A 141,235-nucleotide genomic window follows, 5' to 3' on the forward strand; every position below is an offset into this window, starting at 1 on the left:
CTCTGACAGACGTTCTTATGGAGTGAAGTTCAGCTAATAAAACTCTTTCTGCCTTTCATTGCAAGCAAGCCCGAAAGTGTTTTTATGCTTCATACTGGATTGTAAAAGCAAAGTTGCCGTGTGCTGAAAACAAGTTGTTCTTTGAAAGTCTTGAATACTGAGTGCAGTTCAGTTAATAAAACTGTCTTTCTGGTGCTCATTGCAAACAAGCCAGAAAGTGTTTTTCGTTGCTCTCCTTGTCTGAATAAACAAATATGCAGTTTGCTGGAAATAAGCTGTACTCTGACAGTCGTTCTTATGGAGTGCAGTTCAGCTAATAAAACTCTTTCTGCCTTTCATTGCAAGCAAGCCCGAAAGTGTTTTTATGCTTCATACTGGATTGTAAAAGCAAAGTTGCCGTGTGCTGAAAACAAGTTGTTCTTTGACAGTCTTGAATACTGAGTGCAGTTCAGTTAATAAAACTGTCTTTCTGGTGCTCATTGCAAACAAGCCAGAAAGTGTTTTTCGTTGCTCTTCTTGTCTGAATAAACAAATATGCAGTTTGCTGGAAATAAGCTGTACTCTGACAGTCGTTCTTATGGAGTGCAGTTCAGTTAATAAAACTCTTTCTGCCTTTCATTGCAAGCAAGCCCGAAAGTGTTTTTATGCTTCATACTGGATTGTAAAAGCAAAGTTGCCGTGTGCTGAAAACAAGTTGTTCTTTGACAGTCTTGAATACTGAGTGCAGTTCAGTTAATAAAACTGTCTTTCTGGTGCTCATTGCAAACAAGCCAGAAAGTGTTTTTCGTTGCTCTTCTTGTCTGAATAAACAATTATGCAGTTTGCTGGAAATAAGCTGTACTCTGACAGTCGTCCTTATGGAGTGCAGTTCAGCTAATAAAACTCTTTCTGCCTTTCATTGCAAGCAAGCCCGAAAGTGTTTTAATGCTTCCTAATGGATTGTAAAAGCAAAGTTGCTGTGTGCTGAAAACAAGTTGTTCTTTGACAGTCTTGAATTCTGACTGCAGTTCAGCCAATAAAAATGTATTTCTGTCATTCATTGCAAACAAGCCAGAAAGTGTTTTTCGTTGCTCTTCTTGTCTGAATAAACAAATATGCAGTTTGCTGGAAATAAGCTGTACTCTGACAGTCGTTCTTATGGAGTGCAGTTCAGCTAATAAAACTCTTTCTGCCTTTCATTGCAAGCAAGCCCGAAAGTGTTTTTATGCTTCATACTGGATTGTAAAAGCAAAGTTGCCGTGTGCTGAAAACAAGTTGTTCTTTGACAGTCTTGAATACTGAGTGCAGTTCAGTTAATAAAACTGTCTTTCTGGTGCTCATTGCAAACAAGCCAGAAAGTGTTTTTCGTTGCTCTCCTTGTCTGAATAAACAAATATGCAGTTTGCTGGAAATAAGCTGTACTCTGACAGTCGTTCTTATGGAGTGCAGTTCAGCTAATAAAACTCTTTCTGCCTTTCATTGCAAGCAAGCCCGAAAGTGTTTTTATGCTTCATACTGGATTGTAAAAGCAAAGTTGCCGTGTGCTGAAAACAAGTTGTTCTTTGACAGTCTTGAATACTGAGTGCAGTTCAGTTAATAAAACTGTCTTTCTGGTGCTCATTGCAAACAAGCTAGAAATTGTTTTTCTGTGTTCCAATTGTTAGTATAAACAAATATGCAGTCTGCTGAAAGCAAGCTGTTCTTTGATAGTCTTTCTTATGGAGTGCAGTTCAGCTAATAAAACTCTTTCTGCATTTCATTGCAAGCAAGCCCGAAAGTGTTTTTATGCTTTATAATGGATTGTGAAAGCAAAGTTGCAGTTTGCTGAAAACAAGTTGTTCTTTGACAGTCTTGAATTCTGACTGCAGTTCAGCCAATAAAACTGTCTTTCTGGTGCTCATTGCAAACAAGCCAGAAAGTGTTTTTCGTTGCTCTTCTTGTCTGAATAAACAAATATGCAGTTTGCTGGAAATAAGCTGTACTCTGACAGTCGTTCTTATGGAGTGCAGTTCAGTTAATAAAACTCTTTCTGCCTTTCATTGCAAGCAAGCCCGAAAGTGTTTTTATGCTTCATACTGGATTGTAAAAGCAAAGTTGCCGTGTGCTGAAAACAAGTTGTTCTTTGACAGTCTTGAATACTGAGTGCAGTTCAGTTAATAAAACTGTCTTTCTGGTGCTCATTGCAAACAAGCCAGAAAGTGTTTTTCGTTGCTCTTCTTGTCTGAATAAACAATTATGCAGTTTGCTGGAAATAAGCTGTACTCTGACAGTCGTCCTTATGGAGTGCAGTTCAGCTAATAAAACTCTTTCTGCCTTTCATTGCAAGCAAGCCCGAAAGTGTTTTTATGCTTCATACTGGATTGTAAAAGCAAAGTTGCCGTGTGCTGAAAACAAGTTGTTCTTTGACAGTCTTGAATACTGAGTGCAGTTCAGTTAATAAAACTGTCTTTCTGGTGCTCATTGCAAACAAGCTAGAAATTGTTTTTCTGTGTTCCAATTGTTAGTATAAACAAATATGCAGTCTGCTGAAAGCAAGCTGTTCTTTGATAGTCTTTCTTATGGAGTGCAGTTCAGCTAATAAAACTCTTTCTGCATTTCATTGCAAGCAAGCCCGAAAGTGTTTTTATGCTTTATAATGGATTGTGAAAGCAAAGTTGCAGTTTGCTGAAAACAAGTTGTTCTTTGACAGTCTTGAATTCTGACTGCAGTTCAGCCAATAAAAATGTATTTCTGTCATTCATTGCAAACAAGCCAGAAAGTGTTTTTCGTTGCTCTTCTTGTCTGAATAAACAAATATGCAGTTTGCTGGAAATAAGCTGTACTCTGACAGTCGTTCTTATGGAGTGCAGTTCAGTTAATAAAACTCTTTCTGCCTTTCATTGCAAGCAAGCCCGAAAGTGTTTTTATGCTTCATACTGGATTGTAAAAGCAAAGTTGCCGTGTGCTGAAAACAAGTTGTTCTTTGACAGTTTTGAATACTGAGTGCAGTTCAGTTAATAAAACTGTCTTTCTGGTGCTCATTGCAAACAAGCCAGAAAGTGTTTTTCGTTGCTCTTCTTGTCTGAATAAACAAATATGCAGTTTGCTGGAAATAAGCTGTACTCTGACAGTCGTTCTTATGGAGTGCAGTTCAGTTAATAAAACTCTTTCTGCCTTTCATTGCAAGCAAGCCCGAAAGTGTTTTTATGCTTCATACTGGATTGTAAAAGCAAAGTTGCCGTGTGCTGAAAACAAGTTGTTCTTTGACAGTTTTGAATACTGAGTGCAGTTCAGTTAATAAAACTGTCTTTCTGGTGCTCATTGCAAACAAGCCAGAAAGTGTTTTTCGTTGCTCTTCTTGTCTGAATAAACAAATATGCAGTTTGCTGGAAATAAGCTGTACTCTGACAGACGTTCTTATGGAGTGAAGTTCAGCTAATAAAACTCTTTCTGCCTTTCATTGCAAGCAAGCCCGAAAGTGTTTTTATGCTTCATACTGGATTGTAAAAGCAAAGTTGCCGTGTGCTGAAAACAAGTTGTTCTTTGACAGTCTTGAATACTGAGTGCAGTTCAGTTAATAAAACTGTCTTTCTGGTGCTCATTGCAAACAAGCCAGAAAGTGTTTTTCGTTGCTCTCCTTGTCTGAATAAACAAATATGCAGTTTGCTGGAAATAAGCTGTACTCTGACAGTCGTTCTTATGGAGTGCAGTTCAGCTAATAAAACTCTTTCTGCCTTTCATTGCAAGCAAGCCCGAAAGTGTTTTTATGCTTCATACTGGATTGTAAAAGCAAAGTTGCCGTGTGCTGAAAACAAGTTGTTCTTTGACAGTCTTGAATACTGAGTGCAGTTCAGTTAATAAAACTGTCTTTCTGGTGCTCATTGCAAACAAGCCAGAAAGTGTTTTTCGTTGCTCTTCTTGTCTGAATAAACAAATATGCAGTTTGCTGGAAATAAGCTGTACTCTGACAGTCGTTCTTATGGAGTGCAGTTCAGTTAATAAAACTCTTTCTGCCTTTCATTGCAAGCAAGCCCGAAAGTGTTTTTATGCTTCATACTGGATTGTAAAAGCAAAGTTGCCGTGTGCTGAAAACAAGTTGTTCTTTGACAGTCTTGAATACTGAGTGCAGTTCAGTTAATAAAACTGTCTTTCTGGTGCTCATTGCAAACAAGCCAGAAAGTGTTTTTCGTTGCTCTTCTTGTCTGAATAAACAATTATGCAGTTTGCTGGAAATAAGCTGTACTCTGACAGTCGTCCTTATGGAGTGCAGTTCAGCTAATAAAACTCTTTCTGCCTTTCATTGCAAGCAAGCCCGAAAGTGTTTTAATGCTTCATAATGGATTGTAAAAGCAAAGTTGCTGTGTGCTGAAAACAAGTTGTTCTTTGACAGTCTTGAATTCTGACTGCAGTTCAGCCAATAAAAATGTATTTCTGTCATTCATTGCAAACAAGCCAGAAAGTGTTTTTCGTTGCTCTTCTTGTCTGAATAAACAAATATGCAGTTTGCTGGAAATAAGCTGTACTCTGACAGTCGTTCTTATGGAGTGCAGTTCAGCTAATAAAACTCTTTCTGCCTTTCATTGCAAGCAAGCCCGAAAGTGTTTTTATGCTTCATACTGGATTGTAAAAGCAAAGTTGCCGTGTGCTGAAAACAAGTTGTTCTTTGACAGTCTTGAATACTGAGTGCAGTTCAGTTAACAAAAATGCCTTTCTGGTGCTCATTGCAAACAAGCCAGAAAGTGTTTTTCGTTGCTCTTCTTGTCTGAATAAACAAATATGCAGTTTGCTGGAAATAAGCTGTACTCTGACAGTCGTTCTTATGGAGTGCAGTTCAGTTAATAAAACTCTTTCTGCATTTCATTGCAAGCAAGCCCGAAAGTGTTTTTATGCTTCATACTGGATTGTAAAAGCAAAGTTGCCGTGTGCTGAAAACAAGTTGTTCTTTGACAGTCTTGAATACTGAGTGCAGTTCAGTTAATAAAACTGTCTTTCTGGTGCTCATTGCAAACAAGCCAGAAAGTGTTTTTCGTTGCTCTTCTTGTCTGAATAAACAAATATGCAGTTTGCTGGAAATAAGCTGTACTCTGACAGTCGTTCTTATGGAGTGCAGTTCAGTTAATAAAACTCTTTCTGCCTTTCATTGCAAGCAAGCCCGAAAGTGTTTTTATGCTTCATACTGGATTGTAAAAGCAAAGTTGCCGTGTGCTGAAAACAAGTTGTTCTTTGACAGTCTTGAATACTGAGTGCAGTTCAGTTAATAAAACTGTCTTTCTGGTGCTCATTGCAAACAAGCTAGAAATTGTTTTTCTGTGTTCCAATTGTTAGTATAAACAAATATGCAGTCTGCTGAAAGCAAGCTGTTCTTTGATAGTCTTTCTTATGGAGTGCAGTTCAGCTAATAAAACTCTTTCTGCATTTCATTGCAAGCAAGCCCGAAAGTGTTTTTATGCTTTATAATGGATTGTAAAAGCAAAGTTGCAGTTTGCTGAAAACAAGTTGTTCTTTGACAGTCTTGAATTCTGACTGCAGTTCAGCCAATAAAAATGTATTTCTGTCATTCATTGCAAACAAGCCAGAAAGTGTTTTTCGTTGCTCTTCTTGTCTGAATAAACAAATATGCAGTTTGCTGGAAATAAGCTGTACTCTGACAGTCGTTCTTATGGAGTGCAGTTCAGTTAATAAAACTCTTTCTGCCTTTCATTGCAAGCAAGCCCGAAAGTGTTTTTATGCTTCATACTGGATTGTAAAAGCAAAGTTGCCGTGTGCTGAAAACAAGTTGTTCTTTGACAGTTTTGAATACTGAGTGCAGTTCAGTTAATAAAACTGTCTTTCTGGTGCTCATTGCAAACAAGCCAGAAAGTGTTTTTCGTTGCTCTTCTTGTCTGAATAAACAAATATGCAGTTTGCTGGAAATAAGCTGTACTCTGACAGACGTTCTTATGGAGTGAAGTTCAGCTAATAAAACTCTTTCTGCCTTTCATTGCAAGCAAGCCCGAAAGTGTTTTTATGCTTCATACTGGATTGTAAAAGCAAAGTTGCCGTGTGCTGAAAACAAGTTGTTCTTTGACAGTCTTGAATACTGAGTGCAGTTCAGTTAATAAAACTGTCTTTCTGGTGCTCATTGCAAACAAGCCAGAAAGTGTTTTTCGTTGCTCTCCTTGTCTGAATAAACAAATATGCAGTTTGCTGGAAATAAGCTGTACTCTGACAGTCGTTCTTATGGAGTGCAGTTCAGCTAATAAAACTCTTTCTGCCTTTCATTGCAAGCAAGCCCGAAAGTGTTTTTATGCTTCATACTGGATTGTAAAAGCAAAGTTGCCGTGTGCTGAAAACAAGTTGTTCTTTGACAGTCTTGAATACTGAGTGCAGTTCAGTTAATAAAACTGTCTTTCTGGTGCTCATTGCAAACAAGCCAGAAAGTGTTTTTCGTTGCTCTTCTTGTCTGAATAAACAATTATGCAGTTTGCTGGAAATAAGCTGTACTCTGACAGTCGTCCTTATGGAGTGCAGTTCAGCTAATAAAACTCTTTCTGCCTTTCATTGCAAGCAAGCCCGAAAGTGTTTTAATGCTTCATAATGGATTGTAAAAGCAAAGTTGCTGTGTGCTGAAAACAAGTTGTTCTTTGACAGTCTTGAATTCTGACTGCAGTTCAGCCAATAAAAATGTATTTCTGTCATTCATTGCAAACAAGCCAGAAAGTGTTTTTCGTTGCTCTTCTTGTCTGAATAAACAAATATGCAGTTTGCTGGAAATAAGCTGTACTCTGACAGTCGTTCTTATGGAGTGCAGTTCAGCTAATAAAACTCTTTCTGCCTTTCATTGCAAGCAAGCCCGAAAGTGTTTTTATGCTTCATACTGGATTGTAAAAGCAAAGTTGCCGTGTGCTGAAAACAAGTTGTTCTTTGACAGTCTTGAATACTGAGTGCAGTTCAGTTAATAAAACTGTCTTTCTGGTGCTCATTGCAAACAAGCTAGAAATTGTTTTTCTGTGTTCCAATTGTTAGTATAAACAAATATGCAGTCTGCTGAAAGCAAGCTGTTCTTTGATAGTCTTTCTTATGGAGTGCAGTTCAGCTAATAAAACTCTTTCTGCATTTCATTGCAAGCAAGCCCGAAAGTGTTTTTATGCTTTATAATGGATTGTGAAAGCAAAGTTGCAGTTTGCTGAAAACAAGTTGTTCTTTGACAGTCTTGAATTCTGACTGCAGTTCAGCCAATAAAAATGTATTTCTGTCATTCATTGCAAACAAGCCAGAAAGTGTTTTTCGTTGCTCTTCTTGTCTGAATAAACAAATATGCAGTTTGCTGGAAATAAGCTGTACTCTGACAGTCGTTCTTATGGAGTGCAGTTCAGTTAATAAAACTCTTTCTGCCTTTCATTGCAAGCAAGCCCGAAAGTGTTTTTATGCTTCATACTGGATTGTAAAAGCAAAGTTGCCGTGTGCTGAAAACAAGTTGTTCTTTGACAGTTTTGAATACTGAGTGCAGTTCAGTTAATAAAACTGTCTTTCTGGTGCTCATTGCAAACAAGCCAGAAAGTGTTTTTCGTTGCTCTCCTTGTCTGAATAAACAAATATGCAGTTTGCTGGAAATAAGCTTTACTCTGACAGTCGTTCTTATGGAGTGCAGTTCAGCTAATAAAACTCTTTCTGCCTTTCATTGCAAGCAAGCCCGAAAGTGTTTTTATGCTTCATACTGGATTGTAAAAGCAAAGTTGCCGTGTGCTGAAAACAAGTTGTTCTTTGACAGTCTTGAATACTGAGTGCAGTTCAGTTAATAAAACTGTCTTTCTGGTGCTCATTGCAAACAAGCTAGAAATTGTTTTTCTGTGTTCCAATTGTTAGTATAAACAAATATGCAGTCTGCTGAAAGCAAGCTGTTCTTTGATAGTCTTTCTTATGGAGTGCAGTTCAGCTAATAAAACTCTTTCTGCATTTCATTGCAAGCAAGCCCGAAAGTGTTTTTATGCTTTATAATGGATTGTGAAAGCAAAGTTGCAGTTTGCTGAAAACAAGTTGTTCTTTGACAGTCTTGAATTCTGACTGCAGTTCAGCCAATAAAAATGTATTTCTGTCATTCATTGCAAACAAGCCAGAAAGTGTTTTTCGTTGCTCTTCTTGTCTGAATAAACAAATATGCAGTTTGCTGGAAATAAGCTGTACTCTGACAGTCGTTCTTATGGAGTGCAGTTCAGTTAATAAAACTCTTTCTGCCTTTCATTGCAAGCAAGCCCGAAAGTGTTTTTATGCTTCATACTGGATTGTAAAAGCAAAGTTGCCGTGTGCTGAAAACAAGTTGTTCTTTGACAGTTTTGAATACTGAGTGCAGTTCAGTTAATAAAACTGTCTTTCTGGTGCTCATTGCAAACAAGCCAGAAAGTGTTTTTCGTTGCTCTTCTTGTCTGAATGAACAAATATGCAGTTTGCTGGAAATAAGCTGTACTCTGACAGTCGTTCTTATGGAGTGCAGTTCAGTTAATAAAACTCTTTCTGCCTTTCATTGCAAGCAAGCCCGAAAGTGTTTTTATGCTTCATACTGGATTGTAAAAGCAAAGTTGCCGTGTGCTGAAAACAAGTTGTTCTTTGACAGTCTTGAATACTGAGTGCAGTTCAGTTAATAAAACTGTCTTTCTGGTGCTCATTGCAAACAAGCCAGAAAGTGTTTTTCGTTGCTCTTCTTGTCTGAATAAACAAATATGCAGTTTGCTGGAAATAAGCTGTACTCTGACAGTCGTTCTTATGGAGTGCAGTTCAGCTAATAAAACTCTTTCTGCCTTTCATTGCAAGCAAGCCCGAAAGTGTTTTTATGCTTCATACTGGATTGTAAAAGCAAAGTTGCCGTGTGCTGAAAACAAGTTGTTCTTTGACAGTCTTGAATACTGAGTGCAGTTCAGTTAATAAAACTGTCTTTCTGGTGCTCATTGCAAACAAGCTAGAAATTGTTTTTCTGTGTTCCAATTGTTAGTATAAACAAATATGCAGTCTGCTGAAAGCAAGCTGTTCTTTGATAGTCTTTCTTATGGAGTGCAGTTCAGCTAATAAAACTCTTTCTGCATTTCATTGCAAGCAAGCCCGAAAGTGTTTTTATGCTTTATAATGGATTGTGAAAGCAAAGTTGCAGTTTGCTGAAAACAAGTTGTTCTTTGACAGTCTTGAATTCTGACTGCAGTTCAGCCAATAAAAATGTATTTCTGTCATTCATTGCAAACAAGCCAGAAAGTGTTTTTCGTTGCTCTTCTTGTCTGAATAAACAAATATGCAGTTTGCTGGAAATAAGCTGTACTCTGACAGACGTTCTTATGGAGTGAAGTTCAGCTAATAAAACTCTTTCTGCCTTTCATTGCAAGCAAGCCCGAAAGTGTTTTTATGCTTCATACTGGATTGTAAAAGCAAAGTTGCCGTGTGCTGAAAACAAGTTGTTCTTTGACAGTCTTGAATACTGAGTGCAGTTCAGTTAATAAAACTGTCTTTCTGGTGCTCATTGCAAACAAGCCAGAAAGTGTTTTTCGTTGCTCTCCTTGTCTGAATAAACAAATATGCAGTTTGCTGGAAATAAGCTGTACTCTGACAGTCGTTCTTATGGAGTGCAGTTCAGCTAATAAAACTCTTTCTGCCTTTCATTGCAAGCAAGCCCGAAAGTGTTTTTATGCTTCATACTGGATTGTAAAAGCAAAGTTGCCGTGTGCTGAAAACAAGTTGTTCTTTGACAGTCTTGAATACTGAGTGCAGTTCAGTTAATAAAACTGTCTTTCTGGTGCTCATTGCAAACAAGCCAGAAAGTGTTTTTCGTTGCTCTTCTTGTCTGAATAAACAATTATGCAGTTTGCTGGAAATAAGCTGTACTCTGACAGTCGTCCTTATGGAGTGCAGTTCAGCTAATAAAACTCTTTCTGCCTTTCATTGCAAGCAAGCCCGAAAGTGTTTTAATGCTTCATAATGGATTGTAAAAGCAAAGTTGCTGTGTGCTGAAAACAAGTTGTTCTTTGACAGTCTTGAATTCTGACTGCAGTTCAGCCAATAAAAATGTATTTCTGTCATTCATTGCAAACAAGCCAGAAAGTGTTTTTCGTTGCTCTTCTTGTCTGAATAAACAAATATGCAGTTTGCTGGAAATAAGCTGTACTCTGACAGTCGTTCTTATGGAGTGCAGTTCAGTTAATAAAACTCTTTCTGCCTTTCATTGCAAGCAAGCCCGAAAGTGTTTTTATGCTTCATACTGGATTGTAAAAGCAAAGTTGCCGTGTGCTGAAAACAAGTTGTTCTTTGACAGTTTTGAATACTGAGTGCAGTTCAGTTAATAAAACTGTCTTTCTGGTGCTCATTGCAAACAAGCCAGAAAGTGTTTTTCGTTGCTCTTCTTGTCTGAATAAACAAATATGCAGTTTGCTGGAAATAAGCTGTACTCTGACAGTCGTTCTTATGGAGTGCAGTTCAGTTAATAAAACTCTTTCTGCCTTTCATTGCAAGCAAGCCCGAAAGTGTTTTTATGCTTCATACTGGATTGTAAAAGCAAAGTTGCCGTGTGCTGAAAACGAGTTGTTCTTTGACAGTCTTGAATACTGAGTGCAGTTCAGTTAATAAAACTGTCTTTCTGGTGCTCATTGCAAACAAGCCAGAAAGTGTTTTTCGTTGCTCTTCTTGTCTGAATAAACAAATATGCAGTTTGCTGGAAATAAGCTGTACTCTGACAGTCGTTCTTATGGAGTGCAGTTCAGCTAATAAAACTCTTTCTGCCTTTCATTGCAAGCAAGCCCGAAAGTGTTTTTATGCTTCATACTGGATTGTAAAAGCAAAGTTGCCGTGTGCTGAAAACAAGTTGTTCTTTGACAGTCTTGAATACTGAGTGCAGTTCAGTTAATAAAACTGTCTTTCTGGTGCTCATTGCAAACAAGCTAGAAATTGTTTTTCTGTGTTCCAATTGTTAGTATAAACAAATATGCAGTCTGCTGAAAGCAAGCTGTTCTTTGATAGTCTTTCTTATGGAGTGCAGTTCAGCTAATAAAACTCTTTCTGCATTTCATTGCAAGCAAGCCCGAAAGTGTTTTTATGCTTTATAATGGATTGTGAAAGCAAAGTTGCAGTTTGCTGAAAACAAGTTGTTCTTTGACAGTCTTGAATTCTGACTGCAGTTCAGCCAATAAAAATGTATTTCTGTCATTCATTGCAAACAAGCCAGAAAGTGTTTTTCGTTGCTCTTCTTGTCTGAATAAACAAATATGCAGTTTGCTGGAAATAAGCTGTACTCTGACAGACGTTCTTATGGAGTGAAGTTCAGCTAATAAAACTCTTTCTGCCTTTCATTGCAAGCAAGCCCGAAAGTGTTTTTATGCTTCATACTGGATTGTAAAAGCAAAGTTGCCGTGTGCTGAAAACAAGTTGTTCTTTGACAGTCTTGAATACTGAGTGCAGTTCAGTTAATAAAACTGTCTTTCTGGTACTCATTGCAAACAAGCCAGAAAGTGTTTTTCGTTGCTCTCCTTGTCTGAATAAACAAATATGCAGTTTGCTGGAAATAAGCTGTACTCTGACAGTCGTTCTTATGGAGTGCAGTTCAGCTAATAAAACTCTTTCTGCCTTTCATTGCAAGCAAGCCCGAAAGTGTTTTTATGCTTCATACTGGATTGTAAAAGCAAAGTTGCCGTGTGCTGAAAACAAGTTGTTCTTTGACAGTCTTGAATACTGAGTGCAGTTCAGTTAATAAAACTGTCTTTCTGGTGCTCATTGCAAACAAGCCAGAAAGTGTTTTTCGTTGCTCTTCTTGTCTGAATAAACAATTATGCAGTTTGCTGGAAATAAGCTGTACTCTGACAGTCGTCCTTATGGAGTGCAGTTCAGCTAATAAAACTCTTTCTGCCTTTCATTGCAAGCAAGCCCGAAAGTGTTTTAATGCTTCATAATGGATTGTAAAAGCAAAGTTGCTGTGTGCTGAAAACAAGTTGTTCTTTGACAGTCTTGAATTCTGACTGCAGTTCAGCCAATAAAAATGTATTTCTGTCATTCATTGCAAACAAGCCAGAAAGTGTTTTTCGTTGCTCTTCTTGTCTGAATAAACAAATATGCAGTTTGCTGGAAATAAGCTGTACTCTGACAGTCGTTCTTATGGAGTGCAGTTCAGCTAATAAAACTCTTTCTGCCTTTCATTGCAAGCAAGCCCGAAAGTGTTTTTATGCTTCATACTGGATTGTAAAAGCAAAGTTGCCGTGTGCTGAAAACAAGTTGTTCTTTGACAGTCTTGAATACTGAGTGCAGTTCAGTTAATAAAACTGTCTTTCTGGTGCTCATTGCAAACAAGCTAGAAATTGTTTTTCTGTGTTCCAATTGTTAGTATAAACAAATATGCAGTCTGCTGAAAGCAAGCTGTTCTTTGATAGTCTTTCTTATGGAGTGCAGTTCAGCTAATAAAACTCTTTCTGCATTTCATTGCAAGCAAGCCCGAAAGTGTTTTTATGCTTTATAATGGATTGTGAAAGCAAAGTTGCAGTTTGCTGAAAACAAGTTGTTCTTTGACAGTCTTGAATTCTGACTGCAGTTCAGCCAATAAAAATGTATTTCTGTCATTCATTGCAAACAAGCCAGAAAGTGTTTTTCGTTGCTCTTCTTGTCTGAATAAACAAATATGCAGTTTGCTGGAAATAAGCTGTACTCTGACAGTCGTTCTTATGGAGTGCAGTTCAGTTAATAAAACTCTTTCTGCCTTTCATTGCAAGCAAGCCCGAAAGTGTTTTTATGCTTCATACTGGATTGTAAAAGCAAAGTTGCCGTGTGCTGAAAACAAGTTGTTCTTTGACAGTTTTGAATACTGAGTGCAGTTCAGTTAATAAAACTGTCTTTCTGGTGCTCATTGCAAACAAGCCAGAAAGTGTTTTTCGTTGCTCTCCTTGTCTGAATAAACAAATATGCAGTTTGCTGGAAATAAGCTTTACTCTGACAGTCGTTCTTATGGAGTGCAGTTCAGCTAATAATACTCTTTCTGCCTTTCATTGCAAGCAAGCCCGAAAGTGTTTTTATGCTTCATACTGGATTGTAAAAGCAAAGTTGCCGTGTGCTGAAAACAAGTTGTTCTTTGACAGTCTTGAATACTGAGTGCAGTTCAGTTAATAAAACTGTCTTTCTGGTGCTCATTGCAAACAAGCTAGAAATTGTTTTTCTGTGTTCCAATTGTTAGTATAAACAAATATGCAGTCTGCTGAAAGCAAGCTGTTCTTTGATAGTCTTTCTTATGGAGTGCAGTTCAGCTAATAAAACTCTTTCTGCATTTCATTGCAAGCAAGCCCGAAAGTGTTTTTATGCTTTATAATGGATTGTGAAAGCAAAGTTGCAGTTTGCTGAAAACAAGTTGTTCTTTGACAGTCTTGAATTCTGACTGCAGTTCAGCCAATAAAAATGTATTTCTGTCATTCATTGCAAACAAGCCAGAAAGTGTTTTTCGTTGCTCTTCTTGTCTGAATAAACAAATATGCAGTTTGCTGGAAATAAGCTGTACTCTGACAGTCGTTCTTATGGAGTGCAGTTCAGTTAATAAAACTCTTTCTGCCTTTCATTGCAAGCAAGCCCGAAAGTGTTTTTATGCTTCATACTGGATTGTAAAAGCAAAGTTGCCGTGTGCTGAAAACAAGTTGTTCTTTGACAGTTTTGAATACTGAGTGCAGTTCAGTTAATAAAACTGTCTTTCTGGTGCTCATTGCAAACAAGCCAGAAAGTGTTTTTCGTTGCTCTTCTTGTCTGAATAAACAAATATGCAGTTTGCTGGAAATAAGCTGTACTCTGACAGTCGTTCTTATGGAGTGCAGTTCAGTTAATAAAACTCTTTCTGCCTTTCATTGCAAGCAAGCCCGAAAGTGTTTTTATGCTTCATACTGGATTGTAAAAGCAAAGTTGCCGTGTGCTGAAAACAAGTTGTTCTTTGACAGTCTTGAATACTGAGTGCAGTTCAGTTAATAAAACTGTCTTTCTGGTGCTCATTGCAAACAAGCCAGAAAGTGTTTTTCGTTGCTCTTCTTGTCTGAATAAACAAATATGCAGTTTGCTGGAAATAAGCTGTACTCTGACAGTCGTTCTTATGGAGTGCAGTTCAGCTAATAAAACTCTTTCTGCCTTTCATTGCAAGCAAGCCCGAAAGTGTTTTTATGCTTCATACTGGATTGTAAAAGCAAAGTTGCCGTGTGCTGAAAACAAGTTGTTCTTTGACAGTCTTGAATACTGAGTGCAGTTCAGTTAATAAAACTGTCTTTCTGGTGCTCATTGCAAACAAGCTAGAAATTGTTTTTCTGTGTTCCAATTGTTAGTATAAACAAATATGCAGTCTGCTGAAAGCAAGCTGTTCTTTGATAGTCTTTCTTATGGAGTGCAGTTCAGCTAATAAAACTCTTTCTGCATTTCATTGCAAGCAAGCCCGAAAGTGTTTTTATGCTTTATAATGGATTGTGAAAGCAAAGTTGCAGTTTGCTGAAAACAAGTTGTTCTTTGACAGTCTTGAATTCTGACTGCAGTTCAGCCAATAAAAATGTATTTCTGTCATTCATTGCAAACAAGCCAGAAAGTGTTTTTCGTTGCTCTTCTTGTCTGAATAAACAAATATGCAGTTTGCTGGAAATAAGCTGTACTCTGACAGTCGTTCTTATGGAGTGCAGTTCAGTTAATAAAACTCTTTCTGCCTTTCATTGCAAGCAAGCCCGAAAGTGTTTTTATGCTTCATACTGGATTGTAAAAGCAAAGTTGCCGTGTGCTGAAAACAAGTTGTTCTTTGACAGTTTTGAATACTGAGTGCAGTTCAGTTAATAAAACTGTCTTTCTGGTGCTCATTGCAAACAAGCCAGAAAGTGTTTTTCGTTGCTCTTCTTGTCTGAATAAACAAATATGCAGTTTGCTGGAAATAAGCTGTACTCTGACAGTCGTTCTTATGGAGTGCAGTTCAGTTAATAAAACTCTTTCTGCCTTTCATTGCAAGCAAGCCCGAAAGTGTTTTTATGCTTCATACTGGATTGTAAAAGCAAAGTTGCCGTGTGCTGAAAACAAGTTGTTCTTTGACAGTCTTGAATACTGAGTGCAGTTCAGTTAATAAAACTGTCTTTCTGGTGCTCATTGCAAACAAGCTAGAAATTGTTTTTCTGTGTTCCAATTGTTAGTATAAACAAATATGCAGTCTGCTGAAAGCAAGCTGTTCTTTGATAGTCTTTCTTATGGAGTGCAGTTCAGCTAATAAAACTCTTTCTGCATTTCATTGCAAGCAAGCCCGAAAGTGTTTTTATGCTTCATAATGGATTGTAAAAGCAAAGTTGCTGTGTGCTGAAAACAAGTTGTTCTTTGACAGTCTTGAATTCTGACTGCAGTTCAGCCAATAAAAATGTATTTCTGTCATTCATTGCAAACAAGCCAGAAAGTGTTTTTCGTTGCTCTTCTTGTCTGAATAAACAAATATGCAGTTTGCTGGAAATAAGCTGTACTCTGACAGTCGTTCTTATGGAGTGCAGTTCAGCTAATAAAACTCTTTCTGCCTTTCATTGCAAGCAAGCCCGAAAGTGTTTTTATGCTTCATACTGGATTGTAAAAGCAAAGTTGCCGTGTGCTGAAAACAAGTTGTTCTTTGACAGTCTTGAAAACTGAGTGCAGTTCAGTTAATAAAACTGTCTTTCTGGTGCTCATTGCAAACAAGCTAGAAATTGTTTTTCTGTGTTCCAATTGTTAGTATAAACAAATATGCAGTCTGCTGAAAGCAAGCTGTTCTTTGATAGTCTTTCTTATGGAGTGCAGTTCAGCTAATAAAACTCTTTCTGCATTTCATTGCAAGCAAGCCCGAAAGTGTTTTTATGCTTCATACTGGATTGTAAAAGCAAAGTTGCCGTGTGCTGAAAACAAGTTGTTCTTTGACAGTCTTGAATTCTGACTGCAGTTCAGCCAATAAAAATGTATTTCTGTCATTCATTGCAAACAAGCCAGAAAGTGTTTTTCGTTGCTCTTTTTGTCTGAATAAACAAATATGCAGTTTGCTGGAAATAAGCTGTACTCTGACAGTCGTTCTTATGGAGTGCAGTTCAGTTAATAAAACTCTTTCTGCCTTTCATTGCAAGCAAGCCCGAAAGTGTTTTTATGCTTCATACTGGATTGTAAAAGCAAAGTTGCCGTGTGCTGAAAACAAGTTGTTCTTTGACAGTCTTGAATACTGAGTGCAGTTCAGTTAATAAAACTGTCTTTCTGGTGCTCATTGCAAACAAGCCAGAAAGTGTTTTTCGTTGCTCTTCTTGTCTGAATAAACAAATATGCAGTTTGCTGGAAATAAGCTGTACTCTGACAGTCGTTCTTATGGAGTGCAGTTCAGCTAATAAACCTCTTTCTGCCTTTCATTGCAAGCAAGCCCGAAAGTGTTTTTATGCTTCATACTGGATTGTAAAAGCAAAGTTGCCGTGTGCTGAAAACAAGTTGTTCTTTGACAGTCTCTCAATACTGAGTGCAGTTCAGTTAATAAAACTGTCTTTCTGGTGCTCATTGCAAACAAGCTAGAAATTGTTTTTCTGTGTTCCAATTGTTAGTATAAACAAATATGCAGTCTGCTGAAAGCAAGCTGTTCTTTGATAGTCTTTCTTATGGAGTGCAGTTCAGCTAATAAAACTCTTTCTGCATTTCATTGCAAGCAAGCCCGAAAGTGTTTTTATGCTTTATAATGGATTGTAAAAGCAAAGTTGCTGTTTGCTGAAAACAAGTTGTTCTTTGACAGTCTTGAATTCTGAAAGCAGTTCAGCCAATAAAAATGTATTTCTGTCATTCATTGCAAACAAGCCAGAAAGTGTTTTTCTTTGCTCTTCTCGTCTGTATAAGCAAAGATGCAGTTTGCTGGAAATAAGCCGTACTCTGACAGTCGTTCTTATGGAGTGCAGTTCAGCTAATGAAACTCTTTCTGCCTTTCATTGCAAGCAAGCCCGAAAGTGTTTTTATGCTTCATACTGGATTGTAAAAGCAAAGTTGCCGTGTGCTGAAAACAAGTTGTTCTTTGACAGTCTTGAATACTGAGTGCAGTTCAGTTAATAAAACTGTCTTTCTGGTGCTCATTGCAAACAAGCCAGAAAGTGTTTTTCGTTGCTCTTCTTGTCTGAATAAACAAATATGCAGTTTGCTGGAAATAAGCTGTACTCTGACAGTCGTTCTTATGGAGTGCAGTTCAGTTAATAAAACTCTTTCTGCCTTTCATTGCAAGCAAGCCCGAAAGTGTTTTTATGCTTCATACTGGATTGTAAAAGCAAAGTTGCCGTGTGCTGAAAACAAGTTGTTCTTTGACAGTTTTGAATACTGAGTGCAGTTCAGTTAATAAAACTGTCTTTCTGGTGCTCATTGCAAACAAGCCAGAAAGTGTTTTTCGTTGCTCTTCTTGTCTGAATAAACAAATATGCAGTTTGCTGGAAATAAGCTGTACTCTGACAGTCGTTCTTATGGAGTGCAGTTCAGTTAATAAAACTCTTTCTGCCTTTCATTGCAAGCAAGCCCGAAAGTGTTTTTATGCTTCATACTGGATTGTAAAAGCAAAGTTGCCGTGTGCTGAAAACAAGTTGTTCTTTGACAGTCTTGAATACTGAGTGCAGTTCAGTTAATAAAACTGTCTTTCTGGTGCTCATTGCAAACAAGCTAGAAATTGTTTTTCTGTGTTCCAATTGTTAGTATAAACAAATATGCAGTCTGCTGAAAGCAAGCTGTTCTTTGATAGTCTTTCTTATGGAGTGCAGTTCAGCTAATAAAACTCTTTCTGCATTTCATTGCAAGCAAGCCCGAAAGTGTTTTAATGCTTCATAATGGATTGTAAAAGCAAAGTTGCTGTGTGCTGAAAACAAGTTGTTCTTTGACAGTCTTGAATTCTGACTGCAGTTCAGCCAATAAAAATGTATTTCTGTCATTCATTGCAAACAAGCCAGAAAGTGTTTTTCGTTGCTCTTCTTGTCTGAATAAACAAATATGCAGTTTGCTGGAAATAAGCTGTACTCTGACAGTCGTTCTTATGGAGTGCAGTTCAGCTAATAAAACTCTTTCTGCCTTTCATTGCAAGCAAGCCCGAAAGTGTTTTTATGCTTCATACTGGATTGTAAAAGCAAAGTTGCCGTGTGCTGAAAACAAGTTGTTCTTTGACAGTCTTGAATACTGAGTGCAGTTCAGTTAATAAAACTGTCTTTCTGGTGCTCATTGCAAACAAGCTAGAAATTGTTTTTCTGTGTTCCAATTGTTAGTATAAACAAATATGCAGTCTGCTGAAAGCAAGCTGTTCTTTGATAGTCTTTCTTATGGAGTGCAGTTCAGCTAATAAAACTCTTTCTGCATTTCATTGCAAGCAAGCCCGAAAGTGTTTTAATGCTTCATAATGGATTGTAAAAGCAAAGTTGCTGTGTGCTGAAAACAAGTTGTTCTTTGACAGTCTTGAATTCTGACTGCAGTTCAGCCAATAAAAATGTATTTCTGTCATTCATTGCAAACAAGCCAGAAAGTGTTTTTCGTTGCTCTTCTTGTCTGAATAAACAAATATGCAGTTTGCTGGAAATAAGCTGTACTCTGACAGTCGTTCTTATGGAGTGCAGTTCAGCTAATAAAACTCTTTCTGCCTTTCATTGCAAGAAAGCCCGAAAGTGTTTTTATGCTTCATACTGGATTGTAAAAGCAAAGTTGCCGTGTGCTGAAAACAAGTTGTTCTTTGACAGTCTTGAATACTGAGTGCAGTTCAGTTAATAAAACTGTCTTTCTGGTGCTCATTGCAAACAAGCCAGAAAGTGTTTTTCGTTGCTCTTCTTGTCTGAATAAACAAATATGCAGTTTGCTGGAAATAAGCTGTACTCTGACAGTCGTTCTTATGGAGTGCAGTTCAGTTAATAAAACTCTTTCTGCCTTTCATTGCAAGCAAGCCCGAAAGTGTTTTTATGCTTCATACTGGATTGTAAAAGCAAAGTTGCCGTGTGCTGAAAACAAGTTGTTCTTTGACAGTCTTGAATACTGAGTGCAGTTCAGTTAATAAAACTGTCTTTCTGGTGCTCATTGCAAACAAGCCAGAAAGTGTTTTTCGTTGCTCTTCTTGTCTGAATAAACAATTATGCAGTTTGCTGGAAATAAGCTGTACTCTGACAGTCGTCCTTATGGAGTGCAGTTCAGCTAATAAAACTCTTTCTGCCTTTCATTGCAAGCAAGCCCGAAAGTGTTTTTATGCTTCATACTGGATTGTAAAAGCAAAGTTGCCGTGTGCTGAAAACAAGTTGTTCTTTGACAGTCTTGAATACTGAGTGCAGTTCAGTTAATAAAACTGTCTTTCTGGTGCTCATTGCAAACAAGCTAGAAATTGTTTTTCTGTGTTCCAATTGTTAGTATAAACAAATATGCAGTCTGCTGAAAGCAAGCTGTTCTTTGATAGTCTTTCTTATGGAGTGCAGTTCAGCTAATAAAACTCTTTCTGCATTTCATTGCAAGCAAGCCCGAAAGTGTTTTAATGCTTCATAATGGATTGTAAAAGCAAAGTTGCTGTGTGCTGAAAACAAGTTGTTCTTTGACAGTCTTGAATTCTGACTGCAGTTCAGCCAATAAAAATGTATTTCTGTCATTCATTGCAAACAAGCCAGAAAGTGTTTTTCGTTGCTCTTCTTGCCTGAATAAACAAATATGCAGTTTGCTGGAAATAAGCTGTACTCTGACAGTCGTTCTTATGGAGTGCAGTTCAGCTAATAAAACTCTTTCTGCCTTTCATTGCAAGCAAGCCCGAAAGTGTTTTTATGCTTCATACTGGATTGTAAAAGCAAAGTTGCCGTGTGCTGAAAACAAGTTGTTCTTTGACAGTCTTGAATACTGAGTGCAGTTCAGTTAACAAAAATGCCTTTCTGGTGCTCATTGCAAACAAGCCAGAAAGTGTTTTTCGTTGCTCTTCTTGTCTGAATAAACAAATATGCAGTTTGCTGGAAATAAGCTGTACTCTGACAGTCGTTCTTATGGAGTGCAGTTCAGTTAATAAAACTCTTTCTGCCTTTCATTGCAAGCAAGCCCGAAAGTGTTTTTATGCTTCATACTGGATTGTAAAAGCAAAGTTGCCGTGTGCTGAAAACAAGTTGTTCTTTGACAGTTTTGAATACTGAGTGCAGTTCAGTTAATAAAACTGTCTTTCTGGTGCTCATTGCAAACAAGCCAGAAAGTGTTTTTCGTTGCTCTTCTTGTCTGAATAAACAAATATGCAGTTTGCTGGAAATAAGCTGTACTCTGACAGTCGTTCTTATGGAGTGCAGTTCAGCTAATAAAACTCTTTCTGCCTTTCATTGCAAGCAAGCCCGAAAGTGTTTTTATGCTTCATACTGGATTGTAAAAGCAAAGTTGCCGTGTGCTGAAAACAAGTTGTTCTTTGAAAGTCTTGAATACTGAGTGCAGTTCAGTTAATAAAACTGTCTTTCTGGTGCTCATTGCAAACAAGCCAGAAAGTGTTTTTCGTTGCTCTTCTTGTCTGAATAAACAAATATGCAGTTTGCTGGAAATAAGCTGTACTCTGACAGTCGTTCTTATGGAGTGCAGTTCAGTTAATAAAACTCTTTCTGCCTTTCATTGCAAGCAAGCCCGAAAGTGTTTTTATGCTTCATACTGGATTGTAAAAGCAAAGTTGCCGTGTGCTGAAAACAAGTTGTTCTTTGACAGTCTTGAATACTGAGTGCAGTTCAGTTAATAAAACTGTCTTTCTGGTGCTCATTGCAAACAAGCCAGAAAGTGTTTTTCGTTGCTCTTCTTGTCTGAATAAACAATTATGCAGTTTGCTGGAAATAAGCTGTACTCTGACAGTCGTCCTTATGGAGTGCAGTTCAGCTAATAAAACTCTTTCTGCCTTTCATTGCAAGCAAGCCCGAAAGTGTTTTTATGCTTCATACTGGATTGTAAAAGCAAAGTTGCCGTGTGCTGAAAACAAGTTGTTCTTTGACAGTCTTGAATACTGAGTGCAGTTCAGTTAATAAAACTGTCTTTCTGGTGCTCATTGCAAACAAGCTAGAAATTGTTTTTCTGTGTTCCAATTGTTAGTATAAACAAATATGCAGTCTGCTGAAAGCAAGCTGTTCTTTGATAGTCTTTCTTATGGAGTGCAGTTCAGCTAATAAAACTCTTTCTGCATTTCATTGCAAGCAAGCCCGAAAGTGTTTTAATGCTTCATAATGGATTGTAAAAGCAAAGTTGCTGTGTGCTGAAAACAAGTTGTTCTTTGACAGTCTTGAATTCTGACTGCAGTTCAGCCAATAAAAATGTATTTCTGTCATTCATTGCAAACAAGCCAGAAAGTGTTTTTCGTTGCTCTTCTTGTCTGAATAAACAAATATGCAGTTTGCTGGAAATAAGCTGTACTCTGACAGTCGTTCTTATGGAGTGCAGTTCAGCTAATAAAACTCTTTCTGCCTTTCATTGCAAGCAAGCCCGAAAGTGTTTTTATGCTTCATACTGGATTGTAAAAGCAAAGTTGCCGTGTGCTGAAAACAAGTTGTTCTTTGACAGTCTTGAATACTGAGTGCAGTTCAGTTAACAAAAATGCCTTTCTGGTGCTCATTGCAAACAAGCCAGAAAGTGTTTTTCGTTGCTCTTCTTGTCTGAATAAACAAATATGCAGTTTGCTGGAAATAAGCTGTACTCTGACAGTCGTTCTTATGGAGTGCAGTTCAGTTAATAAAACTCTTTCTGCCTTTCATTGCAAGCAAGCCCGAAAGTGTTTTTATGCTTCATACTGGATTGTAAAAGCAAAGTTGCCGTGTGCTGAAAACAAGTTGTTCTTTGACAGTTTTGAATACTGAGTGCAGTTCAGTTAATAAAACTGTCTTTCTGGTGCTCATTGCAAACAAGCCAGAAAGTGTTTTTCGTTGCTCTTCTTGTCTGAATAAACAAATATGCAGTTTGCTGGAAATAAGCTGTACTCTGACAGTCGTTCTTATGGAGTGCAGTTCAGCTAATAAAACTCTTTCTGCCTTTCATTGCAAGCAAGCCCGAAAGTGTTTTTATGCTTCATACTGGATTGTAAAAGCAAAGTTGTCGTGTGCTGAAAACAAGTTGTTCTTTGACAGTCTTGAATACTGAGTGCAGTTCAGTTAATAAAACTGTCTTTCTGGTGCTCATTGCAAACAAGCCAGAAAGTGTTTTTCGTTGCTCTTCTTGTCTGAATAAACAAATATGCAGTTTGCTGGAAATAAGCTGTACTCTGACAGTCGTTCTTATGGAGTGCAGTTCAGCTAATAAAACTCTTTCTGCCTTTCATTGCAAGCAAGCCCGAAAGTGTTTTTATGCTTCATACTGGATTGTAAAAGCAAAGTTGCCGTGTGCTGAAAACAAGTTGTTCTTTGAAAGTCTTGAATACTGAGTGCAGTTCAGTTAATAAAACTGTCTTTCTGGTGCTCATTGCAAACAAGCCAGAAAGTGTTTTTCGTTGCTCTTCTTGTCTGAATAAACAAATATGCAGTTTGCTGGAAATAAGCTGTACTCTGACAGTCGTTCTTATGGAGTGCAGTTCAGTTAATAAAACTCTTTCTGCCTTTCATTGCAAGCAAGCCCGAAAGTGTTTTTATGCTTCATACTGGATTGTAAAAGCAAAGTTGCCGTGTGCTGAAAACAAGTTGTTCTTTGACAGTCTTGAATACTGAGTGCAGTTCAGTTAATAAAACTGTCTTTCTGGTGCTCATTGCAAACAAGCCAGAAAGTGTTTTTCGTTGCTCTTCTTGTCTGAATAAACAATTATGCAGTTTGCTGGAAATAAGCTGTACTCTGACAGTCGTCCTTATGGAGTGCAGTTCAGCTAATAAAACTCTTTCTGCCTTTCATTGCAAGCAAGCCCGAAAGTGTTTTTATGCTTCATACTGGATTGTAAAAGCAAAGTTGCCGTGTGCTGAAAACAAGTTGTTCTTTGACAGTCTTGAATACTGAGTGCAGTTCAGTTAATAAAACTGTCTTTCTGGTGCTCATTGCAAACAAGCTAGAAATTGTTTTTCTGTGTTCCAATTGTTAGTATAAACAAATATGCAGTCTGCTGAAAGCAAGCTGTTCTTTGATAGTCTTTCTTATGGAGTGCAGTTCAGCTAATAAAACTCTTTCTGCATTTCATTGCAAGCAAGCCCGAAAGTGTTTTAATGCTTCATAATGGATTGTAAAAGCAAAGTTGCTGTGTGCTGAAAACAAGTTGTTCTTTGACAGTCTTGAATTCTGACTGCAGTTCAGCCAATAAAAATGTATTTCTGTCATTCATTGCAAACAAGCCAGAAAGTGTTTTTCGTTGCTCTTCTTGTCTGAATAAACAAATATGCAGTTTGCTGGAAATAAGCTGTACTCTGACAGTCGTTCTTATGGAGTGCAGTTCAGCTAATAAAACTCTTTCTGCCTTTCATTGCAAGCAAGCCCGAAAGTGTTTTTATGCTTCATACTGGATTGTAAAAGCAAAGTTGCCGTGTGCTGAAAACAAGTTGTTCTTTGACAGTCTTGAATACTGAGTGCAGTTCAGTTAACAAAAATGCCTTTCTGGTGCTCATTGCAAACAAGCCAGAAAGTGTTTTTCGTTGCTCTTCTTGTCTGAATAAACAAATATGCAGTTTGCTGGAAATAAGCTGTACTCTGACAGTCGTTCTTATGGAGTGCAGTTCAGTTAATAAAACTCTTTCTGCCTTTCATTGCAAGCAAGCCCGAAAGTGTTTTTATGCTTCATACTGGATTGTAAAAGCAAAGTTGCCGTGTGCTGAAAACAAGTTGTTCTTTGACAGTTTTGAATACTGAGTGCAGTTCAGTTAATAAAACTGTCTTTCTGGTGCTCATTGCAAACAAGCCAGAAAGTGTTTTTCGTTGCTCTTCTTGTCTGAATAAACAAATATGCAGTTTGCTGGAAATAAGCTGTACTCTGACAGTCGTTCTTATGGAGTGCAGTTCAGCTAATAAAACTCTTTCTGCCTTTCATTGCAAGCAAGCCCGAAAGTGTTTTTATGCTTCATACTGGATTGTAAAAGCAAAGTTGCCGTGTGCTGAAAACAAGTTGTTCTTTGACAGTCTTGAATACTGAGTGCAGTTCAGTTAATAAAACTGTCTTTCTGGTGCTCATTGCAAACAAGCTAGAAATTGTTTTTCTGTGTTCCAATTGTTAGTATAAACAAATATGCAGTCTGCTGAAAGCAAGCTGTTCTTTGATAGTCTTTCTTATGGAGTGCAGTTCAGCTAATAAAACTCTTTCTGCATTTCATTGCAAGCAAGCCCGAAAGTGTTTTAATGCTTCATAATGGATTGTAAAAGCAAAGTTGCTGTGTGCTGAAAACAAGTTGTTCTTTGACAGTCTTGAATTCTGACTGCAGTTCAGCCAATAAAAATGTATTTCTGTCATTCATTGCAAACAAGCCAGAAAGTGTTTTTCGTTGCTCTTCTTGTCTGAATAAACAAATATGCAGTTTGCTGGAAATAAGCTGTACTCTGACAGTCGTTCTTATGGAGTGCAGTTCAGCTAATAAAACTCTTTCTGCCTTTCATTGCAAGCAAGCCCGAAAGTGTTTTTATGCTTCATACTGGATTGTAAAAGCAAAGTTGCCGTGTGCTGAAAACAAGTTGTTCTTTGACAGTCTTGAATACTGAGTGCAGTTCAGTTAACAAAAATGCCTTTCTGGTGCTCATTGCAAACAAGCCAGAAAGTGTTTTTCGTTGCTCCTTTTGTCTGAATAAACAAATATGCAGTTTGCTGGAAATAAGCTGTACTCTGACAGTCGTTCTTATGGAGTGCAGTTCAGTTAATAAAACTCTTTCTGCCTTTCATTGCAAGCAAGCCCGAAAGTGTTTTTATGCTTCATACTGGATTGTAAAAGCAAAGTTGCCGTGTGCTGAAAACAAGTTGTTCTTTGACAGTCTTGAATACTGAGTGCAGTTCAGTTAATAAAACTGTCTTTCTGGTGCTCATTGCAAACAAGCCAGAAAGTGTTTTTCGTTGCTCTTCTTGTCTGAATAAACAAATATGCAGTTTGCTGGAAATAAGCTGTACTCTGACAATCGTTCTTATGGAGTGCAGTTCAGCTAATAAACCTCTTTCTGCCTTTCATTGCAAGCAAGCCCGAAAGTGTTTTTATGCTTCATACTGGATTGTAAAAGCAAAGTTGCCGTGTGCTGAAAACAAGTTGTTCTTTGACAGTCTTTCAATACTGAGTGCAGTTCAGTTAATAAAACTGTCTTTCTGGTGCTCATTGCAAACAAGCTAGAAATTGTTTTTCTGTGTTCCAATTGTTAGTATAAACAAATATGCAGTCTGCTGAAAGCAAGCTGTTCTTTGATAGTCTTTCTTATGGAGTGCAGTTCAGCTAATAAAACTCTTTCTGCATTTCATTGCAAGCAAGCCCGAAAGTGTTTTTATGCTTTATAATGGATTGTAAAAGCAAAGTTGCTGTTTGCTGAAAACAAGTTGTTCTTTGACAGTCTTGAATTCTGAAAGCAGTTCAGCCAATAAAAATGTATTTCTGTCATTCATTGCAAACAAGCCAGAAAGTGTTTTTCTTTGCTCTTCTCGTCTGTATAAGCAAAGATGCAGTTTGCTGGAAATAAGCCGTACTCTGACAGTCGTTCTTATGGAGTGCAGTTCAGCTAATGAAACTCTTTCTGCCTTTCATTGCAAGCAAGCCCGAAAGTGTTTTTATGCTTCATACTGGATTGTAAAAGCAAAGTTGCCGTGTGCTGAAAACAAGTTGTTCTTTGACAGTCTTGAATACTGAGTGCAGTTCAGTTAATAAAACTGTCTTTCTGGTGCTCATTGCAAACAAGCCAGAAAGTGTTTTTCGTTGCTCTTCTTGTCTGAATAAACAATTATGCAGTTTGCTGGAAATAAGCTGTACTCTGACAGTCGTCCTTATGGAGTGCAGTTCAGCTAATAAAACTCTTTCTGCCTTTCATTGCAAGCAAGCCCGAAAGTGTTTTTATGCTTCATACTGGATTGTAAAAGCAAAGTTGCCGTGTGCTGAAAACAAGTTGTTCTTTGACAGTCTTGAATACTGAGTGCAGTTCAGTTAATAAAACTGTCTTTCTGGTGCTCATTGCAAACAAGCCAGAAAGTGTTTTTCGTTGCTCTTCTTGTCTGAATAAACAAATATGCAGTTTGCTGGAAATAAGCTGTACTCTGACAGTCGTTCTTATGGAGTGCAGTTCAGTTAATAAAACTCTTTCTGCCTTTCATTGCAAGCAAGCCCGAAAGTGTTTTTATGCTTCATACTGGATTGTAAAAGCAAAGTTGCCGTGTGCTGAAAACAAGTTGTTCTTTGACAGTCTTGAATACTGAGTGCAGTTCAGTTAATAAAACTGTCTTTCTGGTGCTCATTGCAAACAAGCCAGAAAGTGTTTTTCGTTGCTCTTCTTGTCTGAATAAACAATTATGCAGTTTGCTGGAAATAAGCTGTACTCTGACAGTCGTCCTTATGGAGTGCAGTTCAGCTAATAAAACTCTTTCTGCCTTTCATTGCAAGCAAGCCCGAAAGTGTTTTTATGCTTCATACTGGATTGTAAAAGCAAAGTTGCCGTGTGCTGAAAACAAGTTGTTCTTTGACAGTCTTGAATACTGAGTGCAGTTCAGTTAATAAAACTGTCTTTCTGGTGCTCATTGCAAACAAGCCAGAAAGTGTTTTTCGTTGCTCTCCTTGTCTGAATAAACAAATATGCAGTTTGCTGGAAATAAGCTGTACTCTGACAGTCGTTCTTGTGGAGTGCAGTTCAGCTAATAAAACTCTTTCTGCCTTTCATTGCAAGCAAGCCCGAAAGTGTTTTTATGCTTCATACTGGATTGTAAAAGCAAAGTTGCCGTGTGCTGAAAACAAGTTGTTCTTTGACAGTCTTGAATACTGAGTGCAGTTCAGTTAATAAAACTGTCTTTCTGGTGCTCATTGCAAACAAGCTAGAAATTGTTTTTCTGTGTTCCAATTGTTAGTATAAACAAATATGCAGTCTGCTGAAAGCAAGCTGTTCTTTGATAGTCTTTCTTATGGAGTGCAGTTCAGCTAATAAAACTCTTTCTGCATTTCATTGCAAGCAAGCCCGAAAGTGTTTTAATGCTTCATAATGGATTGTAAAAGCAAAGTTGCTGTGTGCTGAAAACAAGTTGTTCTTTGACAGTCTTGAATTCTGACTGCAGTTCAGCCAATAAAAATGTATTTCTGTCATTCATTGCAAACAAGCCAGAAAGTGTTTTTCGTTGCTCTTCTTGTCTGAATAAACAAATATGCAGTTTGCTGGAAATAAGCTGTACTCTGACAGTCGTTCTTATGGAGTGCAGTTCAGCTAATGAAACTCTTTCTGCCTTTCATTGCAAGCAAGCCCGAAAGTATTTTTATGCTTCATACTGGATTGTAAAAGCAAAGTTGCCGTGTGCTGAAAACAAGTTGTTCTTTGACAGTCTTGAATACTGAGTGCAGTTCAGTTAATAAAACTGTCTTTCTGGTGCTCATTGCAAACAAGCCAGAAAGTGTTTTTCTGTGTTCCAATTGTTAGTATAAACAAATATGCAGTCTGCTGAAAGCAAGCTGTTCTTTGATAGTCTTTCTTATGGAGTGCAGTTCAGCTAATAAAACTCTTTCTGCCTTTCATTGCAAGCAAGCCCGAAAGTGTTTTTATGCTTTATAATGGATTGTAAAGGCAAAGTTGCAGTTTGCTGAAAACAAGTTGTTCTTTGACAGTCTTGAATTCTGACTGCAGTTCAGCCAATAAAAATGTATTTCTGTCATTCATTGCAAACAAGCCAGAAAGTGTTTTTCGTTGCTCTTCTTGTCTGAATAAACAAATATGCAGTTTGCTGGAAATAAGCTGTACTCTGACAGTCGTTCTTATGGAGTGCAGTTCAGCTAATAAAACTCTTTCTGCCTTTCATTGCAAGCAAGCCCGAAAGTGTTTTTATGCTTCATACTGGATTGTAAAAGCAAAGTTGCCGTGTGCTGAAAACAAGTTGTTCTTTGACAGTCTTGAATACTGAGTGCAGTTCAGTTAATAAAACTGTCTTTCTGGTGCTCATTGCAAACAAGCCAGAAAGTGTTTTTCGTTGCTCTTCTTGTCTGAATAAACAAATATGCAGTTTGCTGGAAATAAGCTGTACTCTGACAGTCGTTCTTATGGAGTGCAGTTCAGCTAATAAAACTCTTTCTGCCTTTCATTGCAAGCAAGCCCGAAAGTGTTTTTATGCTTCATACTGGATTGTAAAAGCAAAGTTGCCGTGTGCTGAAAACAAGTTGTTCTTTGACAGTCTTGAATACTGAGTGCAGTTCAGTTAATAAAACTGTCTTTCTGGTGCTCATTGCAAACAAGCTAGAAATTGTTTTTCTGTGTTCCAATTGTTAGTATAAACAAATATGCAGTCTGCTGAAAGCAAGCTGTTCTTTGATAGTCTTTCTTATGGAGTGCAGTTCAGCTAATAAAACTCTTTCTGCATTTCATTGCAAGCAAGCCCGAAAGTGTTTTAATGCTTCATAATGGATTGTAAAAGCAAAGTTGCTGTGTGCTGAAAACAAGTTGTTCTTTGACAGTCTTGAATTCTGACTGCAGTTCAGCCAATAAAAATGTATTTCTGTCATTCATTGCAAACAAGCCAGAAAGTGTTTTTCGTTGCTCTTCTTGTCCGAATAAACAAATATGCAGTTTGCTGGAAATAAGCTGTACTCTGACAGTCGTTCTTATGGAGTGCAGTTCAGCTAATAAAACTCTTTCTGCCTTTCATTGCAAGCAAGCCCGAAAGTGTTTTTATGCTTCATACTGGATTGTAAAAGCAAAGTTGCCGTGTGCTGAAAACAAGTTGTTCTTTGACAGTCTTGAATACTGAGTGCAGTTCAGTTAATAAAACTGTCTTTCTGGTGCTCATTGCAAACAAGCCAGAAAGTGTTTTTCGTTGCTCTTCTTGTCTGAATAAACAAATATGCAGTTTGCTGGAAATAAGCTGTACTCTGACAGTCGTTCTTATGGAGTGCAGTTCAGCTAATAAAACTCTTTCTGCCTTTCATTGCAAGCAAGCCCGAAAGTGTTTTTATGCTTCATACTGGATTGTAAAAGCAAAGTTGCCGTGTGCTGAAAACAAGTTGTTCTTTGACAGTCTTGAATACTGAGTGCAGTTCAGTTAATAAAACTGTCTTTCTGGTGCTCATTGCAAACAAGCTAGAAATTGTTTTTCTGTGTTCCAATTGTTAGTATAAACAAATATGCAGTCTGCTGAAAGCAAGCTGTTCTTTGATAGTCTTTCTTATGGAGTGCAGTTCAGCTAATAAAACTCTTTCTGCATTTCATTGCAAGCAAGCCCGAAAGTGTTTTAATGCTTCATAATGGATTGTAAAAGCAAAGTTGCTGTGTGCTGAAAACAAGTTGTTCTTTGACAGTCTTGAATTCTGACTGCAGTTCAGCCAATAAAAATGTATTTCTGTCATTCATTGCAAACAAGCCAGAAAGTGTTTTTCGTTGCTCTTCTTGTCTGAATAAACAAATATGCAGTTTGCTGGAAATAAGCTGTACTCTGACAGTCGTTCTTATGGAGTGCAGTTCAGTTAATAAAACTCTTTCTGCCTTTCATTGCAAGCAAGCCCGAAAGTGTTTTTATGCTTCATACTGGATTGTAAAAGCAAAGTTGCCGTGTGCTGAAAACAAGTTGTTCTTTGACAGTCTTGAATTCTGACTGCAGTTCAGCCAATAAAAATGTATTTCTGTCATTCATTGCAAACAAGCCAGAAAGTGTTTTTCGTTGCTCTTCTTGTCTGAATAAACAAATATGCAGTTTGCTGGAAATAAGCTGTACTCTGACAGTCGTTCTTATGGAGTGCAGTTCAGCTAATAAAACTCTTTCTGCCTTTCATTGCAAGCAAGCCCGAAAGTGTTTTTATGCTTCATACTGGATTGTAAAAGCAAAGTTGCCGTGTGCTGAAAACAAGTTGTTCTTTGACAGTCTTGAATACTGAGTGCAGTTCAGTTAATAAAACTGTCTTTCTGGTGCTCATTGCAAACAAGCCAGAAAGTGTTTTTCGTTGCTCTTCTTGTCTGAATAAACAAATATGCAGTTTGCTGGAAATAAGCTGTACTCTGACAGTCGTTCTTATGGAGTGCAGTTCAGCTAATAAAACTCTTTCTGCCTTTCATTGCAAGCAAGCCCGAAAGTGTTTTTATGCTTCATACTGGATTGTAAAAGCAAAGTTGCCGTGTGCTGAAAACAAGTTGTTCTTTGACAGTCTTGAATACTGAGTGCAGTTCAGTTAATAAAACTGTCTTTCTGGTGCTCATTGCAAACAAGCTAGAAATTGTTTTTCTGTGTTCCAATTGTTAGTATAAACAAATATGCAGTCTGCTGAAAGCAAGCTGTTCTTTGATAGTCTTTCTTATGGAGTGCAGTTCAGCTAATAAAACTCTTTCTGCATTTCATTGCAAGCAAGCCCGAAAGTGTTTTAATGCTTCATAATGGATTGTAAAAGCAAAGTTGCTGTGTGCTGAAAACAAGTTGTTCTTTGACAGTCTTGAATTCTGACTGCAGTTCAGCCAATAAAAATGTATTTCTGTCATTCATTGCAAACAAGCCAGAAAGTGTTTTTCGTTGCTCTTCTTGTCTGAATAAACAAATATGCAGTTTGCTGGAAATAAGCTGTACTCTGACAGTCGTTCTTATGGAGTGCAGTTCAGTTAATAAAACTCTTTCTGCCTTTCATTGCAAGCAAGCCCGAAAGTGTTTTTATGCTTCATACTGGATTGTAAAAGCAAAGTTGCCGTGTGCTGAAAACAAGTTGTTCTTTGACAGTCTTGAATTCTGACTGCAGTTCAGCCAATAAAAATGTATTTCTGTCATTCATTGCAAACAAGCCAGAAAGTGTTTTTCGTTGCTCTTCTTGTCTGAATAAACAAATATGCAGTTTGCTGGAAATAAGCTGTACTCTGACAGTCGTTCTTATGGAGTGCAGTTCAGCTAATAAAACTCTTTCTGCCTTTCATTGCAAGCAAGCCCGAAAGTGTTTTTATGCTTCATACTGGATTGTAAAAGCAAAGTTGCCGTGTGCTGAAAACAAGTTGTTCTTTGACAGTCTTGAATACTGAGTGCAGTTCAGTTAATAAAACTGTCTTTCTGGTGCTCATTGCAAACAAGCCAGAAAGTGTTTTTCGTTGCTCTTCTTGTCTGAATAAACAAATATGCAGTTTGCTGGAAATAAGCTGTACTCTGACAGTCGTTCTTATGGAGTGCAGTTCAGCTAATAAAACTCTTTCTGCCTTTCATTGCAAGCAAGCCCGAAAGTGTTTTTATGCTTCATACTGGATTGTAAAAGCAAAGTTGCCGTGTGCTGAAAACAAGTTGTTCTTTGACAGTCTTGAATACTGAGTGCAGTTCAGTTAATAAAACTGTCTTTCTGGTGCTCATTGCAAACAAGCTAGAAATTGTTTTTCTGTGTTCCAATTGTTAGTATAAACAAATATGCAGTCTGCTGAAAGCAAGCTGTTCTTTGATAGTCTTTCTTATGGAGTGCAGTTCAGCTAATAAAACTCTTTCTGCATTTCATTGCAAGCAAGCCCGAAAGTGTTTTAATGCTTCATAATGGATTGTAAAAGCAAAGTTGCTGTGTGCTGAAAACAAGTTGTTCTTTGACAGTCTTGAATTCTGACTGCAGTTCAGCCAATAAAAATGTATTTCTGTCATTCATTGCAAACAAGCCAGAAAGTGTTTTTCGTTGCTCTTCTTGTCTGAATAAACAAATATGCAGTTTGCTGGAAATAAGCTGTACTCTGACAGTCGTTCTTATGGAGTGCAGTTCAGTTAATAAAACTCTTTCTGCCTTTCATTGCAAGCAAGCCCGAAAGTGTTTTTATGCTTCATACTGGATTGTAAAAGCAAAGTTGCCGTGTGCTGAAAACAAGTTGTTCTTTGACAGTCTTGAATTCTGACTGCAGTTCAGCCAATAAAAATGTATTTCTGTCATTCATTGCAAACAAGCCAGAAAGTGTTTTTCGTTGCTCTTCTTGTCTGAATAAACAAATATGCAGTTTGCTGGAAATAAGCTGTACTCTGACAGTCGTTCTTATGGAGTGCAGTTCAGCTAATAAAACTCTTTCTGCCTTTCATTGCAAGCAAGCCCGAAAGTGTTTTTATGCTTCATACTGGATTGTAAAAGCAAAGTTGCCGTGTGCTGAAAACAAGTTGTTCTTTGACAGTCTTGAATTCTGAAAGCAGTTCAGCCAATAAAAATGTATTTCTGTCATTCATTGCAAACAAGCCAGAAAGTGTTTTTCTTTGCTCTTCTCGTCTGTATAAGCAAAGATGCAGTTTGCTGGAAATAAGCCGTACTCTGACAGTCGTTCTTATGGAGTGCAGTTCAGCTAATGAAACTCTTTCTGCCTTTCATTGCAAGCAAGCCCGAAACTGTTTTTATGCTTCATACTGGATTGTAAAAGCAAAGTTGCCGTGTGCTGAAAACAAGTTGTTCTTTGACAGTCTTGAATACTGAGTGCAGTTCAGTTAATAAAACTGTCTTTCTGGTGCTCATTGCAAACAAGCCAGAAAGTGTTTTTCGTTGCTCTTCTTGTCTGAATAAACAAATATGCAGTTTGCTGGAAATAAGCTGTACTCTGACAGTCGTTCTTATGGAGTGCAGTTCAGCTAATAAAACTCTTTCTACCTTTCATTGCAAGCAAGCCCGAAAGTGTTTTTATGCTTCATACTGGATTGTAAAAGCAGAGTTGCCGTGTGCTGAAAACAAGTTGTTCTTTGACAGTCTTGAATACTGAGTGCAGTTCAGTTAACAAAAATGCCTTTCTGGTGCTCATTGCAAACAAGCCAGAAAGTGTTTTTCTGTGTTCCAATTGTTAGTATAAACAAATATGCAGTCTGCTGAAAGCAAGCTGTTCTTTGATAGTCTTTCTTATGGAGTGCAGTTCAGCTAATAAAACTCTTTCTGCCTTTCATTGCAAGCAAGCCCGAAAGTGTTTTTATGCTTTATATTGGATTGTAAAGGCAAAGTTGCAGTTTGCTGAAAACAAGTTGTTCTTTGACAGTCTTGAATTCTGACTGCAGTTCAGCCAATAAAAATGTATTTCTGTCATTCATTGCAAACAAGCCAGAAAGTATTTTTCGTTGCTCTTCTTGTCTGAATAAACAAATATGCAGTTTGCTGGAAATAAGCTGTACTCTGACAGTCGTTCTTATGGAGTGCAGTTCAGCTAATAAAACTCTTTCTGCCTTTCATTGCAAGCAAGCCCGAAAGTGTTTTTATGCTTCATACTGAATTGTAAAAGCAAAGTTGCCGTGTGCTGAAAACAAGTTGTTCTTTGACAGTCTTGAATACTGAGTGCAGTTCAGTTAATAAAACTGTCTTTCTGGTGCTCATTGCAAACAAGCCAGAAAGTCTTTTTCGTTGCTCTTCTTGTCTGAATAAACAAATATGCAGTTTGCTGGAAATAAGCTGTACTCTGACAGTCGTTCTTATGGAGTGCAGTTCAGCTAATAAAACTCTTTCTGCCTTTCATTGCAAGCAAGCCCGAAAGTGTTTTTATGCTTCATACTGGATTGTAAAAGCAAAGTTGCCGTGTGCTGAAAACAAGTTGTTCTTTGACAGTCTTGAATACTGAGTGCAGTTCAGTTAATAAAACTGTCTTTCTGGTGCTCATTGCAAACAAGCCAGAAAGTGATTTTCGTTGCTCTTCTTGTCTGAATAAACAATAATGCAGTTTGCTGGAAATAAGCTGTACTCTGACAGTCGTTCTTATGGAGTGCAGTTCAGCTAATAAAACTCTTTCTGCCTTTCATTGCAAGCAAGCCCGAAAGTGTTTTTATGCTTCATACTGGATTGTAAAAGCAAAGTTGCCGTGTGCTGAAAACAAGTTGTTCTTTGACAGTCTTGAATACTGAGTGCAGTTCAGTTAATAAAACTGTCTTTCTGGTGCTCATTGCAAACAAGCTAGAAATTGTTTTTCTGTGTTCCAATTGTTAGTATAAACAAATATGCAGTCTGCTGAAAGCAAGCTGTTCTTTGATAGTCTTTCTTATGGAGTGCAGTTCAGCTAATAAAACTCTTTCTGCATTTCATTGCAAGCAAGCCCGAAAGTGTTTTAATGCTTCATAATGGATTGTAAAAGCAAAGTTGCTGTGTGCTGAAAACAAGTTGTTCTTTGACAGTCTTGAATTCTGACTGCAGTTCAGCCAATAAAAATGTATTTCTGTCATTCATTGCAAACAAGCCAGAAAGTGTTTTTCGTTGCTCTTCTTGTCTGAATAAACAAATATGCAGTTTGCTGGAAATAAGCTGTACTCTGACAGTCGTCCTTATGGAGTGCAGTTCAGCTAATAAAACTCTTTCTGCCTTTCATTGCAAGCAAGCCCGAAAGTGTTTTTATGCTTCATACTGGATTGTAAAAGCAAAGTTGCCGTGTGCTGAAAACAAGTTGTTCTTTGACAGTCTTGAATACTGAGTGCAGTTCAGTTAACAAAAATGCCTTTCTGGTGCTCATTGCAAACAAGCCAGAAAGTGTTTTTCGTTGCTCTTCTTGTCTGAATAAACAAATATGCAGTTTGCTGGAAATAAGCTGTACTCTGACAGTCGTTCTTATGGAGTGCAGTTCAGTTAATAAAACTCTTTCTGCCTTTCATTGCAAGCAAGCCCGAAAGTGTTTTTATGCTTCATACTGGATTGTAAAAGCAAAGTTGCCGTGTGCTGAAAACAAGTTGTTCTTTGACAGTCTTGAATACTGAGTGCAGTTCAGTTAATAAAACTGTCTTTCTGGTGCTCATTGCAAACAAGCCAGAAAGTGTTTTTCGTTGCTCTTCTTGTCTGAATAAACAAATATGCAGTTTGCTGGAAATAAGCTGTACTCTGACAGTCGTTCTTATGGAGTGCAGTTCAGCTAATAAACCTCTTTCTGCCTTTCATTGCAAGCAAGCCCGAAAGTGTTTTTATGCTTCATACTGGATTGTAAAAGCAAAGTTGCCGTGTGCTGAAAACAAGTTGTTCTTTGACAGTCTTTCAATACTGAGTGCAGTTCAGTTAATAAAACTGTCTTTCTGGTGCTCATTGCAAACAAGCTAGAAATTGTTTTTCTGTGTTCCAATTGTTAGTATAAACAAATATGCAGTCTGCTGAAAGCAAGCTGTTCTTTGATAGTCTTTCTTATGGAGTGCAGTTCAGCTAATAAAACTCTTTCTGCATTTCATTGCAAGCAAGCCCGAAAGTGTTTTTATGCTTTATAATGGATTGTAAAAGCAAAGTTGCTGTTTGCTGAAAACAAGTTGTTCTTTGACAGTCTTGAATTCTGAAAGCAGTTCAGCCAATAAAAATGTATTTCTGTCATTCATTGCAAACAAGCCAGAAAGTGTTTTTCTTTGCTCTTCTCGTCTGTATAAGCAAAGATGCAGTTTGCTGGAAATAAGCCGTACTCTGACAGTCGCTTTATGGAGTGCAGTTCAGCTAATGAAACTCTTTCTGCCTTTCATTGCAAGCAAGCCCGAAACTGTTTTTATGCTTCATACTGGATTGTAAAAGCAAAGTTGCCGTGTGCTGAAAACAAGTTGTTCTTTGACAGTCTTGAATTCTGACTGCAGTTCAGCCAATAAAAATGTATTTCTGTCATTCATTGCAAACAAGCCAGAAAGTATTTTTCGTTGCTCTTCTTGTCTGAATAAACAAATATGCAGTTTGCTGGAAATAAGCTGTACTCTGACAGTCGTTCTTATGGAGTGCAGTTCAGCTAATAAAACTCTTTCTGCCTTTCATTGCAAGCAAGCCCGAAAGTGTTTTTATGCTTCATACTGAATTGTAAAAGCAAAGTTGCCGTGTGCTGAAAACAAGTTGTTCTTTGACAGTCTTGAATACTGAGTGCAGTTCAGTTAATAAAACTGTCTTTCTGGTGCTCATTGCAAACAAGCCAGAAAGTGTTTTTCGTTGCTCTTCTTGTCTGAATAAACAAATATGCAGTTTGCTGGAAATAAGCTGTACTCTGACAGTCGTTCTTATGGAGTGCAGTTCAGTTAATAAAACTCTTTCTGCCTTTCATTGCAAGCAAGCCCGAAAGTGTTTTTATGCTTCATACTGGATTGTAAAAGCAAAGTTGCCGTGTGCTGAAAACAAGTTGTTCTTTGACAGTCTTGAATACTGAGTGCAGTTCAGTTAATAAAACTGTCTTTCTGGTGCTCATTGCAAACAAGCCAGAAAGTGTTTTTCGTTGCTCTTCTTGTCTGAATAAACAAATATGCAGTTTGCTGGAAATAAGCTGTACCCTGACAGTCGTTCTTATGGAGTGCAGTTCAGCTAATAAAACTCTTTCTGCCTTTCATTGCAAGCAAGCCCGAAAGTGTTTTTATGCTTCATACTGGATTGTAAAAGCAAAGTTGCCGTGTGCTGAAAACAAGTTGTTCTTTGACAGTCTTGAATACTGAGTGCAGTTCAGTTAATAAAACTGTCTTTCTGGTGCTCATTGCAAACAAGCTAGAAATTGTTTTTCTGTGTTCCAATTGTTAGTATAAACAAATATGCAGTCTGCTGAAAGCAAGCTGTTCTTTGATAGTCTTTCTTATGGAGTGCAGTTCAGCTAATAAAACTCTTTCTGCATTTCATTGCAAGCAAGCCCGAAAGTGTTTTAATGCTTCATAATGGATTGTAAAAGCAAAGTTGCTGTGTGCTGAAAACAAGTTGTTCTTTGACAGTCTTGAATTCTGACTGCAGTTCAGCCAATAAAAATGTATTTCTGTCATTCATTGCAAACAAGCCAGAAAGTGTTTTTCGTTGCTCTTCTTGTCTGAATAAACAAATATGCAGTTTGCTGGAAATAAGCTGTACTCTGACAGTCGTTCTTATGGAGTGCAGTTCAGCTAATAAAACTCTTTCTGCCTTTCATTGCAAGCAAGCCCGAAAGTGTTTTTATGCTTCATACTGGATTGTAAAAGCAAAGTTGCTGTGTGCTGAAAACAAGTTGTTCTTTGACAGTCTTGAATACTGAGTGCAGTTCAGTTAATAAAACTGTCTTTCTGGTGCTCATTGCAAACAAGCCAGAAAGTGTTTTTCGTTGCTCTTCTTGTCTGAATAAACAATTATGCAGTTTGCTGGAAATAAGCTGTACTCTGACAGTCGTTCTTATGGAGTGCAGTTCAGTTAATAAAACTCTTTCTGCCTTTCATTGCAAGCAAGCCCGAAAGTGTTTTTATGCTTCATACTGGATTGTAAAAGCAAAGTTGCCGTGTGCTGAAAACAAGTTGTTCTTTGACAGTCTTGAATACTGAGTGCAGTTCAGTTAATAAAACTGTCTTTCTGGTGCTCATTGCAAACAAGCCAGAAAGTGTTTTTCGTTGCTCTTCTTGTCTGAATAAACAATTATGCAGTTTGCTGGAAATAAGCTGTACTCTGACTGTCGTCCTTATGGAGTGCAGTTCAGCTAATAAAACTCTTTCTGCCTTTCATTGCAAGCAAGCCCGAAAGTGTTTTTATGCTTCATACTGGATTGTAAAAGCAGAGTTGCCGTGTGCTGAAAATAAGTTGTTCTTTGACAGTCTTGAATACTGAGTGCAGTTCAGTTAATAAAACGGTCTTTCTGGTGCTCATTGCAAACATGCTAGAAATTGTTTTTCTGTGTTCCAATTGTTAGTATAAACAAATATGCAGTCTGCTGAAAGCAAGCTGTTCTTTGATAGTCTTTCTTATGGAGTGCAGATCAGCTAATAAAACTCTTTCTGCCTTTCATTGCAAGCAAGCCCGAAAGTGTTTTTATGCTTCATAATGGATTGTAAAAGCAAAGTTGCCGTGTGCTGAAAACAAGTTGTTCTTTGACAGTCTTGAATACTGAGTGCAGTTCAGTTAACAAAAATGCCTTTCTGGTGCTCATTGCAAACAAGCCAGAAAGTGTTTTTCTGTGTTCCAATTGTTAGTATAAACAAATATGCAGTCTGCTGAAAGCAAGCTGTTCTTTGATAGTCTTTCTTATGGAGTGCAGTTCAGCTAATAAAACTCTTTCTGCCTTTCATTGCAAGCAAGCCCGAAAGTGTTTTTATGCTTTATAATGGATTGTAAAGGCAAAGTTGCAGTTTGCTGAAAACAAGTTGTTCTTTGACAGTCTTGAATTCTGACTGCAGTTCAGCCAATAAAAATGTATTTCTGTCATTCATTGCAAACAAGCCAGAAAGTATTTTTCGTTGCTCTTCTTGTCTGAATAAACAATTATGCAGTTTGCTGGAAATAAGCTGTACTCTGACAGTCGTCCTTATGGAGTGCAGTTCAGCTAATAAAACTCTTTCTGCCTTTCATTGCAAGCAAGCCCGAAAGTGTTTTTATGCTTCATACTGGATTGTAAAAGCAAAGTTGCCGTGTGCTGAAAACAAGTTGTTCTTTGACAGTCTTGAATACTGAGTGCAGTTCAGTTAACAAAAATGCCTTTCTGGTGCTCATTGCAAACAAGCCAGAAAGTGTTTTTCGTTGCTCTTCTTGTCTGAATAAACAAATATGCAGTTTGCTGGAAATAAGCTGTACTCTGACAGTCGTTCTTATGGAGTGCAGTTCAGTTAATAAAACTCTTTCTGCCTTTCATTGCAAGCAAGCCCGAAAATGTTTTTATGCTTCATACTGGATTGTAAAAGCAAAGTTGCCGTGTGCTGAAAACAAGTTGTTCTTTGACAGTCTTGAATACTGAGTGCAGTTCAGTTAATAAAACTGTCTTTCTGGTGCTCATTGCAAACAAGCCAGAAAGTGTTTTTCGTTGCTCTCCTTGTCTGAATAAACAAATATGCAGTTTGCTGGAAATAAGCTGTACTCTGACAGTCGTTCTTATGGAGTGCAGTTCAGCTAATAAAACTCTTTCTGCCTTTCATTGCAAGCAAGCCCGAAAGTGTTTTTATGCTTCATACTGGATTGTAAAAGCAAAGTTGCCGTGTGCTGAAAACAAGTTGTTCTTTGACAGTCTTGAATACTGAGTGCAGTTCAGTTAATAAAACTGTCTTTCTGGTGCTCATTGCAAACAAGCTAGAAATTGTTTTTCTGTGTTCCAATTGTTAGTATAAACAAATATGCAGTCTGCTGAAAGCAAGCTGTTCTTTGATAGTCTTTCTTATGGAGTGCAGATCAGCTAATAAAACTCTTTCTGCCTTTCATTGCAAGCAAGCCCGAAAGTGTTTTTATGCTTCATAATGGATTGTAAAAGCAAAGTTGCCGTGTGCTGAAAACAAGTTGTTCTTTGACAGTCTTGAATACTGAGTGCAGTTCAGTTAACAAAAATGCCTTTCTGGTGCTCATTGCAAACAAGCCAGAAAGTGTTTTTCTGTGTTCCAATTGTTAGTATAAACAAATATGCAGTCTGCTGAAAGCAAGCTGTTCTTTGATAGTCTTTCTTATGGAGTGCAGTTCAGCTAATAAAACTCTTTCTGCCTTTCATTGCAAGCAAGCCCGAAAGTGTTTTTATGCTTTATAATGGATTGTAAAGGCAAAGTTGCAGTTTGCTGAAAACAAGTTGTTCTTTGACAGTCTTGAATTCTGACTGCAGTTCAGCCAATAAAAATGTATTTCTGTCATTCATTGCAAACAAGCCAGAAAGTATTTTTCGTTGCTCTTCTTGTCTGAATAAACAATTATGCAGTTTGCTGGAAATAAGCTGTACTCTGACAGTCGTCCTTATGGAGTGCAGTTCAGCTAATAAAACTCTTTCTGCCTTTCATTGCAAGCAAGCCCGAAAGTGTTTTTATGCTTCATACTGGATTGTAAAAGCAAAGTTGCCGTGTGCTGAAAACAAGTTGTTCTTTGACAGTCTTGAATACTGAGTGCAGTTCAGTTAACAAAAATGCCTTTCTGGTGCTCATTGCAAACAAGCCAGAAAGTGTTTTTCGTTGCTCTTCTTGTCTGAATAAACAAATATGCAGTTTGCTGGAAATAAGCTGTACTCTGACAGTCGTTCTTATGGAGTGCAGTTCAGTTAATAAAACTCTTTCTGCCTTTCATTGCAAGCAAGCCCGAAAATGTTTTTATGCTTCATACTGGATTGTAAAAGCAAAGTTGCCGTGTGCTGAAAACAAGTTGTTCTTTGACAGTCTTGAATACTGAGTGCAGTTCAGTTAATAAAACTGTCTTTCTGGTGCTCATTGCAAACAAGCCAGAAAGTGTTTTTCGTTGCTCTCCTTGTCTGAATAAACAAATATGCAGTTTGCTGGAAATAAGCTGTACTCTGACAGTCGTTCTTATGGAGTGCAGTTCAGCTAATAAAACTCTTTCTGCCTTTCATTGCAAGCAAGCCCGAAAGTGTTTTTATGCTTCATACTGGATTGTAAAAGCAAAGTTGCCGTGTGCTGAAAACAAGTTGTTCTTTGACAGTCTTGAATACTGAGTGCAGTTCAGTTAATAAAACTGTCTTTCTGGTGCTCATTGCAAACAAGCTAGAAATTGTTTTTCTGTGTTCCAATTGTTAGTATAAACAAATATGCAGTCTGCTGAAAGCAAGCTGTTCTTTGATAGTCTTTCTTATGGAGTGCAGTTCAGCTAATAAAACTCTTTCTGCCTTTCATTGCAAGCAAGCCCGAAAGTGTTTTTATGCTTCATACTGGATTGTAAAAGCAAAGTTGCCGTGTGCTGAAAACAAGTTGTTCTTTGACAGTGTTGAATACTGAGTGCAGTTCAGTTAATAAAACTGTCTTTCTGGTGCTCATTGCAAACAAGCCAGAAAGTGTTTTTCTGTGTTCCAATTGTTAGTATAAACAAATATGCAGTCTGCTGAAAGCAAGCTGTTCTTTGATAGTCTTTCTTATGGAGTGCAGTTCAGCTAATAAAACTCTTTCTGCCTTTCATTGCAAGCAAGCCCGAAAGTGTTTTTATGCTTTATAGTGGATTGTAAAGGCAAAGTTGCAGTTTGCTGAAAACAAGTTGTTCTTTGACAGTCTTGAATTCTGACTGCAGTTCAGCCAATAAAAATGTATTTCTGTCATTCATTGCAAACAAGCCAGAAAGTATTTTTCGTTGCTCTTCTTGTCTGAATAAACAATTATGCAGTTTGCTGGAAATAAGCTGTACTCTGACAGTCGTCCTTATGGAGTGCAGTTCAGCTAATAAAACTCTTTCTGCCTTTCATTGCAAGCAAGCCCGAAAGTGTTTTTATGCTTCATACTGGATTGTAAAAGCAAAGTTGCCGTGTGCTGAAAACAAGTTGTTCTTTGACAGTCTTGAATACTGAGTGCAGTTCAGTTAATAAAACTGTCTTTCTGGTGCTCATTGCAAACAAGCCAGAAAGTGTTTTTCGTTGCTCTTCTTGTCTGAATAAACAGATATGCAGTTTGCTGGAAATAAGCTGTACTCTGACAGTCGTTCTTATGGAGTGCAGTTCAGCTAATAAAACTCTTTCTGCCTTTCATTGCAAGCAAGCCCGAAAGTGTTTTTATGCTTCGTACTGGATTGTAAAAGCAAAGTTGCCGTGTGCTGAAAACAAGTTGTTCTTTGACAGTCTTGAATACTGAGTGCAGTTCAGTTAATAAAACTGTCTTTCTGGTGCTCATTGCAAACAAGCTAGAAATTGTTTTTCTGTGTTCCAATTGTTAGTATAAACAAATATGCAGTCTGCTGAAAGCAAGCTGTTCTTTGATAGTCTTTCTTATGGAGTGCAGTTCAGCTAATAAAACTCTTTCTGCATTTCATTGCAAGCAAGCCCGAAAGTGTTTTAATGCTTCATAATGGATTGTAAAAGCAAAGTTGCTGTGTGCTGAAAACAAGTTGTTCTTTGACAGTCTTGAATTCTGACTGCAGTTCAGCCAATAAAAATGTATTTCTGTCATTCATTGCAAACAAGCCAGAAAGTGTTTTTCGTTGCTCTTCTTGTCTGAATAAACAAATATGCAGTTTGCTGGAAATAAGCTGTACTCTGACAGTCGTTCTTATGGAGTGCAGTTCAGTTAATAAAACTCTTTCTGCCTTTCATTGCAAGCAAGCCCGAAAGTGTTTTTATGCTTCATACTGGATTGTAAAAGCAAAGTTGCCGTGTGCTGAAAACAAGTTGTTCTTTGACAGTCTTGAATACTGAGTGCAGTTCAGTTAATAAAACTGTCTTTCTGGTGCTCATTGCAAACAAGCCAGAAAGTGTTTTTCGTTGCTCTTCTTGTCTGAATAAACAATTATGCAGTTTGCTGGAAATAAGCTGTACTCTGACAGTCGTCCTTATGGAGTGCAGTTCAGCTAATAAAACTCTTTCTGCCTTTCATTGCAAGCAAGCCCGAAAGTGTTTTTATGCTTTATAATGGATTGTGAAAGCAAAGTTGCAGTTTGCTGAAAACAAGTTGTTCTTTGACAGTCTTGAATTCTGACTGCAGTTCAGCCAATAAAAATGTATTTCTGTCATTCATTGCAAACAAGCCAGAAAGTGTTTTTCGTTGCTCTTCTTGTCTGAATAAACAAATATGCAGTTTGCTGGAAATAAGCTGTACTCTGACAGTCGTTCTTATGGAGTGCAGTTCAGTTAATAAAACTCTTTCTGCCTTTCATTGCAAGCAAGCCCGAAAGTGTTTTTATGCTTCATACTGGATTGTAAAAGCAAAGTTGCCGTGTGCTGAAAACAAGTTGTTCTTTGACAGTCTTGAATACTGAGTGCAGTTCAGTTAATAAAACTGTCTTTCTGGTGCTCATTGCAAACAAGCCAGAAAGTGTTTTTCGTTGCTCTTCTTGTCTGAATAAACAAATATGCAGTTTGCTGGAAATAAGCTGTACTCTGACAGTCGTTCTTATGGAGTGCAGTTCAGCTAATAAAACTCTTTCTGCCTTTCATTGCAAGCAAGCCCGAAAGTGTTTTTATGCTTCATACTGGATTGTAAAAGCAAAGTTGCCGTGTGCTGAAAACAAGTTGTTCTTTGACAGTCTTGAATACTGAGCGCAGTTCAGTTAATAAAACTGTCTTTCTGGTGCTCATTGCAAACAAGCTAGAAATTGTTTTTCTGTGTTCCAATTGTTAGTATAAACAAATATGCAGTCTGCTGAAAGCAAGATGTTCTTTGATAGTCTTTCTTACGGAGTGCAGTTCAGCTAATAAAACTCTTTCTGCATTTCATTGCAAGCAAGCCCGAAAGTGTTTTTATGCTTTATAATGGATTGTGAAAGCAAAGTTGCAGTTTGCTGAAAACAAGTTGTTCTTTGACAGTCTTGAATTCTGACTGCAGTTCAGCCAATAAAAATGTATTTCTGTCATTCATTGCAAACAAGCCAGAAAGTGTTTTTCGTTGCTCTTCTTGTCTGAATAAACAAATATGCAGTTTGCTGGAAATAAGCTGTACTCTGACAGTCGTTCTTATGGAGTGCAGTTCAGTTAATAAAACTCTTTCTGCCTTTCATTGCAAGCAAGCCCGAAAGTGTTTTTATGCTTCATACTGGATTGTAAAAGCAAAGTTGCCGTGTGCTGAAAACAAGTTGTTCTTTGACAGTTTTGAATACTGAGTGCAGTTCAGTTAATAAAACTGTCTTTCTGGTGCTCATTGCAAACAAGCCAGAAAGTGTTTTTCGTTGCTCTTCTTGTCTGAATAAACAAATATGCAGTTTGCTGGAAATAAGCTGTACTCTGACAGTCGTTCTTATGGAGTGCAGTTCAGTTAATAAAACTCTTTCTGCCTTTCATTGCAAGCAAGCCCGAAAGTGTTTTTATGCTTCATACTGGATTGTAAAAGCAAAGTTGCCGTGTGCTGAAAACAAGTTGTTCTTTGACAGTCTTGAATACTGAGTGCAGTTCAGTTAATAAAACTGTCTTTCTGGTGCTCATTGCAAACAAGCTAGAAATTGTTTTTCTGTGTTCCAATTGTTAGTATAAACAAATATGCAGTCTGCTGAAAGCAAGCTGTTCTTTGATAGTCTTTCTTATGGAGTGCAGTTCAGCTAATAAAACTCTTTCTGCATTTCATTGCAAGCAAGCCCGAAAGTGTTTTTATGCTTCATAATGGATTGTAAAAGCAAAGTTGCTGTGTGCTGAAAACAAGTTGTTCTTTGACAGTCTTGAATTCTGACTGCAGTTCAGCCAATAAAAATGTATTTCTGTCATTCATTGCAAACAAGCCAGAAAGTGTTTTTCGTTGCTCTTCTTGTCTGAATAAACAAATATGCAGTTTGCTGGAAATAAGCTGTACTCTGACAGTTGTTCTTATGGAGTGCAGTTCAGCTAATAAAACTCTTTCTGCCTTTCATTGCAAGCAAGCCCGAAAGTGTTTTTATGCTTCATACTGGATTGTAAAAGCAAAGTTGCCGTGTGCTGAAAACAAGTTGTTCTTTGACAGTCTTGAATACTGAGTGCAGTTCAGTTAATAAAACTGTCTTTCTGGTGCTCATTGCAAACAAGCCAGAAAGTGTTTTTCGTTGCTCTTCTTGTCTGAATAAACAAATATGCAGTTTGCTGGAAATAAGCTGTACTCTGACAGTCGTTCTTATGGAGTGCAGTTCAGTTAATAAAACTCTTTCTGCCTTTCATTGCAAGCAAGCCCGAAAGTGTTTTTATGCTTCATACTGGATTGTAAAAGCAAAGTTGCCGTGTGCTGAAAACAAGTTGTTCTTTGACAGTCTTGAATACTGAGTGCACTTCAGTTAATAAAACTGTCTTTCTGGTGCTCATTGCAAACAAGCCAGAAAGTGTTTTTCGTTGCTCTTCTTGTCTGAATAAACAATTATGCAGTTTGCTGGAAATAAGCTGTACTCTGACAGTCGTCCTTATGGAGTGCAGTTCAGCTAATAAAACTCTTTCTGCCTTTCATTGCAAGCAAGCCCGAAAGTGTTTTAATGCTTCATAATGGATTGTAAAAGCAAAGTTGCTGTGTGCTGAAAACAAGTTGTTCTTTGACAGTCTTGAATTCTGACTGCAGTTCAGCCAATAAAAATGTATTTCTGTCATTCATTGCAAACAAGCCAGAAAGTGTTTTTCGTTGCTCTTCTTGTCTGAATAAACAAATATGCAGTTTGCTGGAAATAAGCTGTACTCTGACAGTCGTTCTTATGGAGTGCAGTTCAGCTAATAAAACTCTTTCTGCCTTTCATTGCAAGCAAGCCCGAAAGTGTTTTTATGCTTCATACTGGATTGTAAAAGCAAAGTTGCCGTGTGCTGAAAACAAGTTGTTCTTTGACAGTCTTGAATACTGAGTGCAGTTCAGTTAATAAAACTGTCTTTCTGGTGCTCATTGCAAACAAGCCAGAAAGTGTTTTTCGTTGCTCTCCTTGTCTGAATAAACAAATATGCAGTTTGCTGGAAATAAGCTGTACTCTGACAGTCGTTCTTATGGAGTGCAGTTCAGCTAATAAAACTCTTTCTGCCTTTCATTGCAAGCAAGCCCGAAAGTGTTTTTATGCTTCATACTGGATTGTAAAAGCAAAGTTGCCGTGTGCTGAAAACAAGTTGTTCTTTGACAGTCTTGAATACTGAGTGCAGTTCAGTTAATAAAACTGTCTTTCTGGTGCTCATTGCAAACAAGCTAGAAATTGTTTTTCTGTGTTCCAATTGTTAGTATAAACAAATATGCAGTCTGCTGAAAGCAAGCTGTTCTTTGATAGTCTTTCTTATGGAGTGCAGTTCAGCTAATCAAACTCTTTCTGCATTTCATTGCAAGCAAGCCCGAAAGTGTTTTTATGCTTTATAATGGATTGTGAAAGCAAAGTTGCAGTTTGCTGAAAACAAGTTGTTCTTTGACAGTCTTGAATTCTGACTGCAGTTCAGCCAATAAAAATGTATTTCTGTCATTCATTGCAAACAAGCCAGAAAGTGTTTTTCGTTGCTCTTCTTGTCTGAATAAACAAATATGCAGTTTGCTGGAAATAAGCTGTACTCTGACAGTCGTTCTTATGGAGTGCAGTTCAGTTAATAAAACTCTTTCTGCCTTTCATTGCAAGCAAGCCCGAAAGTGTTTTTATGCTTCATACTGGATTGTAAAAGCAAAGTTGCCGTGTGCTGAAAACAAGTTGTTCTTTGACAGTTTTGAATACTGAGTGCAGTTCAGTTAATAAAACTGTCTTTCTGGTGCTCATTGCAAACAAGCCAGAAAGTGTTTTTCGTTGCTCTCCTTGTCTGAATAAACAAATATGCAGTTTGCTGGAAATAAGCTGTACTCTGACAGTCGTTCTTATGGAGTGCAGTTCAGCTAATAAAACTCTTTCTGCCTTTCATTGCAAGCAAGCCCGAAAGTGTTTTTATGCTTCATACTGGATTGTAAAAGCAAAGTTGCCGTGTGCTGAAAACAAGTTGTTCTTTGACAGTCTTGAATACTGAGTGCAGTTCAGTTAATAAAACTGTCTTTCTGGTGCTCATTGCAAACAAGCTAGAAATTGTTTTTCTGTGTTCCAATTGTTAGTATAAACAAATATGCAGTCTGCTGAAAGCAAGCTGTTCTTTGATAGTCTTTCTTATGGAGTGCAGTTCAGCTAATAAAACTCTTTCTGCATTTCATTGCAAGCAAGCCCGAAAGTGTTTTTATGCTTCATAATGGATTGTAAAAGCAAAGTTGCTGTGTGCTGAAAACAAGTTGTTCTTTGACAGTCTTGAATTCTGACTGCAGTTCAGCCAATAAAAATGTATTTCTGTCATTCATTGCAAACAAGCCAGAAAGTGTTTTTCGTTGCTCTTCTTGTCTGAATAAACAAATATGCAGTTTGCTGGAAATAAGCTGTACTCTGACAGTCGTTCTTATGGAGTGCAGTTCAGCTAATAAAACTCTTTCTGCCTTTCATTGCAAGCAAGCCCGAAAGTGTTTTTATGCTTCATACTGGATTGTAAAAGCAAAGTTGCCGTGTGCTGAAAACAAGTTGTTCTTTGACAGTCTTGAATACTGAGTGCAGTTCAGTTAACAAAAATGCCTTTCTGGTGCTCATTGCAAACAAGCCAGAAAGTGTTTTTCGTTGCTCTTCTTGTCTGAATAAACAAATATGCAGTTTGCTGGAAATAAGCTGTACTCTGACAGTCGTTCTTATGGAGTGCAGTTCAGTTAATAAAACTCTTTCTGCCTTTCATTGCAAGCAAGCCCGAAAGTGTTTTTATGCTTCATACTGGATTGTAAAAGCAAAGTTGCCGTGTGCTGAAAACAAGTTGTTCTTTGACAGTCTTGAATACTGAGTGCAGTTCAGTTAATAAAACTGTCTTTCTGGTGCTCATTGCAAACAAGCCAGAAAGTGTTTTTCGTTGCTCTCCTTGTCTGAATAAACAAATATGCAGTTTGCTGGAAATAAGCTGTACTCTGACAGTCGTTCTTATGGAGTGCAGTTCAGCTAATAAAACTCTTTCTGCCTTTCATTGCAAGCAAGCCCGAAAGTGTTTTTATGCTTCATACTGGATTGTAAAAGCAAAGTTGCCGTGTGCTGAAAACAAGTTGTTCTTTGACAGTCTTGAATACTGAGTGCAGTTCAGTTAATAAAACTGTCTTTCTGGTGCTCATTGCAAACAAGCTAGAAATTGTTTTTCTGTGTTCCAATTGTTAGTATAAACAAATATGCAGTCTGCTGAAAGCAAGCTGTTCTTTGATAGTCTTTCTTATGGAGTGCAGTTCAGCTAATAAAACTCTTTCTGCATTTCATTGCAAGCAAGCCCGAAAGTGTTTTTATGCTTTATAATGGATTGTGAAAGCAAAGTTGCAGTTTGCTGAAAACAAGTTGTTCTTTGACAGTCTTGAATTCTGACTGCAGTTCAGCCAATAAAAATGTATTTCTGTCATTCATTGCAAACAAGCCAGAAAGTGTTTTTCGTTGCTCTTCTTGTCTGAATAAACAAATATGCAGTTTGCTGGAAATAAGCTGTACTCTGACAGTCGTTCTTATGGAGTGCAGTTCAGTTAATAAAACTCTTTCTGCCTTTCATTGCAAGCAAGCCCGAAAGTGTTTTTATGCTTCATACTGGATTGTAAAAGCAAAGTTGCCGTGTGCTGAAAACAAGTTGTTCTTTGACAGTTTTGAATACTGAGTGCAGTTCAGTTAATAAAACTGTCTTTCTGGTGCTCATTGCAAACAAGCCAGAAAGTGTTTTTCGTTGCTCTCCTTGTCTGAATAAACAAATATGCAGTTTGCTGGAAATAAGCTGTACTCTGACAGTCGTTCTTATGGAGTGCAGTTCAGCTAATAAAACTCTTTCTGCCTTTCATTGCAAGCAAGCCCGAAAGTGTTTTTATGCTTCATACTGGATTGTAAAAGCAAAGTTGCCGTGTGCTGAAAACAAGTTGTTCTTTGACAGTCTTGAATACTGAGTGCAGTTCAGTTAATAAAACTGTCTTTCTGGTGCTCATTGCAAACAAGCTAGAAATTGTTTTTCTGTGTTCCAATTGTTAGTATAAACAAATATGCAGTCTGCTGAAAGCAAGCTGTTCTTTGATAGTCTTTCTTATGGAGTGCAGTTCAGCTAATAAAACTCTTTCTGCATTTCATTGCAAGCAAGCCCGAAAGTGTTTTTATGCTTTATAATGGATTGTGAAAGCAAAGTTGCAGTTTGCTGAAAACAAGTTGTTCTTTGACAGTCTTGAATTCTGACTGCAGTTCAGCCAATAAAAATGTATTTCTGTCATTCATTGCAAACAAGCCAGAAAGTGTTTTTCGTTGCTCTTCTTGTCTGAATAAACAAATATGCAGTTTGCTGGAAATAAGCTGTACTCTGACAGTCGTTCTTATGGAGTGCAGTTCAGTTAATAAAACTCTTTCTGCCTTTCATTGCAAGCAAGCCCGAAAGTGTTTTTATGCTTCATACTGGATTGTAAAAGCAAAGTTGCCGTGTGCTGAAAACAAGTTGTTCTTTGACAGTCTTGAATACTGAGTGCAGTTCAGTTAATAAAACTGTCTTTCTGGTGCTCATTGCAAACAAGCCAGAAAGTGTTTTTCGTTGCTCTCCTTGTCTGAATAAACAAATATGCAGTTTGCTGGAAATAAGCTGTACTCTGACAGTCGTTCTTATGGAGTGCAGTTCAGCTAATAAAACTCTTTCTGCCTTTCATTGCAAGCAAGCCCGAAAGTGTTTTTATGCTTCATACTGGATTGTAAAAGCAAAGTTGCCGTGTGCTGAAAACAAGTTGTTCTTTGACAGTCTTGAATACTGAGTGCAGTTCAGTTAATAAAACTGTCTTTCTGGTGCTCATTGCAAACAAGCTAGAAATTGTTTTTCTGTGTTCCAATTGTTAGTATAAACAAATATGCAGTCTGCTGAAAGCAAGCTGTTCTTTGATAGTCTTTCTTATGGAGTGCAGTTCAGCTAATAAAACTCTTTCTGCATTTCATTGCAAGCAAGCCCGAAAGTGTTTTTATGCTTTATAATGGATTGTGAAAGCAAAGTTGCAGTTTGCTGAAAACAAGTTGTTCTTTGACAGTCTTGAATTCTGACTGCAGTTCAGCCAATAAAAATGTATTTCTGTCATTCATTGCAAACAAGCCAGAAAGTGTTTTTCGTTGCTCTTCTTGTCTGAATAAACAAATATGCAGTTTGCTGGAAATAAGCTGTACTCTGACAGTCGTTCTTATGGAGTGCAGTTCAGTTAATAAAACTCTTTCTGCCTTTCATTGCAAGCAAGCCCGAAAGTGTTTTTATGCTTCATACTGGATTGTAAAAGCAAAGTTGCCGTGTGCTGAAAACAAGTTGTTCTTTGACAGTTTTGAATACTGAGTGCAGTTCAGTTAATAAAACTGTCTTTCTGGTGCTCATTGCAAACAAGCCAGAAAGTGTTTTTCGTTGCTCTCCTTGTCTGAATAAACAAATATGCAGTTTGCTGGAAATAAGCTGTACTCTGACAGTCGTTCTTATGGAGTGCAGTTCAGCTAATAAAACTCTTTCTGCCTTTCATTGCAAGCAAGCCCGAAAGTGTTTTTATGCTTCATACTGGATTGTAAAAGCAAAGTTGCCGTGTGCTGAAAACAAGTTGTTCTTTGACAGTCTTGAATACTGAGTGCAGTTCAGTTAATAAAACTGTCTTTCTGGTGCTCATTGCAAACAAGCTAGAAATTGTTTTTCTGTGTTCCAATTGTTAGTATAAACAAATATGCAGTCTGCTGAAAGCAAGCTGTTCTTTGATAGTCTTTCTTATGGAGTGCAGTTCAGCTAATAAAACTCTTTCTGCATTTCATTGCAAGCAAGCCCGAAAGTGTTTTTATGCTTTATAATGGATTGTGAAAGCAAAGTTGCAGTTTACTGAAAACAAGTTGTTCTTTGACAGTCTTGAATTCTGACTGCAGTTCAGCCAATAAAAATGTATTTCTGTCATTCATTGCAAACAAGCCAGAAAGTGTTTTTCGTTGCTCTTCTTGTCTGAATAAACAAATATGCAGTTTGCTGGAAATAAGCTGTACTCTGACAGTCGTTCTTATGGAGTGCAGTTCAGTTAATAAAACTCTTTCTGCCTTTCATTGCAAGCAAGCCCGAAAGTGTTTTTATGCTTCATACTGGATTGTAAAAGCAAAGTTGCCGTGTGCTGAAAACAAGTTGTTCTTTGACAGTTTTGAATACTGATTGCAGTTCAGTTAATAAAACTGTCTTTCTGGTGCTCATTGCAAACAAGCCAGAAAGTGTTTTTCGTTGCTCTTCTTGTCTGAATAAACAAATATGCAGTTTGCTGGAAATAAGCTGTACTCTGACAGTCGTTCTTATGGAGTGCAGTTCAGTTAATAAAACTCTTTCTGCCTTTCATTGCAAGCAAGCCCGAAAGTGTTTTTATGCTTCATACTGGATTGTAAAAGCAAAGTTGCCGTGTGCTGAAAACAAGTTGTTCTTTGACAGTCTTGAATACTGAGTGCAGTTCAGTTAATAAAACTGTCTTTCTGGTGCTCATTGCAAACAAGCCAGAAAGTGTTTTTCGTTGCTCTTCTTGTCTGAATAAACAAATATGCAGTTTGCTGGAAATAAGCTGTACTCTGACAGTCGTTCTTATGGAGTGCAGTTCAGCTAATAAAACTCTTTCTGCCTTTCATTGCAAGCAAGCCCGAAAGTGTTTTTATGCTTCATACTGGATTGTAAAAGCAAAGTTGCCGTGTGCTGAAAACAAGTTGTTCTTTGACAGTCTTGAATACTGAGTGCAGTTCAGTTAATAAAACTGTCTTTCTGGTGCTCATTGCAAACAAGCTAGAAATTGTTTTTCTGTGTTCCAATTGTTAGTATAAACAAATATGCAGTCTGCTGAAAGCAAGCTGTTCTTTGATAGTCTTTCTTATGGAGTGCAGTTCAGCTAATAAAACTCTTTCTGCATTTCATTGCAAGCAAGCCCGAAAGTGTTTTTATGCTTTATAATGGATTGTGAAAGCAAAGTTGCAGTTTGCTGAAAACAAGTTGTTCTTTGACAGTCTTGAATTCTGACTGCAGTTCAGCCAATAAAAATGTATTTCTGTCATTCATTGCAAACAAGCCAGAAAGTGTTTTTCGTTGCTCTTCTTGTCTGAATAAACAAATATGCAGTTTGCTGGAAATAAGCTGTACTCTGACAGTCGTTCTTATGGAGTGCAGTTCAGTTAATAAAACTCTTTCTGCCTTTCATTGCAAGCAAGCCCGAAAGTGTTTTTATGCTTCATACTGGATTGTAAAAGCAAAGTTGCCGTGTGCTGAAAACAAGTTGTTCTTTGACAGTTTTGAATACTGAGTGCAGTTCAGTTAATAAAACTGTCTTTCTGGTGCTCATTGCAAACAAGCCAGAAAGTGTTTTTCGTTGCTCTCCTTGTCTGAATAAACAAATATGCAGTTTGCTGGAAATAAGCTGTACTCTGACAGTCGTTCTTATGGAGTGCAGTTCAGCTAATAAAACTCTTTCTGCCTTTCATTGCAAGCAAGCCCGAAAGTGTTTTTATGCTTCATACTGGATTGTAAAAGCAAAGTTGCCGTGTGCTGAAAACAAGTTGTTCTTTGACAGTCTTGAATACTGAGTGCAGTTCAGTTAATAAAACTGTCTTTCTGGTGCTCATTGCAAACAAGCTAGAAATTGTTTTTCTGTGTTCCAATTGTTAGTATAAACAAATATGCAGTCTGCTGAAAGCAAGCTGTTCTTTGATAGTCTTTCTTATGGAGTGCAGTTCAGCTAATAAAACTCTTTCTGCATTTCATTGCAAGCAAGCCCGAAAGTGTTTTTATGCTTTATAATGGATTGTGAAAGCAAAGTTGCAGTTTGCTGAAAACAAGTTGTTCTTTGACAGTCTTGAATTCTGACTGCAGTTCAGCCAATAAAAATGTATTTCTGTCATTCATTGCAAACAAGCCAGAAAGTGTTTTTCGTTGCTCTTCTTGTCTGAATAAACAAATATGCAGTTTGCTGGAAATAAGCTGTACTCTGACAGTCGTTCTTATGGAGTGCAGTTCAGTTAATAAAACTCTTTCTGCCTTTCATTGCAAGCAAGCCCGAAAGTGTTTTTATGCTTCATACTGGATTGTAAAAGCAAAGTTGCCGTGTGCTGAAAACAAGTTGTTCTTTGACAGTTTTGAATACTGAGTGCAGTTCAGTTAATAAAACTGTCTTTCTGGTGCTCATTGCAAACAAACCAGAAAGTGTTTTTCGTTGCTCTTCTTGTCTGAATAAACAAATATGCAGTTTGCTGGAAATAAGCTGTACTCTGACAGTCGTTCTTATGGAGTGCAGTTCAGTTAATAAAACTCTTTCTGCCTTTCATTGCAAGCAAGCCCGAAAGTGTTTTTATGCTTCATACTGGATTGTAAAAGCAAAGTTGCCGTGTGCTGAAAACAAGTTGTTCTTTGACAGTCTTGAATACTGAGTGCAGTTCAGTTAATAAAACTGTCTTTCTGGTGCTCATTGCAAACAAGCCAGAAAGTGTTTTTCGTTGCTCTCCTTGTCTGAATAAACAAATATGCAGTTTGCTGGAAATAAGCTGTACTCTGACAGTCGTTCTTATGGAGTGCAGTTCAGCTAATAAAACTCTTTCTGCCTTTCATTGCAAGCAAGCCCGAAAGTGTTTTTATGCTTCATACTGGATTGTAAAAGCAAAGTTGCCGTGTGCTGAAAACAAGTTGTTCTTTGACAGTCTTGAATACTGAGTGCAGTTCAGTTAATAAAACTGTCTTTCTGGTGCTCATTGCAAACAAGCTAGAAATTGTTTTTCTGTGTTCCAATTGTTAGTATAAACAAATATGCAGTCTGCTGAAAGCAAGCTGTTCTTTGATAGTCTTTCTTATGGAGTGCAGTTCAGCTAATAAAACTCTTTCTGCATTTCATTGCAAGCAAGCCCGAAAGTGTTTTTATGCTTTATAATGGATTGTGAAAGCAAAGTTGCAGTTTGCTGAAAACAAGTTGTTCTTTGACAGTCTTGAATTCTGACTGCAGTTCAGCCAATAAAAATGTATTTCTGTCATTCATTGCAAACAAGCCAGAAAGTGTTTTTCGTTGCTCTTCTTGTCTGAATAAACAAATATGCAGTTTGCTGGAAATAAGCTGTACTCTGACAGTCGTTCTTATGGAGTGCAGTTCAGTTAATAAAACTCTTTCTGCCTTTCATTGCAAGCAAGCCCGAAAGTGTTTTTATGCTTCATACTGGATTGTAAAAGCAAAGTTGCCGTGTGCTGAAAACAAGTTGTTCTTTGACAGTTTTGAATACTGAGTGCAGTTCAGTTAATAAAACTGTCTTTCTGGTGCTCATTGCAAACAAGCCAGAAAGTGTTTTTCGTTGCTCTCCTTGTCTGAATAAACAAATATGCAGTTTGCTGGAAATAAGCTGTACTCTGACAGTCGTTCTTATGGAGTGCAGTTCAGCTAATAAAACTCTTTCTGCCTTTCATTGCAAGCAAGCCCGAAAGTGTTTTTATGCTTCATACTGGATTGTAAAAGCAAAGTTGCCGTGTGCTGAAAACAAGTTGTTCTTTGACAGTCTTGAATACTGAGTGCAGTTCAGTTAATAAAACTGTCTTTCTGGTGCTCATTGCAAACAAGCTAGAAATTGTTTTTCTGTGTTCCAATTGTTAGTATAAACAAATATGCAGTCTGCTGAAAGCAAGCTGTTCTTTGATAGTCTTTCTTATGGAGTGCAGTTCAGCTAATAAAACTCTTTCTGCATTTCATTGCAAGCAAGCCCGAAAGTGTTTTTATGCTTTATAATGGATTGTGAAAGCAAAGTTGCAGTTTACTGAAAACAAGTTGTTCTTTGACAGTCTTGAATTCTGACTGCAGTTCAGCCAATAAAAATGTATTTCTGTCATTCATTGCAAACAAGCCAGAAAGTGTTTTTCGTTGCTCTTCTTGTCTGAATAAACAAATATGCAGTTTGCTGGAAATAAGCTGTACTCTGACAGTCGTTCTTATGGAGTGCAGTTCAGTTAATAAAACTCTTTCTGCCTTTCATTGCAAGCAAGCCCGAAAGTGTTTTTATGCTTCATACTGGATTGTAAAAGCAAAGTTGCCGTGTGCTGAAAACAAGTTGTTCTTTGACAGTTTTGAATACTGATTGCAGTTCAGTTAATAAAACTGTCTTTCTGGTGCTCATTGCAAACAAGCCAGAAAGTGTTTTTCGTTGCTCTTCTTGTCTGAATAAACAAATATGCAGTTTGCTGGAAATAAGCTGTACTCTGACAGTCGTTCTTATGGAGTGCAGTTCAGTTAATAAAACTCTTTCTGCCTTTCATTGCAAGCAAGCCCGAAAGTGTTTTTATGCTTCATACTGGATTGTAAAAGCAAAGTTGCCGTGTGCTGAAAACAAGTTGTTCTTTGACAGTCTTGAATACTGAGTGCAGTTCAGTTAATAAAACTGTCTTTCTGGTGCTCATTGCAAACAAGCCAGAAAGTGTTTTTCGTTGCTCTTCTTGTCTGAATAAACAAATATGCAGTTTGCTGGAAATAAGCTGTACTCTGACAGTCGTTCTTATGGAGTGCAGTTCAGCTAATAAAACTCTTTCTGCCTTTCATTGCAAGCAAGCCCGAAAGTGTTTTTATGCTTCATACTGGATTGTAAAAGCAAAGTTGCCGTGTGCTGAAAACAAGTTGTTCTTTGACAGTCTTGAATACTGAGTGCAGTTCAGTTAATAAAACTGTCTTTCTGGTGCTCATTGCAAACAAGCTAGAAATTGTTTTTCTGTGTTCCAATTGTTAGTATAAACAAATATGCAGTCTGCTGAAAGCAAGCTGTTCTTTGATAGTCTTTCTTATGGAGTGCAGTTCAGCTAATAAAACTCTTTCTGCATTTCATTGCAAGCAAGCCCGAAAGTGTTTTTATGCTTTATAATGGATTGTGAAAGCAAAGTTGCAGTTTGCTGAAAACAAGTTGTTCTTTGACAGTCTTGAATTCTGACTGCAGTTCAGCCAATAAAAATGTATTTCTGTCATTCATTGCAAACAAGCCAGAAAGTGTTTTTCGTTGCTCTTCTTGTCTGAATAAACAAATATGCAGTTTGCTGGAAATAAGCTGTACTCTGACAGTCGTTCTTATGGAGTGCAGTTCAGTTAATAAAACTCTTTCTGCCTTTCATTGCAAGCAAGCCCGAAAGTGTTTTTATGCTTCATACTGGATTGTAAAAGCAAAGTTGCCGTGTGCTGAAAACAAGTTGTTCTTTGACAGTTTTGAATACTGAGTGCAGTTCAGTTAATAAAACTGTCTTTCTGGTGCTCATTGCAAACAAGCCAGAAAGTGTTTTTCGTTGCTCTCCTTGTCTGAATAAACAAATATGCAGTTTGCTGGAAATAAGCTGTACTCTGACAGTCGTTCTTATGGAGTGCAGTTCAGCTAATAAAACTCTTTCTGCCTTTCATTGCAAGCAAGCCCGAAAGTGTTTTTATGCTTCATACTGGATTGTAAAAGCAAAGTTGCCGTGTGCTGAAAACAAGTTGTTCTTTGACAGTCTTGAATACTGAGTGCAGTTCAGTTAATAAAACTGTCTTTCTGGTGCTCATTGCAAACAAGCTAGAAATTGTTTTTCTGTGTTCCAATTGTTAGTATAAACAAATATGCAGTCTGCTGAAAGCAAGCTGTTCTTTGATAGTCTTTCTTATGGAGTGCAGTTCAGCTAATAAAACTCTTTCTGCATTTCATTGCAAGCAAGCCCGAAAGTGTTTTTATGCTTTATAATGGATTGTGAAAGCAAAGTTGCAGTTTGCTGAAAACAAGTTGTTCTTTGACAGTCTTGAATTCTGACTGCAGTTCAGCCAATAAAAATGTATTTCTGTCATTCATTGCAAACAAGCCAGAAAGTGTTTTTCGTTGCTCTTCTTGTCTGAATAAACAAATATGCAGTTTGCTGGAAATAAGCTGTACTCTGACAGTCGTTCTTATGGAGTGCAGTTCAGTTAATAAAACTCTTTCTGCCTTTCATTGCAAGCAAGCCCGAAAGTGTTTTTATGCTTCATACTGGATTGTAAAAGCAAAGTTGCCGTGTGCTGAAAACAAGTTGTTCTTTGACAGTTTTGAATACTGAGTGCAGTTCAGTTAATAAAACTGTCTTTCTGGTGCTCATTGCAAACAAGCCAGAAAGTGTTTTTCGTTGCTCTTCTTGTCTGAATAAACAAATATGCAGTTTGCTGGAAATAAGCTGTACTCTGACAGTCGTTCTTATGGAGTGCAGTTCAGTTAATAAAACTCTTTCTGCCTTTCATTGCAAGCAAGCCCGAAAGTGTTTTTATGCTTCATACTGGATTGTAAAAGCAAAGTTGCCGTGTGCTGAAAACAAGTTGTTCTTTGACAGTCTTGAATACTGAGTGCAGTTCAGTTAATAAAACTGTCTTTCTGGTGCTCATTGCAAACAAGCCAGAAAGTGTTTTTCGTTGCTCTCCTTGTCTGAATAAACAAATATGCAGTTTGCTGGAAATAAGCTGTACTCTGACAGTCGTTCTTATGGAGTGCAGTTCAGCTAATAAAACTCTTTCTGCCTTTCATTGCAAGCAAGCCCGAAAGTGTTTTTATGCTTCATACTGGATTGTAAAAGCAAAGTTGCCGTGTGCTGAAAACAAGTTGTTCTTTGACAGTCTTGAATACTGAGTGCAGTTCAGTTAATAAAACTGTCTTTCTGGTGCTCATTGCAAACAAGCTAGAAATTGTTTTTCTGTGTTCCAATTGTTAGTATAAACAAATATGCAGTCTGCTGAAAGCAAGCTGTTCTTTGATAGTCTTTCTTATGGAGTGCAGTTCAGCTAATAAAACTCTTTCTGCATTTCATTGCAAGCAAGCCCGAAAGTGTTTTTATGCTTTATAATGGATTGTGAAAGCAAAGTTGCAGTTTGCTGAAAACAAGTTGTTCTTTGACAGTCTTGAATTCTGACTGCAGTTCAGCCAATAAAAATGTATTTCTGTCATTCATTGCAAACAAGCCAGAAAGTGTTTTTCGTTGCTCTTCTTGTCTGAATAAACAAATATGCAGTTTGCTGGAAATAAGCTGTACTCTGACAGTCGTTCTTATGGAGTGCAGTTCAGTTAATAAAACTCTTTCTGCCTTTCATTGCAAGCAAGCCCGAAAGTGTTTTTATGCTTCATACTGGATTGTAAAAGCAAAGTTGCCGTGTGCTGAAAACAAGTTGTTCTTTGACAGTCTTGAATACTGAGTGCAGTTCAGTTAATAAAACTGTCTTTCTGGTGCTCATTGCAAACAAGCTAGAAATTGTTTTTCTGTGTTCCAATTGTTAGTATAAACAAATATGCAGTCTGCTGAAAGCAAGCTGTTCTTTGATAGTCTTTCTTATGGAGTGCAGTTCAGCTAATAAAACTCTTTCTGCATTTCATTGCAAGCAAGCCCGAAAGTGTTTTTATGCTTTATAATGGATTGTGAAAGCAAAGTTGCAGTTTGCTGAAAACAAGTTGTTCTTTGACAGTCTTGAATTCTGACTGCAGTTCAGCCAATAAAAATGTATTTCTGTCATTCATTGCAAACAAGCCAGAAAGTGTTTTTCGTTGCTCTTCTTGTCTGAATAAACAAATATGCAGTTTGCTGGAAATAAGCTGTACTCTGACAGTCGTTCTTATGGAGTGCAGTTCAGTTAATAAAACTCTTTCTGCCTTTCATTGCAAGCAAGCCCGAAAGTGTTTTTATGCTTCATACTGGATTGTAAAAGCAAAGTTGCCGTGTGCTGAAAACAAGTTGTTCTTTGACAGTTTTGAATACTGAGTGCAGTTCAGTTAATAAAACTGTCTTTCTGGTGCTCATTGCAAACAAGCCAGAAAGTGTTTTTCGTTGCTCTTCTTGTCTGAATAAACAAATATGCAGTTTGCTGGAAATAAGCTGTACTCTGACAGTCGTTCTTATGGAGTGCAGTTCAGTTAATAAAACTCTTTCTGCCTTTCATTGCAAGCAAGCCCGAAAGTGTTTTTATGCTTCATACTGGATTGTAAAAGCAAAGTTGCCGTGTGCTGAAAACAAGTTGTTCTTTGACAGTCTTGAATACTGAGTGCAGTTCAGTTAATAAAACTGTCTTTCTGGTGCTCATTGCAAACAAGCCAGAAAGTGTTTTTCGTTGCTCTCCTTGTCTGAATAAACAAATATGCAGTTTGCTGGAAATAAGCTGTACTCTGACAGTCGTTCTTATGGAGTGCAGTTCAGCTAATAAAACTCTTTCTGCCTTTCATTGCAAGCAAGCCCGAAAGTGTTTTTATGCTTCATACTGGATTGTAAAAGCAAAGTTGCCGTGTGCTGAAAACAAGTTGTTCTTTGACAGTCTTGAATACTGAGTGCAGTTCAGTTAATAAAACTGTCTTTCTGGTGCTCATTGCAAACAAGCTAGAAATTGTTTTTCTGTGTTCCAATTGTTAGTATAAACAAATATGCAGTCTGCTGAAAGCAAGCTGTTCTTTGATAGTCTTTCTTATGGAGTGCAGTTCAGCTAATAAAACTCTTTCTGCATTTCATTGCAAGCAAGCCCGAAAGTGTTTTTATGCTTTATAATGGATTGTGAAAGCAAAGTTGCAGTTTGCTGAAAACAAGTTGTTCTTTGACAGTCTTGAATTCTGACTGCAGTTCAGCCAATAAAAATGTATTTCTGTCATTCATTGCAAACAAGCCAGAAAGTGTTTTTCGTTGCTCTTCTTGTCTGAATAAACAAATATGCAGTTTGCTGGAAATAAGCTGTACTCTGACAGTCGTTCTTATGGAGTGCAGTTCAGTTAATAAAACTCTTTCTGCCTTTCATTGCAAGCAAGCCCGAAAGTGTTTTTATGCTTCATACTGGATTGTAAAAGCAAAGTTGCCGTGTGCTGAAAACAAGTTGTTCTTTGACAGTTTTGAATACTGAGTGCAGTTCAGTTAATAAAACTGTCTTTCTGGTGCTCATTGCAAACAAGCCAGAAAGTGTTTTTCGTTGCTCTCCTTGTCTGAATAAACAAATATGCAGTTTGCTGGAAATAAGCTGTACTCTGACAGTCGTTCTTATGGAGTGCAGTTCAGCTAATAAAACTCTTTCTGCCTTTCATTGCAAGCAAGCCCGAAAGTGTTTTTATGCTTCATACTGGATTGTAAAAGCAAAGTTGCCGTGTGCTGAAAACAAGTTGTTCTTTGACAGTCTTGAATACTGAGTGCAGTTCAGTTAATAAAACTGTCTTTCTGGTGCTCATTGCAAACAAGCTAGAAATTGTTTTTCTGTGTTCCAATTGTTAGTATAAACAAATATGCAGTCTGCTGAAAGCAAGCTGTTCTTTGATAGTCTTTCTTATGGAGTGCAGTTCAGCTAATAAAACTCTTTCTGCATTTCATTGCAAGCAAGCCCGAAAGTGTTTTTATGCTTTATAATGGATTGTGAAAGCAAAGTTGCAGTTTACTGAAAACAAGTTGTTCTTTGACAGTCTTGAATTCTGACTGCAGTTCAGCCAATAAAAATGTATTTCTGTCATTCATTGCAAACAAGCCAGAAAGTGTTTTTCGTTGCTCTTCTTGTCTGAATAAACAAATATGCAGTTTGCTGGAAATAAGCTGTACTCTGACAGTCGTTCTTATGGAGTGCAGTTCAGTTAATAAAACTCTTTCTGCCTTTCATTGCAAGCAAGCCCGAAAGTGTTTTTATGCTTCATACTGGATTGTAAAAGCAAAGTTGCCGTGTGCTGAAAACAAGTTGTTCTTTGACAGTTTTGAATACTGATTGCAGTTCAGTTAATAAAACTGTCTTTCTGGTGCTCATTGCAAACAAGCCAGAAAGTGTTTTTCGTTGCTCTTCTTGTCTGAATAAACAAATATGCAGTTTGCTGGAAATAAGCTGTACTCTGACAGTCGTTCTTATGGAGTGCAGTTCAGTTAATAAAACTCTTTCTGCCTTTCATTGCAAGCAAGCCCGAAAGTGTTTTTATGCTTCATACTGGATTGTAAAAGCAAAGTTGCCGTGTGCTGAAAACAAGTTGTTCTTTGACAGTCTTGAATACTGAGTGCAGTTCAGTTAATAAAACTGTCTTTCTGGTGCTCATTGCAAACAAGCCAGAAAGTGTTTTTCGTTGCTCTTCTTGTCTGAATAAACAAATATGCAGTTTGCTGGAAATAAGCTGTACTCTGACAGTCGTTCTTATGGAGTGCAGTTCAGCTAATAAAACTCTTTCTGCCTTTCATTGCAAGCAAGCCCGAAAGTGTTTTTATGCTTCATACTGGATTGTAAAAGCAAAGTTGCCGTGTGCTGAAAACAAGTTGTTCTTTGACAGTCTTGAATACTGAGTGCAGTTCAGTTAATAAAACTGTCTTTCTGGTGCTCATTGCAAACAAGCTAGAAATTGTTTTTCTGTGTTCCAATTGTTAGTATAAACAAATATGCAGTCTGCTGAAAGCAAGCTGTTCTTTGATAGTCTTTCTTATGGAGTGCAGTTCAGCTAATAAAACTCTTTCTGCATTTCATTGCAAGCAAGCCCGAAAGTGTTTTTATGCTTTATAATGGATTGTGAAAGCAAAGTTGCAGTTTGCTGAAAACAAGTTGTTCTTTGACAGTCTTGAATTCTGACTGCAGTTCAGCCAATAAAAATGTATTTCTGTCATTCATTGCAAACAAGCCAGAAAGTGTTTTTCGTTGCTCTTCTTGTCTGAATAAACAAATATGCAGTTTGCTGGAAATAAGCTGTACTCTGACAGTCGTTCTTATGGAGTGCAGTTCAGTTAATAAAACTCTTTCTGCCTTTCATTGCAAGCAAGCCCGAAAGTGTTTTTATGCTTCATACTGGATTGTAAAAGCAAAGTTGCCGTGTGCTGAAAACAAGTTGTTCTTTGACAGTTTTGAATACTGAGTGCAGTTCAGTTAATAAAACTGTCTTTCTGGTGCTCATTGCAAACAAGCCAGAAAGTGTTTTTCGTTGCTCTCCTTGTCTGAATAAACAAATATGCAGTTTGCTGGAAATAAGCTGTACTCTGACAGTCGTTCTTATGGAGTGCAGTTCAGCTAATAAAACTCTTTCTGCCTTTCATTGCAAGCAAGCCCGAAAGTGTTTTTATGCTTCATACTGGATTGTAAAAGCAAAGTTGCCGTGTGCTGAAAACAAGTTGTTCTTTGACAGTCTTGAATACTGAGTGCAGTTCAGTTAATAAAACTGTCTTTCTGGTGCTCATTGCAAACAAGCTAGAAATTGTTTTTCTGTGTTCCAATTGTTAGTATAAACAAATATGCAGTCTGCTGAAAGCAAGCTGTTCTTTGATAGTCTTTCTTATGGAGTGCAGTTCAGCTAATAAAACTCTTTCTGCATTTCATTGCAAGCAAGCCCGAAAGTGTTTTTATGCTTTATAATGGATTGTGAAAGCAAAGTTGCAGTTTGCTGAAAACAAGTTGTTCTTTGACAGTCTTGAATTCTGACTGCAGTTCAGCCAATAAAAATGTATTTCTGTCATTCATTGCAAACAAGCCAGAAAGTGTTTTTCGTTGCTCTTCTTGTCTGAATAAACAAATATGCAGTTTGCTGGAAATAAGCTGTACTCTGACAGTCGTTCTTATGGAGTGCAGTTCAGTTAATAAAACTCTTTCTGCCTTTCATTGCAAGCAAGCCCGAAAGTGTTTTTATGCTTCATACTGGATTGTAAAAGCAAAGTTGCCGTGTGCTGAAAACAAGTTGTTCTTTGACAGTTTTGAATACTGAGTGCAGTTCAGTTAATAAAACTGTCTTTCTGGTGCTCATTGCAAACAAGCCAGAAAGTGTTTTTCGTTGCTCTTCTTGTCTGAATAAACAAATATGCAGTTTGCTGGAAATAAGCTGTACTCTGACAGTCGTTCTTATGGAGTGCAGTTCAGTTAATAAAACTCTTTCTGCCTTTCATTGCAAGCAAGCCCGAAAGTGTTTTTATGCTTCATACTGGATTGTAAAAGCAAAGTTGCCGTGTGCTGAAAACAAGTTGTTCTTTGACAGTCTTGAATACTGAGTGCAGTTCAGTTAATAAAACTGTCTTTCTGGTGCTCATTGCAAACAAGCCAGAAAGTGTTTTTCGTTGCTCTCCTTGTCTGAATAAACAAATATGCAGTTTGCTGGAAATAAGCTGTACTCTGACAGTCGTTCTTATGGAGTGCAGTTCAGCTAATAAAACTCTTTCTGCCTTTCATTGCAAGCAAGCCCGAAAGTGTTTTTATGCTTCATACTGGATTGTAAAAGCAAAGTTGCCGTGTGCTGAAAACAAGTTGTTCTTTGACAGTCTTGAATACTGAGTGCAGTTCAGTTAATAAAACTGTCTTTCTGGTGCTCATTGCAAACAAGCTAGAAATTGTTTTTCTGTGTTCCAATTGTTAGTATAAACAAATATGCAGTCTGCTGAAAGCAAGCTGTTCTTTGATAGTCTTTCTTATGGAGTGCAGTTCAGCTAATAAAACTCTTTCTGCATTTCATTGCAAGCAAGCCCGAAAGTGTTTTTATGCTTTATAATGGATTGTGAAAGCAAAGTTGCAGTTTGCTGAAAACAAGTTGTTCTTTGACAGTCTTGAATTCTGACTGCAGTTCAGCCAATAAAAATGTATTTCTGTCATTCATTGCAAACAAGCCAGAAAGTGTTTTTCGTTGCTCTTCTTGTCTGAATAAACAAATATGCAGTTTGCTGGAAATAAGCTGTACTCTGACAGTCGTTCTTATGGAGTGCAGTTCAGTTAATAAAACTCTTTCTGCCTTTCATTGCAAGCAAGCCCGAAAGTGTTTTTATGCTTCATACTGGATTGTAAAAGCAAAGTTGCCGTGTGCTGAAAACAAGTTGTTCTTTGACAGTTTTGAATACTGAGTGCAGTTCAGTTAATAAAACTGTCTTTCTGGTGCTCATTGCAAACAAGCCAGAAAGTGTTTTTCGTTGCTCTCCTTGTCTGAATAAACAAATATGCAGTTTGCTGGAAATAAGCTGTACTCTGACAGTCGTTCTTATGGAGTGCAGTTCAGCTAATAAAACTCTTTCTGCCTTTCATTGCAAGCAAGCCCGAAAGTGTTTTTATGCTTCATACTGGATTGTAAAAGCAAAGTTGCCGTGTGCTGAAAACAAGTTGTTCTTTGACAGTCTTGAATACTGAGTGCAGTTCAGTTAATAAAACTGTCTTTCTGGTGCTCATTGCAAACAAGCTAGAAATTGTTTTTCTGTGTTCCAATTGTTAGTATAAACAAATATGCAGTCTGCTGAAAGCAAGCTGTTCTTTGATAGTCTTTCTTATGGAGTGCAGTTCAGCTAATAAAACTCTTTCTGCATTTCATTGCAAGCAAGCCCGAAAGTGTTTTTATGCTTTATAATGGATTGTGAAAGCAAAGTTGCAGTTTACTGAAAACAAGTTGTTCTTTGACAGTCTTGAATTCTGACTGCAGTTCAGCCAATAAAAATGTATTTCTGTCATTCATTGCAAACAAGCCAGAAAGTGTTTTTCGTTGCTCTTCTTGTCTGAATAAACAAATATGCAGTTTGCTGGAAATAAGCTGTACTCTGACAGTCGTTCTTATGGAGTGCAGTTCAGTTAATAAAACTCTTTCTGCCTTTCATTGCAAGCAAGCCCGAAAGTGTTTTTATGCTTCATACTGGATTGTAAAAGCAAAGTTGCCGTGTGCTGAAAACAAGTTGTTCTTTGACAGTTTTGAATACTGATTGCAGTTCAGTTAATAAAACTGTCTTTCTGGTGCTCATTGCAAACAAGCCAGAAAGTGTTTTTCGTTGCTCTTCTTGTCTGAATAAACAAATATGCAGTTTGCTGGAAATAAGCTGTACTCTGACAGTCGTTCTTATGGAGTGCAGTTCAGTTAATAAAACTCTTTCTGCCTTTCATTGCAAGCAAGCCCGAAAGTGTTTTTATGCTTCATACTGGATTGTAAAAGCAAAGTTGCCGTGTGCTGAAAACAAGTTGTTCTTTGACAGTCTTGAATACTGAGTGCAGTTCAGTTAATAAAACTGTCTTTCTGGTGCTCATTGCAAACAAGCCAGAAAGTGTTTTTCGTTGCTCTTCTTGTCTGAATAAACAAATATGCAGTTTGCTGGAAATAAGCTGTACTCTGACAGTCGTTCTTATGGAGTGCAGTTCAGCTAATAAAACTCTTTCTGCCTTTCATTGCAAGCAAGCCCGAAAGTGTTTTTATTCTTCATACTGGATTGTAAAAGCAAAGTTGCCGTGTGCTGAAAACAAGTTGTTCTTTGACAGTCTTGAATACTGAGTGCAGTTCAGTTAATAAAACTGTCTTTCTGGTGCTCATTGCAAACAAGCTAGAAATTGTTTTTCTGTGTTCCAATTGTTAGTATAAACAAATATGCAGTCTGCTGAAAGCAAGCTGTTCTTTGATAGTCTTTCTTATGGAGTGCAGTTCAGCTAATAAAACTCTTTCTGCATTTCATTGCAAGCAAGCCCGAAAGTGTTTTTATGCTTTATAATGGATTGTGAAAGCAAAGTTGCAGTTTGCTGAAAACAAGTTGTTCTTTGACAGTCTTGAATTCTGACTGCAGTTCAGCCAATAAAAATGTATTTCTGTCATTCATTGCAAACAAGCCAGAAAGTGTTTTTCGTTGCTCTTCTTGTCTGAATAAACAAATATGCAGTTTGCTGGAAATAAGCTGTACTCTGACAGTCGTTCTTATGGAGTGCAGTTCAGTTAATAAAACTCTTTCTGCCTTTCATTGCAAGCAAGCCCGAAAGTGTTTTTATGCTTCATACTGGATTGTAAAAGCAAAGTTGCCGTGTGCTGAAAACAAGTTGTTCTTTGACAGTTTTGAATACTGAGTGCAGTTCAGTTAATAAAACTGTCTTTCTGGTGCTCATTGCAAACAAGCCAGAAAGTGTTTTTCGTTGCTCTCCTTGTCTGAATAAACAAATATGCAGTTTGCTGGAAATAAGCTGTACTCTGACAGTCGTTCTTATGGAGTGCAGTTCAGCTAATAAAACTCTTTCTGCCTTTCATTGCAAGCAAGCCCGAAAGTGTTTTTATGCTTCATACTGGATTGTAAAAGCAAAGTTGCCGTGTGCTGAAAACAAGTTGTTCTTTGACAGTCTTGAATACTGAGTGCAGTTCAGTTAATAAAACTGTCTTTCTGGTGCTCATTGCAAACAAGCTAGAAATTGTTTTTCTGTGTTCCAATTGTTAGTATAAACAAATATGCAGTCTGCTGAAAGCAAGCTGTTCTTTGATAGTCTTTCTTATGGAGTGCAGTTCAGCTAATAAAACTCTTTCTGCATTTCATTGCAAGCAAGCCCGAAAGTGTTTTTATGCTTTATAATGGATTGTGAAAGCAAAGTTGCAGTTTGCTGAAAACAAGTTGTTCTTTGACAGTCTTGAATTCTGACTGCAGTTCAGCCAATAAAAATGTATTTCTGTCATTCATTGCAAACAAGCCAGAAAGTGTTTTTCGTTGCTCTTCTTGTCTGAATAAACAAATATGCAGTTTGCTGGAAATAAGCTGTACTCTGACAGTCGTTCTTATGGAGTGCAGTTCAGTTAATAAAACTCTTTCTGCCTTTCATTGCAAGCAAGCCCGAAAGTGTTTTTATGCTTCATACTGGATTGTAAAAGCAAAGTTGCCGTGTGCTGAAAACAAGTTGTTCTTTGACAGTTTTGAATACTGAGTGCAGTTCAGTTAATAAAACTGTCTTTCTGGTGCTCATTGCAAACAAGCCAGAAAGTGTTTTTCGTTGCTCTTCTTGTCTGAATAAACAAATATGCAGTTTGCTGGAAATAAGCTGTACTCTGACAGTCGTTCTTATGGAGTGCAGTTCAGTTAATAAAACTCTTTCTGCCTTTCATTGCAAGCAAGCCCGAAAGTGTTTTTATGCTTCATACTGGATTGTAAAAGCAAAGTTGCCGTGTGCTGAAAACAAGTTGTTCTTTGACAGTCTTGAATACTGAGTGCAGTTCAGTTAATAAAACTGTCTTTCTGGTGCTCATTGCAAACAAGCCAGAAAGTGTTTTTCGTTGCTCTCCTTGTCTGAATAAACAAATATGCAGTTTGCTGGAAATAAGCTGTACTCTGACAGTCGTTCTTATGGAGTGCAGTTCAGCTAATAAAACTCTTTCTGCCTTTCATTGCAAGCAAGCCCGAAAGTGTTTTTATGCTTCATACTGGATTGTAAAAGCAAAGTTGCCGTGTGCTGAAAACAAGTTGTTCTTTGACAGTCTTGAATACTGAGTGCAGTTCAGTTAATAAAACTGTCTTTCTGGTGCTCATTGCAAACAAGCTAGAAATTGTTTTTCTGTGTTCCAATTGTTAGTATAAACAAATATGCAGTCTGCTGAAAGCAAGCTGTTCTTTGATAGTCTTTCTTATGGAGTGCAGTTCAGCTAATAAAACTCTTTCTGCATTTCATTGCAAGCAAGCCCGAAAGTGTTTTTATGCTTTATAATGGATTGTGAAAGCAAAGTTGCAGTTTGCTGAAAACAAGTTGTTCTTTGACAGTCTTGAATTCTGACTGCAGTTCAGCCAATAAAAATGTATTTCTGTCATTCATTGCAAACAAGCCAGAAAGTGTTTTTCGTTGCTCTTCTTGTCTGAATAAACAAATATGCAGTTTGCTGGAAATAAGCTGTACTCTGACAGTCGTTCTTATGGAGTGCAGTTCAGTTAATAAAACTCTTTCTGCCTTTCATTGCAAGCAAGCCCGAAAGTGTTTTTATGCTTCATACTGGATTGTAAAAGCAAAGTTGCCGTGTGCTGAAAACAAGTTGTTCTTTGACAGTTTTGAATACTGAGTGCAGTTCAGTTAATAAAACTGTCTTTCTGGTGCTCATTGCAAACAAGCCAGAAAGTGTTTTTCGTTGCTCTCCTTGTCTGAATAAACAAATATGCAGTTTGCTGGAAATAAGCTGTACTCTGACAGTCGTTCTTATGGAGTGCAGTTCAGCTAATAAAACTCTTTCTGCCTTTCATTGCAAGCAAGCCCGAAAGTGTTTTTATGCTTCATACTGGATTGTAAAAGCAAAGTTGCCGTGTGCTGAAAACAAGTTGTTCTTTGACAGTCTTGAATACTGAGTGCAGTTCAGTTAATAAAACTGTCTTTCTGGTGCTCATTGCAAACAAGCTAGAAATTGTTTTTCTGTGTTCCAATTGTTAGTATAAACAAATATGCAGTCTGCTGAAAGCAAGCTGTTCTTTGATAGTCTTTCTTATGGAGTGCAGTTCAGCTAATAAAACTCTTTCTGCATTTCATTGCAAGCAAGCCCGAAAGTGTTTTTATGCTTTATAATGGATTGTGAAAGCAAAGTTGCAGTTTACTGAAAACAAGTTGTTCTTTGACAGTCTTGAATTCTGACTGCAGTTCAGCCAATAAAAATGTATTTCTGTCATTCATTGCAAACAAGCCAGAAAGTGTTTTTCGTTGCTCTTCTTGTCTGAATAAACAAATATGCAGTTTGCTGGAAATAAGCTGTACTCTGACAGTCGTTCTTATGGAGTGCAGTTCAGTTAATAAAACTCTTTCTGCCTTTCATTGCAAGCAAGCCCGAAAGTGTTTTTATGCTTCATACTGGATTGTAAAAGCAAAGTTGCCGTGTGCTGAAAACAAGTTGTTCTTTGACAGTTTTGAATACTGAGTGCAGTTCAGTTAATAAAACTGTCTTTCTGGTGCTCATTGCAAACAAGCCAGAAAGTGTTTTTCGTTGCTCTTCTTGTCTGAATAAACAAATATGCAGTTTGCTGGAAATAAGCTGTACTCTGACAGTCGTTCTTATGGAGTGCAGTTCAGTTAATAAAACTCTTTCTGCCTTTCATTGCAAGCAAGCCCGAAAGTGTTTTTATGCTTCATACTGGATTGTAAAAGCAAAGTTGCCGTGTGCTGAAAACAAGTTGTTCTTTGACAGTCTTGAATACTGAGTGCAGTTCAGTTAATAAAACTGTCTTTCTGGTGCTCATTGCAAACAAGCCAGAAAGTGTTTTTCGTTGCTCTTCTTGTCTGAATAAACAAATATGCAGTTTGCTGGAAATAAGCTGTACTCTGACAGTCGTTCTTATGGAGTGCAGTTCAGCTAATAAAACTCTTTCTGCCTTTCATTGCAAGCAAGCCCGAAAGTGTTTTTATGCTTCATACTGGATTGTAAAAGCAAAGTTGCCGTGTGCTGAAAACAAGTTGTTCTTTGACAGTCTTGAATACTGAGTGCAGTTCAGTTAATAAAACTGTCTTTCTGGTGCTCATTGCAAACAAGCTAGAAATTGTTTTTCTGTGTTCCAATTGTTAGTATAAACAAATATGCAGTCTGCTGAAAGCAAGCTGTTCTTTGATAGTCTTTCTTATGGAGTGCAGTTCAGCTAATAAAACTCTTTCTGCATTTCATTGCAAGCAAGCCCGAAAGTGTTTTTATGCTTTATAATGGATTGTGAAAGCAAAGTTGCAGTTTGCTGAAAACAAGTTGTTCTTTGACAGTCTTGAATTCTGACTGCAGTTCAGCCAATAAAAATGTATTTCTGTCATTCATTGCAAACAAGCCAGAAAGTGTTTTTCGTTGCTCTTCTTGTCTGAATAAACAAATATGCAGTTTGCTGGAAATAAGCTGTACTCTGACAGTCGTTCTTATGGAGTGCAGTTCAGTTAATAAAACTCTTTCTGCCTTTCATTGCAAGCAAGCCCGAAAGTGTTTTTATGCTTCATACTGGATTGTAAAAGCAAAGTTGCCGTGTGCTGAAAACAAGTTGTTCTTTGACAGTTTTGAATACTGAGTGCAGTTCAGTTAATAAAACTGTCTTTCTGGTGCTCATTGCAAACAAGCCAGAAAGTGTTTTTCGTTGCTCTTCTTGTCTGAATAAACAAATATGCAGTTTGCTGGAAATAAGCTGTACTCTGACAGTCGTTCTTATGGAGTGCAGTTCAGTTAATAAAACTCTTTCTGCCTTTCATTGCAAGCAAGCCCGAAAGTGTTTTTATGCTTCATACTGGATTGTAAAAGCAAAGTTGCCGTGTGCTGAAAACAAGTTGTTCTTTGACAGTCTTGAATACTGAGTGCAGTTCAGTTAATAAAACTGTCTTTCTGGTGCTCATTGCAAACAAGCCAGAAAGTGTTTTTCGTTGCTCTTCTTGTCTGAATAAACAATTATGCAGTTTGCTGGAAATAAGCTGTACTCTGACAGTCGTCCTTATGGAGTGCAGTTCAGCTAATAAAACTCTTTCTGCCTTTCATTGCAAGCAAGCCCGAAAGTGTTTTTATGCTTCATACTGGATTGTAAAAGCAAAGTTGCCGTGTGCTGAAAACAAGTTGTTCTTTGACAGTCTTGAATACTGAGTGCAGTTCAGTTAATAAAACTGTCTTTCTGGTGCTCATTGCAAACAAGCTAGAAATTGTTTTTCTGTGTTCCAATTGTTAGTATAAACAAATATGCAGTCTGCTGAAAGCAAGCTGTTCTTTGATAGTCTTTCTTATGGAGTGCAGTTCAGCTAATAAAACTCTTTCTGCATTTCATTGCAAGCAAGCCCGAAAGTGTTTTTATGCTTCATAATGGATTGTAAAAGCAAAGTTGCTGTGTGCTGAAAACAAGTTGTTCTTTGACAGTCTTGAATTCTGACTGCAGTTCAGCCAATAAAAATGTATTTCTGTCATTCATTGCAAACAAGCCAGAAAGTGTTTTTCATTGCTCTTCTTGTCTGAATAAACAAATATGCAGTTTGCTGGAAATAAGCTGTACTCTGACAGTCGTTCTTATGGAGTGCAGTTCAGCTAATAAAACTCTTTCTGCCTTTCATTGCAAGCAAGCCCGAAAGTGTTTTTATGCTTCATACTGGATTGTAAAAGCAAAGTTGCCGTGTGCTGAAAACAAGTTGTTCTTTGACAGTCTTGAATACTGAGTGCAGTTCAGTTAACAAAAATGCCTTTCTGGTGCTCATTGCAAACAAGCCAGAAAGTGTTTTTCGTTGCTCTTCTTGTCTGAATAAACAAATATGCAGTTTGCTGGAAATAAGCTGTACTCTGACAGTCGTTCTTATGGAGTGCAGTTCAGTTAATAAAACTCTTTCTGCCTTTCATTGCAAGCAAGCCCGAAAGTGTTTTTATGCTTCATACTGGATTGTAAAAGCAAAGTTGCCGTGTGCTGAAAACAAGTTGTTCTTTGACAGTCTTGAATACTGAGTGCAGTTCAGTTAATAAAACTGTCTTTCTGGTGCTCATTGCAAACAAGCCAGAAAGTGTTTTTCGTTGCTCTTCTTGTCTGAATAAACAAATATGCAGTTTGCTGGAAATAAGCTGTACTCTGACAGTCGTTCTTATGGAGTGCAGTTCAGCTAATAAAACTCTTTCTGCCTTTCATTGCAAGCAAGCCCGAAAGTGTTTTTATGCTTCATACTGGATTGTAAAAGCAAAGTTGCCGTGTGCTGAAAACAAGTTGTTCTTTGACAGTCTTGAATACTGAGTGCAGTTCAGTTAATAAAACTGTCTTTCTGGTGCTCATTGCAAACAAGCTAGAAATTGTTTTTCTGTGTTCCAATTGTTAGTATAAACAAATATGCAGTCTGCTGAAAGCAAGCTGTTCTTTGATAGTCTTTCTTATGGAGTGCAGTTCAGCTAATAAAACTCTTTCTGCATTTCATTGCAAGCAAGCCCGAAAGTGTTTTTATGCTTTATAATGGATTGTGAAAGCAAAGTTGCAGTTTGCTGAAAACAAGTTGTTCTTTGACAGTCTTGAATTCTGACTGCAGTTCAGCCAATAAAAATGTATTTCTGTCATTCATTGCAAACAAGCCAGAAAGTGTTTTTCGTTGCTCTTCTTGTCTGAATAAACAAATATGCAGTTTGCTGGAAATAAGCTGTACTCTGACAGTCGTTCTTATGGAGTGCAGTTCAGTTAATAAAACTCTTTCTGCCTTTCATTGCAAGCAAGCCCGAAAGTGTTTTTATGCTTCATACTGGATTGTAAAAGCAAAGTTGCCGTGTGCTGAAAACAAGTTGTTCTTTGACAGTTTTGAATACTGAGTGCAGTTCAGTTAATAAAACTGTCTTTCTGGTGCTCATTGCAAACAAGCCAGAAAGTGTTTTTATGCTTCATACTGGATTGTAAAAGCAAAGTTGCCGTGTGCTGAAAACAAGTTGTTCTTTGACAGTCTTGAATACTGAGTGCAGTTCAGTTAATAAAACTGTCTTTCTGGTGCTCATTGCAAACAAGCTAGAAATTGTTTTTCTGTGTTCCAATTGTTAGTATAAACAAATATGCAGTCTGCTGAAAGCAAGCTGTTCTTTGATAGTCTTTCTTATGGAGTGCAGTTCAGCTAATAAAACTCTTTCTGCATTTCATTGCAAGCAAGCCCGAAAGTGTTTTTATGCTTCATAATGGATTGTAAAAGCAAAGTTGCTGTGTGCTGAAAACAAGTTGTTCTTTGACAGTCTTGAATTCTGACTGCAGTTCAGCCAATAAAAATGTATTTCTGTCATTCATTGCAAACAAGCCAGAAAGTGTTTTTCGTTGCTCTTCTTGTCTGAATAAACAAATATGCAGTTTGCTGGAAATAAGCTGTACTCTGACAGTCGTTCTTATGGAGTGCAGTTCAGCTAATAAAACTCTTTCTGCCTTTCATTGCAAGCAAGCCCGAAAGTGTTTTTATGCTTCATACTGGATTGTAAAAGCAAAGTTGCCGTGTGCTGAAAACAAGTTGTTCTTTGACAGTCTTGAATACTGAGTGCAGTTCAGTTAACAAAAATGCCTTTCTGGTGCTCATTGCAAACAAGCCAGAAAGTGTTTTTCGTTGCTCTTCTTGTCTGAATAAACAAATATGCAGTTTGCTGGAAATAAGCTGTACTCTGACAGTCGTTCTTATGGAGTGCAGTTCAGTTAATAAAACTCTTTCTGCCTTTCATTGCAAGCAAGCCCGAAAGTGTTTTTATGCTTCATACTGGATTGTAAAAGCAAAGTTGCCGTGTGCTGAAAACAAGTTGTTCTTTGACAGTCTTGAATACTGAGTGCAGTTCAGTTAATAAAACTGTCTTTCTGGTGCTCATTGCAAACAAGCCAGAAAGTGTTTTTCGTTGCTCTTCTTGTCTGAATAAACAAATATGCAGTTTGCTGGAAATAAGCTGTACTCTGACAGTCGTTCTTATGGAGTGCAGTTCAGCTAATAAACCTCTTTCTGCCTTTCATTGCAAGCAAGCCCGAAAGTGTTTTTATGCTTCATACTGGATTGTAAAAGCAAAGTTGCCGTGTGCTGAAAACAAGTTGTTCTTTGACAGTCTTTCAATACTGAGTGCAGTTCAGTTAATAAAACTGTCTTTCTGGTGCTCATTGCAAACAAGCTAGAAATTGTTTTTCTGTGTTCCAATTGTTAGTATAAACAAATATGCAGTCTGCTGAAAGCAAGCTGTTCTTTGATAGTCTTTCTTATGGAGTGCAGTTCAGCTAATAAAACTCTTTCTGCATTTCATTGCAAGCAAGCCCGAAAGTGTTTTTATGCTTTATAATGGATTGTAAAAGCAAAGTTGCTGTTTGCTGAAAACAAGTTGTTCTTTGACAGTCTTGAATTCTGAAAGCAGTTCAGCCAATAAAAATGTATTTCTGTCATTCATTGCAAACAAGCCAGAAAGTGTTTTTCTTTGCTCTTCTCGTCTGTATAAGCAAAGATGCAGTTTGCTGGAAATAAGCCGTACTCTGACAGTCGTTCTTATGGAGTGCAGTTCAGTTAATGAAACTCTTTCTGCCTTTCATTGCAAGCAAGCCCGAAAGTGTTTTTATGCTTCATACTGGATTGTAAAAGCAAAGTTGCCGTGTGCTGAAAACAAGTTGTTCTTTGACAGTCTTGAATACTGAGTGCAGTTCAGTTAATAAAACTGTCTTTCTGGTGCTCATTGCAAACAAGCTAGAAATTGTTTTTCTGTGTTCCAATTGTTAGTATAAACAAATATGCAGTCTGCTGAAAGCAAGCTGTTCTTTGATAGTCTTTCTTATGGAGTGCAGTTCAGCTAATAAAACTCTTTCTGCATTTCATTGCAAGCAAGCCCGAAAGTGTTTTTATGCTTTATAATGGATTGTGAAAGCAAAGTTGCAGTTTGCTGAAAACAAGTTGTTCTTTGACAGTCTTGAATTCTGACTGCAGTTCAGCCAATAAAAATGTATTTCTGTCATTCATTGCAAACAAGCCAGAAAGTGTTTTTCGTTGCTCTTCTTGTCTGAATAAACAAATATGCAGTTTGCTGGAAATAAGCTGTACTCTGACAGTCGTTCTTATGGAGTGCAATTCAGTTAATAAAACTCTTTCTGCCTTTCATTGCAAGCAAGCCCGAAAGTGTTTTTATGCTTCATACTGGATTGTAAAAGCAAAGTTGCCGTGTGCTGAAATCAAGTTGTTCTTTGACAGTTTTGAATACTGAGTGCAGTTCAGTTAATAAAACTGTCTTTCTGGTGCTCATTGCAAACAAGCCAGAAAGTGTTTTTCGTTGCTCTTCTTGTCTGAATAAACAATTATGCAGTTTGCTGGAAATAAGCTGTACTCTGACAGTCGTCCTTATGGAGTGCAGTTCAGCTAATAAAACTCTTTCTGCCTTTCATTGCAAGCAAGCCCGAAAGTGTTTTTATGCTTCATACTGGATTGTAAAAGCAAAGTTGCCGTGTGCTGAAAACAAGTTGTTCTTTGACAGTCTTGAATACTGAGTGCAGTTCAGTTAATAAAACTGTCTTTCTGGTGCTCATTGCAAACAAGCTAGAAATTGTTTTTCTGTGTTCCAATTGTTAGTATAAACAAATATGCAGTCTGCTGAAAGCAAGCTGTTCTTTGATAGTCTTTCTTATGGAGTGCAGTTCAGCTAATAAAACTCTTTCTGCATTTCATTGCAAGCAAGCCCGAAAGTGTTTTAATGCTTCATAATGGATTGTAAAAGCAAAGTTGCTGTGTGCTGAAAACAAGTTGTTCTTTGACAGTCTTGAATTCTGACTGCAGTTCAGCCAATAAAAATGTATTTCTGTCATTCATTGCAAACAAGCCAGAAAGTGTTTTTCGTTGCTCTTCTTGTCTGAATAAACAAATATGCAGTTTGCTGGAAATAAGCTGTACTCTGACAGTCGTTCTTATGGAGTGCAGTTCAGCTAATAAAACTCTTTCTGCCTTTCATTGCAAGCAAGCCCGAAAGTGTTTTTATGCTTCATACTGGATTGTAAAAGCAAAGTTGCCGTGTGCTGAAAACAAGTTGTTCTTTGACAGTCTTGAATACTGAGTGCAGTTCAGTTAATAAAACTGTCTTTCTGGTGCTCATTGCAAACAAGCCAGAAAGTGTTTTTCGTTGCTCTTCTTGTCTGAATAAACAAATATGCAGTTTGCTGGAAATAAGCTGTACTCTGACAGTCGTTCTTATGGAGTGCAGTTCAGTTAATAAAACTCTTTCTGCCTTTCATTGCAAGCAAGCCCGAAAGTGTTTTTATGCTTCATACTGGATTGTAAAAGCAAAGTTGCCGTGTGCTGAAAACAAGTTGTTCTTTGACAGTCTTGAATACTGAGTGCAGTTCAGTTAATAAAACTGTCTTTCTGGTGCTCATTGCAAACAAGCCAGAAAGTGTTTTTCGTTGCTCTTCTTGTCTGAATAAACAATTATGCAGTTTGCTGGAAATAAGCTGTACTCTGACAGTCGTCCTTATGGAGTGCAGTTCAGCTAATAAAACTCTTTCTGCCTTTCATTGCAAGCAAGCCCGAAAGTGTTTTTATGCTTCATACTGGATGGTAAAAGCAAAGTTGCCGTGTGCTGAAAACAAGTTGTTCTTTGACAGTCTTGAATACTGAGTGCAGTTCAGTTAATAAAACTGTCTTTCTGGTGCTCATTGCAAACAAGCTAGAAATTGTTTTTCTGTGTTCCAATTGTTAGTATAAACAAATATGCAGTCTGCTGAAAGCAAGCTGTTCTTTGATAGTCTTTCTTATGGAGTGCAGTTCAGCTAATAAAACTCTTTCTGCATTTCATTGCAAGCAAGCCCGAAAGTGTTTTAATGCTTCATAATGGATTGTAAAAGCAAAGTTGCTGTGTGCTGAAAACAAGTTGTTCTTTGACAGTCTTGAATTCTGACTGCAGTTCAGCCAATAAAAATGTATTTCTGTCATTCATTGCAAACAAGCCAGAAAGTGTTTTTCGTTGCTCTTCTTGTCTGAATAAACAAATATGCAGTTTGCTGGAAATAAGCTGTACTCTGACAGTCGTTCTTATGGAGTGCAGTTCAGCTAATAAAACTCTTTCTGCCTTTCATTGCAAGCAAGCCCGAAAGTGTTTTTATGCTTCATACTGGATTGTAAAAGCAAAGTTGCCGTGTGCTGAAAACAAGTTGTTCTTTGACAGTCTTGAATACTGAGTGCAGTTCAGTTAACAAAAATGCCTTTCTGGTGCTCATTGCAAACAAGCCAGAAAGTGTTTTTCGTTGCTCTTCTTGTCTGAATAAACAAATATGCAGTTTGCTGGAAATAAGCTGTACTCTGACAGTCGTTCTTATGGAGTGCAGTTCAGTTAATAAAACTCTTTCTGCCTTTCATTGCAAGCAAGCCCGAAAGTGTTTTTATGCTTCATACTGGATTGTAAAAGCAAAGTTGCCGTGTGCTGAAAACAAGTTGTTCTTTGACAGTTTTGAATACTGAGTGCAGTTCAGTTAACAAAAATGCCTTTCTGGTGCTCATTGCAAACAAGCCAGAAAGTGTTTTTCGTTGCTCTTTTTGTCTGAATAAACAAATATGCAGTTTGCTGGAAATAAGCTGTACTCTGACAGTCGTTCTTATGGAGTGCAGTTCAGTTAATAAAACTCTTTCTGCCTTTCATTGCAAGCAAGCCCGAAAGTGTTTTTATGCTTCATACTGGATTGTAAAAGCAAAGTTGCCGTGTGCTGAAAACAAGTTGTTCTTTGACAGTCTTGAATACTGAGTGCAGTTCAGTTAATAAAACTGTCTTTCTGGTGCTCATTGCAAACAAGCCAGAAAGTGTTTTTCGTTGCTCTTCTTGTCTGAATAAACAAATATGCAGTTTGCTGGAAATAAGCTGTACTCTGACAGTCGTTCTTATGGAGTGCAGTTCAGCTAATAAACCTCTTTCTGCCTTTCATTGCAAGCAAGCCCGAAAGTGTTTTTATGCTTCATACTGGATTGTAAAAGCAAAGTTGCCGTGTGCTGAAAACAAGTTGTTCTTTGACAGTCTTTCAATACTGAGTGCAGTTCAGTTAATAAAACTGTCTTTCTGGTGCTCATTGCAAACAAGCTAGAAATTGTTTTTCTGTGTTCCAATTGTTAGTATAAACAAATATGCAGTCTGCTGAAAGCAAGCTGTTCTTTGATAGTCTTTCTTATGGAGTGCAGTTCAGCTAATAAAACTCTTTCTGCATTTCATTGCAAGCAAGCCCGAAAGTGTTTTTATGCTTTATAATGGATTGTAAAAGCAAAGTTGCTGTTTGCTGAAAACAAGTTGTTCTTTGACAGTCTTGAATTCTGAAAGCAGTTCAGCCAATAAAAATGTATTTCTGTCATTCATTGCAAACAAGCCAGAAAGTGTTTTTCTTTGCTCTTCTCGTCTGTATAAGCAAAGATGCAGTTTGCTGGAAATAAGCCGTACTCTGACAGTCGTTCTTATGGAGTGCAGTTCAGCTAATGAAACTCTTTCTGCCTTTCATTGCAAGCAAGCCCGAAAGTGTTTTTATGCTTCATACTGGATTGTAAAAGCAAAGTTGCCGTGTGCTGAAAACAAGTTGTTCTTTGACAGTCTTGAATACTGAGTGCAGTTCAGTTAATAAAACTGTCTTTCTGGTGCTCATTGCAAACAAGCCAGAAAGTGTTTTTCGTTGCTCTTCTTGTCTGAATAAACAAATATGCAGTTTGCTGGAAATAAGCTGTACTCTGACAGTCGTTCTTATGGAGTGCAGTTCAGTTAATAAAACTCTTTCTGCCTTTCATTGCAAGCAAGCCCGAAAGTGTTTTTATGCTTCATACTGGATTGTAAAAGCAAAGTTGCCGTGTGCTGAAAACAAGTTGTTCTTTGACAGTCTTGAATACTGAGTGCAGTTCAGTTAATAAAACTGTCTTTCTGGTGCTCATTGCAAACAAGCCAGAAAGTGTTTTTCGTTGCTCTTCTTGTCTGAATAAACAATTATGCAGTTTGCTGGAAATAAGCTGTACTCTGACAGTCGTCCTTATGGAGTGCAGTTCAGCTAATAAAACTCTTTCTGCCTTTCATTGCAAGCAAGCCCGAAAGTGTTTTTATGCTTCATACTGGATTGTAAAAGCAAAGTTGCCGTGTGCTGAAAACAAGTTGTTCTTTGACAGTCTTGAATACTGAGTGCAGTTCAGTTAATAAAACTGTCTTTCTGGTGCTCATTGCAAACAAGCTAGAAATTGTTTTTCTGTGTTCCAATTGTTAGTATAAACAAATATGCAGTCTGCTGAAAGCAAGCTGTTCTTTGATAGTCTTTCTTATGGAGTGCAGTTCAGCTAATAAAACTCTTTCTGCATTTCATTGCAAGCAAGCCCGAAAGTGTTTTAATGCTTCATATAGGATTGTAAAAGCAAAGTTGCTGTGTGCTGAAAACAAGTTGTTCTTTGACAGTCTTGAATTCTGACTGCAGTTCAGCCAATAAAAATGTATTTCTGTCATTCATTGCAAACAAGCCAGAAAGTGTTTTTCGTTGCTCTTCTTGTCTGAATAAACAAATATGCAGTTTGCTGGAAATAAGCTGTACTCTGACAGTCGTTCTTATGGAGTGCAGTTCAGCTAATAAAACTCTTTCTGCCTTTCATTGCAAGCAAGCCCGAAAGTGTTTTTATGCTTCATACTGGATTGTAAAAGCAAAGTTGCCGTGTGCTGAAAACAAGTTGTTCTTTGACAGTCTTGAATACTGAGTGCAGTTCAGTTAACAAAAATGCCTTTCTGGTGCTCATTGCAAACAAGCCAGAAAGTGTTTTTCGTTGCTCTTTTTGTCTGAATAAACAAATATGCAGTTTGCTGGAAATAAGCTGTACTCTGACAGTCGTTCTTATGGAGTGCAGTTCAGTTAATAAAACTCTTTCTGCCTTTCATTGCAAGCAAGCCCGAAAGTGTTTTTATGCTTCATACTGGATTGTAAAAGCAAAGTTGCCGTGTGCTGAAAACAAGTTGTTCTTTGACAGTCTTGAATACTGAGTGCAGTTCAGTTAATAAAACTGTCTTTCTGGTGCTCATTGCAAACAAGCCAGAAAGTGTTTTTCGTTGCTCTTCTTGTCTGAATAAACAAATATGCAGTTTGCTGGAAATAAGCTGTACTCTGACAGTCGTTCTTATGGAGTGCAGTTCAGCTAATAAAACTCTTTCTGCCTTTCATTGCAAGCAAGCCCGAAAGTGTTTTTATGCTTCATACTGGATTGTAAAAGCAAAGTTGCCGTGTGCTGAAAACAAGTTGTTCTTTTACAGTCTTGAATACTGAGTGCAGTTCAGTTAACAAAAATGCCTTTCTGGTGCTCATTGCAAACAAGCCAGAAAGTGTTTTTCGTTGCTCTTTTTGTCTGAATAAACAAATATGCAGTTTGCTGGAAATAAGCTGTACTCTGACAGTCGTTCTTATGGAGTGCAGTTCAGTTAATAAAACTCTTTCTGCCTTTCATTGCAAGCAAGCCCGAAAGTGTTTTTATGCTTCATACTGGATTGTAAAAGCAAAGTTGCCGTGTGCTGAAAACAAGTTGTTCTTTGACAGTCTTGAATACTGAGTGCAGTTCAGTTAATAAAACTGTCTTTCTGGTGCTCATTGCAAACAAGCCAGAAAGTGTTTTTCGTTGCTCTTCTTGTCTGAATAAACAAATATGCAGTTTGCTGGAAATAAGCTGTACTCTGACAGTCGTTCTTATGGAGTGCAGTTCAGCTAATAAACCTCTTTCTGCCTTTCATTGCAAGCAAGCCCGAAAGTGTTTTTATGCTTCATACTGGATTGTAAAAGCAAAGTTGCCGTGTGCTGAAAACAAGTTGTTCTTTGACAGTCTTTCAATACTGAGTGCAGTTCAGTTAATAAAACTGTCTTTCTGGTGCTCATTGCAAACAAGCTAGAAATTGTTTTTCTGTGTTCCAATTGTTAGTATAAACAAATATGCAGTCTGCTGAAAGCAAGCTGTTCTTTGATAGTCTTTCTTATGGAGTGCAGTTCAGCTAATAAAACTCTTTCTGCATTTCATTGCAAGCAAGCCCGAAAGTGTTTTTATGCTTTATAATGGATTGTAAAAGCAAAGTTGCTGTTTGCTGAAAACAAGTTGTTCTTTGACAGTCTTGAATTCTGAAAGCAGTTCAGCCAATAAAAATGTATTTCTGTCATTCATTGCAAACAAGCCAGAAAGTGTTTTTCTTTGCTCTTCTCGTCTGTATAAGCAAAGATGCAGTTTGCTGGAAATAAGCCGTACTCTGACAGTCGTTCTTATGGAGTGCAGTTCAGCTAATGAAACTCTTTCTGCCTTTCATTGCAAGCAAGCCCGAAAGTGTTTTTATGCTTCATACTGGATTGTAAAAGCAAAGTTGCCGTGTGCTGAAAACAAGTTGTTCTTTGACAGTCTTGAATACTGAGTGCAGTTCAGTTAATAAAACTGTCTTTCTGGTGCTCATTGCAAACAAGCCAGAAAGTGTTTTTCGTTGCTCTTCTTGTCTGAATAAACAAATATGCAGTTTGCTGGAAATAAGCTGTACTCTGACAGTCGTTCTTATGGAGTGCAGTTCAGTTAATAAAACTCTTTCTGCCTTTCATTGCAAGCAAGCCCGAAAGTGTTTTTATGCTTCATACTGGATTGTAAAAGCAAAGTTGCCGTGTGCTGAAAACAAGTTGTTCTTTGACAGTCTTGAATACTGAGTGCAGTTCAGTTAATAAAACTGTCTTTCTGGTGCTCATTGCAAACAAGCCAGAAAGTGTTTTTCGTTGCTCTTCTTGTCTGAATAAACAATTATGCAGTTTGCTGGAAATAAGCTGTACTCTGACAGTCGTCCTTATGGAGTGCAGTTCAGCTAATAAAACTCTTTCTGCCTTTCATTGCAAGCAAGCCCGAAAGTGTTTTTATGCTTCATACTGGATTGTAAAAGCAAAGTTGCCGTGTGCTGAAAACAAGTTGTTCTTTGACAGTCTTGAATACTGAGTGCAGTTCAGTTAATGAAACTGTCTTTCTGGTGCTCATTGCAAACAAGCTAGAAATTGTTTTTCTGTGTTCCAATTGTTAGTATAAACAAATATGCAGTCTGCTGAAAGCAAGCTGTTCTTTGATAGTCTTTCTTATGGAGTGCAGTTCAGCTAATAAAACTCTTTCTGCATTTCATTGCAAGCAAGCCCGAAAGTGTTTTAATGCTTCATAATGGATTGTAAAAGCAAAGTTGCTGTGTGCTGAAAACAAGTTGTTCTTTGACAGTCTTGAATTCTGACTGCAGTTCAGCCAATAAAAATGTATTTCTGTCATTCATTGCAAACAAGCCAGAAAGTGTTTTTATCCTTCATACTGGATTGTAAAAGCAAAGTTGCCGTGTGCTGAAAACAAGTTGTTCTTTGACAGTCTTGAATACTGAGTGCAGTTCAGTTAATAAAACTGTCTTTCTGGTGCTCATTGCAAACAAGCCAGAAAGTGTTTTTCGTTGCTCTTCTTGTCTGAATAAACAAATATGCAGTTTGCTGGAAATAAGCTGTACTCTGACAGTCGTTCTTATGGAGTGCAGTTCAGTTAATAAAACTCTTTCTGCCTTTCATTGCAAGCAAGCCCGAAAGTGTTTTTATGCTTCATACTGGATTGTAAAAGCAAAGTTGCCGTGTGCTGAAAACAAGTTGTTCTTTGACAGTCTTGAATACTGAGTGCAGTTCAGTTAATAAAACTGTCTTTCTGGTGCTCATTGCAAACAAGCCAGAAAGTGTTTTTCGTTGCTCTTCTTGTCTGAATAAACAATTATGCAGTTTGCTGGAAATAAGCTGTACTCTGACAGTCGTCCTTATGGAGTGCAGTTCAGCTAATAAAACTCTTTCTGCCTTTCATTGCAAGCAAGCCCGAAAGTGTTTTTATGCTTCATACTGGATTGTAAAAGCAAAGTTGCCGTGTGCTGAAAACAAGTTGTTCTTTGACAGTCTTGAATACTGAGTGCAGTTCAGTTAATAAAACTGTCTTTCTGGTGCTCATTGCAAACAAGCTAGAAATTGTTTTTCTGTGTTCCAATTGTTAGTATAAACAAATATGCAGTCTGCTGAAAGCAAGCTGTTCTTTGATAGTCTTTCTTATGGAGTGCAGTTCAGCTAATAAAACTCTTTCTGCATTTCATTGCAAGCAAGCCCGAAAGTGTTTTAATGCTTCATAATGGATTGTAAAAGCAAAGTTGCTGTGTGCTGAAAACAAGTTGTTCTTTGACAGTCTTGAATTCTGAAAGCAGTTCAGCCAATAAAAATGTATTTCTGTCATTCATTGCAAACAAGCCAGAAAGTGTTTTTCTTTGCTCTTCTCGTCTGTATAAGCAAAGATGCAGTTTGCTGGAAATAAGCCGTACTCTGACAGTCGTTCTTATGGAGTGCAGTTCAGCTAATGAAACTCTTTCTGCCTTTCATTGCAAGCAAGCCCGAAAGTGTTTTTATGCTTCATACTGGATTGTAAAAGCAAAGTTGCCGTGTGCTGAAAACAAGTTGTTCTTTGACAGTCTTGAATACTGAGTGCAGTTCAGTTAATAAAACTGTCTTTCTGGTGCTCATTGCAAACAAGCCAGAAAGTGTTTTTCGTTGCTCTTCTTGTCTGAATAAACAAATATGCAGTTTGCTGGAAATAAGCTGTACTCTGACAGTCGTTCTTATGGAGTGCAGTTCAGCTAATAAAACTCTTTCTGCCTTTCATTGCAAGCAAGCCCGAAAGTGTTTTTATGCTTCATACTGGATTGTAAAAGCAAAGTTGCCGTGTGCTGAAAACAAGTTGTTCTTTGACAGTCTTGAATACTGAGTGCAGTTCAGTTAATAAAACTGTCTTTCTGGTGCTCATTGCAAACGAGCCAGAAAGTGTTTTTCGTTGCTCTTCTTGTCTGAATAAACAAATATGCAGTTTGCTGGAAATAAGCTGTACTCTGACAGTCGTTCTTATGGAGTGCAGTTCAGTTAATAAAACTCTTTCTGCCTTTCATTGCAAGCAAGCCCGAAAGTGTTTTTATGCTTCATACTGGATTGTAAAAGCAAAGTTGCCGTGTGCTGAAAACAAGTTGTTCTTTGACAGTCTTGAATACTGAGTGCAGTTCAGTTAATAAAACTGTCTTTCTGGTGCTCATTGCAAACAAGCCAGAAAGTGTTTTTCGTTGCTCTTCTTGTCTGAATAAACAATTATGCAGTTTGCTGGAAATAAGCTGTACTCTGACAGTCGTCCTTATGGAGTGCAGTTCAGCTAATAAAACTCTTTCTGCCTTTCATTGCAAGCAAGCCCGAAAGTGTTTTTATGCTTCATACTGGATTGTAAAAGCAAAGTTGCCGTGTGCTGAAAACAAGTTGTTCTTTGACAGTCTTGAATACTGAGTGCAGTTCAGTTAATAAAACTGTCTTTCTGGTGCTCATTGCAAACAAGCTAGAAATTGTTTTTCTGTGTTCCAATTGTTAGTATAAACAAATATGCAGTCTGCTGAAAGCAAGCTGTTCTTTGATAGTCTTTCTTATGGAGTGCAGTTCAGCTAATAAAACTCTTTCTGCATTTCATTGCAAGCAAGCCCGAAAGTGTTTTAATGCTTCATAATGGATTGTAAAAGCAAAGTTGCTGTGTGCTGAAAACAAGTTGTTCTTTGACAGTCTTGAATTCTGACTGCAGTTCAGCCAATAAAAATGTATTTCTGTCATTCATTGCAAACAAGCCAGAAAGTGTTTTTCGTTGCTCTTCTTGTCTGAATAAACAAATATGCAGTTTGCTGGAAATAAGCTGTACTCTGACAGTCGTTCTTATGGAGTGCAGTTCAGCTAATAAAACTCTTTCTGCCTTTCATTGCAAGCAAGCCCGAAAGTGTTTTTATGCTTCATACTGGATTGTAAAAGCAAAGTTGCCGTGTGCTGAAAACAAGTTGTTCTTTGACAGTCTTGAATACTGAGTGCAGTTCAGTTAATAAAACTGTCTTTCTGGTGCTCATTGCAAACAAGCCAGAAAGTGTTTTTCGTTGCTCTTCTTGTCTGAATAAACAAATATGCAGTTTGCTGGATATAAGCTGTACTCTGACAGTCGTTCTTATGGAGTGCAGTTCAGTTAATAAAACTCTTTCTGCCTTTCATTGCAAGCAAGCCCGAAAGTGTTTTTATGCTTCATACTGGATTGTAAAAGCAAAGTTGCCGTGTGCTGAAAACAAGTTGTTCTTTGACAGTCTTGAATACTGAGTGCAGTTCAGTTAATAAAACTGTCTTTCTGGTGCTCATTGCAAACAAGCCAGAAAGTGTTTTTCGTTGCTCTTCTTGTCTGAATAAACAATTATGCAGTTTGCTGGAAATAAGCTGTACTCTGACAGTCGTCCTTATGGAGTGCAGTTCAGCTAATAAAACTCTTTCTGCCTTTCATTGCAAGCAAGCCCGAAAGTGTTTTTATGCTTCATACTGGATTGTAAAAGCAAAGTTGCCGTGTGCTGAAAACAAGTTGTTCTTTGACAGTCTTGAATACTGAGTGCAGTTCAGTTAATAAAACTGTCTTTCTGGTGCTCATTGCAAACAAGCTAGAAATTGTTTTTCTGTGTTCCAATTGTTAGTATAAACAAATATGCAGTCTGCTGAAAGCAAGCTGTTCTTTGATAGTCTTTCTTATGGAGTGCAGTTCAGCTAATAAAACTCTTTCTGCATTTCATTGCAAGCAAGCCCGAAAGTGTTTTTATGCTTTATAATGGATTGTAAAAGCAAAGTTGCAGTTTGCTGAAAACAAGATGTTCTTTGACAGTCTTGAATTCTGACTGCAGTTCAGCCAATAAAAATGTATTTCTGTCATTCACTGCAAACAAGCCAGAAAGTGTTTTTCGTTGCTCTTCTTGTCTGAATAAACAAATATGCAGTTTGCTGGAAATAAGCTGTACTCTGACAGTCGTCCTTATGGAGTGCAGTTCAGCTAATAAAACTCTTTCTGCCTTTCATTGCAAGCAAGCCCGAAAGTGTTTTTATGCTTCATACTGGATTGTAAAAGCAAAGTTGCCGTGTGCTGAAAACAAGTTGTTCTTTGACAGTCTTGAATACTGAGTGCAGTTCAGTTAATAAAACTGTCTTTCTGGTGCTCATTGCAAACAAGCCAGAAAGTGTTTTTCGTTGCTCTTCTTGTCTGAATAAACAAATATGCAGTTTGCTGGAAATAAGCTGTACTCTGACAGTCGTTCTTATGGAGTGCAGTTCAGTTAATAAAACTCTTTCTGCCTTTCATTGCAAGCAAGCCCGAAAGTGTTTTTATGCTTCATACTGGATTGTAAAAGCAAAGTTGCCGTGTGCTGAAAACAAGTTGTTCTTTGACAGTCTTGAATACTGAGTGCAGTTCAGTTAATAAAACTGTCTTTCTGGTGCTCATTGCAAACAAGCCAGAAAGTGTTTTTCGTTGCTCTTCTTGTCTGAATAAACAATTATGCAGTTTGCTGGAAATAAGCTGTACTCTGACAGTCATCCTTATGGAGTGCAGTTCAGCTAATAAAACTCTTTCTGCCTTTCATTGCAAGCAAGCCCGAAAGTGTTTTTATGCTTCATACTGGATTGTAAAAGCAAAGTTGCCGTGTGCTGAAAACAAGTTGTTCTTTGACAGTCTTGAATACTGAGTGCAGTTCAGTTAATAAAACTGTCTTTCTGGTGCTCATTGCAAACAAGCTAGAAATTGTTTTTCTGTGTTCCAATTGTTAGTATAAACAAATATGCAGTCTGCTGAAAGCAAGCTGTTCTTTGATAGTCTTTCTTATGGAGTGCAGTTCAGCTAATAAAACTCTTTCTGCATTTCATTGCAAGCAAGCCCGAAAGTGTTTTAATGCTTCATAATGGATTGTAAAAGCAAAGTTGCTGTGTGCTGAAAACAAGTTGTTCTTTGACAGTCTTGAATTCCGACTGCAGTTCAGCCAATAAAAATGTATTTCTGTCATTCATTGCAAACAAGCCAGAAAGTGTTTTTCGTTGCTCTTCTTGTCTGAATAAACAAATATGCAGTTTGCTGGAAATAAGCTGTACTCTGACAGTCGTTCTTATGGAGTGCAGTTCAGCTAATAAAACTCTTTCTGCCTTTCATTGCAAGCAAGCCCGAAAGTGTTTTTATGCTTCATACTGGATTGTAAAAGCAAAGTTGCCGTGTGCTGAAAACAAGTTGTTCTTTGACAGTCTTGAATACTGAGTGCAGTTCAGTTAACAAAAATGCCTTTCTGGTGCTCATTGCAAACAAGCCAGAAAGTGTTTTTCGTTGCTCTTCTTGTCTGAATAAACAAATATGCAGTTTGCTGGAAATAAGCTGTACTCTGACAGTCGTTCTTATGGAGTGCAGTTCAGTTAATAAAACTCTTTCTGCCTTTCATTGCAAGCAAGCCCGAAAGTGTTTTTATGCTTCATACTGGATTGTAAAAGCAAAGTTGCCGTGTGCTGAAAACAAGTTGTTCTTTGACAGTTTTGAATACTGAGTGCAGTTCAGTTAATAAAACTGTCTTTCTGGTGCTCATTGCAAACAAGCCAGAAAGTGTTTTTCGTTGCTCTTCTTGTCTGAATAAACAAATATGCAGTTTGCTGGAAATAAGCTGTACTCTGACAGTCGTTCTTATGGAGTGCAGTTCAGCTAATAAAACTCTTTCTGCCTTTCATTGCAAGCAAGCCCGAAAGTGTTTTTATGCTTCATACTGGATTGTAAAAGCAAAGTTGCCGTGTGCTGAAAACAAGTTGTTCTTTGACAGTCTTGAATACTGAGTGCAGTTCAGTTAATAAAACTGTCTTTCTGGTGCTCATTGCAAACAAGCCAGAAAGTGTTTTTCGTTGCTCTTCTTGTCTGAATAAACAAATATGCAGTTTGCTGGAAATAAGCTGTACTCTGACAGTCGTTCTTATGGAGTGCAGTTCAGTTAATAAAACTCTTTCTGCCTTTCATTGCAAGCAAGCCCGAAAGTGTTTTTATGCTTCATACTGGATTGTAAAAGCAAAGTTGCCGTGTGCTGAAAACAAGTTGTTCTTTGACAGTCTTGAATACTGAGTGCAGTTCAGTTAATAAAACTGTCTTTCTGGTGCTCATTGCAAACAAGCCAGAAAGTGTTTTTCGTTGCTCTTCTTGTCTGAATAAACAATTATGCAGTTTGCTGGAAATAAGCTGTACTCTGACAGTCGTCCTTATGGAGTGCAGTTCATCTAATAAAACTCTTTCTGCCTTTCATTGCAAGCAAGCCCGAAAGTGTTTTTATGCTTCATACTGGATTGTAAAAGCAAAGTTGCCGTGTGCTGAAAACAAGTTGTTCTTTGACAGTCTTGAATACTGAGTGCAGTTCAGTTAATAAAACTGTCTTTCTGGTGCTCATTGCAAACAAGCTAGAAATTGTTTTTCTGTGTTCCAATTGTTAGTATAAACAAATATGCAGTCTGCTGAAAGCAAGCTGTTCTTTGATAGTCTTTCTTATGGAGTGCAGTTCAGCTAATAAAACTCTTTCTGCATTTCATTGCAAGCAAGCCCGAAAGTGTTTTAATGCTTCATAATGGATTGTAAAAGCAAAGTTGCTGTGTGCTGAAAACAAGTTGTTCTTTGACAGTCTTGAATTCTGACTGCAGTTCAGCCAATAAAAATGTATTTCTGTCATTCATTGCAAACAAGCCAGAAAGTGTTTTTATCCTTCATACTGGATTGTAAAAGCAAAGTTGCCGTGTGCTGAAAACAAGTTGTTCTTTGACAGTCTTGAATACTGAGTGCAGTTCAGTTAATAAAACTGTCTTTCTGGTGCTCATTGCAAACAAGCCAGAAAGTGTTTTTCGTTGCTCTTCTTGTCTGAATAAACAAATATGCAGTTTGCTGGAAATAAGCTGTACTCTGACAGTCGTTCTTATGGAGTGCAGTTCAGTTAATAAAACTCTTTCTGCCTTTCATTGCAAGCAAGCCCGAAAGTGTTTTTATGCTTCATACTGGATTGTAAAAGCAAAGTTGCCGTGTGCTGAAAACAAGTTGTTCTTTGACAGTCTTGAATACTGAGTGCAGTTCAGTTAATAAAACTGTCTTTCTGGTGCTCATTGCAAACAAGCCAGAAAGTGTTTTTCGTTGCTCTTCTTGTCTGAATAAACAATTATGCAGTTTGCTGGAAATAAGCTGTACTCTGACAGTCGTCCTTATGGAGTGCAGTTCAGCTAATAAAACTCTTTCTGCCTTTCATTGCAAGCAAGCCCGAAAGTGTTTTTATGCTTCATACTGGATTGTAAAAGCAAAGTTGCCGTGTGCTGAAAACAAGTTGTTCTTTGACAGTCTTGAATACTGAGTGCAGTTCAGTTAATAAAACTGTCTTTCTGGTGCTCATTGCAAACAAGCTAGAAATTGTTTTTCTGTGTTCCAATTGTTAGTATAAACAAATATGCAGTCTGCTGAAAGCAAGCTGTTCTTTGATAGTCTTTCTTATGGAGTGCAGTTCAGCTAATAAAACTCTTTCTGCATTTCATTGCAAGCAAGCCCGAAAGTGTTTTAATGCTTCATAATGGATTGTAAAAGCAAAGTTGCTGTGTGCTGAAAACAAGTTGTTCTTTGACAGTCTTGAATTCTGACTGCAGTTCAGCCAATAAAAATGTATTTCTGTCATTCATTGCAAACAAGCCAGAAAGTGTTTTTCGTTGCTCTTCTTGTCTGAATAAACAAATATGCAGTTTGCTGGAAATAAGCTGTACTCTGACAGTCGTTCTTATGGAGTGCAGTTCAGCTAATAAAACTCTTTCTGCCTTTCATTGCAAGCAAGCCCGAAAGTGTTTTTATGCTTCATACTGGATTGTAAAAGCAAAGTTGCCGTGTGCTGAAAACAAGTTGTTCTTTGACAGTCTTGAATACTGAGTGCAGTTCAGTTAATAAAACTGTCTTTCTGGTGCTCATTGCAAACAAGCCAGAAAGTGTTTTTCGTTGCTCTTCTTGTCTGAATAAACAAATATGCAGTTTGCTGGAAATAAGCTGTATTCTGACAGTCGTTCTTATGGAGTGCAGTTCAGTTAATAAAACTCTTTCTGCCTTTCATTGCAAGCAAGCCCGAAAGTGTTTTTATGCTTCATACTGGATTGTAAAAGCAAAGTTGCCGTGTGCTGAAAACAAGTTGTTCTTTGACAGTCTTGAATACTGAGTGCAGTTCAGTTAATAAAACTGTCTTTCTGGTGCTCATTGCAAACAAGCCAGAAAGTGTTTTTCGTTGCTCTTCTTGTCTGAATAAACAAATATGCAGTTTGCTGGAAATAAGCTGTACTCTGACAGTCGTTCTTATGGAGTGCAGTTCAGCTAATAAAACTCTTTCTGCCTTTCATTGCAAGCAAGCCCGAAAGTGTTTTTATGCTTCATACTGGATTGTAAAAGCAAAGTTGCCGTGTGCTGAAAACAAGTTGTTCTTTGACAGTCTTGAATACTGAGTGCAGTTCAGTTAATAAAACTGTCTTTCTGGTGCTCATTGCAAACAAGCTAGAAATTGTTTTTCTGTGTTCCAATTGTTAGTATAAACAAATATGCAGTCTGCTGAAAGCAAGCTGTTCTTTGATAGTCTTTCTTATGGAGTGCAGTTCAGCTAATAAAACTCTTTCTGCATTTCATTGCAAGCAAGCCCGAAAGTGTTTTAATGCTTCATAATGGATTGTAAAAGCAAAGTTGCTGTGTGCTGAAAACAAGTTGTTCTTTGACAGTCTTGAATTCTGACTGCAGTTCAGCCAATAAAAATGTATTTCTGTCATTCATTGCAAACAAGCCAGAAAGTGTTTTTCGTTGCTCTTCTTGTCTGAATAAACAAATATGCAGTTTGCTGGAAATAAGCTGTACTCTGACAGTCGTTCTTATGGAGTGCAGTTCAGCTAATGAAACTCTTTCTGCCTTTCATTGCAAGCAAGCCCAAAAGTGTTTTTATGCTTCATACTGGATTGTAAAAGCAAAGTTGCCGTGTGCTGAAAACAAGTTGTTCTTTGACAGTCTTGAATACTGAGTGCAGTTCAGTTAATAAAACTGTCTTTCTGGTGCTCATTGCAAACAAGCCAGAAAGTGTTTTTCTGTGTTCCAATTGTTAGTATAAACAAATATGCAGTCTGCTGAAAGCAAGCTGTTCTTTGATAGTCTTTCTTATGGAGTGCAGTTCAGCTAATAAAACTCTTTCTGCCTTTCATTGCAAGCAAGCCCGAAAGTGTTTTTATGCTTTATAATGGATTGTAAAGGCAAAGTTGCAGTTTGCTGAAAACAAGTTGTTCTTTGACAGTCTTGAATTCTGACTGCAGTTCAGCCAATAAAAATGTATTTCTGTCATTCATTGCAAACAAGCCAGAAAGTATTTTTCGTTGCTCTTCTTGTCTGAATAAATAAATATGCAGTTTGCTGGAAATAAGCTGTACTCTGACAGTCGTTCTTATGGAGTGCAGTTCAGCTAATAAAACTCTTTCTGCCTTTCATTGCAAGCAAGCCCGAAAGTGTTTTTATGCTTCATACTGGATTGTAAAAGCAAAGTTGCCGTGTGCTGAAAACAAGTTGTTCTTTGACAGTCTTGAATACTGAGTGCAGTTCAGTTAATAAAACTGTCTTTCTGGTGCTCATTGCAAACAAGCCAGAAAGTGTTTTTCGTTGCTCTTCTTGTCTGAATAAACAAATATGCAGTTTGCTGGAAATAAGCTGTACTCTGACAGTCGTTCTTATGGAGTGCAGTTCAGTTAATAAAACTCTTTCTGCCTTTCATTGCAAGCAAGCCCGAAAGTGTTTTTATGCTTCATACTGGATTGTAAAAGCAAAGTTGCCGTGTGCTGAAAACAAGTTGTTCTTTGACAGTCTTGAATACTGAGTGCAGTTCAGTTAATAAAACTGTCTTTCTGGTGCTCATTGCAAACAAGCCAGAAAGTGTTTTTCGTTGCTCTTCTTGTCTGAATAAACAAATATGCAGTTTGCTGGAAACAAGCTGTACTCTGACAGTCGTTCTTATGGAGTGCAGTTCAGCTAATAAAACTCTTTCTGCCTTTCATTGCAAGCAAGCCCGAAAGTGTTTTTATGCTTCATACTGGATTGTAAAAGCAAAGTTGCCGTGTGCTGAAAACAAGTTGTTCTTTGACAGTCTTGAATACTGAGTGCAGTTCAGTTAATAAAACTGTCTTTCTGGTGCTCATTGCAAACAAGCTAGAAATTGTTTTTCTGTGTTCCAATTGTTAGTATAAACAAATATGCAGTCTGCTGAAAGCAAGCTGTTCTTTGATAGTCTTTCTTATGGAGTGCAGTTCAGCTAATAAAACTCTTTCTGCATTTCATTGCAAGCAAGCCCGAAAGTGTTTTAATGCTTCATAATGGATTGTAAAAGCAAAGTTGCTGTGTGCTGAAAACAAGTTGTTCTTTGACAGTCTTGAATTCTGACTGCAGTTCAGCCAATAAAAATGTATTTCTGTCATTCATTGCAAACAAGCCAGAAAGTGTTTTTCGTTGCTCTTCTTGTCTGAATAAACAAATATGCAGTTTGCTGGAAATAAGCTGTACTCTGACAGTCGTTCTTATGGAGTGCAGTTCAGCTAATAAAACTCTTTCTGCCTTTCATTGCAAGCAAGCCCGAAAGTGTTTTTATGCTTCATACTGGATTGTAAAAGCAAAGTTGCCGTGTGCTGAAAACAAGTTGTTCTTTGACAGTCTTGAATACTGAGTGCAGTTCAGTTAACAAAAATGCCTTTCTGGTGCTCATTGCAAACAAGTCAGAAAGTGTTTTTCGTTGCTCTTCTTGTCTGAATAAACAAATATGCAGTTTGCTGGAAATAAGCTGTACTCTGACAGTCGTTCTTATGGAGTGCAGTTCAGTTAATAAAACTCTTTCTGCCTTTCATTGCAAGCAAGCCCGAAAGTGTTTTTATGCTTCATACTGGATTGTAAAAGCAAAGTTGCCGTGTGCTGAAAACAAGTTGTTCTTTGACAGTCTTGAATACTGAGTGCAGTTCAGTTAATAAAACTGTCTTTCTGGTGCTCATTGCAAGCAAGCCAGAAAGTGTTTTTCGTTGCTCTTCTTGTCCGAATAAACAAATATGCAGTTTGCTGGAAATAAGCTGTACTCTGACAGTCGTTCTTATGGAGTGCAGTTCAGCTAATAAAACTCTTTCTGCCTTTCATTGCAAGCAAGCCCGAAAGTGTTTTTATGCTTCATACTGGATTGTAAAAGCAAAGTTGCCGTGTGCTGAAAACAAGTTGTTCTTTGACAGTCTTGAATACTGAGTGCAGTTCAGTTAATAAAACTGTCTTTCTGGTGCTCATTGCAAGCAAGCCAGAAAGTGTTTTTCGTTGCTCTTCTTGTCCGAATAAACAAATATGCAGTTTGCTGGAAATAAGCTGTACTCTGACAGTCGTTCTTATGGAGTGCAGTTCAGCTAATAAAACTCTTTCTGCCTTTCATTGCAAGCAAGCCCGAAAGTGTTTTTATGCTTCATACTGGATTGTAAAAGCAAAGTTGCCGTGTGCTGAAAACAAGTTGTTCTTTGACAGTCTTGAATACTGAGTGCAGTTCAGTTAATAAAACTGTCTTTCTGGTGCTCATTGCAAACAAGCTAGAAATTGTTTTTCTGTGTTCCAATTGTTAGTATAAACAAATATGCAGTCTGCTGAAAGCAAGCTGTTCTTTGATAGTCTTTCTTATGGAGTGCAGTTCAGCTAATAAAACTCTTTCTGCATTTCATTGCAAGCAAGCCCGAAAGTGTTTTTATGCTTTATAATGGATTGTAAAAGCAAAGTTGCTGTTTGCTGAAAACAAGTTGTTCTTTGACAGTCTTGAATTCTGACTGCAGTTCAACCAATAAAAATGTATTTCTGTCATTCATTGCAAACAAGCCCGAAAGTGTTTTTATCCTTCATACTGGATTGTAAAAGCAAAGTTGCCGTGTGCTGAAAACAAGTTGTTCTTTGACAGTCTTGAATACTGAGTGCAGTTCAGTTAATAAAACTGTCTTTCTGGTGCTCATTGCAAACAAGCCAGAAAGTGTTTTTCGTTGCTCTTCTTGTCTGAATAAACAAATATGCAGTTTGCTGGAAATAAGCTGTACTCTGACAGTCGTTCTTATGGAGTGCAGTTCAGTTAATAAAACTCTTTCTGCCTTTCATTGCAAGCAAGCCCGAAAGTGTTTTAATGCTTCATAATGGATTGTAAAAGCAAAGTTGCTGTGTGCTGAAAACAAGTTGTTCTTTGACAGTCTTGAATTCTGACTGCAGTTCAGCCAATAAAAATGTATTTCTGTCATTCATTGCAAACAAGCCAGAAAGTGTTTTTCGTTGCTCTTCTTGTCTGAATAAACAAATATGCAGTTTGCTGGAAATAAGCTGTACTCTGACAGTCGTTCTTATGGAGTGCAGTTCAGCTAATAAAACTCTTTCTGCCTTTCATTGCAAGCAAGCCCGAAAGTGTTTTTATGCTTCATACTGGATTGTAAAAGCAAAGTTGCCGTGTGCTGAAAACAAGTTGTTCTTTGACAGTCTTGAATACTGAGTGCAGTTCAGTTAACAAAAATGCCTTTCTGGTGCTCATTGCAAACAAGTCAGAAAGTGTTTTTCGTTGCTCTTCTTGTCTGAATAAACAAATATGCAGTTTGCTGGAAATAAGCTGTACTCTGACAGTCGTTCTTATGGAGTGCAGTTCAGTTAATAAAACTCTTTCTGCCTTTCATTGCAAGCAAGCCCGAAAGTGTTTTTATGCTTCATACTGGATTGTAAAAGCAAAGTTGCCGTGTGCTGAAAACAAGTTGTTCTTTGACAGTCTTGAATACTGAGTGCAGTTCAGTTAATAAAACTGTCTTTCTGGTGCTCATTGCAAGCAAGCCAGAAAGTGTTTTTCGTTGCTCTTCTTGTCCGAATAAACAAATATGCAGTTTGCTGGAAATAAGCTGTACTCTGACAGTCGTTCTTATGGAGTGCAGTTCAGCTAATAAAACTCTTTCTGCCTTTCATTGCAAGCAAGCCCGAAAGTGTTTTTATGCTTCATACTGGATTGTAAAAGCAAAGTTGCCGTGTGCTGAAAACAAGTTGTTCTTTGACAGTCTTGAATACTGAGTGCAGTTCAGTTAATAAAACTGTCTTTCTGGTGCTCATTGCAAGCAAGCCAGAAAGTGTTTTTCGTTGCTCTTCTTGTCCGAATAAACAAATATGCAGTTTGCTGGAAATAAGCTGTACTCTGACAGTCGTTCTTATGGAGTGCAGTTCAGCTAATAAAACTCTTTCTGCCTTTCATTGCAAGCAAGCCCGAAAGTGTTTTTATGCTTCATACTGGATTGTAAAAGCAAAGTTGCCGTGTGCTGAAAACAAGTTGTTCTTTGACAGTCTTGAATACTGAGTGCAGTTCAGTTAATAAAACTGTCTTTCTGGTGCTCATTGCAAACAAGCTAGAAATTGTTTTTCTGTGTTCCAATTGTTAGTATAAACAAATATGCAGTCTGCTGAAAGCAAGCTGTTCTTTGATAGTCTTTCTTATGGAGTGCAGTTCAGCTAATAAAACTCTTTCTGCATTTCATTGCAAGCAAGCCCGAAAGTGTTTTTATGCTTTATAATGGATTGTAAAAGCAAAGTTGCTGTTTGCTGAAAACAAGTTGTTCTTTGACAGTCTTGAATTCTGACTGCAGTTCAGCCAATAAAAATGTATTTCTGTCATTCATTGCAAACAAGCCCGAAAGTGTTTTTATCCTTCATACTGGATTGTAAAAGCAAAGTTGCCGTGTGCTGAAAACAAGTTGTTCTTTGACAGTCTTGAATACTGAGTGCAGTTCAGTTAATAAAACTGTCTTTCTGGTGCTCATTGCAAACAAGCCAGAAAGTGTTTTTCGTTGCTCTTCTTGTCTGAATAAACAAATATGCAGTTTGCTGGAAATAAGCTGTACTCTGACAGTCGTTCTTATGGAGTGCAGTTCAGTTAATAAAACTCTTTCTGCCTTTCATTGCAAGCAAGCCCGAAAGTGTTTTAATGCTTCATAATGGATTGTAAAAGCAAAGTTGCTGTGTGCTGAAAACAAGTTGTTCTTTGACAGTCTTGAATTCTGACTGCAGTTCAGCCAATAAAAATGTATTTCTGTCATTCATTGCAAACAAGCCAGAAAGTGTTTTTCGTTGCTCTTCTTGTCTGAATAAACAAATATGCAGTTTGCTGGAAATAAGCTGTACTCTGACAGTCGTTCTTATGGAGTGCAGTTCAGCTAATAAAACTCTTTCTGCCTTTCATTGCAAGCAAGCCCGAAAGTGTTTTTATGCTTCATACTGGATTGTAAAAGCAAAGTTGCCGTGTGCTGAAAACAAGTTGTTCTTTGACAGTCTTGAATACTGAGTGCAGTTCAGTTAACAAAAATGCCTTTCTGGTGCTCATTGCAAACAAGTCAGAAAGTGTTTTTCGTTGCTCTTCTTGTCTGAATAAACAAATATGCAGTTTGCTGGAAATAAGCTGTACTCTGACAGTCGTTCTTATGGAGTGCAGTTCAGTTAATAAAACTCTTTCTGCCTTTCATTGCAAGCAAGCCCGAAAGTGTTTTTATGCTTCATACTGGATTGTAAAAGCAAAGTTGCCGTGTGCTGAAAACAAGTTGTTCTTTGACAGTCTTGAATACTGAGTGCAGTTCAGTTAATAAAACTGTCTTTCTGGTGCTCATTGCAAGCAAGCCAGAATGTGTTTTTCGTTGCTCTTCTTGTCCGAATAAACAAATATGCAGTTTGCTGGAAATAAGCTGTACTCTGACAGTCGTTCTTATGGAGTGCAGTTCAGCTAATAAAACTCTTTCTGCCTTTCATTGCAAGCAAGCCCGAAAGTGTTTTTATGCTTCATACTGGATTGTAAAAGCAAAGTTGCCGTGTGCTGAAAACAAGTTGTTCTTTGACAGTCTTGAATACTGAGTGCAGTTCAGTTAATAAAACTGTCTTTCTGGTGCTCATTGCAAGCAAGCCAGAAAGTGTTTTTCGTTGCTCTTCTTGTCCGAATAAACAAATATGCAGTTTGCTGGAAATAAGCTGTACTCTGACAGTCGTTCTTATGGAGTGCAGTTCAGCTAATAAAACTCTTTCTGCCTTTCATTGCAAGCAAGCCCGAAAGTGTTTTTATGCTTCATACTGGATTGTAAAAGCAAAGTTGCCGTGTGCTGAAAACAAGTTGTTCTTTGACAGTCTTGAATACTGAGTGCAGTTCAGTTAATAAAACTGTCTTTCTGGTGCTCATTGCAAACAAGCTAGAAATTGTTTTTCTGTGTTCCAATTGTTAGTATAAACAAATATGCAGTCTGCTGAAAGCAAGCTGTTCTTTGATAGTCTTTCTTATGGAGTGCAGTTCAGCTAATAAAACTCTTTCTGCATTTCATTGCAAGCAAGCCCGAAAGTGTTTTTATGCTTTATAATGGATTGTAAAAGCAAAGTTGCTGTTTGCTGAAAACAAGTTGATCTTTGACAGTCTTGAATTCTGACTGCAGTTCAGCCAATAAAAATGTATTTCTGTCATTCATTGCAAACAAGCCCGAAAGTGTTTTTATCCTTCATACTGGATTGTAAAAGCAAAGTTGCCGTGTGCTGAAAACAAGTTGTTCTTTGACAGTCTTGAATACTGAGTGCAGTTCAGTTAATAAAACTGTCTTTCTGGTGCTCATTGCAAACAAGCCAGAAAGTGTTTTTCGTTGCTCTTCTTGTCTGAATAAACAAATATGCAGTTTGCTGGAAATAAGCTGTACTCTGACAGTCGTTCTTATGGAGTGCAGTTCAGCTAATAAAACTCTTTCTGCCTTTCATTGCAAGCAAGCCCGAAAGTGTTTTTATGCTTCATACTGGATTGTAAAAGCAGAGTTGCCGTGTGCTGAAAATAAGTTGTTCTTTGACAGTCTTGAATACTGAGTGCAGTTCAGTTAATAAAACTGTCTTTCTGGTGCTCATTGCAAACATGCTAGAAATTGTTTTTCTGTGTTCCAATTGTTAGTATAAACAAATATGCAGTCTGCTGAAAGCAAGCTGTTCTTTGATAGTCTTTCTTATGGAGTGCAGATCAGCTAATAAAACTCTTTCTGCCTTTCATTGCAAGCAAGCCCGAAAGTGTTTTTATGCTTCATAATGGATTGTAAAAGCAAAGTTGCCGTGTGCTGAAAACAAGTTGTTCTTTGACAGTCTTGAATACTGAGTGCAGTTCAGTTAACAAAAATGCCTTTCTGGTGCTCATTGCAAACAAGCCAGAAAGTGTTTTTCTGTGTTCCAATTGTTAGTATAAACAAATATGCAGTCTGCTGAAAGCAAGCTGTTCTTTGATAGTCTTTCTTATGGAGTGCAGTTCAGCTAATAAAACTCTTTCTGCCTTTCATTGCAAGCAAGCCCGATAGTGTTTTTATGCTTTATAATGGATTGTAAAGGCAAAGTTGCAGTTTGCTGAAAACAAGTTGTTCTTTGACAGTCTTGAATTCTGACTGCAGTTCAGCCAATAAAAATGTATTTCTGTCATTCATTGCAAACAAGCCAGAAAGTATTTTTCGTTGCTCTTCTTGTCTGAATAAACAATTATGCAGTTTGCTGGAAATAAGCTGTACTCTGACAGTCGTCCTTATGGAGTGCAGTTCAGCTAATAAAACTCTTTCTGCCTTTCATTGCAAGCAAGCCCGAAAGTGTTTTTATGCTTCATACTGGATTGTAAAAGCAAAGTTGCCGTGTGCTGAAAACAAGTTGTTCTTTGACAGTCTTGAATACTGAGTGCAGTTCAGTTAACAAAAATGCCTTTCTGGTGCTCATTGCAAACAAGCCAGAAAGTGTTTTTCGTTGCTCTTCTTGTCTGAATAAACAAATATGCAGTTTGCTGGAAATAAGCTGTACTCTGACAGTCGTTCTTATGGAGTGCAGTTCAGTTAATAAAACTCTTTCTGCCTTTCATTGCAAGCAAGCCCGAAAGTGTTTTTATGCTTCATACTGGATTGTAAAAGCAAAGTTGCCGTGTGCTGAAAACAAGTTGTTCTTTGACAGTCTTGAATACTGAGTGCAGTTCAGTTAATAAAACTGTCTTTCTGGTGCTCATTGCAAACAAGCCAGAAAGTGTTTTTCGTTGCTCTTCTTGTCTGAATAAACAAATATGCAGTTTGCTGGAAATAAGCTGTACTCTGACAGTCGTTCTTATGGAGTGCAGTTCAGCTAATAAACCTCTTTCTGCCTTTCATTGCAAGCAAGCCCGAAAGTGTTTTTATGCTTCATACTGGACTGTAAAAGCAAAGTTGCCGTGTGCTGAAAACAAGTTGTTCTTTGACAGTCTTTCAATACTGAGTGCAGTTCAGTTAATAAAACTGTCTTTCTGGTGCTCATTGCAAACAAGCTAGAAATTGTTTTTCTGTGTTCCAATTGTTAGTATAAACAAATATGCAGTCTGCTGAAAGCAAGCTGTTCTTTGATAGTCTTTCTTATGGAGTGCAGTTCAGCTAATAAAACTCTTTCTGCATTTCATTGCAAGCAAGCCCGAAAGTGTTTTTATGCTTTATAATGGATTGTAAAAGCAAAGTTGCTGTTTGCTGAAAACAAGTTGTTCTTTGACAGTCTTGAATTCTGAAAGCAGTTCAGCCAATAAAAATGTATTTCTGTCATTCATTGCAAACAAGCCAGAAAGTGTTTTTCTTTGCTCTTCTCGTCTGTATAAGCAAAGATGCAGTTTGCTGGAAATAAGCCGTACTCTGACAGTCGTTCTTATGGAGTGCAGTTCAGCTAATGAAACTCTTTCTGCCTTTCATTGCAAGCAAGCCCGAAAGTGTTTTTATGCTTCATACTGGATTGTAAAAGCAAAGTTGCCGTGTGCTGAAAACAAGTTGTTCTTTGACAGTCTTGAATACTGAGTGCAGTTCAGTTAATAAAACTGTCTTTCTGGTGCTCATTGCAAACAAGCCAGAAAGTGTTTTTCGTTGCTCTTCTTGTCTGAATAAACAAATATGCAGTTTGCTGGAAATAAGCTGTACTCTGACAGTCGTTCTTATGGAGTGCAGTTCAGCTAATAAAACTCTTTCTGCCTTTCATTGCAAGCAAGCCCGAAAGTGTTTTTATGCTTCATACTGGATTGTAAAAGCAAAGTTGCCGTGTGCTGAAAACAAGTTGTTCTTTGACAGTCTTGAATACTGAGTGCAGTTCAGTTAATAAAACTGTCTTTCTGGTGCTCATTGCAAGCAAGCCAGAAAGTGTTTTTCGTTGCTCTTCTTGTCCGAATAAACAAATATGCAGTTTGCTGGAAATAAGCTGTACTCTGACAGTCGTTCTTATGGAGTGCAGTTCAGCTAATAAAACTCTTTCTGCCTTTCATTGCAAGCAAGCCCGAAAGTGTTTTTATGCTTCATACTGGATTGTAAAAGCAAAGTTGCCGTGTGCTGAAAACAAGTTGTTCTTTGACAGTCTTGAATACTGAGTGCAGTTCAGTTAATAAAACTGTCTTTCTGGTGCTCATTGCAAGCAAGCCAGAAAGTGTTTTTCGTTGCTCTTCTTGTCCGAATAAACAAATATGCAGTTTGCTGGAAATAAGCTGTACTCTGACAGTCGTTCTTATGGAGTGCAGTTCAGCTAATAAAACTCTTTCTGCCTTTCATTGCAAGCAAGCCCGAAAGTGTTTTTATGCTTCATACTGGATTGTAAAAGCAGAGTTGCCGTGTGCTGAAAATAAGTTGTTCTTTGACAGTCTTGAATACTGAGTGCAGTTCAGTTAATAAAACTGTCTTTCTGGTGCTCATTGCAAACATGCTAGAAATTGTTTTTCTGTGTTCCAATTGTTAGTATAAACAAATATGCAGTCTGCTGAAAGCAAGCTGTTCTTTGATAGTCTTTCTTATGGAGTGCAGATCAGCTAATAAAACTCTTTCTGCCTTTCATTGCAAGCAAGCCCGAAAGTGTTTTTATGCTTCATAATGGATTGTAAAAGCAAAGTTGCCGTGTACTGAAAACAAGTTGTTCTTTGACAGTCTTGAATACTGAGTGCAGTTCAGTTAACAAAAATGCCTTTCTGGTGCTCATTGCAAACAAGCCAGAAAGTGTTTTTCTGTGTTCCAATTGTTAGTATAAACAAATATGCAGTCTGCTGAAAGCAAGCTGTTCTTTGATAGTCTTTCTTATGGAGTGCAGTTCAGCTAATAAAACTCTTTCTGCCTTTCATTGCAAACAAGCCCGAAAGTGTTTTTATCCTTCATACTGGATTGTAAAAGCAAAGTTGCCGTGTGCTGATAACAAGTTGTTCTTTGACAGTCTTGAATACTGAGTGCAGTTCAGTTAATAAAACTGTCTTTCTGGTGCTCATTGCAAACAAGCCAGAAAGTGTTTTTCGTTGCTCTTCTTGTCTGAATAAACAAATATGCAGTTTGCTGGAAATAAGCTGTACTCTGACAGTCGTTCTTATGGAGTGCAGTTCAGTTAATAAAACTCTTTCTGCCTTTCATTGCAAGCAAGCCCGAAAGTGTTTTAATGCTTCATAATGGATTGTAAAAGCAAAGTTGCTGTGTGCTGAAAACAAGTTGTTCTTTGACAGTCTTGAATTCTGACTGCAGTTCAGCCAATAAAAATGTATTTCTGTCATTCATTGCAAACAAGCCAGAAAGTGTTTTTCGTTGCTCTTCTTGTCTGAATAAACAAATATGCAGTTTGCTGGAAATAAGCTGTACTCTGACAGTCGTTCTTATGGAGTGCAGTTCAGCTAATAAAACTCTTTCTGCCTTTCATTGCAAGCAAGCCCGAAAGTGTTTTTATGCTTCATACTGGATTGTAAAAGCAAAGTTGCCGTGTGCTGAAAACAAGTTGTTCTTTGACAGTCTTGAATACTGAGTGCAGTTCAGTTAACAAAAATGCCTTTCTGGTGCTCATTGCAAACAAGTCAGAAAGTGTTTTTCGTTGCTCTTCTTGTCTGAATAAACAAATATGCAGTTTGCTGGAAATAAGCTGTACTCTGACAGTCGTTCTTATGGAGTGCAGTTCAGTTAATAAAACTCTTTCTGCCTTTCATTGCAAGCAAGCCCGAAAGTGTTTTTATGCTTCATACAGGATTGTAAAAGCAAAGTTGCCGTGTGCTGAAAACAAGTTGTTCTTTGACAGTCTTGAATACTGAGTGCAGTTCAGTTAATAAAACTGTCTTTCTGGTGCTCATTGCAAGCAAGCCAGAAAGTGTTTTTCGTTGCTCTTCTTGTCCGAATAAACAAATATGCAGTTTGCTGGAAATAAGCTGTACTCTGACAGTCGTTCTTATGGAGTGCAGTTCAGCTAATAAAACTCTTTCTGCCTTTCATTGCAAGCAAGCCCGAAAGTGTTTTTATGCTTCATACTGGATTGTAAAAGCAAAGTTGCCGTGTGCTGAAAACAAGTTGTTCTTTGACAGTCTTGAATACTGAGTGCAGTTCAGTTAATAAAACTGTCTTTCTGGTGCTCATTGCAAGCAAGCCAGAAAGTGTTTTTCGTTGCTCTTCTTGTCCGAATAAACAAATATGCAGTTTGCTGGAAATAAGCTGTACTCTGACAGTCGTTCTTATGGAGTGCAGTTCAGCTAATAAAACTCTTTCTGCCTTTCATTGCAAGCAAGCCCGAAAGTGTTTTTATGCTTCATACTGGATTGTAAAAGCAAAGTTGCCGTGTGCTGAAAACAAGTTGTTCTTTGACAGTCTTGAATACTGAGTGCAGTTCAGTTAATAAAACTGTCTTTCTGGTGCTCATTGCAAACAAGCTAGAAATTGTTTTTCTGTGTTCCAATTGTTAGTATAAACAAATATGCAGTCTGCTGAAAGCAAGCTGTTCTTTGATAGTCTTTCTTATGGAGTGCAGTTCAGCTAATAAAACTCTTTCTGCATTTCATTGCAAGCAAGCCCGAAAGTGTTTTTATGCTTTATAATGGATTGTAAAAGCAAAGTTGCTGTTTGCTGAAAACAAGTTGTTCTTTGACAGTCTTGAATTCTGACTGCAGTTCAGCCAATAAAAATGTATTTCTGTCATTCATTGCAAACAAGCCCGAAAGTGTTTTTATCCTTCATACTGGATTGTAAAAGCAAAGTTGCCGTGTGCTGAAAACAAGTTGTTCTTTGACAGTCTTGAATACTGAGTGCAGTTCAGTTAATAAAACTGTCTTTCTGGTGCTCATTGCAAACAAGCCAGAAAGTGTTTTTCGTTGCTCTTCTTGTCTGAATAAACAAATATGCAGTTTGCTGGAAATAAGCTGTACTCTGACAGTCGTTCTTATGGAGTGCAGTTCAGCTAATAAAACTCTTTCTGCCTTTCATTGCAAGCAAGCCCGAAAGTGTTTTTATGCTTCATAATGGATTGTAAAAGCAAAGTTGCCGTGTGCTGAAAACAAGTTGTTCTTTGACAGTCTTTCAATACTGAGTGCAGTTCAGTTAATAAAACTGTCTTTCTGGTGCTCATTGCAAACAAGCTAGAAATTGTTTTTCTGTGTTCCAATTGTTAGTATAAACAAATATGCAGTCTGCTGAAAGCAAGCTGTTCTTTGATAGTCTTTCTTATGGAGTGCAGTTCAGCTAATAAAACTCTTTCTGCATTTCATTGCAAGCAAGCCCGAAAGTGTTTTTATGCTTTATAATGGATTGTAAAAGCAAAGTTGCTGTTTGCTGAAAACAAGTTGTTCTTTGACAGTCTTGAATTCTGAAAGCAGTTCAGCCAATAAAAATGTATTTCTGTCATTCATTGCAAACAAGCCAGAAAGTGTTTTTCTTTGCTCTTCTCGTCTGTATAAGCAAAGATGCAGTTTGCTGGAAATAAGCCGTACTCTGACAGTCGTTCTTATGGAGTGCAGTTCAGCTAATGAAACTCTTTCTGCCTTTCATTGCAAGCAAGCCCGAAAGTGTTTTTATGCTTCATACTGGATTGTAAAAGCAAAGTTGCCGTGTGCTGAAAACAAGTTGTTCTTTGACAGTCTTGAATACTGAGTGCAGTTCAGTTAATAAAACTGTCTTTCTGGTGCTCATTGCAAACAAGCCAGAAAGTGTTTTTCGTTGCTCTTCTTGTCTGAATAAACAAATATGCAGTTTGCTGGAAATAAGCTGTACTCTGACAGTCGTTCTTATGGAGTGCAGTTCAGCTAATAAAACTCTTTCTGCCTTTCATTGCAAGCAAGCCCGAAAGTGTTTTTATGCTTCATACTGGATTGTAAAAGCAAAGTTGCCGTGTGCTGAAAACAAGTTGTTCTTTGACAGTCTTGAATACTGAGTGCAGTTCAGTTAACAAAAATGCCTTTCTGGTGCTCATTGCAAACAAGTCAGAAAGTGTTTTTCGTTGCTCTTCTTGTCTGAATAAACAAATATGCAGTTTGCTGGAAATAAGCTGTACTCTGACAGTCGTTCTTATGGAGTGCAGTTCAGTTAATAAAACTCTTTCTGCCTTTCATTGCAAGCAAGCCCGAAAGTGTTTTTATGCTTCATACTGGATTGTAAAAGCAAAGTTGCCGTGTGCTGAAAACAAGTTGTTCTTTGACAGTCTTGAATACTGAGTGCAGTTCAGTTAATAAAACTGTCTTTCTGGTGCTTATTGCAAGCAAGCCAGAAAGTGTTTTTCGTTGCTCTTCTTGTCCGAATAAACAAATATGCAGTTTGCTGGAAATAAGCTGTACTCTGACAGTCGTTCTTATGGAGTGCAGTTCAGCTAATAAAACTCTTTCTGCCTTTCATTGCAAGCAAGCCCGAAAGTGTTTTTATGCTTCATACTGGATTGTAAAAGCAAAGTTGCCGTGTGCTGAAAACAAGTTGTTCTTTGACAGTCTTGAATACTGAGTGCAGTTCAGTTAATAAAACTGTCTTTCTGGTGCTCATTGCAAACAAGCTAGAAATTGTTTTTCTGTGTTCCAATTGTTAGTATAAACAAATATGCAGTCTGCTGAAAGCAAGCTGTTCTTTGATAGTCTTTCTTATGGAGTGCAGTTCAGCTAATAAAACTCTTTCTGCATTTCATTGCAAGCAAGCCCGAAAGTGTTTTTATGCTTTATAATGGATTGTAAAAGCAAAGTTGCTGTTTGCTGAAAACAAGTTGTTCTTTGACAGTCTTGAATTCTGACTGCAGTTCAGCCAATAAAAATGTATTTCTGTCATTCATTGCAAACAAGCCCGAAAGTGTTTTTATCCTTCATACTGGATTGTAAAAGCAAAGTTGCCGTGTGCTGAAAACAAGTTGTTCTTTGACAGTCTTGAATACTGAGTGCAGTTCAGTTAATAAAACTGTCTTTCTGGTGCTCATTGCAAACAAGCCAGAAAGTGTTTTTCGTTGCTCTTCTTGTCTGAATAAACAAATATGCAGTTTGCTGGAAATAAGCTGTACTCTGACAGTCGTTCTTATGGAGTGCAGTTCAGCTAATAAAACTCTTTCTGCCTTTCATTGCAAGCAAGCCCGAAAGTGTTTTTATGCTTCATACTGGATTGTAAAAGCAGAGTTGCCGTGTGCTGAAAATAAGTTGTTCTTTGACAGTCTTGAATACTGAGTGCAGTTCAGTTAATAAAACTGTCTTTCTGGTGCTCATTGCAAACATGCTAGAAATTGTTTTTCTGTGTTCCAATTGTTAGTATAAACAAATATGCAGTCTGCTGAAAGCAAGCTGTTCTTTGATAGTCTTTCTTATGGAGTGCAGATCAGCTAATAAAACTCTTTCTGCCTTTCATTGCAAGCAAGCCCGAAAGTGTTTTTATGCTTCATAATGGATTGTAAAAGCAAAGTTGCCGTGTGCTGAAAACAAGTTGTTCTTTGACAGTCTTTCAATACTGAGTGCAGTTCAGTTAATAAAACTGTCTTTCTGGTGCTCATTGCAAACAAGCTAGAAATTGTTTTTCTGTGTTCCAATTGTTAGTATAAACAAATATGCAGTCTGCTGAAAGCAAGCTGTTCTTTGATAGTCTTTCTTATGGAGTGCAGTTCAGCTAATAAAACTCTTTCTGCATTTCATTGCAAGCAAGCCCGAAAGTGTTTTTATGCTTTATAATGGATTGTAAAAGCAAAGTTGCTGTTTGCTGAAAACAAGTTGTTCTTTGACAGTCTTGAATTCTGAAAGCAGTTCAGCCAATAAAAATGTATTTCTGTCATTCATTGCAAACAAGCCAGAAAGTGTTTTTCTTTGCTCTTCTCGTCTGTATAAGCAAAGATGCAGTTTGCTGGAAATAAGCCGTACTCTGACAGTCGTTCTTATGGAGTGCAGTTCAGCTAATGAAACTCTTTCTGCCTTTCATTGCAAGCAAGCCCGAAAGTGTTTTTATGCTTCATACTGGATTGTAAAAGCAAAGTTGCCGTGTGCTGAAAACAAGTTGTTCTTTGACAGTCTTGAATACTGAGTGCAGTTCAGTTAATAAAACTGTCTTTCTGGTGCTCATTGCAAACAAGCCAGAAAGTGTTTTTCGTTGCTCTTCTTGTCTGAATAAACAAATATGCAGTTTGCTGGAAATAAGCTGTACTCTGACAGTCGTTCTTATGGAGTGCAGTTCAGCTAATAAAACTCTTTCTGCCTTTCATTGCAAGCAAGCCCGAAAGTGTTTTTATGCTTCATACTGGATTGTAAAAGCAAAGTTGCCGTGTGCTGAAAACAAGTTGTTCTTTGACAGTCTTGAATACTGAGTGCAGTTCAGTTAACAAAAATGCCTTTCTGGTGCTCATTGCAAACAAGTCAGAAAGTGTTTTTCGTTGCTCTTCTTGTCTGAATAAACAAATATGCAGTTTGCTGGAAATAAGCTGTACTCTGACAGTCGTTCTTATGGAGTGCAGTTCAGTTAATAAAACTCTTTCTGCCTTTCATTGCAAGCAAGCCCGAAAGTGTTTTTATGCTTCATACTGGATTGTAAAAGCAAAGTTGCCGTGTGCTGAAAACAAGTTGTTCTTTGACAGTCTTGAATACTGAGTGCAGTTCAGTTAATAAAACTGTCTTTCTGGTGCTCATTGCAAGCAAGCCAGAAAGTGTTTTTCGTTGCTCTTCTTGTCCGAATAAACAAATATGCAGTTTGCTGGAAATAAGCTGTACTCTGACAGTCGTTCTTATGGAGTGCAGTTCAGCTAATAAAACTCTTTCTGCCTTTCATTGCAAGCAAGCCCGAAAGTGTTTTTATGCTTCATACTGGATTGTAAAAGCAAAGTTGCCGTGTGCTGAAAACAAGTTGTTCTTTGACAGTCTTGAATACTGAGTGCAGTTCAGTTAATAAAACTGTCTTTCTGGTGCTCATTGCAAACAAGCTAGAAATTGTTTTTCTGTGTTCCAATTGTTAGTATAAACAAATATGCAGTCTGCTGAAAGCAAGCTGTTCTTTGATAGTCTTTCTTATGGAGTGCAGTTCAGCTAATAAAACTCTTTCTGCATTTCATTGCAAGCAAGCCCGAAAGTGTTTTTATGCTTTATAATGGATTGTAAAAGCAAAGTTGCTGTTTGCTGAAAACAAGTTGTTCTTTGACAGTCTTGAATTCTGACTGCAGTTCAGCCAATAAAAATGTATTTCTGTCATTCATTGCAAACAAGCCCGAAAGTGTTTTTATCCTTCATACTGGATTGTAAAAGCAAAGTTGCCGTGTGCTGAAAACAAGTTGTTCTTTGACAGTCTTGAATACTGAGTGCAGTTCAGTTAATAAAACTGTCTTTCTGGTGCTCATTGCAAACAAGCCAGAAAGTGTTTTTCGTTGCTCTTCTTGTCTGAATAAACAAATATGCAGTTTGCTGGAAATAAGCTGTACTCTGACAGTCGTTCTTATGGAGTGCAGTTCAGCTAATAAAACTCTTTCTGCCTTTCATTGCAAGCAAGCCCGAAAGTGTTTTTATGCTTCATACTGGATTGTAAAAGCAGAGTTGCCGTGTGCTGAAAATAAGTTGTTCTTTGACAGTCTTGAATACTGAGTGCAGTTCAGTTAATAAAACTGTCTTTCTGGTGCTCATTGCAAACATGCTAGAAATTGTTTTTCTGTGTTCCAATTGTTAGTATAAACAAATATGCAGTCTGCTGAAAGCAAGCTGTTCTTTGATAGTCTTTCTTATGGAGTGCAGATCAGCTAATAAAACTCTTTCTGCCTTTCATTGCAAGCAAGCCCGAAAGTGTTTTTATGCTTCATAATGGATTGTAAAAGCAAAGTTGCCGTGTGCTGAAAACAAGTTGTTCTTTGACAGTCTTTCAATACTGAGTGCAGTTCAGTTAATAAAACTGTCTTTCTGGTGCTCATTGCAAACAAGCTAGAAATTGTTTTTCTGTGTTCCAATTGTTAGTATAAACAAATATGCAGTCTGCTGAAAGCAAGCTGTTCTTTGATAGTCTTTCTTATGGAGTGCAGTTCAGCTAATAAAACTCTTTCTGCATTTCATTGCAAGCAAGCCCGAAAGTGTTTTTATGCTTTATAATGGATTGTAAAAGCAAAGTTGCTGTTTGCTGAAAACAAGTTGTTCTTTGACAGTCTTGAATTCTGAAAGCAGTTCAGCCAATAAAAATGTATTTCTGTCATTCATTGCAAACAAGCCAGAAAGTGTTTTTCTTTGCTCTTCTCGTCTGTATAAGCAAAGATGCAGTTTGCTGGAAATAAGCCGTACTCTGACAGTCGTTCTTATGGAGTGCAGTTCAGCTAATGAAACTCTTTCTGCCTTTCATTGCAAGCAAGCCCGAAAGTGTTTTTATGCTTCATACTGGATTGTAAAAGCAAAGTTGCCGTGTGCTGAAAACAAGTTGTTCTTTGACAGTCTTGAATACTGAGTGCAGTTCAGTTAATAAAACTGTCTTTCTGGTGCTCATTGCAAACAAGCCAGAAAGTGTTTTTCGTTGCTCTTCTTGTCCGAATAAACAAATATGCAGTTTGCTGGAAATAAGCTGTACTCTGACAGTCGTTCTTATGGAGTGCAGTTCAGCTAATAAAACTCTTTCTGCCTTTCATTGCAAGCAAGCCCGAAAGTGTTTTTATGCTTCATACTGGATTGTAAAAGCAAAGTTGCCGTGTGCTGAAAACAAGTTGTTCTTTGACAGTCTTGAATACTGAGTGCAGTTCAGTTAACAAAAATGCCTTTCTGGTGCTCATTGCAAACAAGTCAGAAAGTGTTTTTCGTTGCTCTTCTTGTCTGAATAAACAAATATGCAGTTTGCTGGAAATAAGCTGTACTCTGACAGTCGTTCTTATGGAGTGCAGTTCAGTTAATAAAACTCTTTCTGCCTTTCATTGCAAGCAAGCCCGAAAGTGTTTTTATGCTTCATACTGGATTGTAAAAGCAAAGTTGCCGTGTGCTGAAAACAAGTTGTTCTTTGACAGTCTTGAATACTGAGTGCAGTTCAGTTAATAAAACTGTCTTTCTGGTGCTCATTGCAAGCAAGCCAGAAAGTGTTTTTCGTTGCTCTTCTTGTCCGAATAAACAAATATGCAGTTTGCTGGAAATAAGCTGTACTCTGACAGTCGTTCTTATGGAGTGCAGTTCAGCTAATAAAACTCTTTCTGCCTTTCATTGCAAGCAAGCCCGAAAGTGTTTTTATGCTTCATACTGGATTGTAAAAGCAAAGTTGCCGTGTGCTGAAAACAAGTTGTTCTTTGACAGTCTTGAATACTGAGTGCAGTTCAGTTAATAAAACTGTCTTTCTGGTGCTCATTGCAAGCAAGCCAGAAAGTGTTTTTCGTTGCTCTTCTTGTCCGAATAAACAAATATGCAGTTTGCTGGAAATAAGCTGTACTCTGACAGTCGTTCTTATGGAGTGCAGTTCAGCTAATAAAACTCTTTCTGCCTTTCATTGCAAGCAAGCCCGAAAGTGTTTTTATGCTTCATACTGGATTGTAAAAGCAAAGTTGCCGTGTGCTGAAAACAAGTTGTTCTTTGACAGTCTTGAATACTGAGTGCAGTTCAGTTAATAAAACTGTCTTTCTGGTGCTCATTGCAAACAAGCTAGAAATTGTTTTTCTGTGTTCCAATTGTTAGTATAAACAAATATGCAGTCTGCTGAAAGCAAGCTGTTCTTTGATAGTCTTTCTTATGGAGTGCAGTTCAGCTAATAAAACTCTTTCTGCATTTCATTGCAAGCAAGCCCGAAAGTGTTTTTATGCTTTATAATGGATTGTAAAAGCAAAGTTGCTGTTTGCTGAAAACAAGTTGTTCTTTGACAGTCTTGAATTCTGACTGCAGTTCAGCCAATAAAAATGTATTTCTGTCATTCATTGCAAACAAGCCCGAAAGTGTTTTTATCCTTCATACTGGATTGTAAAAGCAAAGTTGCCGTGTGCTGAAAACAAGTTGTTCTTTGACAGTCTTGAATACTGAGTGCAGTTCAGTTAATAAAACTGTCTTTCTGGTGCTCATTGCAAACAAGCCAGAAAGTGTTTTTCGTTGCTCTTCTTGTCTGAATAAACAAATATGCAGTTTGCTGGAAATAAGCTGTACTCTGACAGTCGTTCTTATGGAGTGCAGTTCAGCTAATAAAACTCTTTCTGCCTTTCATTGCAAGCAAGCCCGAAAGTGTTTTTATGCTTCATACTGGATTGTAAAAGCAGAGTTGCCGTGTGCTGAAAATAAGTTGTTCTTTGACAGTCTTGAATACTGAGTGCAGTTCAGTTAATAAAACTGTCTTTCTGGTGCTCATTGCAAACATGCTAGAAATTGTTTTTCTGTGTTCCAATTGTTAGTATAAACAAATATGCAGTCTGCTGAAAGCAAGCTGTTCTTTGATAGTCTTTCTTATGGAGTGCAGATCAGCTAATAAAACTCTTTCTGCCTTTCATTGCAAGCAAGCCCGAAAGTGTTTTTATGCTTCATAATGGATTGTAAAAGCAAAGTTGCCGTGTACTGAAAACAAGTTGTTCTTTGACAGTCTTGAATACTGAGTGCAGTTCAGTTAACAAAAATGCCTTTCTGGTGCTCATTGCAAACAAGCCAGAAAGTGTTTTTCTGTGTTCCAATTGTTAGTATAAACAAATATGCAGTCTGCTGAAAGCAAGCTGTTCTTTGATAGTCTTTCTTATGGAGTGCAGTTCAGCTAATAAAACTCTTTCTGCCTTTCATTGCAAGCAAGCCCGATAGTGTTTTTATGCTTTATAATGGATTGTAAAGGCAAAGTTGCAGTTTGCTGAAAACAAGTTGTTCTTTGACAGTCTTGAATTCTGACTGCAGTTCAGCCAATAAAAATGTATTTCTGTCATTCATTGCAAACAAGCCAGAAAGTATTTTTCGTTGCTCTTCTTGTCTGAATAAACAATTATGCAGTTTGCTGGAAATAAGCTGTACTCTGACAGTCGTCCTTATGGAGTGCAGTTCAGCTAATAAAACTCTTTCTGCCTTTCATTGCAAGCAAGCCCGAAAGTGTTTTTATGCTTCATACTGGATTGTAAAAGCAAAGTTGCCGTGTGCTGAAAACAAGTTGTTCTTTGACAGTCTTGAATACTGAGTGCAGTTCAGTTAACAAAAATGCCTTTCTGGTGCTCATTGCAAACAAGCCAGAAAGTGTTTTTCGTTGCTCTTCTTGTCTGAATAAACAAATATGCAGTTTGCTGGAAATAAGCTGTACTCTGACAGTCGTTCTTATGGAGTGCAGTTCAGTTAATAAAACTCTTTCTGCCTTTCATTGCAAGCAAGCCCGAAAGTGTTTTTATGCTTCATACTGGATTGTAAAAGCAAAGTTGCCGTGTGCTGAAAACAAGTTGTTCTTTGACAGTCTTGAATACTGAGTGCAGTTCAGTTAATAAAACTGTCTTTCTGGTGCTCATTGCAAACAAGCCAGAAAGTGTTTTTCGTTGCTCTTCTTGTCTGAATAAACAAATATGCAGTTTGCTGGAAATAAGCTGTACTCTGACAGTCGTTCTTATGGAGTGCAGTTCAGCTAATAAACCTCTTTCTGCCTTTCATTGCAAGCAAGCCCGAAAGTGTTTTTATGCTTCATACTGGACTGTAAAAGCAAAGTTGCCGTGTGCTGAAAACAAGTTGTTCTTTGACAGTCTTTCAATACTGAGTGCAGTTCAGTTAATAAAACTGTCTTTCTGGTGCTCATTGCAAACAAGCTAGAAATTGTTTTTCTGTGTTCCAATTGTTAGTATAAACAAATATGCAGTCTGCTGAAAGCAAGCTGTTCTTTGATAGTCTTTCTTATGGAGTGCAGTTCAGCTAATAAAACTCTTTCTGCATTTCATTGCAAGCAAGCCCGAAAGTGTTTTTATGCTTTATAATGGATTGTAAAAGCAAAGTTGCTGTTTGCTGAAAACAAGTTGTTCTTTGACAGTCTTGAATTCTGAAAGCAGTTCAGCCAATAAAAATGTATTTCTGTCATTCATTGCAAACAAGCCAGAAAGTGTTTTTCTTTGCTCTTCTCGTCTGTATAAGCAAAGATGCAGTTTGCTGGAAATAAGCCGTACTCTGACAGTCGTTCTTATGGAGTGCAGTTCAGCTAATGAAACTCTTTCTGCCTTTCATTGCAAGCAAGCCCGAAAGTGTTTTTATGCTTCATACTGGATTGTAAAAGCAAAGTTGCCGTGTGCTGAAAACAAGTTGTTCTTTGACAGTCTTGAATACTGAGTGCAGTTCAGTTAATAAAACTGTCTTTCTGGTGCTCATTGCAAACAAGCCAGAAAGTGTTTTTCGTTGCTCTTCTTGTCTGAATAAACAAATATGCAGTTTGCTGGAAATAAGCTGTACTCTGACAGTCGTTCTTATGGAGTGCAGTTCAGCTAATAAAACTCTTTCTACCTTTCATTGCAAGCAAGCCCGAAAGTGTTTTTATGCTTCATACTGGATTGTAAAAGCAGAGTTGCCGTGTGCTGAAAACAAGTTGTTCTTTGACAGTCTTGAATACTGAGTGCAGTTCAGTTAACAAAAATGCCTTTCTGGTGCTCATTGCAAACAAGCCAGAAAGTGTTTTTCTGTGTTCCAATTGTTAGTATAAACAAATATGCAGTCTGCTGAAAGCAAGCTGTTCTTTGATAGTCTTTCTTATGGAGTGCAGTTCAGCTAATAAAACTCTTTCTGCCTTTCATTGCAAGCAAGCCCGAAAGTGTTTTTATGCTTTATAATGGATTGTAAAGGCAAAGTTGCAGTTTGCTGAAAACAAGTTGTTCTTTGACAGTCTTGAATTCTGACTGCAGTTCAGCCAATAAAAATGTATTTCTGTCATTCATTGCAAACAAGCCAGAAAGTGTTTTTCTTTGCTCTTCTCGTCTGTATAAGCAAAGATGCAGTTTGCTGGAAATAAGCCGTACTCTGACAGTCGTTCTTATGGAGTGCAGTTCAGCTAATGAAACTCTTTCTGCCTTTCATTGCAAGCAAGCCCGAAAGTGTTTTTATGCTTCATACTGGATTGTAAAAGCAAAGTTGCCGTGTGCTGAAAACAAGTTGTTCTTTGACAGTCTTGAATACTGAGTGCAGTTCAGTTAATAAAACTGTCTTTCCGGTGCTCATTGCAAACAAGCCAGAAAGTGTTTTTCGTTGCTCTTCTTGTCTGAATAAACAAATATGCAGTTTGCTGGAAATAAGCTGTACTCTGACAGTCGTTCTTATGGAGTGCAGTTCAGCTAATAAAACTCTTTCTACCTTTCATTGCAAGCAAGCCCGAAAGTGTTTTTATGCTTCATACTGGATTGTAAAAGCAGAGTTGCCGTGTGCTGAAAACAAGTTGTTCTTTGACAGTCTTGAATACTGAGTGCAGTTCAGTTAACAAAAATGCCTTTCTGGTGCTCATTGCAAACAAGCCAGAAAGTGTTTTTCTGTGTTCCAATTGTTAGTATAAACAAATATGCAGTCTGCTGAAAGCAAGCTGTTCTTTGATAGTCTTTCTTATGGAGTGCAGTTCAGCTAATAAAACTCTTTCTGCCTTTCATTGCAAGCAAGCCCGAAAGTGTTTTTATGCTTTATAATGGATTGTAAAGGCAAAGTTGCAGTTTGCTGAAAACAAGTTGTTCTTTGACAGTCTTGAATTCTGACTGCAGTTCAGCCAATAAAAATGTATTTCTGTCATTCATTGCAAACAAGCCAGAAAGTGTTTTTCGTTGCTCTTCTTGTCTGAATAAACAAATATGCAGTTTGCTGGAAATAAGCTGTACTCTGACAGTCGTTCTTATGGAGTGCAGTTCAGCTAATAAAACTCTTTCTGCCTTTCATTGCAAGCAAGCCCGAAAGTGTTTTTATGCTTCATACTGGATTGTAAAAGCAAAGTTGCCGTGTGCTGAAAACAAGTTGTTCTTTGACAGTCTTGAATACTGAGTGCAGTTCAGTTAATAAAACTGTCTTTCTGGTGCTCATTGCAAACAAGCCAGAAAGTGTTTTTCGTTGCTCTTCTTGTCTGAATAAACAAATATGCAGTTTGCTGGAAATAAGCTGTACTCTGACAGTCGTTCTTATGGAGTGCAGTTCAGCTAATAAAACTCTTTCTGCCTTTCATTGCAAGCAAGCCCGAAAGTGTTTTTATGCTTCATACTGGATTGTAAAAGCAAAGTTGCCGTGTGCTGAAAACAAGTTGTTCTTTGACAGTCTTGAATTCTGACTGCAGTTCAGTTAATAAAACTGTCTTTCTGGTGCTCATTGCAAACAAGCTAGAAATTGTTTTTCTGTGTTCCAATTGTTAGTATAAACAAATATGCAGTCTGCTGAAAGCAAGCTGTTCTTTGATAGTCTTTCTTATGGAGTGCAGTTCAGCTAATAAAACTCTTTCTGCATTTCATTGCAAGCAAGCCCGAAAGTGTTTTTATGCTTTATAATGGATTGTAAAAGCAAAGTTGCTGTTTGCTGAAAACAAGTTGTTCTTTGACAGTCTTGAATTCTGACTGCAGTTCAGCCAATAAAAATGTATTTCTGTCATTCATTGCAAACAAGCCCGAAAGTGTTTTTATCCTTCATACTGGATTGTAAAAGCAAAGTTGCCGTGTGCTGAAAACAAGTTGTTCTTTGACAGTCTTGAATACTGAGTGCAGTTCAGTTAATAAAACTGTCTTTCTGGTGCTCATTGCAAACAAGCCAGAAAGTGTTTTTCGTTGCTCTTCTTGTCTGAATAAACAAATATGCAGTTTGCTGGAAATAAGCTGTACTCTGACAGTCGTTCTTATGGAGTGCAGTTCAGCTAATAAAACTCTTTCTGCCTTTCATTGCAAGCAAGCCCGAAAGTGTTTTTATGCTTCATACTGGATTGTAAAAGCAGAGTTGCCGTGTGCTGAAAATAAGTTGTTCTTTGACAGTCTTGAATACTGAGTGCAGTTCAGTTAATAAAACTGTCTTTCTGGTGCTCATTGCAAACATGCTAGAAATTGTTTTTCTGTGTTCCAATTGTTAGTATAAACAAATATGCAGTCTGCTGAAAGCAAGCTGTTCTTTGATAGTCTTTCTTATGGAGTGCAGTTCAGCTAATAAAACTCTTTCTGCCTTTCATTGCAAGCAAGCCCGAAAGTGTTTTTATGCTTCATACTGGATTGTAAAAGCAGAGTTGCCGTGTGCTGAAAACAAGTTGTTCTTTGACAGTCTTGAATACTGAGTGCAGTTCAGTTAACAAAAATGCCTTTCTGGTGCTCATTGCAAACAAGCCAGAAAGTGTTTTTCTGTGTTCCAATTGTTAGTATAAACAAATATGCAGTCTGCTGAAAGCAAGCTGTTCTTTGATAGTCTTTCTTATGGAGTGCAGTTCAGCTAATAAAACTCTTTCTGCCTTTCATTGCAAGCAAGCCCGAAAGTGTTTTTATGCTTTATAATGGATTGTAAAGGCAAAGTTGCAGTTTGCTGAAAACAAGTTGTTCTTTGACAGTCTTGAATTCTGACTGCAGTTCAGCCAATAAAAATGTATTTCTGTCATTCATTGCAAACAAGCCAGAAAGTATTTTTCGTTGCTCTTCTTGTCTGAATAAACAAATATGCAGTTTGCTGGAAATAAGCTGTACTCTGACAGTCGTTCTTATGGAGTGCAGTTCAGCTAATAAAACTCTTTCTGCCTTTCATTGCAAGCAAGCCCGAAAGTGTTTTTATGCTTCATACTGGATTGTAAAAGCAAAGTTGCCGTGTGCTGAAAACAAGTTGTTCTTTGACAGTCTTGAATACTGAGTGCAGTTCAGTTAATAAAACTGTCTTTCTGGTGCTCATTGCAAACAAGCCAGAAAGTGTTTTTCGTTGCTCTTCTTGTCTGAATAAACAAATATGCAGTTTGCTGGAAATAAGCTGTACTCTGACAGTCGTTCTTATGGAGTGCAGTTCAGCTAATAAAACTCTTTCTGCCTTTCATTGCAAGCAAGCCCGAAAGTGTTTTTATGCTTCATACTGGATTGTAAAAGCAAAGTTGCCGTGTGCTGAAAACAAGTTGTTCTTTGACAGTCTTGAATTCTGACTGCAGTTCAGTTAATAAAACTGTTTTTCTGGTGCTCATTGCAAACAAGCTAGAAATTGTTTTTCTGTGTTCCAATTGTTAGTATAAACAAATATGCAGTCTGCTGAAAGCAAGCTGTTCTTTGATAGTCTTTCTTATGGAGTGCAGTTCAGCTAATAAAACTCTTTCTGCATTTCATTGCAAGCAAGCCCGAAAGTGTTTTTATGCTTTATAATGGATTGTAAAAGCAAAGTTGCTGTTTGCTGAAAACAAGTTGTTCTTTGACAGTCTTGAATTCTGACTGCAGTTCAGCCAATAAAAATGTATTTCTGTCATTCATTGCAAACAAGCCCGAAAGTGTTTTTATCCTTCATACTGGATTGTAAAAGCAAAGTTGCCGTGTGCTGAAAACAAGTTGTTCTTTGACAGCCTTGAATACTGAGTGCAGTTCAGTTAATAAAACTGTCTTTCTGGTGCTCATTGCAAACAAGCCAGAAAGTGTTTTTCGTTGCTCTTCTTGTCTGAATAAACAAATATGCAGTTTGCTGGAAATAAGCTGTACTCTGACAGTCGTTCTTATGGAGTGCAGTTCAGCTAATAAAACTCTTTCTGCCTTTCATTGCAAGCAAGCCCGAAAGTGTTTTTATGCATCATACTGGATTGTAAAAGCAGAGTTGCCGTGTGCTGAAAATAAGTTGTTCTTTGACAGTCTTGAATACTGAGTGCAGTTCAGTTAATAAAACTGTCTTTCTGGTGCTCATTGCAAACATGCTAGAAATTGTTTTTCTGTGTTCCAATTGTTAGTATAAACAAATATGCAGTCTGCTGAAAGCAAGCTGTTCTTTGATAGTCTTTCTTATGGAGTGCAGTTCAGCTAATAAAACTCTTTCTGCCTTTCATTGCAAGCAAGCCCGAAAGTGTTTTTATGCTTCATACTGGATTGTAAAAGCAGAGTTGCCGTGTGCTGAAAACAAGTTGTTCTTTGACAGTCTTGAATACTGAGTGCAGTTCAGTTAACAAAAATGCCTTTCTGGTGCTCATTGCAAACAAGCCAGAAAGTGTTTTTCTGTGTTCCAATTGTTAGTATAAACAAATATGCAGTCTGCTGAAAGCAAGCTGTTCTTTGATAGTCTTTCTTATGGAGTGCAGTTCAGCTAATAAAACTCTTTCTGCCTTTCATTGCAAGCAAGCCCGAAAGTGTTTTTATGCTTTATAATGGATTGTAAAGGCAAAGTTGCAGTTTGCTGAAAACAAGTTGTTCTTTGACAGTCTTGAATTCTGACTGCAGTTCAGCCAATAAAAATGTATTTCTGTCATTCATTGCAAACAAGCCAGAAAGTATTTTTCGTTGCTCTTCTTGTCTGAATAAACAAATATGCAGTTTGCTGGAAATAAGCTGTACTCTGACAGTCGTTCTTATGGAGTGCAGTTCAGCTAATAAAACTCTTTCTGCCTTTCATTGCAAGCAAGCCCGAAAGTGTTTTTATGCTTCATACTGGATTGTAAAAGCAAAGTTGCCGTGTGCTGAAAACAAGTTGTTCTTTGACAGTCTTGAATACTGAGTGCAGTTCAGTTAATAAAACTGTCTTTCTGGTGCTCATTGCAAACAAGCCAGAAAGTGTTTTTCGTTGCTCTTCTTGTCTGAATAAACAAATATGCAGTTTGCTGGAAATAAGCTGTACTCTGACAGTCGTTCTTATGGAGTGCAGTTCAGTTAATAAAACTCTTTCTGCCTTTCATTGCAAGCAAGCCCGAAAGTGTTTTTATGCTTCATACTGGATTGTAAAAGCAAAGTTGCCGTGTGCTGAAAACAAGTTGTTCTTTGACAGTCTTGAATACTGAGTGCAGTTCAGTTAATAAAACTGTCTTTCTGGTGCTCATTGCAAACAAGCCAGAAAGTGTTTTTCGTTGCTCTTCTTGTCTGAATAAACAAATATGCAGTTTGCTGGAAATAAGCTGTACTCTGACAGTCGTTCTTATGGAGTGCAGTTCAGCTAATAAAACTCTTTCTGCCTTTCATTGCAAGCAAGCCCGAAAGTGTTTTTATGCTTCATACTGGATTGTAAAAGCAAAGTTGCCGTGTGCTGAAAACAAGTTGTTCTTTGACAGTCTTGAATACTGAGTGCAGTTCAGTTAATAAAACTGTCTTTCTGGTGCTCATTGCAAACAAGCCAGAAAGTGTTTTTCGTTGCTCTTCTTGTCTGAATAAACAAATATGCAGTTTGCTGGAAATAAGCTGTACTCTGACAGTCGTTCTTATGGAGTGCAGTTCAGCTAATAAAACTCTTTCTGCCTTTCATTGCAAGCAAGCCCGAAAGTGTTTTTATGCTTCATACTGGATTGTAAAAGCAAAGTTGCCGTGTGCTGAAAACAAGTTGTTCTTTGACAGTCTTGAATTCTGACTGCAGTTCAGTTAATAAAACTGTCTTTCTGGTGCTCATTGCAAACAAGCTAGAAATTGTTTTTCTGTGTTCCAATTGTTAGTATAAACAAATATGCAGTCTGCTGAAAGCAAGCTGTTCTTTGATAGTCTTTCTTATGGAGTGCAGTTCAGCTAATAAAACTCTTTCTGCATTTCATTGCAAGCAAGCCCGAAAGTGTTTTTATGCTTTATAATGGATTGTAAAAGCAAAGTTGCTGTTTGCTGAAAACAAGTTGTTCTTTGACAGTCTTGAATTCTGACTGCAGTTCAGCCAATAAAAATGTATTTCTGTCATTCATTGCAAACAAGCCCGAAAGTGTTTTTATCCTTCATACTGGATTGTAAAAGCAAAGTTGCCGTGTGCTGAAAACAAGTTGTTCTTTGACAGTCTTGAATACTGAGTGCAGTTCAGTTAATAAAACTGTCTTTCTGGTGCTCATTGCAAACAAGCCAGAAAGTGTTTTTCGTTGCTCTTCTTGTCTGAATAAACAAATATGCAGTTTGCTGGAAATAAGCTGTACTCTGACAGTCGTTCTTATGGAGTGCAGTTCAGCTAATAAAACTCTTTCTGCCTTTCATTGCAAGCAAGCCCGAAAGTGTTTTTATGCTTCATACTGGATTGTAAAAGCAGAGTTGCCGTGTGCTGAAAATAAGTTGTTCTTTGACAGTCTTGAATACTGAGTGCAGTTCAGTTAATAAAACTGTCTTTCTGGTGCTCATTGCAAACATGCTAGAAATTGTTTTTCTGTGTTCCAATTGTTAGTATAAACAAATATGCAGTCTGCTGAAAGCAAGCTGTTCTTTGATAGTCTTTCTTATGGAGTGCAGTTCAGCTAATAAAACTCTTTCTGCCTTTCATTGCAAGCAAGCCCGAAAGTGTTTTTATGCTTCATACTGGATTGTAAAAGCAGAGTTGCCGTGTGCTGAAAACAAGTTGTTCTTTGACAGTCTTGAATACTGAGTGCAGTTCAGTTAACAAAAATGCCTTTCTGGTGCTCATTGCAAACAAGCCAGAAAGTGTTTTTCTGTGTTCCAATTGTTAGTATAAACAAATATGCAGTCTGCTGAAAGCAAGCTGTTCTTTGATAGTCTTTCTTATGGAGTGCAGTTCAGCTAATAAAACTCTTTCTGCCTTTCATTGCAAGCAAGCCCGAAAGTGTTTTTATGCTTTATAATGGATTGTAAAGGCAAAGTTGCAGTTTGCTGAAAACAAGTTGTTCTTTGACAGTCTTGAATTCTGACTGCAGTTCAGCCAATAAAAATGTATTTCTGTCATTCATTGCAAACAATCCAGAAAGTATTTTTCGTTGCTCTTCTTGTCTGAATAAACAAATATGCAGTTTGCTGGAAATAAGCTGTACTCTGACAGTCGTTCTTATGGAGTGCAGTTCAGCTAATAAAACTCTTTCTGCCTTTCATTGCAAGCAAGCCCGAAAGTGTTTTTATGCTTAATACTGGATTGTAAAAGCAAAGTTGCCGTGTGCTGAAAACAAGTTGTTCTTTGACAGTCTTGAATACTGAGTGCAGTTCAGTTAATAAAACTGTCTTTCTGGTGCTCATTGCAAACAAGCCAGAAAGTGTTTTTCGTTGCTCTTCTTGTCTGAATAAACAAATATGCAGTTTGCTGGAAATAAGCTGTACTCTGACAGTCGTTCTTATGGAGTGCAGTTCAGCTAATAAAACTCTTTCTGCCTTTCATTGCAAGCAAGCCCGAAAGTGTTTTTATGCTTCATACTGGATTGTAAAAGCAAAGTTGCCGTGTGCTGAAAACAAGTTGTTCTTTGACAGTCTTGAATTCTGACTGCAGTTCAGTTAATAAAACTGTCTTTCTGGTGCTCATTGCAAACAAGCTAGAAATTGTTTTTCTGTGTTCCAATTGTTAGTATAAACAAATATGCAGTCTGCTGAAAGCAAGCTGTTCTTTGATAGTCTTTCTTATGGAGTGCAGTTCAGCTAATAAAACTCTTTCTGCATTTCATTGCAAGCAAGCCCGAAAGTGTTTTTATGCTTTATAATGGATTGTAAAAGCAAAGTTGCTGTTTGCTGAAAACAAGTTGTTCTTTGACAGTCTTGAATTCTGACTGCAGTTCAGCCAATAAAAATGTATTTCTGTCATTCATTGCAAACAAGCCCGAAAGTGTTTTTATCCTTCATACTGGATTGTAAAAGCAAAGTTGCCGTGTGCTGAAAACAAGTTGTTCTTTGACAGTCTTGAATACTGAGTGCAGTTCAGTTAATAAAACTGTCTTTCTGGTGCTCATTGCAAACAAGCCAGAAAGTGTTTTTCGTTGCTCTTCTTGTCTGAATAAACAAATATGCAGTTTGCTGGAAATAAGCTGTACTCTGACAGTCGTTCTTATGGAGTGCAGTTCAGCTAATAAAACTCTTTCTGCCTTTCATTGCAAGCAAGCCCGAAAGTGTTTTTATGCTTCATACTGGATTGTAAAAGCAGAGTTGCCGTGTGCTGAAAATAAGTTGTTCTTTGACAGTCTTGAATACTGAGTGCAGTTCAGTTAATAAAACTGTCTTTCTGGTGCTCATTGCAAACATGCTAGAAATTGTTTTTCTGTGTTCCAATTGTTAGTATAAACAAATATGCAGTCTGCTGAAAGCAAGCTGTTCTTTGATAGTCTTTCTTATGGAGTGCAGTTCAGCTAATAAAACTCTTTCTGCCTTTCATTGCAAGCAAGCCCGAAAGTGTTTTTATGCTTCATACTGGATTGTAAAAGCAGAGTTGCCGTGTGCTGAAAACAAGTTGTTCTTTGACAGTCTTGAATACTGAGTGCAGTTCAGTTAACAAAAATGCCTTTCTGGTGCTCATTGCAAACAAGCCAGAAAGTGTTTTTCTGTGTTCCAATTGTTAGTATAAACAAATATGCAGTCTGCTGAAAGCAAGCTGTTCTTTGATAGTCTTTCTTATGGAGTGCAGTTCAGCTAATAAAACTCTTTCTGCCTTTCATTGCAAGCAAGCCCGAAAGTGTTTTTATGCTTTATAATGGATTGTAAAGGCAAAGTTGCAGTTTGCTGAAAACAAGTTGTTCTTTGACAGTCTTGAATTCTGACTGCAGTTCAGCCAATAAAAATGTATTTCTGTCATTCATTGCAAACAAGCCAGAAAGTATTTTTCGTTGCTCTTCTTGTCTGAATAAACAAATATGCAGTTTGCTGGAAATAAGCTGTACTCTGACAGTCGTTCTTATGGAGTGCAGTTCAGCTAATAAAACTCTTTCTGCCTTTCATTGCAAGCAAGCCCGAAAGTGTTTTTATGCTTCATACTGGATTGTAAAAGCAAAGTTGCCGTGTGCTGAAAACAAGTTGTTCTTTGACAGTCTTGAATACTGAGTGCAGTTCAGTTAATAAAACTGTCTTTCTGGTGCTCATTGCAAACAAGCCAGAAAGTGTTTTTCGTTGCTCTTCTTGTCTGAATAAACAAATATGCAGTTTGCTGGAAATAAGCTGTACTCTGACAGTCGTTCTTATGGAGTGCAGTTCAGCTAATAAAACTCTTTCTGCCTTTCATTGCAAGCAAGCCCGAAAGTGTTTTTATGCTTCATACTGGATTGTAAAAGCAAAGTTGCCGTGTGCTGAAAACAAGTTGTTCTTTGACAGTCTTGAATTCTGACTGCAGTTCAGTTAATAAAACTGTCTTTCTGGTGCTCATTGCAAACAAGCTAGAAATTGTTTTTCTGTGTTCCAATTGTTAGTATAAACAAATATGCAGTCTGCTGAAAGCAAGCTGTTCTTTGATAGTCTTTCTTATGGAGTGCAGTTCAGCTAATAAAACTCTTTCTGCATTTCATTGCAAGCAAGCCCGAAAGTGTTTTTATGCTTTATAATGGATTGTAAAAGCAAAGTTGCTGTTTGCTGAAAACAAGTTGTTCTTTGACAGTCTTGAATTCTGACTGCAGTTCAGCCAATAAAAATGTATTTCTGTCATTCATTGCAAACAAGCCCGAAAGTGTTTTTATCCTTCATACTGGATTGTAAAAGCAAAGTTGCCGTGTGCTGAAAACAAGTTGTTCTTTGACAGTCTTGAATACTGAGTGCAGTTCAGTTAATAAAACTGTCTTTCTGGTGCTCATTGCAAACAAGCCAGAAAGTGTTTTTCGTTGCTCTTCTTGTCTGAATAAACAAATATGCAGTTTGCTGGAAATAAGCTGTACTCTGACAGTCGTTCTTATGGAGTGCAGTTCAGCTAATAAAACTCTTTCTGCCTTTCATTGCAAGCAAGCCCGAAAGTGTTTTTATGCTTCATACTGGATTGTAAAAGCAGAGTTGCCGTGTGCTGAAAATAAGTTGTTCTTTGACAGTCTTGAATACTGAGTGCAGTTCAGTTAATAAAACTGTCTTTCTGGTGCTCATTGCAAACATGCTAGAAATTGTTTTTCTGTGTTCCAATTGTTAGTATAAACAAATATGCAGTCTGCTGAAAGCAAGCTGTTCTTTGATAGTCTTTCTTATGGAGTGCAGTTCAGCTAATAAAACTCTTTCTGCCTTTCATTGCAAGCAAGCCCGAAAGTGTTTTTATGCTTCATACTGGATTGTAAAAGCAGAGTTGCCGTGTGCTGAAAACAAGTTGTTCTTTGACAGTCTTGAATACTGAGTGCAGTTCAGTTAACAAAAATGCCTTTCTGGTGCTCATTGCAAACAAGCCAGAAAGTGTTTTTCTGTGTTCCAATTGTTAGTATAAACAAATATGCAGTCTGCTGAAAGCAAGCTGTTCTTTGATAGTCTTTCTTATGGAGTGCAGTTCAGCTAATAAAACTCTTTCTGCCTTTCATTGCAAGCAAGCCCGAAAGTGTTTTTATGCTTTATAATGGATTGTAAAGGCAAAGTTGCAGTTTGCTGAAAACAAGTTGTTCTTTGACAGTCTTGAATTCTGACTGCAGTTCAGCCAATAAAAATGTATTTCTGTCATTCATTGCAAACAAGCCAGAAAGTATTTTTCGTTGCTCTTCTTGTCTGAATAAACAAATATGCAGTTTGCTGGAAATAAGCTGTACTCTGACAGTCGTTCTTATGGAGTGCAGTTCAGCTAATAAAACTCTTTCTGCCTTTCATTGCAAGCAAGCCCGAAAGTGTTTTTATGCTTCATACTGGATTGTAAAAGCAAAGTTGCCGTGTGCTGAAAACAAGTTGTTCTTTGACAGTCTTGAATACTGAGTGCAGTTCAGTTAATAAAACTGTCTTTCTGGTGCTCATTGCAAACAAGCCAGAAAGTGTTTTTCGTTGCTCTTCTTGTCTGAATAAACAAATATGCAGTTTGCTGGAAATAAGCTGTACTCTGACAGTCGTTCTTATGGAGTGCAGTTCAGTTAATAAAACTCTTTCTGCCTTTCATTGCAAGCAAGCCCGAAAGTGTTTTTATGCTTCATACTGGATTGTAAAAGCAAAGTTGCCGTGTGCTGAAAACAAGTTGTTCTTTGACAGTCTTGAATACTGAGTGCAGTTCAGTTAATAAAACTGTCTTTCTGGTGCTCATTGCAAACAAGCCAGAAAGTGTTTTTCGTTGCTCTTCTTGTCTGAATAAACAAATATGCAGTTTGCTGGAAATAAGCTGTACTCTGACAGTCGTTCTTATGGAGTGCAGTTCAGCTAATAAAACTCTTTCTGCCTTTCATTGCAAGCAAGCCCGAAAGTGTTTTTATGCTTCATACTGGATTGTAAAAGCAAAGTTGCCGTGTGCTGAAAACAAGTTGTTCTTTGACAGTCTTGAATACTGAGTGCAGTTCAGTTAATAAAACTGTCTTTCTGGTGCTCATTGCAAACAAGCCAGAAAGTGTTTTTCGTTGCTCTTCTTGTCTGAATAAACAAATATGCAGTTTGCTGGAAATAAGCTGTACTCTGACAGTCGTTCTTATGGAGTGCAGTTCAGCTAATAAAACTCTTTCTGCCTTTCATTGCAAGCAAGCCCGAAAGTGTTTTTATGCTTCATACTGGATTGTAAAAGCAAAGTTGCCGTGTGCTGAAAACAAGTTGTTCTTTGACAGTCTTGAATACTGAGTGCAGTTCAGTTAATAAAACTGTCTTTCTGGTGCTCATTGCAAACAAGCCAGAAAGTGTTTTTCGTTGCTCTTCTTGTCTGAATAAACAAATATGCAGTTTGCTGGAAATAAGCTGTACTCTGACAGTCGTTCTTATGGAGTGCAGTTCAGTTAATAAAACTCTTTCTGCCTTTCATTGCAAGCAAGCCCGAAAGTGTTTTTATGCTTCATACTGGATTGTAAAAGCAAAGTTGCCGTGTGCTGAAAACAAGTTGTTCTTTGACAGTCTTGAATACTGAGTGCAGTTCAGTTAATAAAACTGTCTTTCTGGTGCTCATTGCAAACAAGCCAGAAAGTGTTTTTCGTTGCTCTTCTTGTCTGAATAAACAAATATGCAGTTTGCTGGAAATAAGCTGTACTCTGACAGTCGTTCTTATGGAGTGCAGTTCAGCTAATAAAACTCTTTCTGCCTTTCATTGCAAGCAAGCCCGAAAGTGTTTTTATGCTTCATACTGGATTGTAAAAGCAAAGTTGCCGTGTGCTGAAAACAAGTTGTTCTTTGACAGTCTTGAATACTGAGTGCAGTTCAGTTAATAAAACTGTCTTTCTGGTGCTCATTGCAAACAAGCCAGAAAGTGTTTTTCGTTGCTCTTCTTGTCTGAATAAACAAATATGCAGTTTGCTGGAAATAAGCTGTACTCTGACAGTCGTTCTTATGGAGTGCAGTTCAGCTAATAAAACTCTTTCTGCCTTTCATTGCAAGCAAGCCCGAAAGTGTTTTTATGCTTCATACTGGATTGTAAAAGCAAAGTTGCCGTGTGCTGAAAACAAGTTGTTCTTTGACAGTCTTGAATTCTGACTGCAGTTCAGTTAATAAAACTGTCTTTCTGGTGCTCATTGCAAACAAGCTAGAAATTGTTTTTCTGTGTTCCAATTGTTAGTATAAACAAATATGCAGTCTGCTGAAAGCAAGCTGTTCTTTGATAGTCTTTCTTATGGAGTGCAGTTCAGCTAATAAAACTCTTTCTGCATTTCATTGCAAGCAAGCCCGAAAGTGTTTTTATGCTTTATAATGGATTGTAAAAGCAAAGTTGCTGTTTGCTGAAAACAAGTTGTTCTTTGACAGTCTTGAATTCTGACTGCAGTTCAGCCAATAAAAATGTATTTCTGTCATTCATTGCAAACAAGCCCGAAAGTGTTTTTATCCTTCATACTGGATTGTAAAAGCAAAGTTGCCGTGTGCTGAAAACAAGTTGTTCTTTGACAGTCTTGAATACTGAGTGCAGTTCAGTTAATAAAACTGTCTTTCTGGTGCTCATTGCAAACAAGCCAGAAAGTGTTTTTCGTTGCTCTTCTTGTCTGAATAAACAAATATGCAGTTTGCTGGAAATAAGCTGTACTCTGACAGTCGTTCTTATGGAGTGCAGTTCAGCTAATAAAACTCTTTCTGCCTTTCATTGCAAGCAAGCCCGAAAGTGTTTTTATGCTTCATACTGGATTGTAAAAGCAGAGTTGCCGTGTGCTGAAAATAAGTTGTTCTTTGACAGTCTTGAATACTGAGTGCAGTTCAGTTAATAAAACTGTCTTTCTGGTGCTCATTGCAAACATGCTAGAAATTGTTTTTCTGTGTTCCAATTGTTAGTATAAACAAATATGCAGTCTGCTGAAAGCAAGCTGTTCTTTGATAGTCTTTCTTATGGAGTGCAGTTCAGCTAATAAAACTCTTTCTGCCTTTCATTGCAAGCAAGCCCGAAAGTGTTTTTATGCTTTATAATGGATTGTAAAGGCAAAGTTGCAGTTTGCTGAAAACAAGTTGTTCTTTGACAGTCTTGAATTCTGACTGCAGTTCAGCCAATAAAAATGTATTTCTGTCATTCATTGCAAACAAGCCAGAAAGTATTTTTCGTTGCTCTTCTTGTCTGAATAAACAAATATGCAGTTTGCTGGAAATAAGCTGTACTCTGACAGTCGTTCTTATGGAGTGCAGTTCAGCTAATAAAACTCTTTCTGCCTTTCATTGCAAGCAAGCCCGAAAGTGTTTTTATGCTTCATACTGGATTGTAAAAGCAAAGTTGCCGTGTGCTGAAAACAAGTTGTTCTTTGACAGTCTTGAATACTGAGTGCAGTTCAGTTAATAAAACTGTCTTTCTGGTGCTCATTGCAAACAAGCCAGAAAGTGTTTTTCGTTGCTCTTCTTGTCTGAATAAACAAATATGCAGTTTGCTGGAAATAAGCTGTACTCTGACAGTCGTTCTTATGGAGTGCAGTTCAGTTAATAAAACTCTTTCTGCCTTTCATTGCAAGCAAGCCCGAAAGTGTTTTTATGCTTCATACTGGATTGTAAAAGCAAAGTTGCCGTGTGCTGAAAACAAGTTGTTCTTTGACAGTCTTGAATACTGAGTGCAGTTCAGTTAATAAAACTGTCTTTCTGGTGCTCATTGCAAACAAGCCAGAAAGTGTTTTTCGTTGCTCTTCTTGTCTGAATAAACAAATATGCAGTTTGCTGGAAATAAGCTGTACTCTGACAGTCGTTCTTATGGAGTGCAGTTCAGCTAATAAAACTCTTTCTGCCTTTCATTGCAAGCAAGCCCGAAAGTGTTTTTATGCTTCATACTGGATTGTAAAAGCAAAGTTGCCGTGTGCTGAAAACAAGTTGTTCTTTGACAGTCTTGAATACTGAGTGCAGTTCAGTTAATAAAACTGTCTTTCTGGTGCTCATTGCAAACAAGCCAGAAAGTGTTTTTCGTTGCTCTTCTTGTCTGAATAAACAATTATGCAGTTTGCTGGAAATAAGCTGTACTCTGACAGTCGTCCTTATGGAGTGCAGTTCAGCTAATAAAACTCTTTCTGCCTTTCATTGCAAGCAAGCCCGAAAGTGTTTTTATGCTTCATACTGGATTGTAAAAGCAAAGTTGCCGTGTGCTGAAAACAAGTTGTTCTTTGACAGTCTTGAATACTGAGTGCAGTTCAGTTAATAAAACTGTCTTTCTGGTGCTCATTGCAAACAAGCTAGAAATTGTTTTTCTGTGTTCCAATTGTTAGTATAAACAAATATGCAGTCTGCTGAAAGCAAGCTGTTCTTTGATAGTCTTTCTTATGGAGTGCAGTTCAGCTAATAAAACTCTTTCTGCATTTCATTGCAAGCAAGCCCGAAAGTGTTTTTATGCTTTATAATGGATTGTAAAAGCAAAGTTGCTGTTTGCTGAAAACAAGTTGTTCTTTGACAGTCTTGAATTCTGAAAGCAGTTCAGCCAATAAAAATGTATTTCTGTCATTCATTGCAAACAAGCCAGAAAGTGTTTTTCTTTGCTCTTCTCGTCTGTATAAGCAAAGATGCAGTTTGCTGGAAATAAGCCGTACTCTGACAGTCGTTCTTATGGAGTGCAGTTCAGCTAATGAAACTCTTTCTGCCTTTCATTGCAAGCAAGCCCGAAAGTGTTTTTATGCTTCATACTGGATTGTAAAAGCAAAGTTGCCGTGTGCTGAAAACAAGTTGTTCTTTGACAGTCTTGAATACTGAGTGCAGTTCAGTTAATAAAACTGTCTTTCTGGTGCTCATTGCAAACAAGCCAGAAAGTGTTTTTCGTTGCTCTTCTTGTCTGAATAAACAAATATGCAGTTTGCTGGAAATAAGCTGTACTCTGACAGTCGTTCTTATGGAGTGCAGTTCAGCTAATAAAACTCTTTCTACCTTTCATTGCAAGCAAGCCCGAAAGTGTTTTTATGCTTCATACTGGATTGTAAAAGCAGAGTTGCCGTGTGCTGAAAACAAGTTGTTCTTTGACAGTCTTGAATACTGAGTGCAGTTCAGTTAACAAAAATGCCTTTCTGGTGCTCATTGCAAACAAGCCAGAAAGTGTTTTTCTGTGTTCCAATTGTTAGTATAAACAAATATGCAGTCTGCTGAAAGCAAGCTGTTCTTTGATAGTCTTTCTTATGGAGTGCAGTTCAGCTAATAAAACTCTTTCTGCCTTTCATTGCAAGCAAGCCCGAAAGTGTTTTTATGCTTTATAATGGATTGTAAAGGCAAAGTTGCAGTTTGCTGAAAACAAGTTGTTCTTTGACAGTCTTGAATACTGAGTGCAGTTCAGTTAATAAAACTGTCTTTCTGGTGCTCATTGCAAACAAGCCAGAAAGTGTTTTTCGTTGCTCTTCTTGTCTGAATAAACAAATATGCAGTTTGCTGGAAATAAGCTGTACTCTGACAGTCGTTCTTATGGAGTGCAGTTCAGCTAATAAAACTCTTTCTGCCTTTCATTGCAAGCAAGCCCGAAAGTGTTTTTATGCTTCATACTGGATTGTAAAAGCAAAGTTGCCGTGTGCTGAAAACAAGTTGTTCTTTGACAGTCTTGAATACTGAGTGCAGTTCAGTTAATAAAACTGTCTTTCTGGTGCTCATTGCAAACAAGCCAGAAAGTGTTTTTCGTTGCTCTTCTTGTCTGAATAAACAATTATGCAGTTTGCTGGAAATAAGCTGTACTCTGACAGTCGTCCTTATGGAGTGCAGTTCAGCTAATAAAACTCTTTCTGCCTTTCATTGCAAGCAAGCCCGAAAGTGTTTTTATGCTTCATACTGGATTGTAAAAGCAAAGTTGCCGTGTGCTGAAAACAAGTTGTTCTTTGACAGTCTTGAATACTGAGTGCAGTTCAGTTAATAAAACTGTCTTTCTGGTGCTCATTGCAAACAAGCTAGAAATTGTTTTTCTGTGTTCCAATTGTTAGTATAAACAAATATGCAGTCTGCTGAAAGCAAGCTGTTCTTTGATAGTCTTTCTTATGGAGTGCAGTTCAGCTAATAAAACTCTTTCTGCATTTCATTGCAAGCAAGCCCGAAAGTGTTTTTATGCTTTATAATGGATTGTAAAAGCAAAGTTGCTGTTTGCTGAAAACAAGTTGTTCTTTGACAGTCTTGAATTCTGAAAGCAGTTCAGCCAATAAAAATGTATTTCTGTCATTCATTGCAAACAAGCCAGAAAGTGTTTTTCTTTGCTCTTCTCGTCTGTATAAGCAAAGATGCAGTTTGCTGGAAATAAGCCGTACTCTGACAGTCGTTCTTATGGAGTGCAGTTCAGCTAATGAAACTCTTTCTGCCTTTCATTGCAAGCAAGCCCGAAAGTGTTTTTATGCTTCATACTGGATTGTAAAAGCAAAGTTGCCGTGTGCTGAAAACAAGTTGTTCTTTGACAGTCTTGAATACTGAGTGCAGTTCAGTTAATAAAACTGTCTTTCTGGTGCTCATTGCAAACAAGCCAGAAAGTGTTTTTCGTTGCTCTTCTTGTCTGAATAAACAAATATGCAGTTTGCTGGAAATAAGCTGTACTCTGACAGTCGTTCTTATGGAGTGCAGTTCAGCTAATAAAACTCTTTCTACCTTTCATTGCAAGCAAGCCCGAAAGTGTTTTTATGCTTCATACTGGATTGTAAAAGCAGAGTTGCCGTGTGCTGAAAACAAGTTGTTCTTTGACAGTCTTGAATACTGAGTGCAGTTCAGTTAACAAAAATGCCTTTCTGGTGCTCATTGCAAACAAGCCAGAAAGTGTTTTTCTGTGTTCCAATTGTTAGTATAAACAAATATGCAGTCTGCTGAAAGCAAGCTGTTCTTTGATAGTCTTTCTTATGGAGTGCAGTTCAGCTAATAAAACTCTTTCTGCCTTTCATTGCAAGCAAGCCCGAAAGTGTTTTTATGCTTTATAATGGATTGTAAAGGCAAAGTTGCAGTTTGCTGAAAACAAGTTGTTCTTTGACAGTCTTGAATTCTGACTGCAGTTCAGCCAATAAAAATGTATTTCTGTCATTCATTGCAAACAAGCCAGAAAGTATTTTTCGTTGCTCTTCTTGTCTGAATAAACAAATATGCAGTTTGCTGGAAATAAGCTGTACTCTGACAGTCGTTCTTATGGAGTGCAGTTCAGCTAATAAAACTCTTTCTGCCTTTCATTGCAAGCAAGCCCGAAAGTGTTTTTATGCTTCATACTGGATTGTAAAAGCAAAGTTGCCGTGTGCTGAAAACAAGTTGTTCTTTGACAGTCTTGAATACTGAGTGCAGTTCAGTTAATAAAACTGTCTTTCTGGTGCTCATTGCAAACAAGCCAGAAAGTCTTTTTCGTTGCTCTTCTTGTCTGAATAAACAAATATGCAGTTTGCTGGAAATAAGCTGTACTCTGACAGTCGTTCTTATGGAGTGCAGTTCAGCTAATAAAACTCTTTCTGCCTTTCATTGCAAGCAAGCCCGAAAGTGTTTTTATGCTTCATACTGGATTGTAAAAGCAGAGTTGCCGTGTGCTGAAAATAAGTTGTTCTTTGACAGTCTTGAATACTGAGTGCAGTTCAGTTAATAAAACTGTCTTTCTGGTGCTCATTGCAAACATGCTAGAAATTGTTTTTCTGTGTTCCAATTGTTAGTATAAACAAATATGCAGTCTGCTGAAAGCAAGCTGTTCTTTGATAGTCTTTCTTATGGAGTGCAGTTCAGCTAATAAAACTCTTTCTGCCTTTCATTGCAAGCAAGCCCGAAAGTGTTTTTATGCTTCATACTGGATTGTAAAAGCAGAGTTGCCGTGTGCTGAAAACAAGTTGTTCTTTGACAGTCTTGAATACTGAGTGCAGTTCAGTTAACAAAAATGCCTTTCTGGTGCTCATTGCAAACAAGCCAGAAAGTGTTTTTCTGTGTTCCAATTGTTAGTATAAACAAATATGCAGTCTGCTGAAAGCAAGCTGTTCTTTGATAGTCTTTCTTATGGAGTGCAGTTCAGCTAATAAAACTCTTTCTGCCTTTCATTGCAAGCAAGCCCGAAAGTGTTTTTATGCTTTATAATGGATTGTAAAGGCAAAGTTGCAGTTTGCTGAAAACAAGTTGTTCTTTGACAGTCTTGAATTCTGACTGCAGTTCAGCCAATAAAAATGTATTTCTGTCATTCATTGCAAACAAGCCAGAAAGTATTTTTCGTTGCTCTTCTTGTCTGAATAAACAAATATGCAGTTTGCTGGAAATAAGCTGTACTCTGACAGTCGTTCTTATGGAGTGCAGTTCAGCTAATAAAACTCTTTCTGCCTTTCATTGCAAGCAAGCCCGAAAGTGTTTTTATGCTTCATACTGGATTGTAAAAGCAAAGTTGCCGTGTGCTGAAAACAAGTTGTTCTTTGACAGTCTTGAATACTGAGTGCAGTTCAGTTAATAAAACTGTCTTTCTGGTGCTCATTGCAAACAAGCCAGAAAGTGTTTTTCGTTGCTCTTCTTGTCTGAATAAACAAATATGCAGTTTGCTGGAAATAAGCTGTACTCTGACAGTCGTTCTTATGGAGTGCAGTTCAGTTAATAAAACTCTTTCTGCCTTTCATTGCAAGCAAGCCCGAAAGTGTTTTTATGCTTCATACTGGATTGTAAAAGCAAAGTTGCCGTGTGCTGAAAACAAGTTGTTCTTTGACAGTCTTGAATACTGAGTGCAGTTCAGTTAATAAAACTGTCTTTCTGGTGCTCATTGCAAACAAGCCAGAAAGTGTTTTTCGTTGCTCTTCTTGTCTGAATAAACAAATATGCAGTTTGCTGGAAATAAGCTGTACTCTGACAGTCGTTCTTATGGAGTGCAGTTCAGCTAATAAAACTCTTTCTGCCTTTCATTGCAAGCAAGCCCGAAAGTGTTTTTATGCTTCATACTGGATTGTAAAAGCAAAGTTGCCGTGTGCTGAAAACAAGTTGTTCTTTGACAGTCTTGAATACTGAGTGCAGTTCAGTTAATAAAACTGTCTTTCTGGTGCTCATTGCAAACAAGCCAGAAAGTGTTTTTCTTTGCTCTTCTTGTCTGAATAAACAATTATGCAGTTTGCTGGAAATAAGCTGTACTCTGACAGTCGTCCTTATGGAGTGCAGTTCAGCTAATAAAACTCTTTCTGCCTTTCATTGCAAGCAAGCCCGAAAGTGTTTTTATGCTTCATACTGGATTGTAAAAGCAAAGTTGCCGTGTGCTGAAAACAAGTTGTTCTTTGACAGTCTTGAATACTGAGTGCAGTTCAGTTAATAAAACTGTCTTTCTGGTGCTCATTGCAAACAAGCCAGAAAGTGTTTTTCGTTGCTCTTCTTGTCTGAATAAACAAATATGCAGTTTGCTGGAAATAAGCTGTACTCTGACAGTCGTTCTTATGGAGTGCAGTTCAGCTAATAAAACTCTTTCTACCTTTCATTGCAAGCAAGCCCGAAAGTGTTTTTATGCTTCATACTGGATTGTAAAAGCAGAGTTGCCGTGTGCTGAAAACAAGTTGTTCTTTGACAGTCTTGAATACTGAGTGCAGTTCAGTTAACAAAAATGCCTTTCTGGTGCTCATTGCAAACAAGCCAGAAAGTGTTTTTCTGTGTTCCAATTGTTAGTATAAACAAATATGCAGTCTGCTGAAAGCAAGCTGTTCTTTGATAGTCTTTCTTATGGAGTGCAGTTCAGCTAATAAAACTCTTTCTGCCTTTCATTGCAAGCAAGCCCGAAAGTGTTTTTATGCTTTATAATGGATTGTAAAGGCAAAGTTGCAGTTTGCTGAAAACAAGTTGTTCTTTGACAGTCTTGAATTCTGACTGCAGTTCAGCCAATAAAAATGTATTTCTGTCATTCATTGCAAACAAGCCAGAAAGTATTTTTCGTTGCTCTTCTTGTCTGAATAAACAAATATGCAGTTTGCTGGAAATAAGCTGTACTCTGACAGTCGTTCTTATGGAGTGCAGTTCAGCTAATAAAACTCTTTCTGCCTTTCATTGCAAGCAAGCCCGAAAGTGTTTTTATGCTTCATACTGGATTGTAAAAGCAAAGTTGCCGTGTGCTGAAAACAAGTTGTTCTTTGACAGTCTTGAATACTGAGTGCAGTTCAGTTAATAAAACTGTCTTTCTGGTGCTCATTGCAAACAAGCCAGAAAGTCTTTTTCGTTGCTCTTCTTGTCTGAATAAACAAATATGCAGTTTGCTGGAAATAAGCTGTACTCTGACAGTCGTTCTTATGGAGTGCAGTTCAGTTAATAAAACTCTTTCTGCCTTTCATTGCAAGCAAGCCCGAAAGTGTTTTTATGCTTCATACTGGATTGTAAAAGCAAAGTTGCCGTGTGCTGAAAACAAGTTGTTCTTTGACAGTCTTGAATACTGAGTGCAGTTCAGTTAATAAAACTGTCTTTCTGGTGCTCATTGCAAACAAGCCAGAAAGTGTTTTTCGTTGCTCTTCTTGTCTGAATAAACAATTATGCAGTTTGCTGGAAATAAGCTGTACTCTGACAGTCGTCCTTATGGAGTGCAGTTCAGCTAATAAAACTCTTTCTGCCTTTCATTGCAAGCAAGCCCGAAAGTGTTTTTATGCTTCATACTGGATTGTAAAAGCAAAGTTGCCGTGTGCTGAAAACAAGTTGTTCTTTGACAGTCTTGAATACTGAGTGCAGTTCAGTTAATAAAACTGTCTTTCTGGTGCTCATTGCAAACAAGCTAGAAATTGTTTTTCTGTGTTCCAATTGTTAGTATAAACAAATATGCAGTCTGCTGAAAGCAAGCTGTTCTTTGATAGTCTTTCTTATGGAGTGCAGTTCAGCTAATAAAACTCTTTCTGCATTTCATTGCAAGCAAGCCCGAAAGTGTTTTTATGCTTTATAATGGATTGTAAAAGCAAAGTTGCTGTTTGCTGAAAACAAGTTGTTCTTTGACAGTCTTGAATTCTGAAAGCAGTTCAGCCAATAAAAATGTATTTCTGTCATTCATTGCAAACAAGCCAGAAAGTGTTTTTCTTTGCTCTTCTCGTCTGTATAAGCAAAGATGCAGTTTGCTGGAAATAAGCCGTACTCTGACAGTCGTTCTTATGGAGTGCAGTTCAGCTAATGAAACTCTTTCTGCCTTTCATTGCAAGCAAGCCCGAAAGTGTTTTTATGCTTCATACTGGATTGTAAAAGCAAAGTTGCCGTGTGCTGAAAACAAGTTGTTCTTTGACAGTCTTGAATACTGAGTGCAGTTCAGTTAATAAAACTGTCTTTCTGGTGCTCATTGCAAACAAGCCAGAAAGTGTTTTTCGTTGCTCTTCTTGTCTGAATAAACAAATATGCAGTTTGCTGGAAATAAGCTGTACTCTGACAGTCGTTCTTATGGAGTGCAGTTCAGCTAATAAAACTCTTTCTACCTTTCATTGCAAGCAAGCCCGAAAGTGTTTTTATGCTTCATACTGGATTGTAAAAGCAGAGTTGCCGTGTGCTGAAAACAAGTTGTTCTTTGACAGTCTTGAATACTGAGTGCAGTTCAGTTAACAAAAATGCCTTTCTGGTGCTCATTGCAAACAAGCCAGAAAGTGTTTTTCTGTGTTCCAATTGTTAGTATAAACAAATATGCAGTCTGCTGAAAGCAAGCTGTTCTTTGATAGTCTTTCTTATGGAGTGCAGTTCAGCTAATAAAACTCTTTCTGCCTTTCATTGCAAGCAAGCCCGAAAGTGTTTTTATGCTTTATAATGGATTGTAAAGGCAAAGTTGCAGTTTGCTGAAAACAAGTTGTTCTTTGACAGTCTTGAATTCTGACTGCAGTTCAGCCAATAAAAATGTATTTCTGTCATTCATTGCAAACAAGCCAGAAAGTATTTTTCGTTGCTCTTCTTGTCTGAATAAACAAATATGCAGTTTGCTGGAAATAAGCTGTACTCTGACAGTCGTTCTTATGGAGTGCAGTTCAGCTAATAAAACTCTTTCTGCCTTTCATTGCAAGCAAGCCCGAAAGTGTTTTTATGCTTCATACTGGATTGTAAAAGCAAAGTTGCCGTGTGCTGAAAACAAGTTGTTCTTTGACAGTCTTGAATACTGAGTGCAGTTCAGTTAATAAAACTGTCTTTCTGGTGCTCATTACAAACAAGCCAGAAAGTCTTTTTCGTTGCTCTTCTTGTCTGAATAAACAAATATGCAGTTTGCTGGAAATAAGCTGTACTCTGACAGTCGTTCTTATGGAGTGCAGTTCAGTTAATAAAACTCTTTCTGCCTTTCATTGCAAGCAAGCCCGAAAGTGTTTTTATGCTTCATACTGGATTGTAAAAGCAAAGTTGCCGTGTGCTGAAAACAAGTTGTTCTTTGACAGTCTTGAATACTGAGTGCAGTTCAGTTAATAAAACTGTCTTTCTGGTGCTCATTGCAAACAAGCCAGAAAGTGTTTTTCGTTGCTCTTCTTGTCTGAATAAACAATTATGCAGTTTGCTGGAAATAAGCTGTACTCTGACAGTCATCCTTATGGAGTGCAGTTCAGCTAATAAAACTCTTTCTGCCTTTCATTGCAAGCAAGCCCGAAAGTGTTTTTATGCTTCATACTGGATTGTAAAAGCAAAGTTGCCGTGTGCTGAAAACAAGTTGTTCTTTGACAGTCTTGAATACTGAGTGCAGTTCAGTTAATAAAACTGTCTTTCTGGTGCTCATTGCAAACAAGCCAGAAAGTGTTTTTCGTTGCTCTTCTTGTCTGAATAAACAAATATGCAGTTTGCTGGAAATAAGCTGTACTCTGACAGTCGTTCTTATGGAGTGCAGTTCAGCTAATAAACCTCTTTCTGCCTTTCATTGCAAGCAAGCCCGAAAGTGTTTTTATGCTTCATACTGGATTGTAAAAGCAAAGTTGCCGTGTGCTGAAAACAAGTTGTTCTTTGACAGTCTTGAATACTGAGTGCAGTTCAGTTAATAAAACTGTCTTTCTGGTGCTCATTGCAAACAAGCCAGAAAGTCTTTTTCGTTGCTCTTCTTGTCTGAATAAACAAATATGCAGTTTGCTGGAAATAAGCTGTACTCTGACAGTCGTTCTTATGGAGTGCAGTTCAGTTAATAAAACTCTTTCTGCCTTTCATTGCAAGCAAGCCCGAAAGTGTTTTTATGCTTCATACTGGATTGTAAAAGCAAAGTTGCCGTGTGCTGAAAACAAGTTGTTCTTTGACAGTCTTGAATACTGAGTGCAGTTCAGTTAATAAAACTGTCTTTCTGGTGCTCATTGCAAACAAGCCAGAAAGTGTTTTTCGTTGCTCTTCTTGTCTGAATAAACAATTATGCAGTTTGCTGGAAATAAGCTGTACTCTGACAGTCGTCCTTATGGAGTGCAGTTCAGCTAATAAAACTCTTTCTGCCTTTCATTGCAAGCAAGCCCGAAAGTGTTTTTATGCTTCATACTGGATTGTAAAAGCAAAGTTGCCGTGTGCTGAAAACAAGTTGTTCTTTGACAGTCTTGAATACTGAGTGCAGTTCAGTTAATAAAACTGTCTTTCTGGTGCTCATTGCAAACAAGCCAGAAAGTGTTTTTCGTTGCTCTTCTTGTCTGAATAAACAAATATGCAGTTTGCTGGAAATAAGCTGTACTCTGACAGTCGTTCTTATGGAGTGCAGTTCAGCTAATAAACCTCTTTCTGCCTTTCATTGCAAGCAAGCCCGAAAGTGTTTTTATGCTTCATACTGGATTGTAAAAGCAAAGTTGCCGTGTGCTGAAAACAAGTTGTTCTTTGACAGTCTTTCAATACTGAGTGCAGTTCAGTTAATAAAACTGTCTTTCTGGTGCTCATTGCAAACAAGCTAGAAATTGTTTTTCTGTGTTCCAATTGTTAGTATAAACAAATATGCAGTCTGCTGAAAGCAAGCTGTTCTTTGATAGTCTTTCTTATGGAGTGCAGTTCAGCTAATAAAACTCTTTCTGCATTTCATTGCAAGCAAGCCCGAAAGTGTTTTTATGCTTTATAATGGATTGTAAAAGCAAAGTTGCTGTTTGCTGAAAACAAGTTGTTCTTTGACAGTCTTGAATTCTGAAAGCAGTTCAGCCAATAAAAATGTATTTCTGTCATTCATTGCAAACAAGCCAGAAAGTGTTTTTCTTTGCTCTTCTCGTCTGTATAAGCAAAGATGCAGTTTGCTGGAAATAAGCCGTACTCTGACAGTCGTTCTTATGGAGTGCAGTTCAGCTAATGAAACTCTTTCTGCCTTTCATTGCAAGCAAGCCCGAAACTGTTTTTATGCTTCATACTGGATTGTAAAAGCAAAGTTGCCGTGTGCTGAAAACAAGTTGTTCTTTGACAGTCTTGAATACTGAGTGCAGTTCAGTTAATAAAACTGTCTTTCTGGTGCTCATTGCAAACAAGCCAGAAAGTGTTTTTCGTTGCTCTTCTTGTCTGAATAAACAAATATGCAGTTTGCTGGAAATAAGCTGTACTCTGACAGTCGTTCTTATGGAGTGCAGTTCAGCTAATAAAACTCTTTCTACCTTTCATTGCAAGCAAGCCCGAAAGTGTTTTTATGCTTCATACTGGATTGTAAAAGCAGAGTTGCCGTGTGCTGAAAACAAGTTGTTCTTTGACAGTCTTGAATACTGAGTGCAGTTCAGTTAACAAAAATGCCTTTCTGGTGCTCATTGCAAACAAGCCAGAAAGTGTTTTTCTGTGTTCCAATTGTTAGTATAAACAAATATGCAGTCTGCTGAAAGCAAGCTGTTCTTTGATAGTCTTTCTTATGGAGTGCAGTTCAGCTAATAAAACTCTTTCTGCCTTTCATTGCAAGCAAGCCCGAAAGTGTTTTTATGCTTTATATTGGATTGTAAAGGCAAAGTTGCAGTTTGCTGAAAACAAGTTGTTCTTTGACAGTCTTGAATTCTGACTGCAGTTCAGCCAATAAAAATGTATTTCTGTCATTCATTGCAAACAAGCCAGAAAGTATTTTTCGTTGCTCTTCTTGTCTGAATAAACAAATATGCAGTTTGCTGGAAATAAGCTGTACTCTGACAGTCGTTCTTATGGAGTGCAGTTCAGCTAATAAAACTCTTTCTGCCTTTCATTGCAAGCAAGCCCGAAAGTGTTTTTATGCTTCATACTGAATTGTAAAAGCAAAGTTGCCGTGTGCTGAAAACAAGTTGTTCTTTGACAGTCTTGAATACTGAGTGCAGTTCAGTTAATAAAACTGTCTTTCTGGTGCTCATTGCAAACAAGCCAGAAAGTCTTTTTCGTTGCTCTTCTTGTCTGAATAAACAAATATGCAGTTTGCTGGAAATAAGCTGTACTCTGACAGTCGTTCTTATGGAGTGCAGTTCAGTTAATAAAACTCTTTCTGCCTTTCATTGCAAGCAAGCCCGAAAGTGTTTTTATGCTTCATACTGGATTGTAAAAGCAAAGTTGCCGTGTGCTGAAAACAAGTTGTTCTTTGACAGTCTTGAATACTGAGTGCAGTTCAGTTAATAAAACTGTCTTTCTGGTGCTCATTGCAAACAAGCCAGAAAGTGTTTTTCGTTGCTCTTCTTGTCTGAATAAACAAATATGCAGTTTGCTGGAAATAAGCTGTACTCTGACAGTCGTTCTTATGGAGTGCAGTTCAGCTAATAAAACTCTTTCTGCCTTTCATTGCAAGCAAGCCCGAAAGTGTTTTTATGCTTCATACTGGATTGTAAAAGCAAAGTTGCCGTGTGCTGAAAACAAGTTGTTCTTTGACAGTCTTGAATACTGAGTGCAGTTCAGTTAATAAAACTGTCTTTCTGGTGCTCATTGCAAACAAGCTAGAAATTGTTTTTCTGTGTTCCAATTGTTAGTATAAACAAATATGCAGTCTGCTGAAAGCAAGCTGTTCTTTGGTAGTCTTTCTTATGGAGTGCAGTTCAGCTAATAAAACTCTTTCTGCATTTCATTGCAAGCAAGCCCGAAAGTGTTTTAATGCTTCATAATGGATTGTAAAAGCAAAGTTGCTGTGTGCTGAAAACAAGTTGTTCTTTGACAGTCTTGAATTCTGACTGCAGTTCAGCCAATAAAAATGTATTTCTGTCATTCATTGCAAACAAGCCAGAAAGTGTTTTTCGTTGCTCTTCTTGTCTGAATAAACAAATATGCAGTTTGCTGGAAATAAGCTGTACTCTGACAGTCGTTCTTATGGAGTGCAGTTCAGCTAATAAAACTCTTTCTGCCTTTCATTGCAAGCAAGCCCGAAAGTGTTTTTATGCTTCATACTGGATTGTAAAAGCAAAGTTGCCGTGTGCTGAAAACAAGTTGTTCTTTGACAGTCTTGAATACTGAGTGCAGTTCAGTTAACAAAAATGCCTTTCTGGTGCTCATTGCAAACAAGTCAGAAAGTGTTTTTCGTTGCTCTTCTTGTCTGAATAAACAAATATGCAGTTTGCTGGAAATAAGCTGTACTCTGACAGTCGTTCTTATGGAGTGCAGTTCAGTTAATAAAACTCTTTCTGCCTTTCATTGCAAGCAAGCCCGAAAGTGTTTTTATGCTTCATACTGGATTGTAAAAGCAAAGTTGCCGTGTGCTGAAAACAAGTTGTTCTTTGACAGTCTTGAATACTGTGTGCAGTTCAGTTAATAAAACTGTCTTTCTGGTACTCATTGCAAGCAAGCCAGAAAGTGTTTTTCGTTGCTCTTCTTGTCTGAATAAACAAATATGCAGTTTGCTGGAAATAAGCTGTACTCTGACAGTCGTTCTTATGGAGTGCAGTTCAGTTAATAAAACTCTTTCTGCCTTTCATTGCAAGCAAGCCCGAAAGTGTTTTTATGCTTCATACTGGATTGTAAAAGCAAAGTTGCCGTGTGCTGAAAACAAGTTGTTCTTTGACAGTCTTGAATACTGAGTGCAGTTCAGTTAATAAAACTGTCTTTCTGGTGCTCATTGCAAACAAGCCAGAAAGTGTTTTTCGTTGCTCTTCTTGTCTGAATAAACAATTATGCAGTTTGCTGGAAATAAGCTGTACTCTGACAGTCGTCCTTATGGAGTGCAGTTCAGCTAATAAAACTCTTTCTGCCTTTCATTGCAAGCAAGCCCGAAAGTGTTTTTATGCTTCATACTGGATTGTAAAAGCAAAGTTGCCGTGTGCTGAAAACAAGTTGTTCTTTGACAGTCTTGAATACTGAGTGCAGTTCAGTTAACAAAAATGCCTTTCTGGTGCTCATTGCAAACAAGCCAGAAAGTGTTTTTCGTTGCTCTTCTTGTCTGAATAAACAAATATGCAGTTTGCTGGAAATAAGCTGTACTCTGACAGTCGTTCTTATGGAGTGCAGTTCAGTTAATAAAACTCTTTCTGCCTTTCATTGCAAGCAAGCCCGAAAGTGTTTTTATGCTTCATACTGGATTGTAAAAGCAAAGTTGCCGTGTGCTGAAAACAAGTTGTTCTTTGACAGTCTTGAATACTGAGTGCAGTTCAGTTAATAAAACTGTCTTTCTGGTGCTCATTGCAAACAAGCCAGAAAGTGTTTTTCGTTGCTCTTCTTGTCTGAATAAACAAATATGCAGTTTGCTGGAAATAAGCTGTACTCTGACAGTCGTTCTTATGGAGTGCAGTTCAGCTAATAAACCTCTTTCTGCCTTTCATTGCAAGCAAGCCCGAAAGTGTTTTTATGCTTCATACTGGATTGTAAAAGCAAAGTTGCCGTGTGCTGAAAACAAGTTGTTCTTTGACAGTCTTTCAATACTGAGTGCAGTTCAGTTAATAAAACTGTCTTTCTGGTGCTCATTGCAAACAAGCTAGAAATTGTTTTTCTGTGTTCCAATTGTTAGTATAAACAAATATGCAGGCTGCTGAAAGCAAGCTGTTCTTTGATAGTCTTTCTTATGGAGTGCAGTTCAGCTAATAAAACTCTTTCTGCATTTCATTGCAAGCAAGCCCGAAAGTGTTTTTATGCTTTATAATGGATTGTAAAAGCAAAGTTGCTGTTTGCTGAAAACAAGTTGTTCTTTGACAGTCTTGAATTCTGAAAGCAGTTCAGCCAATAAAAATGTATTTCTGTCATTCATTGCAAACAAGCCAGAAAGTGTTTTTCTTTGCTCTTCTCGTCTGTATAAGCAAAGATGCAGTTTGCTGGAAATAAGCCGTACTCTGACAGTCGTTCTTATGGAGTGCAGTTCAGCTAATGAAACTCTTTCTGCCTTTCATTGCAAGCAAGCCCGAAACTGTTTTTATGCTTCATACTGGATTGTAAAAGCAAAGTTGCCGTGTGCTGAAAACAAGTTGTTCTTTGACAGTCTTGAATACTGAGTGCAGTTCAGTTAATAAAACTGTCTTTCTGGTGCTCATTGCAAACAAGCCAGAAAGTGTTTTTCGTTGCTCTTCTTGTCTGAATAAACAAATATGCAGTTTGCTGGAAATAAGCTGTACTCTGACAGTCGTTCTTATGGAGTGCAGTTCAGCTAATAAAACTCTTTCTACCTTTCATTGCAAGCAAGCCCGAAAGTGTTTTTATGCTTCATACTGGATTGTAAAAGCAGAGTTGCCGTGTGCTGAAAACAAGTTGTTCTTTGACAGTCTTGAATACTGAGTGCAGTTCAGTTAACAAAAATGCCTTTCTGGTGCTCATTGCAAACAAGCCAGAAAGTGTTTTTCTGTGTTCCAATTGTTAGTATAAACAAATATGCAGTCTGCTGAAAGCAAGCTGTTCTTTGATAGTCTTTCTTATGGAGTGCAGTTCAGCTAATAAAACTCTTTCTGCCTTTCATTGCAAGCAAGCCCGAAAGTGTTTTTATGCTTTATATTGGATTGTAAAGGCAAAGTTGCAGTTTGCTGAAAACAAGTTGTTCTTTGACAGTCTTGAATTCTGACTGCAGTTCAGCCAATAAAAATGTATTTCTGTCATTCATTGCAAACAAGCCAGAAAGTATTTTTCGTTGCTCTTCTTGTCTGAATAAACAAATATGCAGTTTGCTGGAAATAAGCTGTACTCTGACAGTCGTTCTTATGGAGTGCAGTTCAGCTAATAAAACTCTTTCTGCCTTTCATTGCAAGCAAGCCCGAAAGTGTTTTTATGCTTCATACTGAATTGTAAAAGCAAAGTTGCCGTGTGCTGAAAACAAGTTGTTCTTTGACAGTCTTGAATACTGAGTGCAGTTCAGTTAATAAAACTGTCTTTCTGGTGCTCATTGCAAACAAGCCAGAAAGTGTTTTTCGTTGCTCTTCTTGTCTGAATAAACAAATATGCAGTTTGCTGGAAATAAGCTGTACTCTGACAGTCGTTCTTATGGAGTGCAGTTCAGTTAATAAAACTCTTTCTGCCTTTCATTGCAAGCAAGCCCGAAAGTGTTTTTATGCTTCATACTGGATTGTAAAAGCAAAGTTGCCGTGTGCTGAAAACAAGTTGTTCTTTGACAGTCTTGAATACTGAGTGCAGTTCAGTTAATAAAACTGTCTTTCTGGTGCTCATTGCAAACAAGCCAGAAAGTGTTTTTCGTTGCTCTTCTTGTCTGAATAAACAAATATGCAGTTTGCTGGAAATAAGCTGTACTCTGACAGTCGTTCTTATGGAGTGCAGTTCAGCTAATAAAACTCTTTCTGCCTTTCATTGCAAGCAAGCCCGAAAGTGTTTTTATGCTTCATACTGAATTGTAAAAGCAAAGTTGCCGTGTGCTGAAAACAAGTTGTTCTTTGACAGTCTTGAATACTGAGTGCAGTTCAGTTAATAAAACTGTCTTTCTGGTGCTCATTGCAAACAAGCCAGAAAGTGTTTTTCGTTGCTCTTCTTGTCTGAATAAACAAATATGCAGTTTGCTGGAAATAAGCTGTACTCTGACAGTCGTTCTTATGGAGTGCAGTTCAGTTAATAAAACTCTTTCTGCCTTTCATTGCAAGCAAGCCCGAAAGTGTTTTTATG

This window comes from Hoplias malabaricus, chromosome 11 (assembly GCF_029633855.1).
Source record: "Hoplias malabaricus isolate fHopMal1 chromosome 11, fHopMal1.hap1, whole genome shotgun sequence".
Classification (NCBI taxonomy): Eukaryota; Metazoa; Chordata; class Actinopteri; order Characiformes; family Erythrinidae; genus Hoplias; species Hoplias malabaricus.